Here is a 144,179-nt window from a genome sequence, read left to right on the forward strand (position 1 = left end):
CCCCGAGATTAGGGCCTACCCTACTGACCTCATTGCTACTTCATTACCACTTTAAAGACCCCATCTCCAAATACAGCCACAGTCTGAGGGACTCTGGACTAGTACTTTGACATAATGATTGTGAGGCCATGGTTTAGCTTATAACAATAACTGAGTAAATTGTGTGGACTAGGGATCCCGATGCTACCACAGGTGTCTCGATGAGCCACAGACCGACTTCCTACAGCAAGCTCAGACAGACCCAAACACACAGATCCTTCTTTGATTCTCTTGGTGGCAGGCTGCCTGCAAATTAGTGCTGTTTAAATAAATTGCTATCTTCTAGTTTAAAAAGTTCAATAAAATTCCTAATGCATTTTTATCTCTACAGGATATTGTATCAAATATCAAAAGGAGAAAGTTCAAATATTCATTTGAATAAATGATTTTGCTTGTGGTAAGTTTATTGCAATATAATTATTTTTGTCTCTCCCTTCTCTCTCCCTTAATCCTTTTTAAAAAAAAGATTTATTGGGACACCTGGGTGGCTCAGTGGTTGAGCGTCTGGCTTCAGCTCAGGGTGTGATCCCGGGGTCCTGGGATCAAGTTCCACATCAGGCTCCCTGTAGGGATCCTGCTTCTCCCTCTGCCTGTGTGTCTCTCTCATGAGTTAAAAAAAAAAAAAATTATTTATTTGAGAGAGAGAGACAGAGACGGAGACAGAGACAGAGTGCAGAAGGGAGGGGCAGAGGCAGAAGGAGGGAGACAGAGAGAGTCTCAAGCAGACTCCCCAGTGAGCATAGAGCCTGATGTGGGGCTTGATATCAGGATCCTGAGATCATGACCTGAGCTGATGTCAAGAGTCAGATGTCTGCCTAACAGACTGGGCCACCTAGGCGACCCTCTCTTTTTATTCCTTTGGAACGAGGATGGTCCACAGGCTGTGGAGACTTTACTATAAGCAGGCCATGGTTATAAAGGAGGCAGGAAGTAGATGCCAACGTGCGGCAGGAGAGATTTTTAGAAACTTGGTGATGAGGAGGCTCCATATAGAGCAGGTGGCCCTGATTCTGGGGGCCAGCGTGTACCCATATATCAGTGGATCTAGCTCCATCAGGTTGTCATATGGCTGCATGGAACTTCTCAACTGACTTTGACAGACTATTTCTACAGTAGTCTTAAATTGCACTTTTCTATGTGTATGTACCACAATCTATTTAAAAATTCAGTTTTTTTTTTTGATAACCAGACTGTTTTCAACTCTTTACTCAAAAGAACACTGCAGTGAACATCTACATGATGAGTTTTATTTGCATTTAAATTCTTACTCTCCTGTAGTCAGACTCTTTTTTTAGTATGAGCAAGGTGTTATGCTCTTTGGACGTATGATGCTTGCTTCTGGTACTTAGTCATCAGGGTTATACTCAGGGACTGAGATGGTGTGGCTATGACACCCTTTCTCTCCTGACACACACACACACACACCACACACACACACACACACACACACACAATTCACTGACTGGTTTCTTCTGTAGGGAGACACAAAGCAGAAGGAAGGAACACCAAAATCAGAGGCTAATACCACCCTGGAGACTGGGGCACTTCAGAAAGCCCCAGGAGATTTATAAAGGAAAAGCTTTGAGATTCTAGGGAAGGATTTCATCAACTATAGGCAACAATAAGAACTGCCTTGCCACCAAAGTAAAATAGAGAATTAAGGGAATTGTTTCAATAGCTGCTAATATCTTGAATGATTTAGCCGAAGACCCTAATTTCACTTTCTACAATATCCATCTCAGCTTAAGGTCTATTCTAGAACAATTTTGTTTCCTTTTTGCATAAGTATTTCAGAGACCAGCATGGGATAGCACGTGCATATCTGGCACTTGTTTTGGAGAATAAAGATTAAGTACAATACTTTTGGACATGATTTTCCCCTTTGTTTGAGCCAATTCCTAAATATTTATAGATTAAATCCTGAAATTAATTTTTAAGTTCTAACACTCCTGGAAAATCAGAATGTGTTATATTCAAAGGTAAGTGTCTCTTGTTTTATTTGCTTATTTATTTTTGTTAAACCAAAATGTAATGGGAAGTTCCCACCTAATAGTGGAGCTCTGCCCTTGCAGTGTGAAAAGCTGTCATAAACAATATGTAAATGAATGGGTTGTGTTCCAATAAAACATCATTTATAGGCACTGCAATTTGAATTTCATTTCATCTTCATTTGTCACGAAATAAAATACTCTCCTCCTTTAAAAAACTATTCATAGGGCATTTGGGTGGCTCAGTGGTTGAGTGTCTGCCTTTGGCTCAGGTCATGGTCTAGGAGTGCTGGTATCGAGCCCCGCATCAGGTTCCCTGTGGGGATCCTGCTTCTCCTTCCGCCTATATCTCTGCCTCTCTCTGTCTCTCATGAATAAATAAAATCTTCAAAAAAAAAAAAAAACACTTCATAAATGTAAAAACCATTCTTATCTGACGAGCCTTACAAAAAAAGGTGGTGGGCCAGATTTGGCCTGTGGACTATGGTTTGCTGAACCCTGACGTAGAAGAACTGAGAAATTTCAAATATTCACCACTAACCTTTGGTTAGTTACAGGAAATTGAAGGCCGGTTGCTGTAACATAAGCAAGATAAGGTGTATGAAGCAGGGAGTGGAGTTTTCTTGCTTTAAGTATTTCTAGAGACGCCTATAGCCCTAGTAAGTCTACAACTGCCGTGGCCCTTGCAGGTTGCACTGGCTACTTGTTGCATGGTGGCTTTTAACAAGGGCCACAACATGTTTTGAATGAAAAAACACCTGCTTACAATGCTAACCAGACTAAAAGGCAGAAAGCATAGCAAATGAAATCTTTCCATCCAAGCAGGCTTTTCCGGTAGTGAAACTAAAAATGCAGCAGTACATATTGGTGAATCTGTTTTCACACTTGTGCTTGAGGGCACGACACGGTGACCCCACCTGGGAACTCTGCTACTCTGAGTGGCTGTGCAGTAGAAACCACCAGACTTCCCAAACAGGGAAGCAAGCTCAAGAATGTGTCGTGTAAGGGCCTGTAACTGTCTTTAACCTTAAATCCTCCTTTTTTTTTAAGATGGGATTTTAAATCATGCTTTTGAGTTGCTTAGGAAGTAACAGAAATAATAACGTACTTTCTTAACGCTTTCACAAGACTACAGCACCATTTATCAACAGCCCCATAATGGTTCTGATGTTTTGAGGCAAGACCATTTCTGGGACAGTGGTAAGCGTTGTGCTAAGCCCTGTATCACCTATGAGAACCTCTCAAGCAAAGGGGCTTCTGTACCATCCTAGGCTGTAAACGCAGGTGCAAATGACTCTATGACTTTTAGCCACCCTATGACAACATCACTTCATTTATTCTCCTGATTATTTTGCAGACCTGCAATTGTTATTTCCTTTTTTTAAAAAAGATTTTGTTTATTTATTCATGAGAGACACACAGAGTGAGAGGCAGAGACACAGGCCAAGGGAGAAGCAGGCTTCATGCAGGGAGCCCGATGCAGGACTCAATCCCAAGACTCCAGAATTCTGCCCTGAGCCGAAGGCAAGACGCTGAACTGCTGAGCCACCCAGGCTCCCTGTTATTTCAATTTTAATATTCAAAGAGTCAGAGATGCTGAGTCACTTGCCTAAACTGGATCACATTACAGTCTTATGACCTCAAGCCCAATATTGACACTTTGTTATGATTAAAACAATGTGGGCAGCCTGGATGGCTCAGCGGTTTACGCCACCTCCAGCTCAGGTCATGATCCTGGAGTCTGAGGATCGATCCCATGTCGGGCTCCCTGCATGGAGGCTGCTTCTCCCTCAGCCTGTGTCTCTGCCTCTCTCTCTGTGTCTCTCATGAATAAATAAATAAAATAAAATATTAAAAAAAACCTAATGAGATCAGGAAAGTGAGGGTTTTAGGTTCAAAAATAAGAAGACATACTGACCATGATATTCAAGCCTCTAACTTTACTCATTTGCAAAAAGGAAGAAAATTTAAATTTATCAAATTTTAAGAAGGTAGTTTCTATGTAACAAAAATAAAAGTTTCTCATCAACATCCTGACATCCTGCCAACCACTTTTTATACTGAGATATGGCTGATATATAACATGGTATTAGGCGTATAGCATCATAATTTGATAGGTGTATATACTGCAAAATGATTATTACAATGCATTCCATCACCACACATAGATACAACTCTTTTCTCTCTGATGAAACTTAAGATTAATTCTCTTAGGAACTTTTTTTTTTTTTTTAGTATTTTGTTCTTTTTTTAAACCGAGTTTTAATTGATATAACACATTGTATTTGTGTTATATCAAACATAATGATTTGATATTTGTATGATTGTGCAATGATCACCACAATTAAGTCTAGTTAACATGTCACCAATGTCACAAATTTTTTTCCTTGTAATGAAAACTTTCAAGATTTACTCTCTTAGTAATTTTCAAATATGCAATATGGTATTGTTATCTATAGTCAGTATGCTGTACATTATTATAGCTCCAGGACTTCTTTATCTTACAACCAGATGTGTGTACCTTTTGACCACCTTTCCCCATTTTGTCCACCTACTATCTCTGGTGCAGTCTGTCTTCTGCACATTTTCTTTGTCCATTTATCTCTTGATGGACACTTAGATTGTTTCCATATCTTGGTTATTGTGAATAACACTTCAATGAACATGAGGGTGCCGATATCTTTTTTTATATAGTGATCTTGTTTCCTTCAGATAAATGTCCAGAAGTGGAATTGCTGGATCATATGTCAGCTCTATTCTAAAATTTCTGAAGAACCTCCATATTGTTTTCCAGAGTTGTTGAACCAATTTACATTCCCACCAATGTGCACAAGTGTCCCCTTTACTACAAATCCTTATCAACGCTTGTTATTTCTTGACTTTTTGCTAATAGCCATTCTAACAGGTGTGAGGCAATAGCTCATTGTGGTTTTGATTTGCATTTCCCTGATGATTAGTGATGTTGAGCACATTTTCAGGTACCTGTTGGCCTTTGGATAACGTCTTTGGAACAATATCTATTCAGATCCTCTGTGCATTTTTAATTGGATTTTTTCTTTGAGTTGTATGAGTTCTTTATATATTTGGATATTAAGCACTTATCAGAGATACAATTTGCAAATATTTTCTCCCATTCAGTAGGTTGCCTTTCCATTTTGTTGGTTTCCTTTACTGTGTAGAAGCTTTTTGGTTTGTTGTACTCCCTCCTATATAGTCCCTTGCATTTGATCTCAGGTCCAAAAATGGGCACAATGCTTTTAATCATTGCCAAGACCTGCCAAGAGCTTACCCCTATGCTTGTGTCTGCTGTTACAGTTTCAGGCCTTATGTTTAAGTCTTTCATCCATTCTGAGTTGATATTTGTGTATTATATAAGAAAGTGGTCCAGTTTCATTTTTTTTGAATGTGGCTATCAAGTTTTCCCATTGATTGAAGAGACTGTCATTTCCTCAATGTATATTTTTGGCTCCTTTGTTATAAATCAATTGACCACATATGTGTGGGCTTATTTCTGGTCTCTGATGCTGTTCCCATTGATGTATGTATATCTGTTTTTATGCCAATACCATACTCTTTTGACTACTATAACTTTGTAATATGATTTGAAACCACAGAATATAATGCCTCCAGCTCTGTTCTTCATCCTCAAGGTGGCTTTGGCTATTCATGGTCTTATATAGTTCCATCAAATCTTAGGATTGTTTGTTCTATTTCCATGAAAAATGCCATTGAAATTTTGATAGGGATTATATTCAATCTGTATATTGCTTTGAATAGTATGGACATTTTAACAGTGTTAATTCTTCCAATCCATGAGTATAGGATATCTTTCCATTTATTTGTGCCTTCTTCATTTTCTTTCATCAAGCCTTATAGTTGTCAATGTACGTGTTTTATCTCCTTGCTTAATTTATTCCTAGGTCTTTTATTCTTTTTGATGCAATTGTAAATAAAATTGTTTTCTTGGTTTCTCCTTCTGGGATAGTTCATTATTGGTGTATAGAAATGCAACTAATTTTTGCATATTGATTTTGTACTTGCAACTTTACTGAATTTGTTAATTCTAACAGTTTTTTGGTAGAATTTGGGGGGTTTCTATCTATGATATCACGATATTTGCAAATAGTGACAGTTCCATTTCTTCCTTTCTGATTTGGATGCCTTTTATTTATTCTTCTTGTCTAAATACTCTGCCTGGATTTCCAGTTCTAGGTTGAATAAAAGTGATGAGTGGGCATCCTTGTTGTGTTCTTTATCTAGAGGAAAAGCTTTCAGCTTCTTGCTATAGAGTATGATGTTACCTGTGGGCTTGTCATATACGGCCTTTACTTTGTTGAGGCACACTCCTTATATACTGGGTTTGTTGAGAGTTTTAATCATGACAACAATCTTTGACTCCTAATTTTTCCTTAAGAGCAATGACTAATACGTGCTAGCTCTTACCACATGTCAGAAATACAGAGCACTTTACAAAGTCGTGTCTGTTACCTAATGTAATCTTCATGACCACTCTATGAGACAGGTGTCATTATTATGTTTTTCAGGTGGAGAAACCAAAGCACAGAGAGACAAGGTCCATTTATAGATGCATCTCTGTATCCTTATAGGTCTGGGGCATAGAGAGATCCCCAGTCTGTAAAGTCTTATTTGGGCAGAAGAGTGCAATAATTCTGGGGACAGAGTACCTGGGTTTGAATCCCAGCTACCTCATTTACTAGCTTTTTGAACTTGGGACAAGTTATTTAGTCTTTTAGTACTTCAGTTTCTTGATCTACAAAATGAGCAAAATACTACCTATCTCATAGAGTTCTTATATGTGTTAATGAATTAATATACACAGAGCTTCTATAAAGCTGTCATCATCAAGACAGTATGATACTGGCACAAAAACAGACACATAGATCAATAGAACAGAATAGAGAACCCAGAAATGGGCCCTCAACTCTATGGTCAACTAATCTTTGACAAAACAGGAAAGAATATCCACTGGAAAAAAGACAGTCTCTTCAATAAGTGGTATTGGGAAAACTGGACAGCCACATGCAGAAGAATAAAATTGCACCATTTTCTTACACCATACACAAAAATAAACTCAAAATGGATGAAAGATCTGAATATGAGATAGAAATCCATCAAAATCATAGAGAACACATATAGCAACCTTTCAGCTCTTGGCTGTAGCAACTTCTTGCTAGACACATCTCAAAGGCAAGGGAAACAAAAGCAAAAATGAACTACTGGGACTTTATCAAGATAAAATGCTTATTGCACAACAAAGGAAATACTCCACAAAACCAAAAGACAACCTACAGAATGGGAGAAGATATTTACAAATGTCTTATCAGATAAAGGGCTAATATCCAAAATCTATAAAGAATGTATCAATCTCAATACCCAAAAAACAAATAATCCAGTCAAGAAATGAGCAGAAGGGGATCCCTGGGTGGCGCAGCGGTTTGGCGCCTGCCTTTGGCCCAGGGCGATCCTGAAAACCCGGGATCGAATCCCACGTCGGGCTCCCGGTGCATGGAGCCTGCTTCTCCCTCTGCCTGTGTCTTTGCCTCTCTCTGTCTCTCTCTGTCTCTCTCTCTCTCTCTGTGACTATCATAAATAAATAAAAATTAAAAAAAAAGAAATGAGCAGAAGACATGAACAGATATTTCTCCAAAAAAGACATACAAATGGCCAATAGACACATGAAAAAATGCTCAACATCACTCAGCATCAGAGAAATACAAGGCAAAACCACAATGAGATACCATATCACACCAGTCAGAATGGCTAAAATTAACAAGTGAGGAAATGACAGGTATTGGAGAGGATGCAGAGAAAAGGGAACCCTCTTACATTGCTGGTGGGAATGCAAGCTTGTTCAGCCACTCTGGAAAACAGTATGGAGGTTCCTCAAAAAGTTAAAAATAGAGCTACCGTACAACCCAGAAATTGCACTACTAGATATTTACCACAAGATATAAATGTAGTGATCTGAAGGGACACTTGCTCCCCAATGTTTATAGGAGTAATGTTCACAATAACTAAACTATGGAGAAAGCCCAAATGTCCATAAACAGATGAAGGGGTAAAGAAGATGCAATACACACACACACACACACACACACACACACACACACAATGGAATATTACTCAGCTATCAAAAATGAAATCTTACCATTTGCAATGATGTGGATTAAACCAGAGGTTATTATGCTAAGCAAAGTATATCAATCAGAGAAAGACAATTACCATATGATCTCATTCATATGTGGAATTTAAGAAACAAAACAGAGGGTCTTAGGGGAAGGGAGAGAAAAATAAAATAAGACGAAATCAGAGAGGGAGACAAACCATAAGAGACTCTTAACTACAGGGAACAAACTGAGGGTTGCTGGGGAGGAGGGGGGATGGGGTAAGTGGGTGATGGGCATTAAGGAGGGCACTGGTAATGAGCACTGGGTGTTATATGCAACTGATGAATCACTAAACTCTACCTCTGAAGCTAATGATACACTATATGTTAATTGAATTTAATAATAATAATAATAATAATATAATAATAATAAATATATACACAGAGCTTTTGGAGCAGTCTCTGCCCATTGTGAGCACTACATCATTTCCTTTATCACAGTATGGGTTGGCTCTGTGGAGCCGTTTCCCAGCCCAGAGGATGACTTGTGCTGACGTCATCCATTTTGAGTTTGCTCTCTGGAATGATCAAGGGCTGGGCTAGCAAATAGCTTAATGAGGAAGTGAAACAGATAAAGCTACATTAAAAATCATAGTTATATAATTATGTAACAAATACTACATATTGATTTATATATAGCTATGTAATAAATACTACATATTGATGTATGCTATACGCACACACACTTTTAAATTTTTTGTTGTGGCAAAGTATGCATAAAACTTACCATTTAAAATGTGCAGTTCAGTGGCATTAAGTAGATTCACACTGTTGTGTAATCAACACAATTGCCCATCTCCAGATTTTTTCATCATCTCCATCATAAAACTATACTCAGTAAAGAGCACCTTCCATTCCTCCCTTCTCCTAGTCCCAAGTAACCACCATTGTACTTCCTGTCTCCATGAATTTGACTATTCTAAGTACTTCACATAAGTGGAACCATATTTTATGTTTAGATCTATAGGTTGAACGCCAGGAACTGTACGAGTTAGAGGTTATCCACATGTTACACTCCCATTTTTTTCCTTTCTTCTTTTTCTTTCTCTTCTTCATTTTAAAAATAAACTTTCTTCTTTTTTTCATGTAGAAAAAAGGGCCCTCCAAATCTAGGGAGGAAGAGGTACATAGACTTTGGGGCAGGGAGACAGTGGCAGAGAAGTACAAGCCTCAGAAAAGAGGAAGAATAGGAAATAATTAGGACATGAAAATTGTTCTATAAAAAGAGTAGTAACTCACTTAGAGTCTTATCTCCTTGCTGATTGAAGTGACTTAGACTGTGTGTCCATGTCTAATCCAGTTTTGTGACAGGGCAGATATAACTCAACTGATTTGCTTTGGCTACTCTCGGCCTACCCTTAGAACAGAGGCTAGGGCCGTCTGCCCAAATCCCATGGCAGGGAAATTCAGGATCCTTTAAAAATGACTGGGAGGTGGGTAACCATTAGTAATATCCTCTATGGTAGTGCATGGCTTCTTAACATGAAAAAAATGTGTATTCTATTTCATAGGGCAATTTAAGGAATATGAAGTCAGAGCTTAAAATACCCCCAGTCCAACTGGCCCTGTTTTGATTCAAGGGCTGACTTGAGAGCCTTGCCCCCTGATTATGATGGGACTCTGATAAGAGTGTTGGATCTGGTTTGTTTATTTATTTATTTATTTATTTAAAGATTTTATTTATTTATTCATGAGAGACACACAGAGATAGAGACATAGGCAGAGGGAGAAGCAGGCTCTCCGCAGGGAGCCTGATGTGGGACTCAAGTCCAGGACCCTGGGATCAAGAGCCAAGCCAAAGGCAGACACTCAATCACTGACCCACCCAGGTGTCCCTGGATCTAGTTTTAAAAGACTCACATTATGGCTCTCTTAATAAAAAAAGTCTGCTCTGAGAAGCCGGTTGTAGGCTCCAAGCTTTAGAGGCACCATATTTCACTAATACCAAAAGGCACACAGTAGTATGTGGACCTCCACGGGTTCTCTTGGCCTGGGTCCTGCAAATGGTAAGTAGGGCAGGCCATGGATTCATGAAACTCTCTTGATCTCTGCCCACGTGTAAGATAGGGCTGTCAGACATCTTCCTGGGGCATCAGGTAGACCAACCGAGGTAGCTAGCTATCTGGTGGTAGGCTGAAGGAAGCAGATATGAATTGCTACAATTTACAGTTGTTGCTATATTCTCTGAAATGATATTGATTGCTTTTTTCCAAGTGCCAAAATATTTAGTTTTGATTACAGGTGGTTTTTGTTTTGTTTTGTTTTTAATGAGTCATGGCTCACATTTTCAACTAGAGTAGGTTACTTTACTTTCTTCTAGGGTGGATGAGAGAGGTGCATTTTTTAAAATTTGCCATGTTGCAGGCTTCCAGATTCAAAACCTAAAAAATTATTTAAAAGAGAAATTAGGGGATCCCTGGGTGGCTCAGCAGTTTAGCGCCTGCCTTTGGCCCAGGGCGCGATCCTGGAGTCCCAGGATTGAGTCCCAGGTTGGGCTCCCGGTGTGGAGCCTGCTTCTCCCTCCTCCTGTGTCTCTGTCTCTGTCTCTGTCTCTGTCTCTGTCTCTCTCTATGTCTATCATGAATAAATAAATTTAAAAAAATTAAAAGAGAAATTAAGGGATGCCTGGGTGGCTCAGTGGTTGAGTGTCTGCCTTTAGCTCAGGGCATGGTCCCGGGGTTCTGGGATCGAGTCCCACATCTGGCTTCCCTTGAGGAGCCTCCTTCTCCCTTTGCCTATGTCTCTACCTCTTTTTCTGTGTCTCTCATGAATAAATAAATAAAATCTTAAAAAAAATAAAAAAATAAAAAGAAATTAAAATAAAAAAGTTTAATGTGTAGACTTATGATCATTTAAAAAGCAGTACATGGTAAAATTTGATCTTTAAAACTCTCTTTTCATGTACAAACAGTAAAAAATCTGACAGAGCTAGGCTGGAAAGTAAACTCAAAATTAGCACTTTGATATCAATAAAATGGACATGCAAAAATCTTACTCATTTTTTATTATTGTTTTCATCAATAGAATAGAAAAAGTAAGTTTATCATTCAGATAAACTTGCACGGATAAAAGTTTTTCAGATATGGTAAAAATATTTATGTAAAGACTTTCCTGGCCAAATGTATTTGGGGCATATGTAGTGTTTTGTAATGCTGGCTGGGTGTTGCCTTTCTCGTAGACAGAAAGGAGAAGTCAATGGATTTGTGAGCATGAGTAGAGAGAGGAAGTATTCGTAAGAGCTCAGGGCAGAAGTCAGAGATTCAAGAATTGTATGTGCTGTTCTTGATTTTGAAACTAACTGATCACGTGATTGTGGGTCAATCTCAATTTCTATAAATGGAAAGATTAGATGATGCTACAAATCCTTGCCATATATTGGATGGAGTAACTTGTAAGAAGAATTTCTTGCCATCTTCCTACAAAAATAAAAGGACAATGACAACCTAACTATTTTAGCTAAGGACACAAAAGGCTGTGATTAATGCAGGGTTTTTACAATTTAGCAGAGTTGTTTTGCTCAATGCTTCAACTCAAAGAAGCGGTCCAGAATCTGTCCTAGAATAGTGCGAAGGGTCTGCAGGTAAGTAGGGCAGAGAGTCACAGGGGCTCAGAGAAGGGACTAGTCCATAGAGGGTGGCAAGAGGGGACAGGAAGGCAAGGGAGTGACAAGGAAGGCTTCTGAGCTCACAGAGCTAGGTTGAGTTGGTTTTAGTCAGATGACTACTATGGATTAGGGATATGTCTTAGCTGAGGGAATGGCCTATGCAAAAGCTGGAACTGAACTGTAGGGTCAGGGCTGGATGGTAGGGTGAGGGGAGAGTGAGTGGCGTGGATGGGAGCTGAGCAAGAGGGGGCTGGCTGTGCGAGCTTCTAGGCCGTGGGAAGGCATTTGAGCTTTATTATGAGGGCAGCATGAGGGAAGACTCCAGAGTGATATCCAGGGTTTTCTCTTGGGCACATAGAAGGAGGCAATAGCCATTAAAATGTTTTAAAGTTGGGAGAGATGTGACCAGATCTGGAACTTAGAAAGCCTTGCTCTGGCTGCCAAATTAGAAGACAGGTTGATGGGAACAGCTCTGGAGTCAGAAATAAGTTAGGAGGCTGCTGTAGTGATTGATGCTAGAGATGAGGATGGTCTGAACTAGGATATAACTAGTAGAGAAAAGATGATTCACTAATTATCTAGAAATTTGAAATTTTTACCTAGGAGTTATGAACAAAAAGTCAAAATTTATTTGGTCAACCAAATGGCCATTGTAGCCTTCATGGCTTGGTTACTGTGTAGTATTCATTGCCATATAACTAATTATCCTCAAACTCAGCAGGTTAAAACAACACATATTTACCTCACAGTTTCTGTGGGCCAGGAGTCTGAGTGTAGCTTAGCTGGCTGTCTCTGATTCATGGTGTCTCCTGAGATTGCAGTTAAGCCATTGGCCAAGGCTGTGGTCTCATTGGAAGGCTCCACCGGGGAGGGATATGTTTCCAAGCTCACTCATGTACTTGTTGGTAGGCCTCACTGGCTTGCCACAAGGCCTCTCAACATGGCAGCTGGCTTCCCTTGGGGTGAGCAAACCAAGAGTGAAAAACAGTGCCCAAATGGAAGCCTCAGTCTTTTTGTAACCTAATCTTAGAATTAGACTCTTTCACTTCTGCCAAATTCTATTTGTTTTTCTCCTCACACTAAAGGGGAGGGTATTTACACAAGGGTGTGAAAACCAGGCATGAATCACTGGGAGGCCATTGTAGAGGCTGCTTACTAGTTAGCAATTATATTTCACATTAAAGATATCACTTTAGGTTGTCCATCAGCAAAAATTTCGAAGGTACTATTGCAAAATGATGTAAAATTCCAAAGGGAAGTAATTATGAAGACGCAAGTCATTTTTTAACGTCTCATTCTTGGTGTTAGTAAGAAGCAGTAATGATTATCTGATGACCGTGCAAAGGTCTAGCTCTTCTACCCTTTGAGGCTTTTTACCCACCTTTTCTAGGTCTCTTTTCACGCTATACTGCTTGCCTGATTTATTGTCACATGCTACAGTATAAAATCTCAACTGTTATAGTTGCCCGATAAAATGCAACTAGAAACCATTTCTCTCTAGAGAGAACTCTGCTACCAAATGATGAGACTGTCGCTAGAACCTGATAAGAAATTTTAAAAAAATTAAAGACTCTTTTTGTGAAATTGAATTCTGGGGAAGTGAGCCATGATTGCTTCAAACTGTGGTTTACATTTTCTCTGACAGAAGGGCATGGGACTATCCCAAGGAATGCTGTCTTTCTAGCCCGGTTTTGTGGGTGCAAATAAGTACATGCAATGAATCCATGCAGTGGGGCACAGAGAGAGGAACAAATCACCCAGGGGGCCTGCAATCCCAAAGGGTAGAACTTGAAATACTCTTTATAGCCCACTCTCAGTTCTCCAGGGCTCCAGTGTTTGTCTTGAGGTTGAATCAGAACAGAGCAGGACAACATAGTGATGCTGGCCCCTGCAGGGCTGAGCAGACAGGGATCACAGGATCCACTCTGATCAATGCAGGGGGGTGGCGAGACCTAAGAAGGGGGCCTCAAAGTGCACTCTTTTTAGAGAATATGTCATTGAGATTCTCTGGAGCTGTATATGCATGTATGTGCTTTCATAGTCTTAATAGTTGCGATGTTAATAACCATGACTCTGTAGGGAATATTTGGGTTGTTTTCAAATTTTTCCATATATGCAATGAACATCTCCATATATATGCCTTTCATCCCCATCTCCCCCGCCCCCAAGTATTTCCATAAGGCAGGTCCTCAGGAGTCAGGTAAGCGACAGGGGGTGTATAACCAGGCTAGACTGAGGGCCAAAGATGAAGAGGATGGATCAAGACCATGTCTAGAGGCCAGTCCAATCATATCAGTGTGTAAGGCCCAGGAGGAGCAGCAGATAAGCCCTTAGATCCTGGGGGACACAGGACAAGAAACTATGTATTTAGAACTAGAGATACCTGTTGGAACTTAAATTCTCAAGTTGTAGCTACAGGTTTGGGTTGGCAGTGAGTGCTAGAGTACTCTGAGCTGTTTCAGATTCCATTCCACTGCTTTTGCAAAAGGCACTAATGATGAACAACTACTGAACGAGTGAATTATTTATCGGAACAAGCTAGCATGGGGTGCTATTACTTTTAAATTGCTAACTAATGAGATAAAATCTGGTATCTAAATGTTGTTTTTAACTGGTACCGTGAGTTCCCAAAGTCTAGCAGCGCCTGCAATACTTATTTGTTTAATAAATGACTATTAGGGAGAAGTATATTTCTTGTGTTTGCATACTATTTCCATTTCCTCATGCACATTAATGTTTTAGATGTTTTTTTTCTATTTATTTACTTGAAATCTAGTTTAAAGAAAATGAATTTGAATAAAGGGAGTGTAGGTCTTAAAACTTAAAATAAAACACTTCTTGTGCCCCTTGCCGTGGTGCAGGTTGAGAAGGTATCCTCCAGAATGGCAAATTCTCCAGAGGTCTCATGGAGCCCGAGCTCTTCATCAGCTCCCAGAGAGGGTGTCAGGCTTAAAAGAATTATATCAAATTCATCCAAGATCCGTAGCTAGTCGAGGCTCAGAGACAAGTCACTGTAACAGTTACAATGAAAACCTTCAGCATAGATGTTCACTATTTTTAATCTTAGTTATATTATTGCTATTTTATTTTTAAAGGATTAAAAAATCATGATTATACTCCATTTGGGACAATTAAACTATCATAACCTTAATGTTAGGACTTCCTAAGCTCTTATTTGAAATACTGTAAAAGAAATCTCCATATTTCTAGTTGGAAAGAAGAAGACCTGTGTACTATTTCATTTTATGTCATAAAATGCAAATTTGGTCATTTCCCTTTCCAGCTTAAATTACTCTTTCCCTATCGGCTGAGGATGAAATCTGAATTCCTACACATTTGAGATTTAATTACAGGATACCAAAGCCTCAAAATGAAAGTGTCCTTTTTTATTCTCTAGAAATCTAGATCCGCACTATCTGAACGAAAGTCATCAGCAACTGGCCCCATTGTAGGTACTGAACATACGAAGTGTAGCTGGTACCAGTGAGAGATATTGTGTTTAAAATATACACTGGATATTGAAAACTTAGTGAGAAAGTAAAATAGCTCATTAATAAGGGTTTATATTATTTCCATATTGAAATAATATTTTCAATATAGTCAAATATATTATTAAATTAATTTCACCTTTACCTTTAAATGTGGCCACTAGAATATTTAAAATTATGTTTGTGGCTCATATATTTCTATTGGACAGGGAATCTAGAATATTCTTCACTATTTCCTCAAGGCATCTTGCTTAATTACAGAATGCCTCCTTCATTCAAACCTGGAGAATGAACCTACTCTTTTCTTGCAGAAAGGCGAGTTTTGTCTCACAGAATCTCCAGGAACTGAGTGTCTCTTAGGAAAAGTAAGGAATTGCCCACAGGCTGACACTAACTTGCCTCTCTTGGGTGAGCTCTACCTCCTTAGCTTCTCTCAGATGTGCCTCTGCCTTTGGTCCTCACTGCCATACACACACATCACTGATGTGGATGAGGACCTCCTCCCTTGCATCCTGCTTCCAGTTGGGATAATTCCTGAGTCGGAGAGCTCTCTCGAAGGGAGTTCTTCATCTGGAGCCAGTGGGCACCACAGGGATCAGGGGTAGAACTCAGGCAGTCTGCGAACATGCATGGCAAACATAAAAACAAGGCCCTACCGGTACCGGGGCCCTGCCACCAATAGATATTTTACGTATTTTCATAGAATATTCTAGTTGCAGCTTTCTTGAAATACCACTTACAGGTCTCACTACTTGGAAACTGCAGTAGCTGGTAGACCCTCCGGCGGATTTTATTCAATGTGTTGATTTAAAAAAGCTACACCACGTTCAGGATGCAGTGTGCACTCCTTAGCACAGCACAGGACACCATGCGTACTCTAGCAACTTCACCATTGGTTTGACATCTACTGATGCCTAAATAGACTCTGCGTGCTTTTGCCTTTGTGGCTTCTAAATGCTGTTCCATTCTTGGAATGTCTTGTCCTGATTTGTCAATCTGTGATGACTTCCCATGCTGTTCAAAGGGCGGCCTTCTCATGTTACACAGGGCTCCGTGTCACGTCTCGGCTCCACGGGAGGGACCAGTCTGGGTCTTGTTCCCTCTCTACCCACTCCACTGTTTCTGAGTGTGGTATCTAGCACTGTTTCCGGTAGTAAATAGACAGACTTTTTTATAGGAGTACACAAATATTAAAAGGGAGAGTGATATTTCATTTACAGTAATATTTGAAATTGTTTTTCATATACATTTTAAGTTAAAGAATTAGACGAGTTAAAAAAAAAACCTGACCCCACACATTGACACAGACATGGAGATGTTCTGTTGGAAGCAGACAACTGCCTGAAGTCTGGGCAGCCCAGGCCTGGCTGACGTCTTGCTTCTGCCTGGTTGGGCTGTGATCTGGGCAGATGAGGGCTTAGGGAGCGTTTTGTGTTGTTTCTTAGACCCCCCTACTGCCTCTAAAATTCACCCACGTCTACTGAGTAGGATAGCCTGACATAAGACATTGATATTTGGAAAATGAGTGAACTGTACACAAAAATTTTTGATGCTAGTTTTTCAATCGTTTTCTATGTCACAAAAAGTTAAACAATGAAAGTTGCTATCTTAAGATAATGTACTTTCTAGCAATAAATCAAAATCTAAGTGGATATTTTCTAGGAAATCATAGATTATTTTTTTTATTTTTATTTATTTTTTTATTTATTTTATTTATTTTTGAAATCATAGATTATTAAAAAACCTTATGAAAGAAAACATTGAAAAGAGGCTTTTAAAAAATGCTACAATGAAAATATCTTGCTTGAAAAAGTATCAGGCCCAGTTTTCCTGGAGTTCTAACCAAGGGTTCAATGAAGGGATAATGCTAATATTATTTAGGACCCAGAAAAAAAAATGGAAGCATTTCCAAAGCTTCTGCCAGAATAGTCTAACTCTGATACCAAAACCAGGTAAGGTGCACGAGAACCAAACATAGAGCAAACTTACCAAGTGAAATCTAGTAGTGAACTAAAATAACACATTATAATAAAGTAGGATTTAATGATAAATGCCCATATGGTTGAATAATTTGAAATTTTAAGAGTAATTTAATACTTTATTAGATTAAACAAGAAAAAAAAAACTCCAGGATAAAGTACTATCTCTAATTATAAGGCAAGCTCTAACATTTAATAGAAACGCTTCTAACTTTTCATTGTAAAATAAAAAGCAAGGAGTAAGTGCCAGTATCATAATATTCTTGGCAGTTCTAACCAATATAATAAGAAAAGGATAAGAATTAAAAGGTATACATACTGGCAAAAAGAAAAACTGGCAAATAGAAAAACTATGTGGATGTGGATGTCATGACTGCCGATCAAATCGAAGTGAATCAGTTAATAACAGAACTATTAAAAAGAGCTCAGTGGGATGACTGGAGGTAAGAGAGTAAAAGTATTGTTATGTGCAAACAATACCTCCAGTAGAAAATGTAACAATAAAAAAGATCCTCATTCAAAATTAAAAGTGTGAAATATCAAGCAATAAACTTGGCAAAAATATGCAAGATGTATACAATTAAAATAACGAAGGCTTTACAGAAAGAGAAGACCAGAAAGGTACATATATTTTAGTCTTTGGATAGATTCAATGTTGTGACATAGTTTTCCTAAACTGAAAGCCTAAAATCCTAAAGGGGATTTTAAAAATAGAACTGACAAATTCAAGCTCACTTGAAAAAGTAAAAAATGCTCAGGAAGAGCCAAGAAAAATCTGAAAGCTTAATGATGGGGGAATTTGTGACTATTAAGGCATACAATGAAAACTACAGTATTTAAAACATATGGCACAGGAGTGGACAAGTGATCGATGGAACAAAAAGAATTCTAGACACAGAATTCTCACACATACACACAAAAACAGAGAAAGTTTAGTTCTTTCACTAGAAAATGGTGAAAAAATCAGATGCCTAAAACATATGCATTTGAATAATAAATATATATGAAAACTGCTCATCCCTCACTAATAATCAGGACCTGCAAATTAAGATAACTTTATTGTTGATTGGTTGGTAACACTAATTAATTAAAGATTTTATTTATTTATTCATGAGAAATAGAGACAGAAACACAGGCAGAGGGAGAAGCAGGCTCCCTGCAGGGAGCCCAATGTGGGACTTGATCCTCGGACTCCTGGATCACACGTGCTCAACCGCTGAGCTACCCAGGCATCCCAAGAAGTTTTGCAATTTAACAAAAGAAAAAAGAGAGTTGGATTAGAATAAGGGCTGCTAGCTTCCTCACTTGTGTTTTATCTGAAGCAGTTCCAGCAGCTTTACTTTGCATCCATTTTATGTATTTGGCTTCTTGGTAAGATTTTATTTGAACATAGGAGCTGCACAATAAAGTTCTTTTGAGCACTAATAATCTATTAATAAGTCTATAAATGTTATATTTGTGTGTGATTAGTGGAGAGGAATATTTTAATGTTGACTAGGCTTCCTGTTCTTCTCATAAAAGGTTATGTATGTTCAGAAAGATAAATTAGTTTTAACATTAACAATATATATAAGAGGGACGCCTGGGTGGCTCAGTGGCTGAGTGCCTCCCTTCGGCCCAGGGTGTGATCCTGGGGTCCTAGGACTGAGTCCCACATCAGGCTCCCTGCAGGGAGCCTGCCTCTCCCTCTGCCTGTGTCTCTGCCTCTCTCTCTGCGTCTCTCGTGAATAAATACATAAAATTAAAAAAAAAAAAAGAAAAAAACTATATATAAGAAAACGTATTGTGGAATAAAGGAATGCATGAAAAATTAAGGGACACAAACTAAAAAAACTGGTGATTTTGTAAATCTGCTTTTACTCCTCCACCTATCTCAGTGGCTAAGTTCTAGAGGCCACATGTTTATGACCAATGCTGCCATTAATTTAAAAATGATGACAAATCTATGACACATATATTAATGTTTCATGATGAGAAAGTATAAAAACAAAGAACACTGACAGACTTTGATGTTGTAAGTCAATAAAAGAATTAACCCTTCACGACTGGTTCTATTACTTCTGTTACACGACAATCGGGCGGGCACACAGTGTGAAGTTTCAAGACACAGCAGTTAGCACTGCTTCTTTATTCTCCAACAAAGTTGTTCTTATCTAATAGTTATTCTTTCCAGTACTTACTGGAAATTCCCCCAATTTAGTTCAATACTCCTAGCTCCATCCCAGCCTAAACCATGTTTTGTTTAATATTTAACATGATCACATTAGTTAAAGATCTCAGATCCTTGATAGTCAGAGTACTATGTCCGTGTCTTTTTATCTGCCTGTACAATTAACTGAATACGCTTTTTTAGATGAATAATTAAGCAACACACATTCTTCCTTTCATTGCCATTTTAATAGAAAAAATATAAACCCCAATGTTACAAAATATAGCTCACTCTATAAAATAAAAAGATGTTAAAAAGTAAATTCCAGATGGAGCAAAGACACAAAAATAGTAAAATTCTAGAAAAAAGCTTAGACAAATATATTTGTATTCTGGGAATGGTAAAGATTTTTCAAAAAATCATAAACCCAGACAGAAGCAACAAAGAAAAAGACTGGTAAGTCTGACTACATAAAAATTTAAAAATTTATGTATGGCAAATAAAAAAGTCACAAAACAAGCAAAAGCCAATAAAAAACTGGAAAAACATATTTGCAACACCCAGTGAAGACAAAGGCTCTTTAATTTATGAAGAATTCATGCATATTATTAAGAAAAAGGTAATAATTCAAAAGACAAATTGATGAAAGATAGGAATAGTCAGTTTAAAAGGGGAAAACTATAAGAACAAAATATATGAAAATATGCTCAAATCTCATTCATAATTAAAGAATACATACAAATAATAAGATACTATTTTTCTGACACATGAGATAATAAAATTAAAATGCCTGATGATGCCCATAATAGTTGATAGTTGCAAAAAATTGCAAACAGCCCAATAGTGTATCTAGAAAAAAATACAAGATAGCCATGAAAAGGTATGAGGTAGATCTGCATGTATGTAAGGACATGGAAAGGTCTTCAAGAAATACCTGTAAAAATGTACATAGTTTTAAAAAAAGATTCATTAAGCAAAAAAAAGGAAGGAGTATTGAACAGTGCATCAATTAGAGGGAAAAAAGTGTATTAAAGTATACTGCAATTCCTTTTCTGCCTTCCAAAGGAAATATAAAATACTGTTGGTTGTAGTTATCTTTAGGGAAATGAATAAAGGGTACGTCTAGGGGGTGTGAGAGTTTTACTTTTTATTTTGTACCCTTTGGAACTGTTTATGTTTCTTCCCTTAGAGGTTTAACATTATTTATTTCAGCAGGGGTCAAATGGATGGATAGACTATAGCTCATAGCTCATTCATTGTTTTCTTATATCTCTATGTTAGAAAAAACACAGTAATTGTTTTTTTTATTCACACAAAGATGTTAAACCAAAACGTGTAATTACAAAAAAAAAAATGGACACACACAGACATATATACACATTGTCTGACAGTAAGCACAGGGAAAGCTTACCTTTTCCATTTCAGACACTTACTATCCTACTGTATAATATACAGAAGTAACATTGTCCAAAGATGTCAAAGCACTTCATTCATATTCCTTGATCTACTGTAAGTTTCCATTTCATATGGTGATATAAGATCATGAGTACAAAATATCAGTGAATACAGAAAGAAATTCCAAGGGCCTCATCTGCATAGTGTTCTGGCCACACATAAACTTTTTGTCCCGTACCACCTCACAGTTATGATTCAGGTGCTGATCTTCGAATCAGGTCCCCAAAATAAGCAGTGATTGTCTTCAGTTTATTATTAAGAAAGTTTTGTTCTATTTCCACTTGCCCTCCAGGTCCAGCTAAGGATGCCACCTAAAAAAAAAATGAATGAAGAAAGTCTTACAGAACATAAGCATGATTTCAAAATAAATCTTTTATTTATATGCTTTATCAAATAGGATGACTCTAGCTTTTTCACTGAAGTCTTTCAAATAATGAGGCATCTCAAATGTTTCTGTTACTTTCCAGGCAGGTGTGACTGCAATATTTGGTGGCAGAGATACTTGTTTCAAACACTTCTGCTAAAATGGATATGACCATCATGCTATGTTATTTGTTCAAGACCTAATCTCTCCAATGCCAGAGGCTAAAGAACTCAGAGGAAGAGAAAATGAACATATCCTTCCCAAATGTCAGGTTTATCTATTACAATAGAAACTTAAAGAATAACTCTCTTCCCTGAAAACTTTTGTTTTCTTCCCCTTACTGTCTCACTCATTCAAGAATATTATTTACCAAACACCTGCTACATGATGCTAGTAATACATTAAAGTGCAAGACGGACTTGATCCCACTCTCTTGTGAGAGTTCTAGTCTTCACTATGTATTAAGCCCCCCTACTTTCTGAGGTCTACTAGAATACAGTGACCAACTTTTTTTTTTCTTTTAAGGATTATTTATTTTAGAGAGAGGTAGAGAGAGAGGAGGGAAGGGGCAGAGGGAGAATCTTAAGCAGACTCCATGCTGAGCACTGAGCCCAATACAGGGTGCAGGGCTTGATCTCTTGACCTTGAGATCACGACCTGAGCCAAAATCAAGAGTTGGATGATTTACCAAATGAGCCACCTTGGCACTCCAAAACGTAGTTTCTGTAATTCATTCTGTTGTCATAATTGGCAAAACTGTATATTTTCCAAAGAGAGATGCTGTTGGTTTAATTTAGTTTGGAGGTTGAGAGATCTAATCTCAGTGGTATTACAAATGCAACAGCAGCATCTGGCAGAAGGAAAGATTTATTGTGTATCACCAATGAGCATGTATTTTAAAGCATTTCAACTTCCTCTTAGAAAAAAAGTCAGATACAGAAATAGGGAAGAAACCACAGGTCATTCTAAAAGAAATTGTCCCACGAAACCAGTAGCAATGTCAATATCAACCTCCACCTGCACAAGAGATATAATGAGATGGCTGGGTTTTTATCAATAGGAATAGTTGACAACTGGAGTCAAACACAGTATCTGTCATAATGATAGAAAGCACAGATGTACCCACTATTTACTAATAAGGAATATATTAAAGTAAAACTTTGGAAATTAAAAGTAGCCAACTAGTCCTAGGGTGGCAATTATAGGTGTAATTGCTTAATTTTCTATTTTGGTATCTTTATGCCAGTCTAATTTTTATTTCCTTTTCTAAGTTGGCTCCACACCAAATGTGGGGCTTGAACTCATGACCTAGAGACCATATGCCCGAGCCAACCAGGTGCCCCTGCAAGTCTGATTTTTCATAAGGAAGGGCAAAATGAACAATTTTGTCTCTAATGAATAAAAGGAATTCGGACTGGTACATCTAAAATACAATTATTTCACAGTAATTTTTCGAGGAGTTAGATATAACTCAGGTGCAGTATTTCTCCTGTTTCTTTAAACAGTGACTTACTTAGAGAAAGTGACTAAGGCTTCAAAGGCTTAAGTTTTCTCTGGGGGAGTGGTGGTGGTTGGGGAGGAGAGGGGAGGAGAGGGAAAGGGGAGAGAAGAGGGCAGGTTAAGAGAACCAAGCAGACTGAAACCATAGGAAAAACATGCTAGGATAGGTCTAGCAGGAAACCAAGAGCAAAGTCAGAGATAAATTTTAATACCAGTTCAACCATCAATTTAAAAAGATCTGAAAAACAGGAATACTACCTATCTCCCCTAAAGAGTGTATTTTGTGAGCCATCAATAGGAGTGGAGATGTGCTCATTGTGTGTGTTTCCCAGGTCTGTTGCAAAAACAGTTAATGAATTATTTTATTAAAAAACTATTTACTGAGCACTTAGAGGTTTTTTTGGCCCAGGCAGTGGTATGCAGCAAAAAACAAAAAAATTCTCTGCCTTCAAGAAGGCTGGGAGAGTCAGATGACAGAAAATATAGGAGGAAAAGGTGAATTGATATCAAAATACAATGGGAATACTTGTATCTATTCAGTGTTTAGAGAGAAACTAAAAAAAAAAAAAAAAAAGAATGTTACTTTCATATGTTCTAATAAAAAAACAATTTCTAACTTTAGCTTTTTTTGTACTTTTAAAGGTTAGGATTCTGGAGTTGAAAAGACGCTAAAGATTATGTAGTTCAAACCAGTAATGATTTGCTTCAATCAAACTTAATGCCATTAACCTCCAGCGGTCTGTATCTTTCACTAGCAGATTAACTGGCAAAATGTTACTTGATTCCTTTTCCTTTCTTAAAGTTTAATTGAGAGGGAGAAGAAGGAAAGGAGGGGGTGAGACAGAGAGAAAGGCATAGGTAGGTAAATAGATAAAGGTTATCAGCTATGGATCACATGCTACGTTTTTGGCATATTACCCAAGTATACTAACTAGATTTACCAAAAGAAATCTCAATTATTTTGGATTGGAACTAGAACTAAGACTGGAACTCTCATCAACTAGATTTTATAAGTTGTTACTTGGGGACTGGGAAAGGAGAAACAGGTAAAGACCATGGTACAGGTGATAGCTTTACTAAAAATGAAAGGCATCAAAGATTTAAGAGCCAACTAAACTTTCAAAAGTGCATTTTTTCCTTTCTTTTTAAAAGTAAACTCTATGCCCAACTTGGGGCTTGAACTCACGACTGACTCTGAGATCAAGAGTTGCATGCTCTACGGACTGAGCCAGCCAAGCACCCCTCGTATTTTTCGTTTTCAAAAGCAAACTGATTTGAAATAAAAATGTATGGCAGCTGAACAAATGAGAGAGAATAACTACTAAACTGGATCCTAACGGAAAAACATATTATCAAGGACAGGAACGCTTTATTGTAAGAAAGATACAGAAAAATTAGCACTGAAAAACAATCCTATTACTATACCGGAGAAGTGGTTGCATATGCAATTGCTCTTACAGGCAAATTACATCAGGTGAAAATGAAGAGTATCTTTTATGGGGTCTATGGATTTCTGCCAATTAATGACAGGAGTAGTGAGCATCTGAAATAATATTCGCTGTGATGGGAAACCTAATGCCCAGCAGGCAAGCACCTTATCTGTGGTTCCTTTTGCCCTCATATTCCTTTTGTGACATCCAACAAATCATTACACACAAGTGAAGGTAAATTAGGTAAAAATATTTCTGATCAACAGTTCTCTAGGAGATAAAAGTATTTTTTAATTAGTAGAAAATCAGGTAATACTCAAAACTTAGAGATTAGTTCTATTTATCTGCACATGGTAATACAGAAATGCAATTTCTATGCTTAAGTGAATGAATCTTACTTTTTTTACTAATAGTATTTTGCTAATAGTTTGAATGCTATCTTAGGCTCTCAAGATATCATTTCCTGTTTCTTTTTTCAAATGTTTACTTGTTGATTAAAACAAATATGATTTTTAAAAGCCACCACTGTCAAGAGGAGCACAGTCTTGACAGGTCAAAAAAATTCTCATGGGCATCAAAGGCTTACCTATATTAGTCTCTTAGAAGCTACCAAAAATCAGTTCACTAAGCTTTACTTCTTACGTGTTCTCAGAGCTGGAATCTGGAAACATGAAGACTGTACTTAAATTTAACTAGTTACATAAAGCACAACAGACCAGAGAATCAGGATCCCTAGCTGTTAGCACAGGACTTGTCCAGAGCACTATGTGTGGTATCCTTCTATTTAGCTATTTACTGAAAAAATGTACCCAAAGGAGCAAAGGAAATATAAGCTTATGTTCAGAAGCATTTGTGTCTTTCCAATTCCACTTAAGAGGCCAGGTACATAGCCTCTGTGGAGAATGAGAATATATGTATTACAAGAACAACACGGCTCTATTGTCCAACGGCAAACATCCCAGGGAAAAGCCAGCTAATAAACATTAGAAGCTGGTCAAATGTATCCTTAACTGCAATGCATGTACTAAGCAGTGGGTTTCCCTAGGAACAGAGGTGGTCTGGGAATCTAGGTACCAGTTACTAGAAGAGGTAAGAGAATACCCATGGCAGACAAAGCTCAGCAGCAAGTGCCTTCTAGTTCGTGGTGAATTTTTAGCCTTCTTTTGCTTTTCTCTCCAATCAGGAATGGAACAGAACTGATCCAGTAGAATTTCTTCATAATTCTCTTTGCCTCTCTTGTCACCTCAACTTCTATTCTGTTCCCAATTTCAGAGTGGGCGAACACAGGGATAAGAGATGGATCTGTTCCTTTTGGTAATGAAACCCTTATCAGTGGGCACTGATCAGTAAGGCATTACCAATGAGAGACAGAATGATCAGGCAAATCACTAAACTCTCCTAGTTCACTCACTTATAACTGTAGGCTGATAATCTGACTTGCCTACTACCTTAGCTGCTATGATAATCCAATGAAATGTGAAGGGAAAGCCCCAAACTCTAAGCATGCCATCCAGACAAGAAATATTAAACATTTATAACTAAAAATTATTTGTATTGTATACAAATTCAGGGTACTGGTCCTTTGTAGGATGAATGTACTTTTGAGTGCTTGCAGTCTCAGAGGGTGGTTATTTTCAGGTTCAACAGTTTACTATTCCTACATGTACCAAAAATCCATCCAGTTCTTGGTCCTTCTATTCTCTTCTGCTTCTATACCTGGACTAAGGGTCTTTCACTTTTTGGGATGACTTCATCATGTTTACCATGTGGACACAATTTTGGCTATATTGACAGTGCTGCTCTTAGACCAGATTTCTACTATTGAAATTTCATTTAAATAATTTGACAGAAATTTCTTATCACTCTTAATATTTAGAAACCAGTAAGGCCCTAACTTTTCATTTATTTTTATTTTAATTAATTAATTAATTAATTAATTAATTAATTTATGATAGTCACACACACAGAGAGAGAGAGAGAGAGAGAGAGAGAGAGAGGCAGAGACACAGGCAGAGGGAGAAGCAGGCTCCATGCACCGGGAGCCCGACGTGGGACTCGATCCCGGGTCTCCAGGATCGCGCCCTGGGCCAAAGGCAGGCGCTAAACCGCTGCGCCACCCAGGGATCCCTAACTTTTCATTTATTAAATAGATACTATTATAGCTTAGAAGTGATATTTGCAAAGAAATTAGTGGTAAATTTTTATTGCACTTAGCTAAAAACACGGATGAAAAATGCTAATGAATGGAGTTTAATTATATTTAGAATATTTTTCCAAATAACAATATTACCTAATAATTTCCATATTTATAAATAGCTTTAGTTATTTAAGTGCTTAATTGTATTCTTCTATGTGGTTTTAGAAATGCTACCTGTAAATCAGTCCTCCTTTCCTTCCTTTCCCACCTTATCTACCTAATAAAATAGACTATTAGAAGTGTGGTAACTGCTCTAATTAGGAACCATCCTCTTCCTAGACACGATGTATTGGTTCCAGTGGGATCTTCAAGAACTCTGCCCACTAGAAAGGTCTCTTGATTAAATCTCACAATTTCTATACTTAAGGATACAACTTTAACAATCACAGGTTGTTTTACCTATGTACTAGGTCAATTCACAAATATTTTCTTGTTTTATCAGGAAATAAAATAGGTGGGGGTTTGGCTTACTTGTTATCATGATGCCTGGCTGGAGGAAGTCATGGAAGGGTGGAGCATGTCTATTAGATGAGTGTCAGGAATTACACGATATAGGGCCACCTCCCAGTTCACTTTTTTTTTTTTAAGGTTTCATTTATTTATTCACGGGAGACATGAAGAAATAGGCAGAGACATAGGCAGAGGGAGCAGAGAGCCTGATGTGGGACTCAATCCCAGGACCCCGGGATCATGACCTGAGCCAAGGCAGATGCTCAACCACTGAGCCACCCAGGTGCCCCCCAGTTTACTTTTCAACACAATTCTTAGGGATGTGCTCAATGTTGCCCTGCTTTCTATACTGGTTTAAACAAATTATAAAGGAACGAACTTTAAATTAATTTGACTTGAAAAGCATAAATGCTATCACTTTTCTGAGGCCAGACATTTTAAGAGATAAGGATAAGGAGGTGCTATACCAAATGAACCAGTACCCACACCTCCCTGCATTCCAATGTCTGCCTGGGAGACAGGGCTCCTCCTGGTTTGAGCTTCCGCCCACAGGGACTTCATACAAACATTCTACTCTGCTCAAAGACTTCTATCCATATTGTGTATATTTACTTTTAAAAACAGAAGTTTCCCATATTTGGAATGCCTGGTGGATCCAAAGCTAGTATTGGCTGTAACTGTATGAATGTCAAAGGAGAAAAATGAAAGAAAACACAGCAAGAAATAGGCATTTAGTAGATAAATACATATAGCCTGGGCCCTCTGAACTGCAGCTAATTAGTTCCGAAGTTTCAATTGTGATTTCCCTCCAAGAGTCTAGCACAAAAAAACTTTCTACATTAGTTAATGAGTTGGAGAGTGAGAGTTTAGGAAACAGCGGAATATGTGTTTGGAGTAGGTAACTCCCCACACAGAAAAGGGGAATAAGAGACTGAGGTAATAGGGGACTTAGAAAAAATATTTTACTAGATACAGAAAACAATTAGCCTCATCTCCTATGTGGAGGGATCACAGAACAAGCTGTATCTGTACTGAGATCATACTCAGTTTAGTTACCCTAAATATAAATATTCTCCAGAGTACAAATCTCCCTGGATGGGAAATTATTCTTTATAGACATTTCTATGGGAAAAATGCAGCCTGAGTTTCAAACCACCAACTCATAAGCTTGGGGAACCCAGACCATTTGTAAGTGCAAGTTGCTGTGACATACTAAATGTTCCATAACAAAAAAGCTGACTTCTCTGTAACGCTGCTTTCTTTCTTCTTGCAGTACTGCTGTCCCTTGCGTTTTAAAAATCCTACATATGGATAGATTTTCTTTATTTTAAAAAGAAAAGTTGACTTCCTTCTGTAATTTGATTCAAATTTAATACCAAACAATATAATGTACTTGAAATTTCCTTTTTTGACTTTTATTATTCTTCAGTGTCATTACTCCCTCTACAGGTAGAAAATGTGAATGAACTACCAACCATGATTCTACCATGTTTTTGAAGTAAACCAAAAACACACATTAAAGAAAAAAGTTACTTTTCACCTTGGACAAAAGCTTATTCAACTAGAAAAGACATATTCATTGTAACTTTTGCAATAAATAGTAAATTTCCTATTGTCATTCAAGTATCCAGGTAAGTCTACCTAATATTTAATATAAGGATCATACAACTTATGAGGCTAGTTATAGAGCATAATATTTACGTAGGCAAATAACAATTATGGAATCAACAGGCTCACCTTTATCTGGGAGTCTAGGATACAGGTCAGAGTCACATGAGTAGCAGATACAGTTTAATATCAAATTTGATATAAAAATAGTGCTTTTTCTGTAACTGGTACAGCATAGTGTTTGGAAGGTCTAATGTATAAATAGGTTACAGGTGACAAGATCTAATTTCATCTCCTTCTAACCCATGGAGTGAGAGCTCATGCTTGTTCATCTTATTTATCTTTCTCTTAGCCCAGAGAATCTCCACTCTGGTAGCATGTTATAATCATTCAGGGACTTTTAAAAACTTTATGTGTGGGTCTCAACCAGAAAATAATCAGAGTGAATCCTTCCCAGTAGACTACTTTGATACTATGACTACTGTGATAAAACTCTCAGAAGAAAATACAGGGAAAAATTTCATGACATTGGATTTGGCAACAATTTCTTGAATGTGACACCAAAAGCACAGGAAATACATAGAAAAAAACAGCTCAGTTGAACTTCATCAAAATTAAAAACTTTGTGCAGCAAAGAACACTATCAAAATAGTACAAAGACAACTCATGGAATGGGGAAAAATACAGGCAAAGCATATACTAATAAGAGATTAATATCCAAAATACGCATATGTGAATATATGTTCAACATCATGAGTCATTAGGGAAATGCAAATCAAAACTACAATGACATAGCATTTCATACCCATTAGGATGGCTATTATTATAAAAACAACAAACAGAAAAACAAGTGCTAGTGAGAATGTGGAGAAACTGGAACTCTTAATAGAATTGCTGGTAGGAATGTAAAATGGTTCGGCTGTATGGTGGATCCCCAAGAAACTAAACAGGATTACTCTATGGTTCAGCAATTTTGCTTCTGGCTATATACTCAAAAGAACTGAAAGCAGGAATAGATACTGTGCACCCATGGCAGCATTATTCATATCAGCCAGAAGGTGAAAATAACCCAAAATGTCCATAGATGAATGGATAAACAAAATGTAGCATTTAGACACAATGGACTACCATTCAGCTTTAAAAAGGAAGGAAATTCTGACATGTTGAAACAGGATAAACTTCTCGGATACTACCTCAGTGAAATAAGCTAGATATAAAAGGACAAATACTGTATAATTCTACTTATTTGAGGTTCAAGGAGATAGTACAATGATGGTTGCCAGGGGCAGGTGGTAAGGGTAATGGGGAGTCAGTGTTTAATTATAGTTTCAGGTTGGGAAGATGAAGAAATTCTGAGATGGATGGTGGGAATGGTTGCAAAACAATCTGAATGTATTTAATGCCACTAAACTGTATGTTTACAAATGGTTCATTATAAGTTTCATTATGTGTATCTTACCACAATGATTAAAAAAAAAAAAAAAGCCACTCAGGCAATTCCAATTAGCAGCCAGAGCTGAGAGCCAGTGTTCCAAAGACTAAGGAAATAAGCCAAGATTGGGATAGTGTGACAAACTGACACAAGACTATGTCCACATATGCTCACTTCCACGTCACTGGTGCTCTTGCCACCTTCTCCTCAACTCCTACAATCCAAGCTTCTTCAAAGTCCAGTTTATGTCCTAGATCATCAGAGCCTTTCCTGAAGTCATTCTATGAGAAACGGAGAGCATTTAATCTCCACCTTTCTTATGAGAAGGTTGCACTGTCATCATTTATGTCCCCACTGACCAAAGCCCTAGGAAGATGATGACCTAGCATGAGTGCTGGCTACTGCAAGACAGCACTAGAAACAATACAGAGGGAAACTGCCAAACAAAAGAAATCTCTGGAGACCCAGGATGGTGAATGTGTGTGTACAGGATGAGGGGGAGTGCCTCTGGCTTGGGGCAGGAAAAAGGAAAACAAAAACTTAAAAATTCTGCTCTTGGGGTGCCTGAGTGGCTAAGTCGGTTAAGCAGCCAACTCTTGATTTCAGCTCAGGTCATGATCTCAGGGTTATGAGATTGAATCCCGTGCCAGGCTCTGTGCTCAGCAAGGAGTCTGCTTGAGATTCTCTCTCTCAAATTAGTTAATTAATTAATTAATTAATTAATTAATTAAAAGAAATTCTGCTTTTGCTGCTCTGTCCCAATCACCCTGTATTCAGTATATGCTGCCTCGTTTACAGAAACTGGGAACTCTGGTCTAGGTTCAGGAGTAAAGTTAAGGCAGTCTGAAAAAAAATTCTGCTGTGAAGAGCTGAGAGGAACAGGTGGGAACTAATTCCTTACAGTCACTGTCTTACTCTACCCTCTCCATACCAGTGAGTTGATAAATGACACTAGAAGATTAAAGAATACAGCCTTTAAATCTGCTTTTGTCCAGCTCCTCCTCAAAGGTGAGGAGTTGTGTCCTGAGATGGTGCTTGGTGATAATTAGCTGCAGTCCTGTGGTGTCTGGGTTGGCAACCCCACAGCTTACCCATTTTCAGCCTTTGAGGTTATCACTGGGGTAACATAGCCTTTTAGCAGTGATAGCCTTTTAGCAGTGGTTCTCAAACCAGGCTACACACTGGAATTACCTGGCAGCTTTAAAAAAACTGGCTAGATCAATTTCTGAGATGGGGCTTGGCTATTAAGAGTTTTTACCAGGGTTCCTGGGGACCCTAACATACAGCCAGAGTTGACATTAGTTTCTAGCCTGGCCTGTCTTCTTCTGCATTACTTGAGAATAGTCAATACACAGTAAGACAAGACATTTGAGGACCACAAGTATTTCATGGAAGAAAAACAAAATGGATTCTAAATTATATGGAAGAAAGGATAGATCAGATTAAGAACTTAAAATTCTTAAAATAATAGTAAGAGATATTATTAGAGTATAAAAGAAGAAAACAAGAAATAATAGTACAGAAATATTAAGTAAAAGAATGTAACAGTTGAACTAAAAATACAATAGATGGGATAGATAACATAACTCATATACCTGAGGAATGAACTGGTTGGAAGACCAGATCCCCCAGAAGAAAAAGGAAGAGAAAAAGCACTGGGAAATATATAGCCTGTGCTTTTGGTGTCACATTCAAGAAATTGTTGCCAAATCCAATGTCATGAAATTTTTCCCTGTATTTTCTTCTGAGAGTTTTATCATTTTAGCTGAATAGCTTCTTAAAACTACCAGTACTAGTACTCTGGTCTACTGGGAAGGATTCACTCTGATTATTTTCTGGTTGAGACCCACACATAAAGTTTTTAAAAGTCCCCGAATGATTATAACATGCTGCCAGAGTGGAGATTCTCTGGGCTAAGAGAAAGATAAATAAGATGAACAAGCATGAGCTCTCACTCCATGGGTTAGAAGGAGATGAAATTAGATCTTGTCACCTGTAACCTATTTATACATTAGACCTTCCAAACACTATGCTGTACCAGTTACAGAAAAAGCACTATTCTCCTGCTCCCTGCATTTTTATATCAAATTTGATATTAAACTGTATCTGCTACTCATGTGACTCTGACCTGTATCCTAGACTCCCAGATAAAGCTGAGCCTGTTGATTCCATAATTGTTATTTGCCCACGTAAATATTATGCTCTATAACTAGCCTCATAAGAAGTTGTATGATCCTTGGTGGGCTTACCTGGATACTTAAATGACTATATATAGTTCTATATATAGTTATAAAAGACTAACATCCACATAATGATGTCCCAGAAAAAAGAACAAAAGTGATAAGAAGTTTGGTGGAAAAAAAAAAAAAGAAATTTGGTGGAATAGGTAATGGGAGATACTTTCTCCAGAACAAGATTAAAAAGCTCAGAACGACAGGGTCAGCTCTCAGTATCAGAGAGGAGAGAAAGGAAAACTGTAGAGCTAGTTAACACTACAGTAAAATTCAAAATATAAAAAGACAAAAGATTTTTCAACAGAACGCTTCTCACACATTAGATATGTAGTGTTTATAGAAAGTAAATCAAAGAAACATGAAATAAAGACATCATTTACTCTTTATGAGCCAGTTATACCAAATACAATTCTACAAGAGACAATAATAATAAGTAAGTGTTTATGGGAAGAATGGAATAAATATACTTATTAGTCAAATATCCTACACTCCAAGACTATATTTAAACTGGCCAAATTAAGGTTTCATCTATCTGTGTATTTCTATTTAAGCTCCTCTTTTGAGGAATACCTAAAACCTCTCCTCTCAAGGTAGGTATTAGTAAAAACAGATCTTGGCTAGTTTAGGTATGTACATTTGAAATACAACACAGTTACCCTTTCAGAGCATACAATTAAAAGGGTTCTATTTTATAGCCAGGAGCTGTAAAGATAAAGTAGATGAAACAGGCATTGATTTAACTGCCAAACACCTTCAGTTTTCTAATAATAGTAAAAAAGTCAGAGACTTCTCATAAATATGTTCTCAAAGGAAGGCCTTATATCTTTTTTCTGCCCATTTTTTGTAATGGTTATGCTACAGGCTCATAGAAGTTCTTCAGTAGTGGCTTACCTGGTCAATATCAGCATTTCTTGGAAGAAAATAAACAATATTATTAGTGATCTTCTGGGAAAGCCTGAAGATTTCAAAGGTGGACAATAGTTAAGGAATGGTAACAAAAACAACATTAATTTCTGATCAGAGATATGTCATAATCCAAATGTATTTTGATATGTAACTATAAGATAACTTACATTTAGATTCTCTAATGGAACCTAAAAGAGAATTAAGTAGATTTTGTAATTCAGATGGGTCACTGAAATTAAACCTATTCATCTGATTATCCTTGTGGAAGACAGCCAAGAGCCAGAAAGACACTTTCTCTTTTTGCCATTTCCTAATTATTTGAAAATAGAACAGGAAAGCATATCACCTTTTTCCAGTAAACAATAAAGACACATAAATCTGGTTGTTGTGGCTTACATTCTAAATTTTAATTAGTAATTTAGAAACATGCTTCCTGTTAGAGTCAAACAGATGATTCCTCTGGGGAGGAGAGATAAAGAAAGGGTCAAATAATAAATGCTATTTATTCTTTATGAAAGAAGGGTTTGCTTTGGTATCTTGAAAGAGTAACAGGAAACATTTGAAGATGCAAACAGAATTAGCACAAGCCAGTGTAAGCTGAAGAAAAGATAAGGGATGGTCACCCAGAGTCTAAGGATAGGTTTTGAAGAAACTCCCAATTTTCAAGATAATAATTTCAAGCAATTAATATTTCCTAGTTCTTGTTTTATAATGATAAAATTGGATAGTAACCAAAGGAAATATGACTTCACATCTGCCATTCTTCTTGAAAATCAACTACCACTTAATTTTTACATACTGGCTCTTTATGCAAAATCAACTCGAATCTATCAAGTGCTATTAGTGAGTATCTCCCTACTTCACTAATCTCTTTCTGAAATACAGACACACAACATACACTCATTCACATGCACATCTTTCTCTCCACAACCATTGTTTGAGTAAACTCTCAGCCTTCTAAAGGATATCCATCAGGAGACATCATGGTCCTAATGTCAAAGGTCTCTGCAGTAGCATAGTCTGGTCCTCCCCAAGGGGGGCTAAGAAATACAACATCAGCCTTTAAGTGAGAAGCCAGCAGGAGGAAATCTCCACAGATGAACTCTATCTTGTCTGCTATTCCATAAACTTCTGCATTATTGCGAGCAAGATCAATCTTAACAGGATCAATATCAATGGCAATCACTAAAAGTGGGAAAAGAAAAGATGAATCAAATGACATTGATCTATAGAACAGTTCATCTTCTGAGTAGTCTGATTTTTTTTTCCTCTGTAAAAGAACTTTTTTTTTGAAGACTAAGGGAGTTTGGCACATATACCAGAGATAAAGAATTTAATTAAAATTTTTAATCTAAATTAGAAAAATTCACTTGTGTAGTACCAAGAAAATGTGACTGAAGGACCTGGCTTTCAAAGTTTGGTCATTCAGCCAGCTTTTCCAAAACCAGTAGTGACAGTTGCCATATAGTATCTATTGAGAGGTAAACATGTGCTTAGTACTGTGCTCTGAACAGCCTGAGCAGCAAACACTTGGAAAGGTTACTGACTGCATGTCAAGCTTGTAACACTAGGATTTCAGAACAGATCCATTTCCTAAAACGAGATAGAGTCCAAAGAAAAACAAATGTGACTTCTACAGAAAAGCAAATTAAAACACATTATGACAAACCCATATAGCCAGCTTATGAAGAAATGTAAAAACATCTGTTGATAATGTTTAATGAGACATCATAGGAAGAAGGAACCAACAACGATATGTTTTCATCAAATGGGCTTTCATTTAATTTATTGGAATTTCATAATTAGCAATGCAAACATATGTTAATTTTAGCTCACTCCTCTGGCAGTAAATAACTCAAATGCACCTGTATGTGCACCAGGGTACTAGTGGCAATATTTTATATTTGGAAGGTCTAAGTGGAACCCTGATGTATACACCATGGTTGTCATGGAAACAGTTTTCTAGAAAATGGCAGTTTCAAAATTTGTTAACACTTTTGAGAAATAATGCACTAAATAAATCACTTCAACAATGAATACAAGCTCCGATCACATGTTGAAATCATGCATTTACAATGCTATTTTTTCTGTTCTAAACAAGTAATATTCGTAAGAGAAAAGATGAAAATGTCCTTTTCAGCTGTTCAATCTGCTCCAATTGTAGTACAGAGACAGACGGAAAAATATGCTAACACCAAAAACTCAATGGGAAAAATGATTTTCAACATCAAATATATTCAGTCAATCTTCATGTTTTTCATCTTCATTTCTCCTAGAGGCTGCTTTGTCTTTAGGCCTAACAGAATGTAAGCACTTGGTCTATTATGTAAATGAAATGCTGACAAATGTTGGATGACATTTTATAGAACTGCATTGTCCAATAACAATAGCCGCTACCCCTATGTGGCTATTACCTTTAATTGATTAAAATGAAATAAAGAATTTAGATCCTCAGTCACATTGCCACATTTCTTTTTTTTTTTTTTTTTTTTTTAAGATTTATTTATTTGAGAGACAGCAAGCAAGCTAGCCAGCCAGGGGAGGGGCGGAGGGAGAGGAAGAGAGAATTCTCAAGCAGACTCTGGGCTGAGTGCAGAGCCTAACGCAGGGCTTGATCCCAGAACCCTGAGATCATGACCTGAACCAAAATCAAGACTTGGCCATTTAACCCACTGAGCCACCCAGACGCCTCCACACTGCCACATTTCAAATGCTCAATAGCTACATGTGGCTAGTGGCTATCACACAGGACAGTGCAGATACACAACACTGCTATCATCACAGAAAATTCTAGTGGATAGCAGTAATACTGAAGTATACAGAAAGGTATAAAATTTTTAACATTAGGGATTCCTGGATGGCTCGGTGGATGAGCACTAGCCTTTGGCTTAGGGCATGATCCTGCCAGGATCGAGTCCTACATTGGGCTCCCCACAGGGAGCCTGCTTCTCCTTCTGCCTATGTCTCTGCCTCTCTCTGTGTCTCTCATGAAAAAATAAATAAAAATATTAAAAAAAAAAAACTTTACCATCAAAGTGCAAAACTTTGTGGATTCTCTAACCATTCAGGTGAGTATACTCATAGACAACAACTACCTGAATAGAAGGAAATAAGAGGCACAACAGGATCATGTCAATTATAAACAATCCATTTTCTCATATATATGGATACATGTGGGTATTCATGTACATTCACTTAAAGAGTAACTGATCATATACATATGTGTATATATAAACATACATACGTGTGTATATATAAGCACACATACAGATAGATATACAGGCACACAATTACACTTCAAAAATTTTGAATTCCCTATGATGATGCAGTCAGCTCTATCATACTAGGTGCAGTACATATAACTAAAATTAGGACATCTGTGTGAGCTGCTGCTGCTGATTTGGGGGAACAGGTCATGGGACACCACTATACTGAACATGCTTCTGAGCTTCCCATTCCATATGCTGCAAGGACAGAAGCCAGATCCTGATACTACTAGGGAGGCGTTGTGTTTGCCTCCTTTTCCTCTCAGAGGCTGTTCATCAGTAAGCATGAGTGATTAAAAGATCCTAAGGGGCTGGGATGAAAGTTGGGGCTGGAATAACATGGCAGAGGTAGCCTTCTTTTAGCTTGAGACCCACAACAGACATTTTTCTTTACCAAATGTATACAGAGCTGCATAAAGCCTTGGCAAGGTACCTATATACAGAGAAATATAAATCTGTAATATGGATGGTTTCCATAATATTTTGAAAATATTTTCAGACCTCTTTGCTGCTTTATCAGAGGACAGATTTTTAGAATTGTCATGTTATGATACAATGTAAAATGAAAATAAATTTGACAACTTTTGAGGAAAAATCATTTTCAACCAATAAACACTGAATTGAGCTCACAGGACTGGCTTATCTGGCAAGTGCAGAGAAAAAAATTTTATGAGTAAATAATGAATTCAAGGAAAACAAGAAAATAATTCCTATTCCAGGAAAACGTGAAAACAACTTTAATTGAGGCTATTGGACCACATAAGGTGAGCAATGTCATGCCCTGGAACACGATTAAATAAGGGTCACAGTTCATTAGCATGGGTTTGGGTCTCAGAATCAATGTCAAATTCTCCTTCATCATTTTCTAGCTTCTATATTATGCTTCCAGAATCATACTTACCTAGTTAATCTTTAGAACTTTATATAAATTAGGGATCCCTGGGTGGCGCAACAGTTTGGCGCCTGCCTTTGGCCCAGGGCGCGATCCTGGAGACCCGGAATCGAATCCCACATCAGGCTCCCGGTGCATGGAGCCTGCTTCTCCCTCTGCCTGTGTCTCTACCTCTCTCTCTCTCTCTCTCTCTCTGTGACTATCATAAAAAAAAAAAAAAAGAACTTTATATAAATTAGTAAGAATTGTAACTCACTGAAATGGAAGCTACATGTGTATGTTGGGGGGAGAAAAAGCACCTTCAGAGTATGACTTAATAATTGATGTCTTTAAAATATCACATCATGCTACACTTTAAAAAGAATTTAGAAAGAACAGAGATATCAGAAAAAAGTGAGTAAAAACTCTTGGCTTCATGACTCAGTCATGATCATTTGGGCAGACCGTTCAATTTTATAAAGCTTCCTTTCCCCTGGGAAATAGCACACGTACCTACCTACTTGTCATAATTCTTAACACATATATAGTGATAGAGGTTTTCTTTTTCATGTTTCAAAAGTCAAACAACCATAAGAATGATATAATACTTAAAAGGTTTTTGGAGTCTTATAATGTTCAAGCTGAAAGGGATTACAGAGGATATGTCAATTTAAGGTTTCCTTTAAATTGAGGTTAAATGATGTCCAAAGTCATAAAGGTAGCAAAGCTGGAATTCCCTGTCCACTCTTCTTCTAAAGAATGGTTTTCCTTTTTAATATTTATAGTTTTATATAATGTTATAATCTTCACTTTGCCGAGCTGTGTCTGTGTAATTCTGGATAAGTTATTTCATCTCCTTATTTCCGACTTTATCTGTGAAATGCAGACAGTAAAAGATACACCTCACAAGATAACTGACTAATAAATTAATACATATTAAGCACTTACACTAGTACGTGATACAAAGCATATGCTTAATATATGCTAGTTATTATTATTTTAAATATTTGGCATCACATTACTAATTATGTATTAAATCTCAGCAAAGATAGGCTGAAGCAAAATGAAGCATTTATTGAAACTGAAAATAAATTACTTTTCTTCCTTTGACGGCATATTACCTCTCTTTCCGGTTAAGGCAAACTGAATAGTATTTCCTCCAACTCCACAGAAAGCATCTACTACAATGTCACACTTGAAGGACTGGCTGACCCGGCCAGCAATATGTTCAGCAATCTTCTCAGGGGTAACTGAAAACCAGCCCTCTGTGAAGGGAAGAGTATTTCTGTTAAGATGTTTAGTTTCAAGAAGCCAGTCCAAGCATAAACATAGCAAATATTATTATCTACACAAGCAAAACTTAGCTTCTCTTCTCAAAAAATTATAGATTATTTTTGTTTTTTAAAGATTTATTTATTTATTTGACAGAGAGAGAGAATGTGCATATGAACAGCGGAGGGGCAGAGGGAGAGGGAGAAGTAGACTCTCCTCTGAGCAAGGAGCTTGATGTAGGGCTTGATCCCAGGACCCTGAGATTATGACCTGAGCCGAAGGCAGATGCCCAGCCAACCAACCCACCCAGGTGCCCCTAATTGACTTAGTTTTAAAAAAAAGTTCCACAAAACTTGTTATAAAAAGGAGCAGTACCATTTCCCTTCCCAATTTCCACAGAAGCAAGTGCCTTAATTCTTGCCTGATGCTTTTGTAATATACTTTCCAATAACTGAATTTTAGTTTTTCTGTTTGAAGTATTAACTACTGACTATTATGAACGATGGAAAGTTAGCTATTCAACTGGCCAACTCCCCAAACTCCACCGAGTTTCCTGTTTCATTTCTAACAGAGAAGCATTGAACCAGATTTGTACTCAACACTTTGGAAATATTTGTACATTTCCAAAGGGTCAGGAAATAAAAGGAGCTGATAGCAACAGGTTGCAAAATTTTAAGAACAGCAGAACTCTCTTCATTTTCAGAAATGGGGTCCTAAACCTACTCCAAAAGAATGAGGGTACTAACCTCCTTTCCCAATAGAGAAGAAATTAACATTTTTTTCAGAAAGATATTTCTCTGAATAAAATGATACACCAATTTTCTTGTTCTCTTTCCTTACCAAAAATCTAAATGGCTCCTCACTGCTGGAAGAATAAAAAAATAAACTCCTTTTATAGAATTAAAAAGCTTTTATCCAGTCTTATTTCTTAAACTGCCATGTGCTTTCTCCAATGTGCAATATTTTATAATTATGAGAGGTTCAAAGAACCTAAAATTCTAACCCCAGATCAAGCTTCCTGATTTTGATAGTTAATAAAGATTAACATTTAAGTAGCCCCAATATGAAAATAAGCATCAACTTGCAGAATTGAGAAGGTGTTCAAGACATAGTAGGAACACTCAACAGAAGAACTCAGTTTCCAGTGTTAATTCATCAAATTATATCTTTCTACGCTAGATATTACATCATCAGATATTCTGCTTAACAATCTATTGTTCTCCGGGTGCCTGGGTGGCTCAGTGGTTGAGCATCTACCTGTGGCTCAGGTAGTGATTCTAGGGTCCTGGGGTGGAGTCCCATTTCAGGCTCCCCATAGGGAGCCTACTTATCTCTCTGCTTATGTCTCTGCCTCTGTCTAACAAATAAATAAATGAAATCTTAAAAAAAAAAAAACAAAAACCCAAATCCAACAACAATCTATTGATTCCCTTTGCTACCTATCGTAAAATATAGATTAAGTATAGTTAAGCCTGAATATGAAATTTTAAAAACATATATATCTAAATTGAGAGACACTGTAGAAAATAACTGGTCACTCATCTTTGGACAACATCAAAGTCATAAAAGACAAAAAGACTGAGGAACTATTCCAGACAAAAGGAAACTAAAAAATCATGAAAACTAAACGTAACATGTGATCCTATACTGGAAGAAAAAAAATGCCATAAGGGACATGATTAGGTTAACATTAAACTAGGATCTGGACTGCAAATGGTAGTATTGTAGCAATGTTAAATTTATAATTTTACCATTGTTGCATAAGTATCCTTGTTCTTAGAAAATACACACATAAGTACTAAGAGGTAGAAGCAATTGGACCAGAAACACATAGAGAATGGTAAGGCAAATGTGGCAAAATGTTAGAACAGTTGAATCTGGTAAAGGGCATTATGAATTTCTTTTTTTACTATTCCTGCCACTTTTCTGTAAGTCTGAACTTATTTCAAAATAGTGTTAAGCATTATATATATATTTTACCTCTGTCCAGTTTAATCCCATCATCAAAGCGGGAGAAGAGCCTGTATCTCTGGGCCCAGTATTTTGCCAGCTCAGGAACAGCAGCTATCTCAGGAGGCAGACCAATTACCTTTTTGCTCTTGTTTTTTTTCTTCTTCTTTTTCTTTTTACTTTCAGCTAAAATAAAAGAATATAAATACGCAGATGCCCAGTATGAAAAAAGACAATCAAAGATGAATTTATGTAAAAAGTATAGCCACATTCAGTATTTATAATTAGGGAATGTACTGCAGACCATGCATTCAACAGCATCCCAGGAGAAGCAGGAGGGCATACTGTGCGTAGCATGGACTTTGGATTACAGCCTCTATTTTGCTATTTATAAGCTCTCTGAGCTTGGAACAGTAACCCAGGCTCTCTAAGATCTAATTTTTAATTCCTCAAAAGGAATGAATGATAGTATTTTACCTATTTACTTCACAGGATTGTAAAGGGAAATACGTAGAGATACTACATAGGTATAAAAGTTATTACATTTGTTAGATAAGACACTGTTTTAGTCGGTCAAATGTGGAAGCCCAAACATTTCTCTTCCCTTCTTTAAAATAAAACCTCTTAAGGACTGATTAAGCTCCTAACTTTCAGCTTGGTCAGTCCTCTGAATCCAGATATTACCTGAAGGTCATATGGCTTCTGGGAAATTAAGACAGGTCACTGCTTTAAGGTTAATAGGAAAGGATCTCATTCATTCAGAGACTGACTTTTTCTTAGACAATTTTTATTAATTTGGTAATTTGGTTTAAATTCTGAGCAGATTAGAAATAGCAATTTAGAAAGAGTGCTGTCACAGCTAAGTAAAATGACAAGAACTGATGCTGACAAATAAAATTACCACCAATCCTCAAGGACAGGACTAGATCTTGTTATGGTCATCTGATCATTGCAAACAGCAGAACTGTCATCAATAGCGAAGTAAGTAGTAAGAGTCTTTTAGGAGAGGGGATACTAACATTTTGAGTGAACAAATCCTTACTGCGCAAGATCATCCTTGCAAGACCATACGACATAACATTAAGCAACCCAGTGTACACTAAGTGCCAGGACCCCTAGATCATTCTAACAGCCAATATCTTCCAAATGCCTCTGGTGAGGAACCACCAGCATTATGAGGCAAGGTAATTAGGGGAGGACAGGAAAATGGGATGGAGGATTCAGACAACCTGGTTTTGAGTCCTAGCTATGCCACCCACTGGCACTGTGACTGCAGGTGAGTTTCTTAGTTTCTCTGAGTTTACTGTGTGTATTTTTAGGATGTGGATAATCCTGCCTACCTCACTGGGTTATTTTTTAGCTTAAATGAAAATAAGGCATATGAAGGCATTTTAGAAGTCTGCAGGTGCCACATGAACATCAGCTGTACGTGACAATAAAAAAATGTAAACTACCTTATGTATGCTTTTTAGAAAGGCAAAGAAGTATATGATACAAAGAACTCAGCTCTCTCTACACACACATACACACACAGAAAAAAATTAAGATTCAAATGAGGTATTTTCCTCAATACTAAATTAAGAAAGAGACCATCACAATATAATTGTTTCATTAGATTAAGTCTGAAATCATTCATCGATAAAAATGAATACATGTCAAATGAAAATTTCTACCTCATAAAAGCTTCAATGTTCCAGTGAATACAATTATAAATTAAAAAAGAACATTTGCTGTAGAATACATTCAAACAGTACACAAAAGGGCATAAAGTGAAAATGCGACTCCATTCTCCATTCATTTCAAGCAACTACTACAAATACCTTATGTCAGGGTGTCATCCAAATAACAAACTACTACTACCAACAACCATTACCATAAAATACAAAATATATAAATAAGCAAATAAATTAATCAAAAAGGAAACCAGGGAAAAACCAAATTTCAAGAGGGATACAAGGGACTTCCAGCTAGCTACCTTTAGCCCAGGGAAGAGGGCAGCAGCAGAGACCAATCTTAATGGCATAGACAGAGGTACTCAGTTTTCCCACATGCCTGGCCTTTTATTTTATCATGCTTGCTCAGCCAAAAGTATAGTGTTCTGTGCCAAATCATAGCTACTAGCACATTTACACTTACTGTGCCCTCTCTCTAAGAAATAAACAGCAGTGAATCCTTAAGTGTAGAGATGATTCAGAACTGAAAACTAGGGAAGCACACTATCTAAATTCATCAGCAGGTTGAAGCATATTTAGTCTTACCTTCAGTTTCTACCTGAAGAGAGTCTGGGGTAATCTGAGTAATACCATCTTCCTTATCTGTAATAATTACTATCGTGCTGTCTCCTTCATTTTTTTCTGTTTCAAGTTCACCAGCTGAAGACGTGGCATTACACTTTTCAGGTTCTGGATTATTTGTCTCCAGTGGGTCATCACCTTCTTTAACAGACATTTCTGGTTCTTCTGAATCACTGCTTGTGCACGTGTCTTGTACATTGTCATGAGAAACGGACTCCTGCGATGCTTCCTCATCCCTTGGTTCATTAATCCATTTTAGGAATTTTTCTACCTGAAATTAAGTTGTCACAGGCTTGAATTCATTCCAAATTATACCTGCTTTACCATTTGGATCTCAATGAGAAAATGTTCTAATTATTAACTCTGATAAGTATACTATATTATACAAGCTAATTATACAGAATTCTGAGCTAACTGCACTTTAGTATCTGGACATACCATGACCTTATTAAAGATTTCTTTAAAAGGAAGAAAACATCAGATTAAACATATAACGATGACTTTCCTGTAATCAATGAACACTAAGAGGATAAAGCTGAACTGTTCCAGTAGCTTTCCACAAAGGCTTCTAACAATATAACATGATATTATTATTACAAATGTACCTACTTATTGAGTCACTAATATTAGCTTTACAAATTATACAGACCTTTCTTCAATGGCCCAGGCTATGATAAATTGTACTCCCTGCACCAAAGATAAACTCTAAAAAGATTAAGTGCCCATCTCTCTGTAAGAAAAAGAACAGTGCTAATCTTAGAAAGAATGCAAGCTAACCTTTAATGGAGCAGTAGAGTCAGTACAATGATTTCTAAAAACTGGGTTTCTCAGTAATGTTAACAAGGTGTTAACAGATGATATGTACTTCCTTGCAAACTTCTATAACAAGAGTATTTTTCATAACAGATCTTCATGATCTTCCCATGAGTTAGGAAATTGGAAGATGAGCACAGGCAACAATCCAGAATCTTCAAAGGGGCTATGCCTAAAAACAAAGGGGCTATGCCTAAAGACTGGTTGGTCTGATATTGGGAAATGTGTTCCAGATATAACCTGGGCCGCTAAAATATTAGAATATTATCATTGACCAACCAATCCAAAATATAACACAAATAAATCCAGCTATAAATATGTAGCAGGTTTTGGAGGAATGCTGACGTTGGGAAAGATAATGTATCCTAAAGGTAAAACAAGGTCGTCGCCAGGTCTGGAGGTTTTTGTTTTGTTGCTCAAAGGTGCTGTTAGAAAAGTAACTGACACAAAGGTTCTGCTCATTAAAAAGTATTTTTTTTCTCCTATAATGGAGAATTATCACTCATCAACCAAAAATAATTCTAATTACTTTTGTTTTTCAAGTGCATGGACAGCAGGCAACAGCAGAGTCCCAGAGAGGGGCATGAATATTCCAGTTAGCAGTGTATTCACTAAATTAGCATGAAACTATTAGGATGAACTGGTTAGTGCAATGTTTGATTGATGACCTCAAAATTAAGGCTTACAATTAATGCTGGACCAGAAACTGACTTCCAGGATCCTACTTAAGCCTGAAGCAGATGAGAAATTCTCACTGTTACTATGTGTATAGGAGGCAATTTTACCTATTTATCTTCCCAGACACTGATACTTTGTAGCTTTCAAAACATCCCCTCTTCATATTATTACCAACTTATTCTTTTTCGAATTTGGTTCACATGATATATGCCTTTAGGAAGCAAGGGGAAGAGAATTTTAGGTACTTTTATATCTGGTAGAAATAGGATTTTTACTTGAAAAAAAATTTTTTTTAAAGATTTTATTTATTCACGAGAGACAAACAGAGAGAGAGAGAGAGAGAGGCAGAGACACAGGCAGAAGGAGAAGCAGGCTCTATGCAGAGAGCCTGACGTGGGACTTGATCCCAGGTCTCCAGGATCACACCCTGGGCTGAAGGCGGTGCAAAACCACTAAGCCACCCAGGCTGCACTTGAAAAAAATTTTAAGGAGTCAAGCTTACAAAATAAATTCTATCTGTAAATATACAACAAAATTTAAACCTACCTTAGTCAGAGTTTTGCTTTTTTTGAATGTTTTTTCTGACTCTTCAGTAAAGAAAATGTGTTTGTTTTTCATATTTATTTGTCTTCTCATGTCCAGGAACTTTGACTTATACTTTACATTCTTCTGTAGGTATCTGACCCGCCGATGACTGAAATTTGAAATTCCACCGTATCTGTGGCCAAACCAAAGGAAGTTGACTCAAACCTTAAGTTCTATGAGTTTGTTTTCTTACATGAAAAGAATAAAAATGACAATTTTCACTATTTTTCTACTAGCAGCCACCATATTAACTTCATTTTTCTAAATTACAAAAGTTAGAAATAAAGTTTGAATGCAGAGGAGTTTAAGGTCTTGGTTACATGCTCATTTTCAACTAAATGTGAAATGCTGGTTGAGGATATCAAATACCTTATCTGTAACAGAAAGCATATACCACGTAGTAAAACGTAGTAAAGAAATTGCAGAAAAATATGACCCCACTGCACATGAGGGAAATATTATCTTTTCTCATGGTGAGATGATACCAACTGCAACGGCCTTTAAGTACCATAAAGGAGAGATAACTGATAGTTTAAAAAATATTCATAATATTATGAGCATGTATTTCTGAACTAATAATTTGGATTCAATTTATTTTATTATCATTATTTTTAAAATATTTTATTTATTTATTCATGAGAGACACACACACAGAGAGAGAGGCAGAGACACAGGCAGAGGGAGAAGCAGGCTCCATGCAGGGAGCCCGACGCGGGACTCGATCCTGGGTCTCCAGGATCATGCCCTGGGCTGAAGGCAGATGCTCAACCGCTGGGCCACCAGGAGTCCCTGGATTCAATTTCTAAGTCAATTTTTAGATCTATATCCTTTTCTTGCTGCCTTCATATTATGTAGGTATCAGTTAAGATTTCATAACTAACAAAGTCTCACCCCTTAGAAACATCAAAGACCATAATATTTGTTTAAATCACTGGTACAAGCTGACACAGATGGTAGGTCTTTAATGAGCCTTAACTATTCAGTTCAGTCTTCATGGTATATGCAATAAACCCTTCAATATACTTGTACTTAATGCTTGGGCATTTAATCCTAGAGAAAACTTATACTTTCTGTATACAAACATTCGCAGCAGCTTTATTTGTCCTGGCAAAATACCACACGCAATACAAATGATCTTGAATAGATGAATGGTTAAACAAACTATGATACTCCCATACAGTGGAATACTATTCAGCAGTAAGTAGGAATGAAACATTGGTAAACATAATAACTTGTGGGGAACCCCAAAGGCATATGCCTAGATCTTAGGAACAACCTAGAGGTACATACAGGGTAAGTCACACACAAGGATTAGATAAATAAGCATGTACTGATAAATCAGGATGTTCATGGTACATTGTTAAGGGGAAAAAAGCAAGCTGCAAAACAAGTATAATATGATTCTATTTTTGTGTTTTTATGAAAAGGGAGTAACCGTTTTATATGTAATCATAAAAACACACAAGTAAATTAGGAAGGATATATGCCAAACATTGCCTACTTCTGAGGAGTGCTTTGAAAGATTTTTACTCTTTCTTCTGTTTTGAGTTTTAATGTTTTCATAATAATAAAAAAAAGGCTACTTCAGATTTGAACTTTTCATGACATGCTTGCTATACATGTCAGACATATACAGAGGTAGATACATGAGATGTAAGGTGAAAAAGAGAACCACACTTAGAAGTCTCAAGAGCTTGGCTTGAATCCTTGATATGATCCTAAGTCACAAGCTCTGTGGGCTGCAGTTGCTTTATTCATGAAATTTTAATAATGATACTGGATTGCTATGAAGTGCAACTGAGTTAATAATACATGTGAATATATCAAATGTGTGGTAATCTCTCTGTAAGAGAGGTTAATGTTTTAACTGTAACATCTCAAATGGTATCAATTCTATAACCATCATTAGCTACTGAATATCAGAGAACTTGAAAACAGCTGAAGTGTTAAAATTTCAGACAATAGTATTTATGTTGTATTTATGTATAATTACTTTTGTCCTGAGCCATGCTTGAATCCCAGAAGGGAACCATTGTCATCAAAGTCTGAATCTGGGTTTTCATCAATGTCCAGTTCGTGGCTAAACAAATAAACAAAAGGTAAACAGTGATAAGCCATTATGTCCAGAGCCCACCAGTTCAGGTAAGTATCAAAAAGATACATAGTCAACCTACACACACTTTCCTATTACAACAATCAACCACAGCTCACAAATCCAGAAAGAAAGGAAAGAATAGTTTACTCAGATTTTCCAGTTACCCAGGAGTGTCTGGAACACAGCAACAGGCACTCAAATCCTAATTATCTCTATTCTTGAACACGGTACAGACATAGATCTCTCTGACACAGATCTCTCCATTCGCCTTTGGAAAAATACCTGTAAAAGCTGTAGCCTTAAACTAATCTCCTAGAGGGCTTTTAGAAGTCTTCCTTAAAAACGGCGAAACATTTGAGAAGTATCAAGCCAACCAAAAAAATTACAAAAAAAAAAAAAATATATTAAGAAGAATAAGGTTGTGATACAAGTGATAAGTAACCCATGATCACTGATCTATTGGGGATGCCTTCCTGACCCCTATTACTTTGTGACAGTACCAAGTAAGAAAAAATGGTAAGAAATAATTTCTACAAATTAAGGCCACTGAACATTTACAGTGGACCTATTAGGTTCCGGAAATGTGAATACACCACCCATAGTCTCTGCCTCTGGGAACTAAAGGTGGAATTAACAAGCATTGTATACTATGTGGAAGGAACACAATGGAGGCATGCTTTTATGTATATACTAAGTTACTGAGCCTCTAAAGCTTGTAGATAGTTTTTCTAGAAGCTGTACGGAACATAAAAGTCTTAAGTGGAACATTTCATATCCTGTCAAAGAAATAAAATGTTTTTAGCTAACATCTAAGTTCTATAATATCCATCCTTTCTTTGTATTTTATGGAATTAGCATCTGACCATATCCTATCTATATTACTTGCCACTTGTTTAATTTTACATATCAACAGTATACTAGCACTGCTTCCAGAAGGGTCGGTCTGGGTGTTAGACCTGGAGCTGCCACTGTTTTGCTATATAACTCTGGGCAAGGCACTTATGCTCATTTTGTCTTAATACTACTATCTATAGATTAAGAGCATTTGATTACATACTTCTGAGGTCTATTTTAGCAGTAAAATTCTGTGATAATATACGTGCATGCAGACTTTTGGGAAAAAAAATAGAACTTCCTTGAGACAAACCATATCTACCAATACAGTTAAAAACTGTCATCCATTAATATCTACTGTCAGATATAATTACATGCTAGCTCTTGTCTTCCCAATGAGCTCATTAAAAAAGCATCAGTTCCATTCTAGAAATGAGAAACTGGCAGAGTAAGAGTTGGGATTTGCAGGTGTTCCAAGGCCCAGGTCTCGCTAATACATCTGTTTTCTCCTCACAGGATTAAACGTACTGTAATATAACAAGTGCTTCACAGCCACTCCCTCATGGACACAAGTGCTTATGCTACCGCACTGTGGAGAGAGAGGTAATATGCAACTTGCCTCCTCTTGAGTTTGCTTGGCTTCCGTTCAGGTGGATCTTCTTCACTCTCATCTCCATCAATACTGTTGGGGTGTAGTCTTTCTTTGATTGTGTTTGCTTCTGAAAAGTCCTGTGAATCTAAAGAGGCAGAGATATTGCAGTGGATTTTCCCTTTCGGTTGACAACTCTTCTGCCTTTTGCAAAGGCTATCAAAATATTTTTGTCACTTTCCTGCAATGAACTTACACGCATATCAGGCACAGTGCCAGATCACATCTACCTATTTTGTCTATCTCCATGTAGACTCTGAGCATAAAAAAACGGTAGTTATGTCTATCAAAGTTTAAAAGTTTCTATTATTTAACTATTTAAAAAGGAATCTAAAACTTTTTCTTCATAGCTACCCAAACAAATCTACACAAATTAATCCACAGTTTTGTGATAGCTAAACAGTTACCACATTTTGATGGAACTTTAATTTTAGAGGGAGGGGGCAGCCCCGGTGGCGCAGTGGTTTGGTGCCGCCTGCAGCCTGGGGTGTGATCCTGGAGACCCGGGATCAAGTCCCACATCTGGCTCCCTGCGTGGAGCCTGCTTCTCCCTCTGTCTGTGTCTCTGCCCCTCTCTCTCTGTGTCTATGAATTAATAAATAAAATCTTTAAAAAAAATAATTTTAGAGGGAGGGAAAGGGGGGGAAGAGAGAGAGTCTCAAATAGACTCTGCTGAGCACAGAGCCCAACTCAGGGCTCAATTTCATGACCCTCAGATCATGTCCTGAGCTGAAATCAAGAGTCAGACGCTTATCTGAGTGAGTGACTTAGGCATTCTACTTTTTGATGGATTTTAACTTAAATCATGCTGAAGATAGCATAATACATTAAAAATGATTTCTCCTTATTAAGAAGCAAATAAATTACCTCTAATATAGCTCTTAAATCAAAAGTAACAGTAGGGTAAACACCACCATTTTAAAAGAATATTTTTAACTTGTGGGAGCTCCAACTGAGGCACCTGTTTTTCTTCAGACTGGCATGAAGCCAGTAAGTGGGACTGGCAATGAAGAACTATCTGCAGTGTAGATATAGTGGGAAGTTTTAAGTGTGTGGGCATAGACTATTCCAGGAGAGTACCCAACCATTAATAGTAGAAAGCATACTTACATAGAAATGTGCTATATACCTTGTGTAATTTTTTTTTTAAGATTTATTTATTTGAGAGAAAGACAGTGTGCCCATGGGGGATGCGGGGCGGAGGAAGAGGGAGAGGGAGAAGCAGACTGCCCCCTGAGCAGGGAGCCCAACTCAGGGTTCAATCCCAGGACCCTGGATCATGATCTGAACCGAAGGGATATGTTTAACTAATTGGGCCACCCAGATGCCCCTATACCTTGTGTTTTGATCTCAAGGCAGGATCTAAAACAAATCAAAACCTAGATTCCCAGACTGATCCTGATGACACTCACTGGGACCTAATTAAAGAAATGGCCAATCTATACATGTTAGTTAGGTAATAGGCAACAGAAGGTACAAACTATGAGGTTTACTATGTTTGACAAAGGCAAAAAATAGGAAGATAAGGAAAGATAATTAAAGGAACAACATGAAGGAATAAGAACAGGAGCCGATACATTGGCCAATACCCATATTTCAAGTTTTATGGTCAAAATCAGCATAGAAAGTAATCAAGAAAGTATACAATATCAAAAGACTAATATAAAATAATCACATTATTAAAAAAATATGATAATAACATCAAAATAGAAAGGAATGAGAATACCTAAGTAAGCTCCATTGGAAAAGCACAGAGACAAAAGGAATTAAAAAGTAGAGCAATTTACTAACTCTCTAAAGGAACCTCTCAGCTGGATGAAGATCAGCAATCTGAGAAGCAAAGCAAAACCAATTGTTAAATAAAAGGCCAAAAGCTTTTGCTTCATATAGGAATGAGGCTGAGAAGAAAGTCCTATATTATAAATATATTTTTCTTAACAACAAACATCAAGAATGCCAGGAAGACATTCTTAGTGACCTTCAGGAAATTCAGAAATAAAAAAAAATTTTCTCTCGTTTTCCTAGTGCCATCAGTTAGAATTCTTGTCCCCAGCAAAAGCATTCTTACCAACCTCTGACTTTTCTTAACACGCGGCTCACTGGCTTTCTTTAGTCCTTTCTTTAGTTCTTTAGACACCAGTTTCCATGATAGGTTTTGTTTTGCTTTGTTTTAAATCACTTAGGCTGGAGTCATTCAAGCTCCTTATCCTGGATATTTTATAAGAATCCTGAAGTCAATCCTTCCAATTATAAATTAATAACATGCCCTGTTGAGATTCCCTACAGAGCAAGACTTCCATTTGTTTTGAAATAAATTCCAGATATGACTTACAATCAGATTTGCCTGATGTCCATTGTGTACTCTGAACCATTCTCTAATATGGCTCTTATAAATTCATTTGCTCCAAGCAACTTTAGAAGTTCCACACTCCCTCTATATTAAATTTCTCGAGGGAGTTTCAAGTTTTAATTCACTGGCCATCAGCGTACAAGTGGAAGGAACAAGACATTTTTTTTTTTAAGATTTTATTTATTTTATTCATGAGAGACAGAGACAGAGAGAGAGAGAGAGAGAGAGAGAGAGAGAGAGAGAAAGGCAGAGGGAGAAGCAGGCTTCCCGCGAGGAGCCTGATATGGGACTTGATCCCAGGACCCTGGGATCACACCCTGAGCCTGAGGCAGACGCTCAACCACTGAGCCACCCAGGTATCCCAGGACAAGATTTTTGAGAACCCTAAGCAAATATTCTTATTATTTATATGAAAGGGTAATAAACAACTTGTGATATATGCATTAAATCATATTATACCATAAAATGTAGTTGGCATTGTGCAACCCTACCATTAAGGATAATGTAGGTTAATTTTCCTGTTATTTGGTAGGATAAATCTTGGGCTATCTTACCCAGGTTTGTGCTTCTGTTCCCAGACGAGTTGCTGTCCTTGGTTCCTCTATTGCATGGTTCACTCTGGCCAGAGGCAGGGCATTCTCTGCTGCTGCTGACTTCACTTAGCCACTGATGTCCATCACAATTTACTGAAGAATCTAACTGGCTCTGTTCCACTTCCTCTGAATTCAGACTTATATGACTAATTCCACCAAGGATTTCGTTATGCTCTTTATCACTGGAACTAGAGCTTTCACTATCAATCGTAACAGATGGAGATGGAAAGGACATTAAGTCTGCCTTCACGCAATTTTCATCTTTCTCACTGTCAACTTCTATCTTAGAGCCACAAGTATCTGTTTCATAGGTTTGTGAGACATCAAAAGTCCAACCCTGAGCTTCCCAATACTGAAACTGTTCCAAATAATACCAATAAAGTTGACTATAATGTTGCTCCCATTCCTCCTTTGTATCAGGAATGTTCCAAGGTTCAGAACATAGTGTCTGACCTGAATGTTTTTCTTGCCAGCTTTGCCATAATAGTCCTCCACCATATTCATTCCAATACTTTTCCCACCTCTCTGTAATTTCTAGCTTTGGAGATAATGTATTTTCAACAGGAAGATTTTCAGTTTCAATGTCTTCTTTGGTTTTAAGTTTACATGTTTTGGTACTCTCATACTGTCCAACTGAAGATGGATCGTCTGAAGCCAGTATGTCATCTTCTTCATAATCTTGTCTCCAAGATTCTCTCATAATTTCATCTAAGTACTTCTTCTGGTGTTTTTTCTTTTTCTTTTTTATTTTAACTTTATTTCTAGTATTCATAGACACCTACATAAGATAAAAAACTACAATGTAAAATGTACCTCATAAACTGTAAAAGAAAGCAGAATCAAAGTCTATTTTAAACATTAAATTAAATAATATATCGTCAAATCCCCATCCTGGGTTTTTAGTTACACAAACAAGTTAAATCTTACTATTTATGTTTCCAGGAGGAAAAAATCACAAATGGACATACATCAAAACTTATACTTTTGATTAATTTATAAATATGTACATTTGAAAAGAGGTGGAATGCTCTAATTTATGAATATATTAGACAGGATAAAAAAATTCTTTGTGGTATTTTATGAAGTAAATGAAGAAACAAATATAAGTAACATACTTACCTCAAAATTCTTATGTGCAGATATCCCACCAAACTGAAGTGGTAGCCCCATACTTTTCATGAGTTCAGCTTCAGAATCAAGTTCATTTTCATCTAGGCCTAAGCCTTTGCTGTCATGTGACTCTGCAGTACCACCTTCCTCCTCTTCTGTAGCGTGGTCTCCTACAGACAGGATTTGTTAGCTTCATTTTAGAGAAAATGTAGATGCCAGTTTTTTCATCCTCATTTTGTTTTATTTTTTATTTTTATCTATTTATTTGCACATGCGAGAAAGCAGAGAGCAAGCACAAATGTACCTGAGCAGGGGGAGTGGCAAAGGAAGAGGGAGATAGGCAGACTCCCCCCTGAGCAGGGAGTTCAAGTCAAGACTTCATCCCAGGATCCTGAGATCATGACCTGAGCCAAAATCAAGAGCCAATTGCTCAACCAACTGAGTCACCCAGGCCCCTCATCCTCATTTTAAAAGAGGAACCTGAGAGCTATGTAAATGTTATGATTTTTAAGGGGTGATATAGACTAGTAAAAAAAAGCCAATTAAGAATCAAGAGATAACTTCTAGTCTGCCTCTGCCTGCCACCAGCTACCCATTCAACTTATACTTATTGAGCACCTCCTCTGTGCTATGCACTGTGCAAAGTACTGAGGATATAAGAGGGAACATGGCAGAAAAACCACAGGGAAAACTTATTTTTACATTCCTTATATGCAGTATTACTAAAATAGATCAGTGAATTTAAAACGATGATTTGTGGAGTTATTTTAGGAGCTAGTAATAAGAGAGGTGAAAGGTATGTCCTTAGGCCCTTCATGGGTATTTCAATCTTCAATCACAACTGGGATTTATATTCTGTGACTCTGTGTGAAAGATGATTTAATGAAAGGGTTCTGCTACTAAAAGTCTGAGATCCACTGAGCTAGAAGATCCTTTCAAATCCCCGATTCTCCCAGAAAACCTGTTTTATTACAATAAAATAAGTTTAGCTTTATACTAATAGTTATATAATAATAATATCAGACCAGTAAATGGAAAATGCCATTCAAATGTTCCATTTACCATTTAAATATGTGAGAAAAATATTACTTTATACATTAGCATTCAGTTAGGGATGAGCTGCACTCCAGCTAAATGATCATAGGCAATAGAATGGTGAATCTTACAAAGCAAAAATGGACACTAAAGAAGAGACATCCTCTGTGTATAAATTCTACTAAAACAAAGAGGGGAAAAAAAGATATCTATCTAAATAATAAAGAGGATTCCACTCACCATTTCTTTCAGTGGACTTATTAAAGTACAGGAGAACAGAAAAAACAAATGTGCTAAGTTTTATGTTCCTTTCCTGGTATGCAAATTTTATGTTCAGCAGGAGCCCTGGTGTCTAAAAGAAACCTTATTTGTACATTACATTGAAATACAAACCAAATACTTCATTCAGTGATCAACTGAAGAAACTATGATTTGTTCCATCATTGCAAGAACTAAAGGATTTTTAAAGGTAACATGACACGCTTTACTTGTACTGACTTGAGCCTAGAACTCTTGCTAGTTTTCCCTTTATCTAGATAAACAAAAAAGATCCGTGTGGAAGGAACAAATGGGGTCATAGAGGGAAGTCTGAGAGAGAGAGTAAGACAGTTTTCAGGTAACTAGATGAAACTCAAAGTACCTAACAAATTCTATTTGTTACTTGGAAAAGTTAACCTAGATGGTGGCTTCTTTCCTTCAGGCAGAAGACTATGGATGTTCACTTGGCATTTATCTTGAATAACTTATCCATACAATTCTTAAGGTATCTAAACAAGGAGGTCATTAGACTGAGGTAGCTTGAAGGCCTTTGTTGTCTATGAAAGAAAACCAAAAACCTAAGCCAGAATCAAAGCACTCAAATCTAAGAAAATAACACTTAAAAACAACTAATCACAAACAGCCAACTAGGCTTCCCCAAATGAGGCCACTGGTTAAGTCACAGCCAATCAGTAATTTCCTTGCTTTGTTTCTACATCTTCTCTATAAAAGCCTCTTTCCTAACTCCTGTCCAAAGTGGTGCTCCTATGCAGGGAGCTGGCACCGCCAGAGCTGCATATGTAAGCTCAAATACACTCTTGAAAATTTTAATGTGCTTCTGCTTATCTTTCAACACAATAAAATTCTGCTGAAAAAAAAAAAACATATGTTCTCTACTTTTCAAAGCTTCAAATTTCAGCTTGCCTTATCTAATGGCAACAACTCAAGAAGGAATGCTACTAAAAAAAAAAAAAAAGAAGGAATGCTACTTATAGCAAAAGAGGCTACCTCAAGTCCATGTACGAACTAGCTACAGAAAAAAAAAAGATGTGCTTTGATAGGGATTTTAGAGCCATGTTATAAAAAAAGGTAAGGACTATGATTGTAACAAATTATATTTAAAATCAATGCATTATAACAGTTACTTTGAGCAAAAGAAGGGCCATATCATTTTATACTGTATTACCTGCATTGTCACCATTGCCTTTGACATAGTAGCCTTTTAATCCCAAATTGCACAATTTTCGATCTCTGCAAAGCAAATTAAAAGTCAATACTGAAATAAATTAAATTATAAACTTGAGAAAAAAGCAAGTTCAAGGCAGCATAGATTAATTAAAAAGGTTAAGGAAGAGAAAAGCAATCTGCTAATACATTTCCCTCATCTGTAATATACAGGAAACAATAATACATATCTTGTGAAATTATTATAAGAATAGTACATGTAAAATATTTAAAATATATCACATGGGAAGCATTTATAACTATTGATTATTAAAATTAAATGGTAGTTCTAGTATGGGTAAAGAATTGATCTTATAATACATGAACAATGAAGTGTTCTCTAAATTTGCTGCAAGAAGTGAGCATAAAAGTGGAAAGATTTATCTTACATACATATAAATCCACACGCAGACCCTACCCCATTTGCAAATAGGCCAAGGTATCATTACCATTGCCTAGTAGACAGATATTCATGGTCTAAGCAAAAGTTGTTTTGGGGACTAACCCCAAAGAAGTTATTTAAATATTTTATCAAACTGAAACATAAAACAATTCAGCCTCAACAATTTTAGATTTTATCTATGTATCTATCCATCTAGGGTAAGCTCTAAGCCTAACATGGGGCTCAAATTCATGACCCCAAGGTCAAGAGTCGCATGCTCCACCAAATGAGCCAGCCAGCAATCTCAACAGTTTTTCTTTACATACTTACTTCTAAATTTTTTCTCTATCTGCTAGATTGGAAATTACTTAACCCAAATAAACTTAGCAGAACACTTAAAAAAAAGAAGAAAAGGAACACCTGAGTGGCTCAGTGGTTGAGCGTCTGCCTTTGGCTCAGGGCGTGATTCGGGAGTCCCAGGATTGAGTCCTGCATCGGGCTCTCTGCATGGAGCCTGCTTCTCCTCCCTCCTCCTATGTCTCTGACTCTCTCTCTCTGTCTCTTATGAATAAATAAATAAAATCTTTAAAAAAAGGAGAAAATTTTGCTATTATCTTCCTCCTATTAAATTCAGCTGTAATAAACTCCATCAGAAGTGCCATAAGGCCATCTTCAAGTATTAGCTAATTTTTCTAATGGAACCACGATAAGTTGAACACAATAAAATTCTTGTACACTTGATATATTTCACTATCCTCCTGTTTATTTTTTGATACTTTATAAAACATAAAGTAGGTAATGACTCATATAGCAGGGCAGCAAACAGGCCAGCAGATGAAATGCAAACATGCTTTGGCAGCATGCCCACTGCCTTCAAGAACAGTAGACAATGGAGAGGGGGTTGAGGTGGTGCGGGAGACCAGCAGCTGCACAGAGGACATCAAGGGTGTGTCCACCAGCACCCAAGCATACAGGGCACCAAGTGTCAGGTGCAGGAAAAAACTAATCCGGTTGCAAGATTGGTTAAAATAAGTGAAGCAAAGGTACTGAGGATAATGACAGCCAAGATTTTCCACACACATACATGTATTTATGTATGTATGCAAAATACATCCTGACTGACTGTGTCTGCTGAGAGTGTAGAGCAATGAACATAATGAGCACTCCGGTCTTGGTTTCTGAACACTACACTTTGCTAAAAGGAACCAAGGTTCCTTGGAGAAACAGCAGCTCCAGGTTGAAGCACAGAGGGTAAAAAATAAGCCTGGTCACCTTCTGTGCCAGACAATTAGGAGAAGGTCAAAGAATGCCAGAGACACATCAAAATGATACACAAACCACCTCAAGGAGCCCCCACCAGCTAAAACTGAGACAGTATCAACATCAAAATAAATGAGAGTAATAAGATAGAACTTTAATAAACAATCCAGAGTCCATGTTAACAGAGTCCATGTAAATAAAGGAATAAACAAATACATGGGGAGAAAAGAGAAAGTACTTCATACAGAATGCCAACTAATAAAAGCAGAATGACAGAGATAGAGAATTATCCTTTGGCAACCTTCAGAGGCAGCTGGTTCAGGCAGGAACAGGATATTGGTAATGCTGGAGTACTTTCTCCCAAAATACTAATACACACAAGGGGAACCACTGACTTTATAGCAGGGATAGCTATGAGACTGAAACATGATTAGGTAACAGAGGTCAATGTCACCAGTGGTGGAATGGGTCCATAGAAAGTGACTGAAGTGATGCAGGACCAAGCACAGGATCACTTCTGTGACATTCCTGCCAAGAAGGCATGGCTTGCCCTGTTTCTGTTGAAATGTCAGGCAGACCCAAGTTAAGAAAGGTCAGCACAGAAGTAAGGTCTGCATTTTTTAAAATGCTGAGGTCTTGATAGGGAGGGAACGAGTGAGGAATTTTTCAAAAGGAGGAGATTGACAAGTTGTAAGGAAACATAAAAGGAACATAAACATAAAAGGATCAGAAGGAAATGAGAAACACTGCTGGGAAAGCTGGGGAAATCCACCACCGTGGATATGAAAGAGAATACACTTATTTTAGGGAAAAATACAATGGTGTTTAGGAGTGATCGGGAATCGTGTGCCACTTGCTCTCAAATGGTTCAGAAAAAGACTAAAGATTGTGTTGGGAGGCACAAGCGTGTGTCTGTGTGTATGCAGAGGGAGAGATGAAGCAAATGCAGTTAATTGTTAACACTAGGTGAATCTGGGAGAGGAGACTATGGGAGTTCTTTGACCTGTTTCCGGATTTTTGTTTTTAAGTTTGAACCCATTCTTTACTCTTCTTCTGGCTTATTTTTGCAAGCGTGAAATTATTTTAAAATGAGTTACTTAAAAAAAATAATAATGATAGCCTGTTATTTATAGCACAACAACTTCATAACAAAAACCTACTACTCTACCATTTCAGGATTTTCCTATGTTCTGTTCTAGGCTTCGTACATAACAAAATTTTACATAACTATAATAATAGTGTAGATATTTTATATTCAGATCTTAATTAACACAAGGTATTTTTTCGTGTTACTACTGAGCCATTATAAAGATTATTTTTAAGAGCTCCATTACGTTGTAATTATATGTTTTCTTCATACGTATAATGTATGGCAACCTGAATGTGCAGATGAAATAGAATGACTCTACAGCTCATAAGACTAAGGATGTTAATATAACGTCCTTAGGTAATAAAAATTAGTTATGATATTAGGTTTTATTTCCTGTCTTTGAGGAGAGGTGTACAATAACCTTACTTAGTGTGATAGTCAACTGAATACTGAGAAGGAATTAGGCACCTATGCTAATCCTCATTTTTTGTTTTTTCTGTTACATGGACTATTTTTTCCGTTTAATAATCTATTCTAGAATTTTGCTAACAACTGATCTGTTGTTTTAAGACTGTGAAAGAGACCTTTTCCCTACCAGGTAAGGTTATACAAATAAGCCTGTGAACTTCCAGCATGTCTCCAAGTCCCAAAGACTTCTCAGTGACTATTAGAAATAATTCCAAGATCACATTCTTTTTGTTCTAAAGGGTTATAATTTGGGCATTAAATGATCTAAAGTTAAAAGCCATTCTTTTTCTCTTTACCTATTTTGAATTCAGAATGTAGCTTCTAAAAGTAAGTCGGGCTTCTAAGTCTTAAGAATGCATAAGAAATTATCTGAAATTTAAAAGATGAACCTTTTAGTTCAAAAAGACTAAATTCAGGGGCACCTGGGTGGCTCAGTGGTTGAGCGTCTGCCTCCAGCTCAGGTCATGATCCCCGGGGTCCTGGGATAGAGACCCACGTTAGGCTCCCAACAGGGAGCCTGCTTCTCCCTCTGCCTGTGTCTCTGCCTCCCTCTGTGTGTCTCTTAGGAATAAAAAAAATAAAATCTTAAAAAAAAAAAAAGACTAAATTCAAAGTAATTGGTGATTTGCATGGCAATTAAAGTGTGTTTTAAATAAAGGTGCTTTAATTAAAACCTAGTATTATTGTTCTGCAGGAGTCCAGCAAGACAATTTTGTCTCAACTTTTTTACAGTTTATAACTTAGGTTCCCTCTCCTTCTTTTTGGAAAGGAGGCTTCCTCAAGACCATCCCCAGACTCAACCCAGCTTCAGGCTAAGAAGTAAGTGTGTGGCCTTGGCTTTCTTTTTCTTTTCCTTTTACACAGAGTTCTGCCCGTCACTCCCTCCCACTCAACTATACCCCAGTTTATTCCCACTCTTTAGACATCTTTTCAAATGCTACTTCCTCAAAGAAATCTGTGATCCGTGGAGAAACGTTAGGTTTTTGCTATCATATATATAGATGCACTTCTCTCTTATAGCACTTCACGACAGTACTTAGCTAAATATTTGTGTAACACTTGTCTTAGTATTGGCCTCCTTTGCTAGAAAGTAAACTCAAAGGGTGTAGGGAGGGCTGTGTCCTGCACCGGGGTGCCTACCAGTGTACCTTATACAAGGAAGCACAAGAGACATTTGTGGAATGAATATATGCGTGTATATATATACAAAGACGACAATACTTTTTAAAGACAGCGTTTAATTTCCCTTTGGATTAATTTTCCGATTACTCCACAAAGCACGACCAACAGCAAGAATGTTGTCTTCTCACTTAAATTCTACCACGGTGACGTATATTAAAAGTCTAGCACACAAAATTCGCTTCCACAAGTTGAATCTCACCATCAGCCTGTGTGATAACTGGGGCCGATATACCCGTTTTAGGGATGAAATAAAGATCCAAGCGGCTAAACTTACACACCTAAGACAAAGAAAGCCTCCCTGGAGTCCAACTCTTGAGTCCGTTTTTTTCCTATTCCCCGGCCCTCTTCCATGCAGGGCAATTTTTTTTACCTCAAACACATATTTTCCGAAAACATAGCTCCAAAACCGATGTAATTATAATGAAGTCTTTTATCTCGGGTAATTAGAGGTTCTTTTTAAGCGCATTTGCACTTTACTAAGACTCAAGGCCTTAAAAAAAATGTCAACCTACAAGTCACCTTAAAGCCTTCAACCTGTGACGTCACACCCACTAAGATTTCATCTTACATTTCATTCGCCTGATTTTAAGATGTCCCCCCCAACCCCCCCGCAATAAAGCGGAATAAGCCAGCTACCACGTTTCCCCACAGCAGCCCACCGCAGACGTGCTCTTTCACTTAGCGGCAATGGGCGACCTCTCCATGAGGTCCGGGGACTTTTCCTGAAGCATCACCCTGTCCAAATCTTACACTCGGGGCGGGGATCCCGATTCCGAGTCGTTTGCAAGGCCTACGCTTCTGGGAAACAACTGTGCCAGGAATGAAGGGGAATAGGCTTGGACTTACTCCACAAACGCCCTGGAGCAGAGGCAAAGGATCCGAGCATCCTCCTCCAGGTCCTCGACGAAGAGAAACATCTCGGCCACGCGGCTCCACTTCTCGCAGCACATTTTACCTCAGTGCAGGAAGCCCTGCGGGGAGCAGCCCGGCACCGGCCGTCCGGACCTCCGCTCCGCTCCTGGAGGCCCCAAGGGGGTCTGGCCGGCGCGCCCGAGGGGATGTCAGGGTTGAGGAACCCGCCCCGGTCCGCTCGAGCCTGGAGGGCGCCGAGAAGCCGCCGCCGGAAGTGGCTCCGGGCGCCCGCCGGAAGGGGCGGGGCGAAGGCGGTGTCACACTCTACGCCGTCCGGGCTGCAGCCGTGGTTCGTCTTGTTCTTCACCGGTTGCTCGGCGGGGAAGCCGGCTGCTGAAATTTCTCCTCTTGCCTGGGTCGCTGAGCCACCGAAGAGCTCCCGCCGCTGCTCGAGGGTGAGAGCGAGCCGCGTCTTCTGCCCTCCCCGCTCCCTCGCCCCCGAGGTGCGTCGGTCCTCATCTCGGCCTCCCCGCGCTCCTCCCCGCCGGGCGCACGTCGCTCAGTGGCGCGGGGCTCGGAACGCCCAGGCCGCGCTCCGGGTTCCGGGGGGGTGGGGGCGGGGGCGGGCAGCCCAGTCCCCGGAGTCCCCCGCGGGACCCGGGGCGGGCGGGCCGGGCTTCCCGGTGCTCGGGGTAAGGCCGGGCGGTGGGGTGGCGGGGTGGCGGGGAGGGCTGGTTATGCCTGGGTCACAACGAGCCCGTTCACCCCGCCGCGCATCCCCCCCCCCCCCCCGCGCCCCAGAACCCTGCCTGGTCTCGGCTTGGGCGGCGGGGCAGGGTTGTCGCGACGTCGGCAGGGGCCTCGGGGCTGGCCCGGCGACCTTCTTCCCGGATCCGAGTCGAGCCCCGCGGTGATGACGGGCGTGTGTACTCGGGAGGCAGCGGACATGGGTGGTTAAGGCGGCTTCCAGACGCGCCAGGCTTGGAGTGCGGGTGTGATGCTCCTTCGCTACCTGTGGGATCCGGGCCAGCGACCGAGCCCTTCTGAGCCTCGGTGATCGTCTGGAGAACGGGGACGTTGACTGGCACCTGCTTCCTGGGGCTGCTGGAAGGACCAGATGAAGCTGTGTCCAGCAGAGCTCTCGTGCACCGTGACTGGTGTTGGGGGCCAGCTGCTCTGTAAGCTCCCGGCGGTCTTCAGCCTCAAAACAGGGCCCTGCCCGCAGCTGCTGATAGCAGGGTGGGGAGAATGCAAGTGCACGTAGCCAGGGAGTCGGGAGCTGGACCTCCCCGCTGGGTGTGGAAAAGGCAGTTAGGGCTTGGTGTGGTGGTCCTGGAGACGGTCCGGGCAGGGTGGTTGGAGCATTTAGGACTTGGTTGTGCTCTTAATGCCGGAACGGCACTGTTACTTCGTTAAAATGTATAAAAACTGAGTTAAAATCCGGATATTTAAGACAGCCCCAACTATTTTGGTCGCGTTTACTATCGAATGGAAACGGAAGATGGATTTTCAAGTGAAATGTTTATTTCCACATCCTTACTGCTGCTGCCTCGCTTTAGTGTCTGAGATCGGCTCCTTTTAGTGACTCCGGGTTAGAGCGGTGCACAATTAACAACAAATACACCAGTGTACATGTGCAGCCTTTGGGGTTTGAGGATAGGTTAAGAGAAAAGGTAGAATAGTAATTGTCAGAGGGGAAGATTTTAGCTAGAAGTTGGAGGACGTTCTGGGGTTCAAAAAAAAAGCCACCAAACCTTGAAAAGTAGTTCGTAATAGAACCTAGCGTTTGAAGCTTGAAATCTACAAGGTACTGTTTTATTTTTTTATTTTTATTTTTTTTTTAGTTTTTATTTATTTATGATAGAGAGAGAGAGAGAGAGAGAGAGAGAGAGAGAGAGAGAGGCGCAGAGACACAGGCAGAGGGAGAAGCAGGCTCCATGCACCGGGAGCCCGACGTGGGATTCGATCCCGGGTCTCCAGGATCGCGCCCTGGGCCAAAGGCAGGCGCCAAACCGCTGCGCCACCCAGGGATCCCCAAGGTACTGTTTTAAAGATAAAATAATTAGGTTTCCCGAATATATTTATTTAACTTATATTGGATAAACTCCAGTTTTACTTTTGGTTTGAGGTAGAATGCTCACTCATTAGAATCGAATCCTAAATCCTCGTAAAAACAATTCTTAAAAATGCAGAAAGGAAAAGGGAAAATGAATTTTATTTCAGTGAGTATTTAGTTTAACTGGCATGTTCAATATATCTTCGATGTGGCCTGTATACTAAAAGTAAGAAATGGATCTGCTGCCATTCATGGTGCTAAAAGTCCTGATAATGGGTTTTTAAAATAGATTTATTTCCTGAAGGTTTTCTAGGAAACAAAAATCCTCTGTTCTGATTTATTAGTTTTTGAAATACTCTTATTTTAAAATGTATAAAGTCAATTACAGTAAGTGTTTCTCACCGTCAATATCAACATAGTGATATTTTCTTTATATGTGCTGCACAGACAGTGTTTAGTTGTAGATAGGAAACGACCTGGAATTTGGGTGATTAAAATATTGTATCTTAAAAAAATAAAATAAAATAAAATATTGTATCTTCCCTAAAACATCTTTTAACAATTATAGTTTTTTTAAAATAAATACTTTTATTTATTTATTTATTTATTCATGAGAGACACACAGAGGGGGAGAGAGAGAGAGAGAGAGAGAGAGAGAGGGGCAGAGACACAGGCAGAGGGAGAAGCCGGCTCCATGCAGGGAGCCTGATGTGGGACTCGATCCCGGGACTCCAGGACCATGTCCTGGGCTGAAGGCAGACGCTAAACCACTGAGCCACCCAGGCATCCCAACAATTATAGTTTTTAATTGAATTCAAGTAAATTAGTAAGGAGTCAAATAATAGCATATGATAAATTGGAGGGGGGGGAAAGGGCTGGGCAGAAGTAGAAGGAAGACAGAGATTGCAATCTTAATATTTTCAGCCTTTTCATAAAAGAGAGAAATAGAGAGAAATATTAAAGAAGTTACAATGAAAACCAGAGTCGAAGTGGGAGAATTGGGTTTTAATTTTGGTCCTTGGTTCTTCACTGAATTAATTTAGTATCTTTGGGCAAGTCAGCTTGGCTTTCTCTTTTTAACTGGTTTCTGCAAAATTAAGAAGTTGCATTCATTAAATTCTAAAGCCCTGTTCACATATTATCAAAAGTAAGTATTTTATCAACTCAGAAGCTTGTTATTCAGACTCTTCAGTTCTTTAGTGGCACGTTTTAGGGCACTATCTTGGTCTACATTTTTTGTCAGAGATTTGAATGAACACAGTTGAGGTTTATCTTTATTTAGCTGGTATTTGTCAGGTGACTACTATGTGTCAGGCATATTATTCTAAGTCCTTTACATATATTTTCTCATATGATTTTGTTTACTGATGTATCCTCTAGTGTTTAGAATAGTTATCAAGGGCAAACTATTTGGTTAATAAATATATGTTGAGTAAATGAATTAATAACCCAGTGATGTAAGTCTTGTCTGAGCCTCCCCTTTCCCTTTCTTCAACACTGTATTCTATCTCCTCTGGCCTAGTCAAGGACTGGTTCCAACAGTTATTCCTCTCCCGTATCGTCTATTTCTTACTCTCCTGTAATACGCATTACCATTGGTATTAAAGACTGCTATATTTTCTTTCATCTTAAAACAGCAACAAACTTGACCCACATTCCTGTCTAGATAGTTACTACTTCTCTGTTCCTTTTTGCATCAGCATTCCTTTGAAGAATTGTCCATATTTGCTATTTCTAATTCATTTCCTCTTACTTTTTCATGAATTTACTCCACCTGTCTTTCATTCCCCACTGTATCAAAATAGTTTTTAATTATCAGGGTTTGTTAGTGTCTCTGTGTTGTAAAAGCCAGTGATCAATGATCATTTCTTAGACGTCTCTGCATCATTTGAAACAGCTGAATAACTCATTTCTTCTTGAACCCTCTCTTTGACATGCAGGTTTCCACTCCCAGAAGGAGAATACTGGTTCCTCTTTGTTTTCTCAATGTCTAAAATGTTGAGTCCCTTGATGCTCAATCCTGGGGACTCTTTCATTGTATATTTCCTCCCTAAAAGTATCTTTTTTTAGTTTCAAGGTTTTCATGCAATCTGTATATTGCCAGTTCCCAAATCTGTTTCTCCAACCCTGATCTTCCTGCTAATCTCCTGACCAGCTGCCTGTTGAAGGTCTTCACTTGGATGTCTGTAAGAATCTTAACATGTTCAAAACAGAATTCCTGATCTCCATCCTGCTCCCCAAATCTGTTCATAGTGTACCTCCATCTTTTCACAAGCAAGCTAATAATGATGACCATGACAGCAGTACTTACTTAGTGTTTATAAAGTGGAGAGTACTCTTCTTTTTTTTTTTTTTAACATATATCCTTCACTACAGTCTTACTAGATAAGTACTGTTATTATCCCCAATTCACAGATGGAGAAACTGAGGCAGATGTGATAAGTAAATTGCCTTGGTCACACAGTTAAGTGGCAGAGTTTCCTGGAATATAAACCCACTTTGCCAAAAAACCATGTAGGCCTCCCAGACTTCTCTCACTCACTCTCATTCTGTACCTATTCATCAGCTATTCCTGTTGGCTTTATCTTCATGGTATATCCAGAAATTGATCATCTCTTACAGACCTTCACTCTGTCGCCCTTGTCTGAGCCACTTTATCACTCATTTCAATTATTGCCTTAACTTCCTATTTATTTGTCCCCTGTGCAGTGTATTCTCAGCACAGCGGTCATTTAAACTCCCAAGTGAGGCAGTCTCAATCTTCTGGTGCCTTCATCTCACTTAAGATAAAAGCAGGCTTATAAAGTTCTACAGTGCGACCCCTCTGCCCATTTCTGATTGCTCTCCCTATCACTCTTCTTCAGCCTGCTTCCTTGCCACTCCTCAGACCACATTACGTACACATCCTTTGTATTTCTCTTCCAAATACCCACATGGTTTGCATCCTCACTTCCTCAAGTCTCTGCTCAAATGCTTTCAGAGAGTCCTTCCCAGGCTACTGTATATCACATAGCAACCCCCACTCCTACCCTCTTGCCTGCTGTAGACCTCCATTCTTACCCTGCTGTAGATTTTTCTCCATAGCACCTACCATCACGTAATGTAGTATATGTACTATTATATGCCAGTTTTATAGATCTTAGCAAGTTGAGGCACAGTTGGATTACTGTATATGCTCCTCTCAGTATCAAACAACTGGAGTCAGTCCTGGAGACTGACCTGAGTGGTAAAAGGTTATGAAATTAGGGTCTGAGGAGGTGTTGAAAGAATTAAGGATTCTGACCAGAGAATGGGTTTTTGCAGCTCGTCATAGCTGTGCTGAAACTTAAGAGTTTGTCTAATGGAAGAGGTTCAATGGTATAGAACTAGGTCCAGTAGGGAAGTTACAGTGAGGTAAGTATATGGAAGATCTTTTTAGTAGTTTGATGGATAGTTTTGAAGATGGAATCAGACACCTTTTGATTTTTTTCTGTTCTGGAAGGGTTTAAATCAAAATCGAGGTTGACAGTTTAGAGGAGTTTCTTGCTTGCAGCACTGGGCCACTGTTCAGGGACTACTTCTGAAGATGGCCCTGTAAACTCTCTCACGGGATGCCTGCCAATGCACTGTCCCTCTTCACTGTACTGTGTGTGTACTGTTTGTTTGATAAATCAGAATGTAATTGAGGATAAGTATAGTTCTGGTACCAGTTTGAGCGAGGGGGTACTAAAGAAGGTTTTAAAACCATAAGATACTATGATCCTATTAAAATCAGAAATGAGGTTAGAGTATTGGGGCAATTGTATTAAGCAATAAGGTTAGATCATCAAAACAATTGGTTTTTAGGCCTAGGAAAAGCTTCTTCTAACATATTTGAGAGGCTATCATAAATTTTAATTTATTTTTTAATTTATTAACAGTATTAAAATCTCTTTTTCTGTTGAGTTGTAATTCACCATAGCATTGACCATTTTAAAATGTATAACTTCAAGGTTGTATAACCATCACTAGTATCTAATTCTGGAACCTTTTCATTATTCCCAAAAGACACCTCTGTTTCCATTAGCAGTCACTTGTCATTGCCCCCGGCAGCCACTTACCTTTTTGTTTCTATTCATTAGCCTATTCTGGATATTTCATATAAGTGGAATCATACAGAACGTGGCCTTTAGTGCCTGATTTTTTTTATCTAGTATGTTTTCAAGATTCATGCCTATTGTAGCATGAACCAGTACCTCTTTCCTTTTTATGGCTGAATAATACTCTGTTGGAGGGGTGGAGCACATTTAGTTTATCTGTTTTTCAGTTGATGGACATTTGTGTTGTTTTCACTTTTTGGTCATTAGGAGTAATTTTGCTATCAACATTCATATAGGAATTTTTGTGTGAATACATGCTTTTAGTTTTCTGGGATATATACCTAGGACTAGAATTGTTCAGTCATAAGGTAGGTTTAGCTTTTCAAGAAACTGCCAAATGGATTTCCACAGTGGTTGCACATTTTACATTCCCACCAGCAATGTATGAAGATTCTAATTTTTCCACATCCTCATCAACACTTATTTTCCATTTTTGTGATTCCAGCTATCCTAGTGGGGGGAGCTCTCATTTTAAAAGTAACACATTTTGGTATGTTCATGTTGCCTTCTAAATGATCAAACCCTGATACATTATAAGGGTTCAAGTCTTTAGATGGTCTAATGAGCATATGATGTAATTAAAGCCTGTATCATTGTATGGTGACAGATGTCAGCTACACTTGTGGTGAGCACAGCATAACATACAGAATTGTCAAATCACTGTGTTGCACACCTGAAATGAATGTGGCATTGTGTGTCACTAATACTTCAGTAAAAAAAATAAGCCAGATTGTGAGCTTAATGTGTGTTGTGCTTTCCTTATGTTACCATAGCAGGCCTATATTTCTCAAAAGTAAATGCTCTTGGTTACAAGGGAATTAAATTAGACTAAATCTTCCATCCCTGGAGGAGTAAGTCAAAATGTATTCCCTGTTAATAAGTCAATCAGCAAGATAATCTTGGCATAAAGACAATGTGTAACTGCTCTTGTATATCTGTCTCTCCCTCTCCCTCCATTCCTTTCTTTATTTACTCATTTCCTGTCTCATCTACAGAGGGTTTGAGATGATTTTTGTAAAGTTACATAGTATGAAGTAATGACAAATATCTCTTAAGAATAGAATCAGAACCAGAAAAAATAGGAATGAAGGAAAGAAATCTTGTGTAAAAGATCACGATAAGAGCTAGTATAATTTTTTTTAAAGATTTTATTTATTTATTTATTAATAGAGACACAGAGAATGAGAAGCAGAGACACAGGCAGAGGGAGAAGCAGGCTCCATCCAGAGAGCCCGATGTGGGACTCGATCCAGGGTCTCCAGGATCACTCCCTGGGCTGCAGGCAGCGCTAAACCGCTGCGCCACCGGGGCTGCCCAGAGCTAGTGTAATTATGTATCATAAATCTTATTTGATATTAGCTTATTATCTGGAAAAGTTACTAAAAAGAGACATGATCAGTTATACATTTTACCTTCATACTTTTTCTCCAAAGAAGTAAAGTTTTTTTATAGCTCTGAATTTAGAAAAAAGTCTTAAGTGGGGCTTTATATAATGGAAGTAAACAGTGTTATAGAGCTATCTGCACTAAAGCATTGGTAACATGAGGCTAATTTTTAACTGTAATGCACTAGTGTGGGGCTAGGGCCATAACATTTGTCACACATTTATGAAATATTTATTTTATGGAACTATTAACTTGAGATAATAACAATTATTTTTTAAATCATATTTTTCTTCCATTTGTATACTTTGTTTTCCAGAATACTTACACTGAAGCTTGGGACAAGATATTTACCTAATTTCTGGTAAGTTAAGTGGCTAGTTTAGAGATAAGTGACATAAAGGGATGAAAGGGGAAAGGAGAGAAAATGAGTAGGAAAAATCAGAGAGGGTGACAGAACATGAGAGACTCCTAACTCTGGGAAACGAACAAGGGGGTGTGGAAGGGGAGGTGCATGGGGGGATAGGGTAACTGGGTGACAGGCACTGAGGAGGGCACTTGATGGGATGAGCACTGGGTGTTATACTATGTTGGCAAACCGAACACCAATAAAAAAATATACAAAAAAAAAGAGATAAGTGACATAAAATAATTGTATAGGTATCTTTTCAGTCGTTGAACACTTAGAAATTTTAGTGACTAAGATAAAAATGATACTGATAAAATTTTATTATTGCAGAATGTCAAAAGAATATTTTTTTGTAAACCTGCTTATAAAAGACAGTACCCAAAAATATATGTCATCATTTCCTAAAGAATTTGTTTACTTTTATTAAATCAAATATTAATGCTTTCTTTTGTGAAGAACAGTTATCTCAACATAACCTAGTTTAAGATACATTCAGTATGGTCCACTTAAGATGTAACTCAAATGATTAAGATCAATCCAAAATTTCATTCTTCATCAGGTTTATTTTCCTTTCTCAATTATAGCTTGTGAGTTATTTCAAAAGCTAAACCTGACATACTTTATGAGCATGCAAATTAAACCTTATAATTTTCACATTGAAGTCTGTAACAAAGTTAACCAAGTTAACTATTAACAATCTACTCATTTTTCATATTAAGAAATGATTCTATGTAATATTAATGTAGACTAAAACATTTTTTTCAGCTGTGAGGAGAATAACATTGGATTATATTTCCCTTCTAGTGGCCAAGTTAAAGACCTACCATGACAATGAAGAAAGAGACTGAATTTGTCATTTTCACCTAAAGAAAAATGATAGACAAAAATCAAACCTGTGGTACGGGACAGGATTCTATGCCCTATATGACTTGTCTGATTCACATACTTGAAGAATGGTTTGGTGTGGAGCAGTTGGAGGACTATTTGAATTTTGCAAACTATCTCCTTTGGGTTTTTACACCACTAATACTTTTAATACTTCCTTACTTTACTATTTTTCTTCTCTATCTTACTATTATTTTCTTACACATTTATAAGAGGAAGAATGTATTGAAAGAAGCCTACTCTCATAATTTATGGGATGGCGCAAGGAAGACGGTGGCAACTCTTTGGGATGGACATGCAGCAGTTTGGCATGGTAAGCAAGATTACTTTGTGGTCTGTGTGTGGCTGTTCATGAGTGTGGCACTGAAACTGTATCATTATCCCATTTTATTGATCGATACTGAAAAATATAGGGGATATTTACTGTTTCCTTTTATCTCTTTGCATACATTGTGTATATATAAATATGTCTTTCTTAACATGAGTTTTTCCAAGCATATTAGTTTCCATTAAACAACCATACAACAGGCTATTTCTATAACCTAAAATATTAAAATTTGTATGTAAGCTATCTAAAAGACTAAGAAACTAATTAAAGCTGTATAGAAACCTATTTCAAAAATGCTTTAGTTATTTAGAACTTAATTCCATTTTGTTCAAAATAAGTTTGACTTTCCTGTGTAGAGATTTTTAGGAAAATGAGTATTAACTGATAATATTAAATATAATTAAAATGAGTATTAACTGATAATATTAAATATAATTAGTATACCAAAATCTACCCATTTCCTGTTTGATTCATTTCAGAGGTCATATGTCTCTTGAATAAATGAATAGCAACAAGTTTCTCTCCAGGATATTCATTCTTTATCATTTGAGAGATTGTGGTGTTCTACATTTAATGATTGGCGGTCTTTGTTTGGCTATTAAAACAAAAATTGCCCTCTTGTATAGCCTTTTATCAAGGACTTGGTGTTTTTCTTTACCAATTTTTGTCTTATTTGTTGGTCATTTTTGTGTTAGGACTATAAAAAAAAATACAGAAAATTCGATAGGTGGGTAACAAAGGTGTACTTTCTATTTCATTTTGAGCATCAGAGTGGTTTCAGAAGGAAGCACAGATTTTGAAATAGATACCAGAGGTTACATATCAGGAAGTATAAGGCTGCTAATAGCAAAAGTCACCAGTAACATGCTTATTAGGCCAGTGTGTCATCATTTTAATACTACATGCATTCTTTTTTTTTTTTTGAAGAGTATTTATTTATTCATGAGAGAAACAGAAAGAGAGGCAGAGACATAGGCATAGGGAGAAGCAGGCTCCCTGCGAGGAGCCCGATGCAGGACTCCATCCCAGGACCCCAGGATCACGACCTGAGCCAAAGGCAGACGCTCAGCCACTGAGCCACCCAGGTGCCCCTTCCACATGCGTTTCTTATAAGTCTTTTTTGAGCACTTATTATGTTATACACTGTTGAATGCTTACCATACATTCTTTTAGAACTTATGATAGATTCTACATATTGTCCCCATTTTACAGTTTTCCTGTGAGGAAGTTGAAGTATGTCCTAGGTTTGGGAATTCAGGGTCAAAAGTAGTGGTATTCAGCAGGTTTGCAAACAGGAGCCATATGCCTTTGATGTGTTGAATTTTGAATATTACTCATTAATGTTAATGCTCTTGACAGTCTTTATACATGGTTGTTTTACGTGAGATAAGATGATACTTCAGCATATTGTGTGTGTGCATCTGAGAGACTGCATCTATGTAGACTGCTGTTGGTTCATTGTCTACAGTGACACAAAACTACAGGGGCTTTGTTTATAATACTTGTGAATGTATATATCCTTCTCCCAAATATACACCCCTATATTTCAGAATATTATATATCCTAAGGAGTTTGGGTTTGTGTATATTTCAGGACACATGATTTAATTTAGATAATTTCAAGCACTAAGCTTATTTTGTAATAGAATATGTAATTTTGAGATTTTTTTTGTCTTTCTGAGGTATATTTAAATATGCATTTATGGCTCAGAGGAAGTAAAATATATAGTTCTTAGCCCATTTTAATGTTTTTTTTATGGTAACTTAACATTATATTTTATTAGTTAAATGACACTCTTTTAAAAGTGATTGTTCCTTATTCAACCATAAAAAATGAGGAAATCCTGCCATTTACAACATGGATGGACCTTGAAGACATTATGCTAAGTGAGATAAGTCAGAGATAAATACTGTATGATTTCACTTATATGTGCCATCTAAAAAAAAGAAAAAACCCAAACTTTTTTTTTTTTTTTTAAATTTTTTTTTTTATTATTATTTATTTATGATAGTCACACACAGAGAGAGAGAGAGAGAGAGAGGCAGAGACACAGGCAGAGGGAGAAGCAGGCTCCATGCACCGGGAGCCTGATGTGGGATTCGATCCCGGGTCTCCAGGATCGCGCCCCGGGCCAAAGGCAGGCGCCAAACCGCTGCGCCACCCAGGGATCCCGAAAAAACCCAAACTTATAGAAAAAGAGGTCAGACTTACAGCTACCAGAGGCAGAAGATGGGGAAGGGTGAATTGGAGGAGGGTGGTCAAAAGTACAAACTTCCAGTTACTAGATGAATAAGTTCTAGGGATGTAGTATACAACACGACTATAGTTAACACTGCTGTTCAATGTATAGTAAAGTTTTTAGGAGTAAATCTTAAGAGTTTTTACATAAGAAAAAGTTTTTTCTTTATTTTTTTTATCTGTATGAGATGATGGATGTTAGCAGAACCTGCTGTGGTAAATCATTTCACAATATATGTAATTCAGACCATCATGCTCTATGCCTTTAACTTTTACAGTGATACGTACCAATTGCTTCTCAATAAAACTGGAAAAAATGATTTTCTTTGTCCTATTGTTAATGACATATATAAAAGGCATTTGTGTGCATATTTGGATTTTTGTATTTGGTGTCAAATCAGTTTTAATTTATGCTTTTTAGAGAATCTTCAAAGGAATTTTTTAACTAATAAAGGTGTTTATTGTAAAAAAAAAATGGCAAAAAACCAAAGAAAATAATGGTCACCTAAAATTTACTATGCATTTGCATTTTGTTAAAATTATGGTGTGTTTATAATTTCTTACATGTGTTGCCAATTAGTATTTTTCATGTCACTAAGCCTTACTGACTTCTAATGACTACATGGAACTATATAAGTCTTATAATGAATTTAGTCAGTTATCTGCTGAGCTATCATTTATTTATAACTTGTTTACTATAAATTTCTTTGTATAAGAATCTATCCACTGTTTTCTGTTTTGAAGTTGTATTTTATGTCATACTGTATATAATTTAAGTGCTCTGTCATTTTTCAAAAACCTCTTTTTTTAAAAAAAGAATTATTTATTTGACAGGGCGTACAAGCAGGGGGAGCAGCAGGCAGAGGGAGAAAAAGGAGCAGGCTCCCTGCTGAACCAGAAACCCTGTGTGAGGCTGGATCCCAGAACTCTGGGATCATGACCCGAGCTGAAGACAGACACTTAACCCATTGAGCCACCCAGGCGCCACCCCTCCCCGCAAAAATTATCTGATTCTTGTTTGCTGCATACCATAATTCCTATAGTAAATCAAGAAATATTAATTTGATGTTTCTTAAATACATTTGTAGGTAGTTTGCTTGGTGGTAGGTCAATGAAATCCTTACCCTCAAGTTAGCTTTTTAAACTATTAAAAATTTTGACTTATTTTTCAAAAACCATAATTCCTGGAAAATATGAATATTTTAAAAAGCCGTACTCATAATATTTAATATTTCCCCTGAAAATTAATAGGATGAGAAAGAGTCCTCAGATATCTAAGTGTTTTTGAGAGAAGTAAAGCTATTTATTTTAGCACAACTGTAAAGGTAATGAGGACTGTAACTTTCACTTTAGGAAAGTAAGGAATATTTCATTTTGAGGCTTTTAGTAGTTTATCTTGTTTTATTTCATATTTGTTTTACAAGGGAAATTTACTTTATTGTCTGAAAATATGTATGCTCACCTAATGCCATCATAACTGGTTAAATTCATTGGCAGAATAAAGTTTTTGAAAAATATGGTGGATAAGTAGTTTGATCATAGGGTTTATTATATGAGTTACTGAGTTTTTTTAATGGACAAACTTTTACTTTATATTCTATTACTTCATAAAAAAATAGGTACATTTTATTCACTAAAGGGTCCTATAAATTAAACCATATGTAGCAAGATCTATGGGAAAATTAAATTGAGGTATTAAGAAATATTCCCTCTCTGCTTCAGTTGAAAAAGCAATTCCTTTAATCTCTTCTGTCTTTCATTGGGTGAGGGACTGCCTGAATTCAAAACCAATGACTGGTTGGGTGGCCTTAACAAGTTACATAATTTCTTTTTCCCCTTCCCCCTCTCCTTTCTCCTCCCTGCCTTTTGCAACAGTTATGATTTTTTTAAACTTTTTATTTTTATTTTTATTTTATTTATTTATTTTTAAACTTTTTTTTTTAATTTAGAATTACAGAGAAGCTGCAAAATAGTACCAAGATTCTTGTATGTTTTTCACACAATTTCCTCTAATGTTAACATCTTACGTGACCATTTATACAGCTATTGAATTAATGATGTTACAATACCATTAACTAAACTACAGGCCTTATTCAAATCTTACCAGTTTTCTCACCAGTGTCCTTGTACCAGAATCCCATGCTGCATTTAGTGCCCTGTCTCCTCCAATATATGATGGTTATTTAGTTAGGTGTTTTGTTTTGTTTTGTGTGTCTTTTATGACCTTCACAGTTTTGAAGATGACTGCTCAATTATTTTGTAGACTCTCAATTTAGATATGATGTTTTCTTAATCTGACTGAAGTTATGCATATTTACATGTATTTGACAAGACTACCACAAAAAGGATGATGTATTCTTCTCAGTGCATCATATCAGAGGTACATGATGTTGGTATGTCTGATTACTGTTGATACTAACTTTGATTATGTGGCTAAGGAGGTGTTTCCAGGTTTCTGTACCATAAAGTTGCTATTTTCTACTTGGTAATTGATAAATATCTTAGGAGAACTACTTAAAACTAAGTAACCTCCTCAAACAAGATATTTAATGTTTTGAATCTTATTTTCCTCATCTAGAAAATGGGTTGTAAGGATTCAGTGAAATTTCATGTAAAGTGGTATTTAGCATAATTTCTATTGCATACTAAATGTTTAATGAATGTTAGCTAACATAATTGTAGAGTATCTTTTTTAAAAAAGATTTATTTATTTGAGAGGGAGAGAGTACCTTTGGGCAAGCAGGGGGAGGGGCAGCAGGAGAGGGAGAGAATCTTGAGCACACTCTCTGCTGAGCATGGAGGCTGAGCCAGGCCTCCATCTCTTGACTCTGAGATCATGACCTGAGCTGAAATCAAGAGTTGGACACTTAGCCAACTGAGCCACCCAGGTACCCCAAAGAACATCTTCAGTAATATGGAAGGCACCAAAATACATTGTCTGTGACTTGTTCATCATTATTATTTTTTAAAAAAGATTTTTATTTTATTTGGGGGCGGGGGGAGAGAGAGAGCAGGAGCAGGGGGAGGGGCAGAAGGAGAGGGAAAAGCAGACTCCCTGCTGAGCAGGGAGCCCAGTGTGGGACTGGATCCCAGGACCCTATGATTATGACATGAACCAAAGGCAGATGCTTAACTGACTGAGCCCCCCAGGCTCCCCTATCTTGATCATTATTAAGTTCAACTTAACATACCTACTGTGTTCTGTCAGAGTCCCTGGTATTTTCAAGATATTTTTAGGTCATCAAATTTTTTACTATTATTTCTAGTAAGAAATGAATTTTGCTACCTAGTATACAAGCACATATGTATATACTATTTCATGAAAAGTATATATACTTTCTACAGTGATCTGTTTTATTTTCAATTCTTTCTTATTTAAAAAAAAATGCTCATAACTCACTAAAGTGATTTCATAACTCACCAATAGATTGTAAATAGCATTTGTAAGTCACAGATATAGCTTAGCATAGACGTATCTGTTGTACAAGTTGTAGTACAGGCCAAGAGCATGGACTTTGGAGTTAGACAAATATGGGTTTGCACTCTGGCCCTACCTGAGCCGAGGGGCCTCACTACTCAAAATATGCCACTCCCTCCCTAGACAGTGGCTGGATGGACAGTGACAATTAATTGCCATTGTGATTACTTTCTCTGAGCTTGTGTTGCTCATCAGACCCCCTAAGGAATGGTGTACTATAGGCAGGAGATGATAGGACTGCACTTTGGAAGTAACCTTGGGAAGAGAGAATGATAGGTTTTAGAAGTAAAATGTACAGGACTTGGTAACCAGGTAAATATGGAGTCTTGAGGAAGAGCTTAAGTGCCCTAAAGTTTCTACATTTTTTTCCTTTTAAAGATTATTTATTTGAGAGAGCACGTGAGGGGGGGAGGGGCAGAGAGAGAGAAACCTAAGCAGACTCCCATGCTGAATGCAGAGCTGGTTGCCAGGCTTCCTCCTATCACGCTGAAATCATGACCCAAGCCAAAAATCAAGAGTTGGACACTCAACTGACTGAGCCACCCTGGTGTCCTGAAAGTTTCTACTTCTGCTAGACAGGGAAACATTGGCCAGGAAACATTCCATTTAGACACAGTCATGTGAGTGGAACCATAAAGATGGGAAAGTATTTTTAGGGAGCCACATTTTGCTCAAATAATTCATTTAAGAATCTGTTTAATAAAACTTGATAGGCATTTGGGCTCTAAAAGACCTTGAACATGTTGGACTAGAGTGTTATCTACTGATGCTTTCTGAGCAGTGAGTGGTCTATCACATCTGTGACACAGTTAAATAATATATTTGGATTTCATGTTTATTGCCACTGTGGTAAACCATAGTTTTTGTCAATAATTGAATTAACTGGATTTTTCTACTTTGAATCAGATGATTTGGTATTATATAAGTACAGTTATTTAATTCTTTTTTTAATATTCTGGAAGGCACGAAGGAACCTCAGGAATGTTCTGTGTAGAATCCCTCAAAGAAGTATTTTTTTTTCTCAAAAGATTTATCTGAGACAGTTGATTCCTTTGGTAACTTGAGACCACCTCATTGATTGTTCTGTAGAGCTAAAAGTCAATCTGATTACTTGAATTAAAGGTAGATAAATGGAAGAAATGTTAAAAGCAAACATAATCTCAAAATATCATTAATTTAATTTTTAAAAACATTCTTTTAAGTCCATTTGAGATATTACCAAGTACTTTTTCTTCAATACTAGAATCACAGTTATACTTAATTTCGTCCATTTGGTGAAGACATTATAAACTACTTTAAAAATGAATTTTCTGCCCTAAAATTTACATTGAAGTCTATATTATTTGAATGTTTGTTTCTTAGCACATCAAATGGGGATAAACTTAAGGAAAGAAACAGTTTCAGGTTTTCATATTCTGGATTTTCCTTTTGTCTCTTACAAGTGAGTAGTGGGATTCTTGGGACAGCTGTTCTGTGTGTGGCAGTGTGGCTTTAGGAGCTTGCTTTCTTTTCTGCTCTAGCCACTTGAGATTTCCTTTCTCTTTACCTTCCTTTTACTCTGAGCCTAATTCTGCCTTTGGCCTCTAAATGCTTGTTTCCCCCCCCTTGTTTTTTGTTTTTTTTTTTGAGAAAGATTTCTCCATTTTTATTTAACTGAATGAACTGGAGTATAAGCCAAAGTTGGTGTTTCTTTTATGCCATGAAAAAATAATAGTAACAAAAACAATTTATCACTTTATAATTTTCTTTCCTTTTCAAAATTGAGATATAGTTAACATTCTATCACACTTGGTATACAATGTAGTGATTTAGTATTTGCATATGTGTGAAATGATCACCACAATAAGTCTGGTTAAAATACGTCATCGTACACTATATCACTATGACAAAAATTTTGTTTTCCTGTGATGAGGACTTTTAAGATTCTCTTAGCAATCTTCAAATATGCTATAGTATTACTATAGTCACCATGCTGTACATTATGTCACCATGACTTATTTATTTTATAACTAAAGTTTGTATCCCTTGACCCCATTTTGCCCACTCCCATCTCCTGCCTTTGGCAACCTCCAATCTGTTCTCAGTGAGCTCTGATTTTTGTTTGTTGTTTTTAAAGTCCACATATAAGCAAGATGTATTTGTCTTTCTCTTTCTAACTTATTTTACTGAGCAAAATGCCCTCAAGTTCCATCTATGTTGTCACAGATGGTATAAGATACCATTCTTTTTTATAGGTGGATGGTATTCCATTGTATGTATATATGCTGTATCTTCTTTATCCATTTAATCATTCGTGGACACTTAGATTGTTTTTATATCTTGGCTATTGTAAATAATTCTGTAGTGAACATTGATATGCAGATGTTGTTTTGAATTAGTGTTTTTGTTTTCTTTGTATAAATACCCAGAAGTGGAATTGCTGGATGGTGTGGTAGTTCTATTTTTAACTTTCTGGGAATCCTCCAGACTGTTTTCTGTAGTGGTTATACTAATTTGCATTCATACCAACAGTGCAAGAGGGTTCCCTTTTCTCCCATATCCTTGCCAACACTTGTTATTTTTTGACTTTTTAATAATAGCTATTGTAACAGATATGAGATGATAACTCATAATACTTTTGATTTGCATTTCCCTGGTTAGTGATGTCATTCATGTACTGGTTGGTATTCTGTATATCTTTGTAAAATGTCTGTTTAGATTTTGTTCATTTTTTAAACGATTGCTTTTTTTGCTATTTTTGAGTTGTATGAGTTCTTTGTATTTTGCATATTAACTGCTTATCAGACACATGATTTGCAAATGCCTTCTCGCTTTCAGTAGGTTGCCTTTTCATTTCGTTGATGATTTCCTTTGCCATGCATAAGCATTTAGTTTGATATAGTCCCATTTGTGTATTTTTGGTTTTGTTGCCTTTGATTTTGGAATCAGGTTTAAAAAATCATTGCCATGTCTAATGTCATGGAGTTTGCTGGCTGTGTCTTCTAGTTCTGTGGTTTCAGGTCTTAACATTCAAATCTTTAATCCATTTTGCATTAATTTTTGTGTATGAGGAAGATAGTAGTCTAGTTTTATCCTTTTGAATGTGACCACCCAGTTTTCCCAGCACTGTTTATTGAAGAGATTATCCTTTACCCATTGCATATTCTTGGCTCTTTTGTCAAAAATTAATTGACCATGTGATTCATCATATCAGCAAGAGAAAAACCAAGAACCATATGATCCTCTCATTAGATGCAGAGAAAGCATTTGACAAAATACAGCATCCATTCCTGATCAAAACTCTTCAGAGTGTAGGGATAGAGGGAACTTTCCTCGGCATCTTAAAAGCCATCTACGAAAAGCCCACAGCAAATATCATTCTCAATGGGGAAGCACTGGGAGCCTTTCCCCTAAGATCAGGAACAAGACAGGGATGTCCACTCTCACCACTGCTATTCAACATAGTACTGGAAGTCCTAGCCTCAGCAGTCAGACAACAAAAAGACATTAAAGGCATTCAAATTGGTAAAGAAGAAGTCAAACTCTCCCTCTTCGCTGATGACATGATACTTACATAGAAAACCCAAAAGCCTCCACCCCAAGATTGCTAGAACTCATACAGCAATTTGGTAGCGTGGCAGGATACAAAATCAGTGCCCAGAAGTCAGTGGCATTTCTATACACTAACAATGAGACTGAAGAAAGAGAAATTAAGGAGTCAATCCCATTTACAATTGCACCCAAAAGCATAAGATCCCTAGGAATAAACCTAACCAAAGAGGTCAAGGATCTATATCCGAAAAACTATAGAACACTTCTGAAAGAAATTGAGGAAGACACAGAGATGGAAAAATATTCCATGCTCATGGATTGGCAGAATTAATATTGTGAAAATGTCAATGTTACTCAGGGCAATTTACACGTTTAATGCAATCCCTATCAAAATACCATGGACTTTCTTCAGAGAGTTAGAACAAATTATTTTTAGATTTGTGTGGAATCAGAAAAGACCCCGAATAGCCAGGGGAATTTTAAAAAAGAAAACCATATCTGGGGGCATCACAATGCCAGATTTCAGGTTGTACTACAAAGCTGTGGTCATCAAGACAGTGTGGTACTGGCACAAAAACAGACACATAGATCAATGGAACAGAATAGAGAACCCAGAAGTGGACCCTCAACTTTATGGTCAACTAATATTCGATAAAGGAGGAAAGACTATCCACTGGAAGAAAGACAGTCTCTTCAATAAATGGTGCTGGGAAAATTGGACATCCACATGCAGAAGAATGAAAATAGACCACTCTCTTGCACCATACACAAAGATAAACTCAAAATGGATGAAAGATCTAAATGTGAGACAAGAGTCCATCAAAATCCTAGAGGAGAACACAGGCAACACCCTTTTTGAACTCGGCCACAGTAACTTCTTGCAAGATACATCCATGAAGGCAAAAGAAACAAAGGCAAAAATGAACCATTGGGACTTCATCAAGATAAGTTTTTGCACAGCAAAGGATACAGTCAACAAAACTAAAAGACAACCTACAGAATGGGAGAAGATACTTGCAAATGACGTATCAGATAAAGGGCTAGTTTCCAAGATCTATAAAGAACTTATTAAACTCAACAGCAAAGAAACAAACAATCCAATCATGAAATGGGCAAAAGACATGAACAGAAATCTCACAGAGGAAGACATAGACATGGCCAACATGCACATGAGAAAATGCTCTGCATCACTTGCCATCAGGGAAATACAAATCAAAACCACAATGAGATACCACCTCACACCAGTGAGAATGGGGAAAATTAACAAGGCAGGAAACCACAAATGTTGGAGAGGATGCGGAGAAAAGGGAACCCTCTTACACTGTTGGTGGGAATGTGAACTGGTGCAGCCACTCTGGAAAACTGTGTGGAGGTTCCTCAAAGAGTTAAAAATAGACCTGCCCTACGACCCAGCAATTGCACTGTTGGGGATTTACCCCAAAGATACAGATGCAATGAAACACCGGGACACCTGCACCCCGATGTTTCTAGCAGCCATGTCCACAATAGCCAAACTGTTGAAGGAGCCTCGGTGTCCATCGAAAGATGAATGGATAAAGAAGATGTGGTCTATGTATACAATGGAATATTCCTCAGCCATTAGAAACGACAAATACCCACCATTTGCTTCAACGTGGATGGAACTGGAGGGTGTTATGCTGAGTGAAGTAAGTCAATCGGAGAAAGACAAACAGTGTATGTTCTCATTCATTTGGGGAATATAAATAATAGTGAAAGGGAATATAAGGGCAGGGAGAAGAAATGTGTGGGAAATATCAGAAAGGGAGACAGAACATAAAGACTCCTAACTCTGGGAAACAAACTAGGGGTGATGGAAGGGGAGGAGGGCGGGGGTGGGGGTGAATGGGTGACGGGCACTGAGCGGGGCACTTGACGGGATGAGCACTGGGTGTTATTCTGTATGTTGGTAAATTGAACACCAATAAAAAATAAATTTATTATTAAAAAAATTAATTGACCATATATGTGTGGGTTTATTTCTGTTCTGTTGATCTGTGTCTTTTTTTTTTAAGATTTATTTATTTATTCATGAGAGACACAGAGAGAGAGAGAGGGAGAGAGAGTCAGAGGCACAGGCAGAGGGAGAAGCAGACTCCATGCAGGGAGCCCAACGTGAGACTTGATCCCAGGTTTCCAGGATCAGGCCCTGGGCCAAAGGCTGCGCTAAACCGCTGAGCCACCCAGGCTGCCCTATATGTGTTTTTATTTCAGTACCATAAGGCTTTGATTACTATAGATTTGTAACATAGTTTGAAATCAGGTAACATGACACCCCCAGTTTTGTTCTTTCTCATGATTGCTTTGGCTCTTTGATATCTTCTATGGTTTCACAAAAATATTTGGGATTGCTTGTTTCATTTCTCTGAAAAATGCCATTGAAATTTTCATAGGGATTGCATTGAATCTATGGATTGCTTTGGCTGGTGTGAACATTTTAACAATATTAATTCTTCCAATACATGAGCATGGAATATCATTCCATTTATCTTCTTCAGTTTCTTTTATTAATACCATAGTTTTCAGTGTATAGATCTTTTATCATCTTGGTTAAATTTATTCTGATATTTTATTCCTTTTCATGTAATCTTAAGTGAAATTGTTAACTTAATCTCTTTTTTGATAGTTTATTAGTGTATAGAAACACAACAGATGTCTGTATATTGATTTTGTGTTCTGCAACTTTACTGAATTTTATTCTAACAGTTTTTTGATGGAGTCTTTAGGGTTTCCTGTAAAGAATATCATGTCATCGGGCAGATGTGTCTCTCATGAATAAATAATTAAATCTTAAAAAAAAAAAGAATATGTCATTTATAAATAGTTACAGTTTTACTCCTTCCTTTCCAATTTGGATGCCTTTTATTTCTTGTTTTTGCCTAATTGTTCTGGCTAGGATTTCTAGTACTATGTTGAATAAAAGTAGTGAGAGTGGGCATCCTTGTCTTGTTTCTGATCTTAGAGGAGAAGCTTTCAGTTTTTCACTGTTGAATATGATGTTAGCTGTGGGCTTGTCATATATGTTGAGATATGTTGCCTCTACACTTTGTTGAGAGTTTTTATCATAAGTGGATACTGAACTCTGTAATAATGCTTTTTCTGCATCTACTGAGATGATAATATGATTTTTATTCATTTTAATGTAGTGTATCACATTGATTTGTAAATGTTGAATCATTTTTACATCCCTATAATCAATTCCACTTGGTCATAGTATATGATTTTTTTAATGCACTGCAGAATTTGATTTGCTGATATTTTGTTGAAGATTTATATATATATATATTTTTTTTTTTTTCATTAAGGATATTAGCCTGTAACTTTCTTCTTTTGCAGTGTCCTTGTCTGGTTTTGGTATCAAGGTAATGTTGGCCTCGTAAAATGAGTTTGGAAGAGTTCTCTCCTCTTCTATTTTTTGGAAGATTTTGAGAAGGATTGATATTAATTCCTCTTTGAATGTTTGATAGGGTTCACTGGTGAAGGGATCTAGTCTTGGACTTTTGTTTGTTGGGAGGTTTTTGATTATTATTTCCATCATATTACTAGTAATTGGTCTGTTCAGATTTTGTTTCTTCACAATTCAGTCTTGGAAGGTTGAATTTATCCATATCTTGTAGGTTGTCCAGTTTCCTGGCATATATTGTTCATATTAGTCTCTTATCCTTTGTATTTCTGTGGTATCAGTATTAAAGTCCCCTCTTTGAGTTCTGATTTAATTTTTTTTGAGTACTCTCTTTTTCTTGGTGAGTCTAGCTAAAGATTTGACAATTTTGATTATCTTTCCAAACAATTATCTCTTGGTTTTATTGATCTTTTATGTTGTCTTTTTAGTCTTTATTTCACTTACTTCCTCACTAATCTTTGTTTTCTTCCTTCTCCTAACTTTGTTCTTTTTATGGTTTCTTGAGATGTTGTTAGGTTGTTTATATGAGATTTTTCATGTTTTCTTGATATAGGCATTTATCACTATGAACTTTCCTCTTAGAACTTATTTTGCTATATCCCATAAGTTTTGTTATGGTATATTTTCATTTTCATTTGTCTCAAAGTAATTTTTATTCTCTTTTGACTTCTTCATTGACTCATTGGTTATTTAGTAGGCATTTTTCTTTTTGCTGGGACCAGCTGAGGCTGAGGTCTGTAATGGCACCTGTCAGCAGTGAGATGGGAAGGAAAAACATCTTATGAGTAGAGCCATGATCACATTTCATTTGCTACTCAGGGTATAAGTTCCCACTCTTGTGATAAAATATGCAGGATATTTTCCTCTAAAGCATTGGTGGAGCTTATTTAAATCTTTCATATTCTCCACAATACCAATAGCACAAGATTGCTATGAAAAATGTGTTGGTATAGTAGTGTAAAGGGCAGTAGGCAAGTTAATCTCTTTAACTGGCAGAGAAGCAAGTATGGACAGGAAGGCAGCTTAAACTGGGTCATGTTAGAAGGAAGCCTTCAGAAACCATCCCCCTCCTCATCTCTGCCAGCCTTTCGTCTATATCATTTGCTTCCCTTGCTGAAACTTGTTCCCCTCACAGTGACTTGGAATAGGGTTAACAAGGAGAGATAAGTGGCATGAATCTTTAATTTCATTTGTAGTAGAGGAGAGATGTTTTCTTGACTTCTAGTTCAAATTTCTCATCAGTTTTTTTCCCTGCATGTAGTAGTTAGATTCTATAAAATCATTTTTGTTTTTGATGAATAAAATGGGTGGAGTTTCTAATGTATAATTTATGTTTGTGAATGAAACAGAAGTTTGCAACATTAGTAAGTTATCCATTTGTATATAACAGTTTATTTATTTAAAGATTTTATTTATTTGAGAGAGAACACAAGCAGAGAGAGCTGCAGAGGGGGAAGGAGAAGCACGCTCCCAGTTGAGCAGGGAGCCCTGTGGGCTTGATCCTAGGACCAAGGATCATGACCAGTGCCAGTGCCGAAGGCAGACGCTTAACCAACTGAGCCACCCAGGTGCCTCTGTATATGTTTAAATGATGTTTTATTTTGCATTGGGTCAAGAGTTTCTTAAGAGTTTTCTTATTTTCATCAATAAATTATTTTAGAATATATGCTGCCAAAGCACACACTCAATGATTTATTTTATGACTTTAATTTTACTTTAGATTGTATTATCTCAGGGAATATATAACTTAATTGATTAGTTAATGTCTCCTACCCTGGGCCTCTTCAGTAATCCCCTTTTTCTGTTCATTCCCCTGTTTACAACCTGCTGGTAACAAGTAGAATCTCATACTCCTGTGAAACTACTATCAAGCTTACACAGAAGGGTCCAGATTGTGCTTTAGAAACTAGTAGTTTCAATAAAGTGTGCTTGATGTTTCACAGATGTGTGTCTCCTTGGATAGCCTTGATTAATAATCAAAAATAGTCTTAAGTTTTAATTTTGTCTGTTAGGTTGTAACCCAAAAGTTCTTTTTATTTTATAGATTCTGTGATTCTAGGATTTTACATGGTTTTTCCATGGAAGGCAATGACTATTGCTTTTATTTATAGACTTTTTAAAAATTAATATTCCAAGTATTGTACAAAGAACTTATTTTCCTACGTCATTTGACTATAAGTGCCTACGTTACTCTCTCTTTAAATACACATTTTTAGTGTATATCTCCTACAAACAAGGATGTTCTCCTTCTTAACCTCAATAAAACTGTTAAAATCAGGAAATTAACATGGATATGTTACTAATCCTTAGATCTCATTCAAGTTTTTGTCTTTCCATTTTCTCATTGTTTTCATAATTTCCTTCTATCTGCTGAAAATTTTTTAAAGATTTATTTATTTATTTTAGAGAGAGTATGCATGTGGGGGGGGGGCAGGGAGAGCGAGTCTTAAGCAGACTCCATTCTGAGTGCAGAGCCCAATGTGGGGCTCGATTTCACAACCCTGAGATGACCTGAGCCAAAACCAAGAGTGGGATGCTCAACCTACCATGCCACTCAGGCACCTCCAATCTGCTAAAATTACTAATCTGATTATATATGTATTTAATTTTCTGCTAAGTCCTTTTAATGGTTATTTTAAAGTTATTATCTGATAATTTAAACATTTTGGTCTGTGCTTTTAACTTAAACAGTCTCTTGACAATGGATTTTTTTTTCTTGATGTTTTTTTGTTTCATAATTTCTTTTTATTGAATTCGGGCATTGCTTCTAAAAGAACAGTAGAGAATGAGGTAAATAGTATTTATAACTGAAAATTGACCTTTTTCTGTCAGGCCATTAGTGAATGGGGTAGACTTTAATTCAGCATACTCTAGTTAAATTCGGTTTGAGGGGCAGCCCGGGTGGCTCAGCGGTTTAGCGCCACCTTCAGCCCAGGGTGTGATCCTGGAGACCCGGAATCGAGTCCCACGTCGGGCTCCCTGCATGGAGCCTGCTTCTCCCTCTACCTGTGTCTCTGCCTCTCTTTCTCTCTGTGTCTCTCATGAATAAATAAATAAAATCTTTAAAAAATTAAAAATTAAAAAAAAAATAAATTGGGTTTGAGTTTAGTTGAAGCTCTAGGTAGGTACCTTCAGCACAGACTGCAAAATCCTGCTGCTACCTTTTGCATTGGTATAGGGCCTGCAGTGCTAGAGGGTTTTTTTCCATGGTCCTCCTCCATCTTCAGTCCATTATACCTACATCACATTGGGGTTTTTCTTTGCCTTTACTTAAAACTCCATGTGAGTCTTGTGGTGAGATGGGGATGGTAGGGGCAACTCTTCAATTTTCTTGGTTTAGCCAGAATTGTACACAGGCCCTGTCTGCCTCAGGCTCAGGTGTGAGGCTTTCTCAATGTATCTTTGCCTCTTCCCAGTGGAGGGAAAATGCCTTGTATAGGTGAGAGTATGGAGTTGGCAGCCAGTTCCTTGCTCTTCCTTCCAGTCGTAGCAGATCTCTGCTTGATGTTTTTTCAGAACCTGGGCTTACTTTCTCCCTCCCAGAGGTGGATGCTTTGGCTTCTGCCTTTTCCTAGCAGTAATGGACCTTTGCTTGGGGTAGAATGAGGCAAGGATGAGGGGATGGGTAGTAAGTTCTGTCCTTTCTAGCATCAGATAATTTTGCATATGCCCTTTTCTTTGAGGGGATGGAAGAGTTTTCTGTACCTCTCTGTGTTCCAAGAGAAGCTTCTGAGAAGCAAGTGGGTTTTGTTCTCTATCCCATTTGCAGGGGCTCTCTTGGATCTCTTCCCTGCCATGCCCCTATTTTTTCTTTTAAGCGCTTATTGAGGCCTGTGGATGAATGTTGTTGAGTGTGGACTCTTGTTTGTGTCTGGGATACCCAGGGATTGATTCTACACTCAGTGGTCACCTGTACTTGGCCTTTAAATTTGTTAACATTTCAGTTATTCTCTTGCCTTTTAGGACACCTACATCTTCCTTCCATACTCAGTTTGTCTCTCAGTAGAGGGGCTTGTCACCCATTGGAGCTGTCAGTTCTCCTGATTGAGGTTTCTGACATCCTGCTTTTTCTTACTTTTAGGATGGGAGCAAGGTTCTCTTACAGCTACAGTTTATTCTGGTTTTCTCCTTTTCTATTTTTGTAGCCGCCATCTCCAACAGTGAGAAACCAGGCTGACATTATCCTTAATGTGTAGACTTATTTGACCAATCCTCCTGTATGTAACTAACCTCTTATTACTGCTGCTATCCTCTGCCACTCATGGATACCTTCTTATCCCATTCGGGCTGATACCCCATACTAGGCCACTGAAGTGTCTGGATGCTACCCTGTAACCCTTATGCTTAATCTCACCCTGGATCCCCTCCTGTTCCCACTCAGGCCCCAGCATCCTGTTCTAGGCTCTTCTCCTGTGGGTATGCACTCACAACTCTGCTTGAGCTCTGGGCCACCTCCTCAACCTGCCTGAGCTCCAGCATGTACTCCAGGCCACTCCTCCACTCCACACCTGGCCCTGGCTCACCTAATGGCTTTAGGACTGATTTGTGCGGGAACAGAGAGTGGGAGAAAGAGGAAGGCTTATGCGCTGTTACAAGAAAAAACTGAATTTTTGAGTTAGTAAACATCCTTTAGGGTAAATAAACTAATAAATATATTTTAAGCATTTGTGTTTTGTCTTTCTAACAGGTTATGAAGTTCATGGGATGGAAAAAATACCAGAAGAAGGACCAGCACTTATAATTTTTTATCATGGAGCTATTCCTATAGATTTTTACTACTTCATGGCTAAAATTTTTATCCATAAAGGCAGGACTTGCCGTGTGGTAGCTGATCACTTTGTCTTTAAAATTCCAGGTAAACTTTAACTGTAGATAGTGACATAAAAATGTTTAATTAACATAATAAAATTACGTTAGAGTCTATATCCTTGAACTCTCTAGTATCATTTGGAAAGCTTTTTGCCTTTTTAGGGTAACACGCTTTGAACTCTAATTTGGGAGTATCTAATTATGTTATTTACAGAATATATCCAAGTATAAGAATATTATGGTCAAAAATGTTACCTGATTTTTTCTTTATTAACAGGTATTTAGTCATTATTTTTCTAAGTTAAATACTGAACTTCCTCTTTAAAAAAATAGATTGTAACTTTTGCCACACAATTAATTTATATTTTGGCATACAAGGTAGTTGATTTTTAATATGATGAATTTTTCCATGAGATACTGATTTTTGAAGTTTAACTTCACAGGAATTAAAGTTTGATTACTATCAATCAGTATTATAGCAGGTCAAAATTATTTACAGTCAGCCAGGATATATTTTGTCTTCATATAATAATATTGCTTCAGAAACCCTATCCTAAAGAGTCTATATGTCTTTATTGTACTTGACTTGCCTGCTAGACTTATAACTCTTAAAATTCAGGACTATATTCTTCTTAATCTGTTCATAAAGGCTTTATACCTTTTTATTTTATTTTTTAAAAGATTTTATGTATTTATTTGAGAGAGAGCAAGAAGGAGAGAGATCACAGGAGGAGAGGGAAAAGCAGGCTCTCCCCTGAGCAGAGAGCAGGACATAATTATATCCCAGGACCCAGGATTACATAATCCTAGGAACCTGGGATCAGGACCTGAGCCAAAGGCAGACACTGACTAAGCCACCCAGGTGCCCCTATACCCTTTTAAAAAGATTAATTAACCTAATGGTTTCAAACAGAGTTTTTAAAAAGTCATTCTAAAATAAGCTCATTGAAGGGCAGCCCGGGTGGCTCAGTGGCTCAGCGGTTTAGTGCTGCCTTCCGCCCAGGGCATGTTTCAGCAGACCTGGGATCGAGTCCTACGTCAGTTTCCCTGCATGGAACCTGCTTCTCCCTCTCCCTGTGTCTCTACCTCTCTCTTTCTCTGTGTCACTCATGAATAAATAAATAAAATCTTGAAAAAAAATAAAATAAGCTCATTGGGAATAAATCTTTTCTTTTGTCATTGAATCACCAAGCCAACAAAGCCAACAAAGTTTATAATATGTCGTCTAGAATAATAAAAGCCAAAACCACCCATCAACCAGAGAGACAAACACCAAGCAGTGAATTAAATAATAGTCTACTCAGTGCCTTTCATAGACATGGTTAATGTTTCAAGGATCCTTGTGTCACTAAAAAGCCATTTGTACTCTATATAAAAAAGTTTTTCTTTAGAAAGCAATATGATCACTTTTATAATAAATTTGAAAACTAGAGAAAAGGAAGATATCATTATAATCTTATCACCCTAACAAAAACCAGTTATCATTTTGATTTATTGTACTTCATTTTTAATTTGCATATGTTACAAACATGTTAGGCAAACTCTTTTGTGTTCTTTTTTTTTTTTTAAATAAAGATTTTATTTATGAGAGAGAGAGAGGCAGAGACACAGGCAGAGGGAGAAGCAGGCTCCATGCAGGGAGCCCAACAAGGGACTTGATCCCGGGTCTCCAGGATCACACCCCGGGCCGAAGGCGGTGCTAAACTGCTGCACCACCCGGGCTGCCCCTTGTGTTCTTTTTTTGAAAAAAATGTAATGTTAGCATTGACATTTTACCGTGCTTTATAAAGAGTAGTTTTAATGTATGACTAAAATATTTACTTAACTAGTTTTCTCTTACAGAATATTAGGTTGCTTCCATCTTTTTTAGTGTGTAATATAATGTGAATATTTTTATTTAACACTTGGCTTTTAAAAAAATTTCTCCTTTATGATCTGTAATTTGTGAAGCCTATTATGAAAATGCATCTAGTTAAATCAGTGAGCTTTTAATATAGTAAGGGATGAATATTATTTCAATCTTAATATTTTTAACCTTGCTTCAGATCCTTTAATCTGTGAGAAGTTTGGTTAGTCTGCACAATTGTCACTACTCCTATTTCCCATTCTCAATAATATATTGTACTAACATCAGTCAGTTCCAGTTTAGGATTTGGTTAAAATATTTAGTTACTAATAGGATTCTTTCTTTTTTTTTTTTTAAGATTTTATTTATTCATGAGAGACCGAGAGAGAGAGAGAGAGAGAGAGAGAGAGAGAGAAAGAGAAAGAGAGAGGCAGAGACACAGGCAGAAGAAGGAGGAGAAGCAGGCTCCAAGTAGGAGCCCAGTGTGGGACCCAGTCCCGGAACTCCGAGATCATGTCTTGAGCCAAAGGCAGACGCCCAACTGCTGAGCCACTAAGGCATCCCAGGATTATTTCTTTCATTCATAAATAGTTGTGGTTTGAAAAACTCTATAAAATTAAAACTTGGAATTGACTGTTAAATAGTTACTTTATTAAAAGCTCTTAGTGATTTTGCTATTGTTATTGATTTAAAAAGTTTAGTTGTGGGATTAACATCATCTAACTTTTAATAGATTTTGTTATAGTTGCCAATTTTGGTAGGGCTAAGCATAGTCAGATTTATATTCTCTTGAGTGATTCTTTTTCTTATAGGGTTAAAGGAAGATTAGATTTGTGATTGCTGATGGGATATCATTTCTGATTGCTCTAATAAATACTATAGACAGTGTTTGGCCATGAGATGCAGTGGAAGGAGCTTTGGACTAGACATACCTGGACTGGAATCTCTGCCCTGCCATTTGCTAGGTGTGTGACTTTGAGCAAGATCTTTCTTTGTCTATAAAATGGGAATCAGAGTCCCTGTTTTCCAAGGTTTTTGAAAGTTTTAATTCAGAGTTTGAATATGTACTGTAACCCGAGTAGTTGGTGATCACTGAGGAGGTGATCAACAAGACAGCTATTACTTTACAAGCAATATTAACTTATGTAAACTTTAAGAGTTCTTGTTGATTTTTAAAAAAGAAAAGGAATTTGCTGATTTATATGGATACTAACTTTTATAGGTTGTAAAGATTTTTGTCTTGAAGAATTGGGCAAGAAGTACTTAAGATATATCTTCATGCTAATGTTTCTTACAGGGTTTAGTTTATTACTTGATGTATTTTGTGCTCTACATGGACCAAGAGAAAAATGTGTTGAAATTCTGAGGAGTGGTCACTTGTTAGCTATTTCACCAGGCGGAGTTCGAGAAGCCCTAATTAGTGATGAAACCTACAACATCATTTGGGGTAATCGTAAAGGCTTCGCTCAGGTTGCAATTGATGCAAAAGTGGTGAGTTGTATAAAATTAATTATTAAAGTAAAGCTAGATTCAATTCAAAATAAATGCTTATGTAGTGGGCCAGAGTATATAAGAATTTAGATACTTTCATTGCGCTACTTAAAAATTAAGTGTACAGAATTCTTTGTAAGGTTAATGATAGAGAAATATTCCTTTGTGCTTGAGGTGTTATCTTAAAAAAAAATCAATTTGGAAATTTGGCAAATACCTATCCAAGTTTTAATTTACATTTCAAAATCTAGCTTCTTTTAATTAGATTTGTAAAATTTTTTGTAGTCCTTCAGTTACACCTTTTTCAAAAGTATAATCAGTTCAGTTCTATGTATTTTAAGTCTTTGGTATGATTGAGTTGGCATATTTCAGTGATGATTGTTGGTTTGTTTCATTGCAATTCTTTTATCTTCTTTATTTGTATAATAATAGGGCTTGAATAATACATAACTCCTATTATTTTTTATCAGCGAATGTGATCAGCTATCTAATAGTGTGAATAAAGATGAGAGATATTGGTGTAAGTTAGATCTTTGAAAAAGATTGTATAAGAGAATTAGTTAGTAAAATTAAATGTTCCTCAGGGATCCACTATAGTTATTCTTAGACTGGAGAAGGTGAATGCCATTTTGCCCTTTTCTTTTGCGTTGGAAAGTATCTCCCAACTTTTTGGTCTCCGTATTGTACTTTATCCTATGAAACACTTATTTATTACTTATGGAATGTTTCTTCTTTGTTTTCTGTTTTTATGTTAGATTATCTGTTAGAAAAAGAAATGGTAGTCCCTTTGACAGGATGGTGTTCTTTTTCCAGGCCAATTAATTAGAGACTATTGCCAGTACTTTCATGTTTCAGTTTGTGTACCTGTTGCTGTTACATAGAGACAATATGCCTCCTAAGCTTGCTTGTTCTCTTGCAAATACAGAATTACAAAGGAAGTTTATTCATGACTCATTCTAACCCAAATCCAGTATTTGGAAAAGAGTGGAAATTTCTTTTTTTTAATCACAGAGTTAACATAAAATGCATTGAGCTTTATTCTCTGCTGTACTTGTGTACGTGTAACTAACTAGTAGTGCTTTAGTAATGTGATTTCAGAATAAGATTTAATGTATTTGCCTAAGTGTTATAGACAACATAAAAATTTAAACATTATTATCCTCAGTAGGATAATAATTATAAACTCCCTAAGGACAAGATCATCTTTTTATGTTCTGAGTCCTTAGTACAATGACTAGCACTTAATAGGCTATTTGAATTGAATTGAATTGAATTGATCTTTTTAACATAATATTAAGCACTACCAGAAAGGGACATTTGGAATTTAACTTTATGTTATAATAACATTAGTGATGAGAAAATTATTTTATAACACATTTTATTTCCCAAAAAGTCTTAAGTGCTGATGTATATATAAAACAAAATCTTAGGATATATGAATAAAATAAAGTACAAAAGGATATATGCACCATTGTACAAAAATTAAGGGTAATGAAAGTAATGTCCATTAAAACAATGATAAAAGCTAAAAACCTAACCAAAGATAGTTTAATTTTCAGGTTTACATTTTGAAAGAATTAATTCTTAGGAAATTTTAAGATAAAAATTACCAAAATAGATTTGGAATTATATAAATTGATCATGAGATTCTAATTTCTCATTCTTAATTTCACAGATTTAAGGAACATTGCCTGGAAGAAGGCCAGAAAGAAAGACATTATAGAGAGAAAGGAACTATTTTTTTCAATCTTTGGTAGAGTTTCTAGATAATTAAGATAATCTCGGGAATTTAAGGTTTTTGTATGAAACTTGAGAAAATTTTATAAATAGCCTTTTATAGGTTTAAAGCCAGAAATCTTTAACATTGTTGATTTACAGGATAGCATTGTACATTTGGTAATTACTATTGTACCACACCAACCTTTTGTAGTCCTTTTAAAGACCTTATGTTGATACTCCTGTATAGTAAGTAGGTGACATATATGATTATTCCAGTGTCACAGATGAGGAAACTCAGGCACAGAGAGATGAAGGGATGAAGGGATCAGGTCATACAGCAAGGCAGAAGCAGAGCAGAGCATACAGTTCAGGACTGCAGGCAACCGGTGCTGTTGCCACCCCTGACTGCATTTCACAGTGAGTCTGCTGACTTTGAGATTAGAGGGACTTTCCAGATACATAAGGGAGCTCTTTCAAGCATGTATGGAGATAGTTGTAAATGGTACAAGTATCCTATCAGGGAAACCCCTTCATAGTCCTCACAGAATTATGAATTTTGAGTAAAAATTTAAGACTGTTGTAGGAATAACTACATTTAAATTGTGACATAGTAAGAGATTAAAGTGAAAAATATCTATATTGTCAATGCAAGTTCACATACTATTGATAAAAAATGTTTAAAGTTTATTTGAATATAGGCTTTTTAATATACCTTAAGTCACTCTTATTTTGTGAAATTCCTGAGAATATTTAGGTAACTTTATATCTTAATAAGGTGGAAAACTATTAACCCATTTACTCAAGTTGGAAAACAAATAACTGATATAAAAGAAAATAACATTTGTTTTAATAAAATTGTTTATATGTATTATATCAATCCGTAAAATAACCTTTGAGATAGTATAATTATTATTATTCCCATTTTATTCGTGAAGAACCTGAAGCCTAGATGTGGTAAGTTACTTGTCTAGTGGTGCTCATTTACTTTTAGGAGCAAAGTTTAGACTCTAAGGCCATATTAAACTTATTCCCCCAGAATAGTTTTAACAAAAACACATTCCTTTTGCACACATGTGCATACACATACATACAGAGACACAAGTATACATGGAAACAATTTAATTCTAGGTTACTTATGCAAATACCTTGTACATAAAAGGTATACAAGGAAAGGAATGAATAATTGTATTACAGCAACAAGTTGTAATAAAGTAATGCTCATAGGTTTAAGGCTGTAAGCTTGAATGCGAATTTAGAAACTTGTATACCCAGACTGTAGCCTGGAATAGAGTGAGCCTGCTAGGATAGGCATTTTCCTGTTTAGTAGGTTCTAGATAGATCTAGCTTCTGGAGAGTAAGCTTTTTAAAGGGTGGAATGTAACCTGAAGAGTCTTTATAAAATGCATGCTTCAGTATGAACTTAGGGGTTCATGCCAGCCAGTAGACATAAATCCGGTGGTACTGGTCAGAGAAGACAAAGGGTGTATGTATGAGCTGAATGGTTTCTGTTCCTTCAGAGCCATGTTATGTTCTTAATTCTAAAGATATTTTATAATTCTTTAAAACATTAGGATGTCAGCAATCACTTTATTTTACAAAACTCGTTGTGGTTTCTTAGACATAATCTGAATTTTGTACGAAAGAGTAGAGTACTTGGTTTTATGTCTTTGCTTTGTAAATTAACACCATGAAACTTTAAATTCTTCCATCAGAGTTCTTTTCTTTACCAGACTTCTTTTTTCCTAACTGATTTTAAGATTGCTGCTGCCTGTTTCTGACACTTTGTATTCAGAGAATACAAACTACTTCATTATATGCATTGTCTCTCTGTCCTGTGTCTTCTTCATTCCTTCTTTAATTCATCCATCACACTTTGTTTCAGCACCTAGTCTGTTCCAGGCACTGTTCCAGGTGCTGGGGATACAGTTGTGAACAAAACAATGGCTCTGCTGTTAGGGGTCTTCCTTTTGGTGAGGGGAGAGATATAATAAATAAATGATAGTAGTTATATGTGAAGTAATAAGTTTGATGAAGAATGTTATCCCTGTAGTCCCTTTTCTTCCAGTCTGCCTTATCATACTGGTTTCCGCAGCTGAATATGAATGGCACTTGACAGGATGAGCACTGGATGTTATACTATATGTTGGCAAATCGAACTCTAATAAAAAAATATACCAAAAAAAAAAAAAAAGAAAAAGAATGGCTTTGTAAACGTCAGCTTATGTAAATATCTCAAACGCTGCTCACTAAGCAGGTAACTCTGTATTAGGCAAATACTGATGGTAGAATGCAAATAAAGCAATACTCAGTTTTTAAAATTCTAAAACATCATTTAATTCAGTGTATTTTGTGTGCATTTTAAAGTGTTTTTATTCAGACTTTTAGTTACTTTGGTTTCACCATAGCAGAACCTCCGTACATGATCCTTTGCTACTTCATCATTGTTTTATGACATGTAATTAAGGTCTCCACTTAAAAAAATCATACATAGTCACAGGTATTCATGGAATAATAAAAACCATGAACTTGTGAGCAGAATTCCTCTAAAATTAATGATAAAAGGAATTGTTTTTTATATATTTATATGTATGCTTTTCCTTTTTTTTGCAGTGAGTCTTATACTTTTCATTAATGTTGAACATTTTTAAGTTTAGTAATCCCCCCAAAAAATAGTGTTTCAGTAGTTCTATGACAGCGTCTTGCCAAAATCTATCTTTTAAATTTGTATAAATTTCCCCATAGATGGATTATCTGCCCTGTTACTTTTTCTCCAGTGAGCATACTATTCAGTAGACTATGAAAATCAATTTAATTTACCACACTAATTTTATTTAATGAAATTAATGATTAGTGCAATCTTTATTTTGAGTTTTAAGGGTATATTTGGAAGGATGGGAAAGTTAGTAAATGAAATATATATTACCACTAGAGGGTAGTGTTTCCAATTTTTGTTTTTATAAATGATCAAGTTAAATTTAGGCAGATAAATCACACTAATCACTTTTATGACCTTTTTATGATAAAGTATACCTTTATCTTAAAAATTCCTCATTTTCATAATCTTAAACAAGCCCCAAAAGTTTGCATTACTGACTCAATGGAGTATTGAATGGATCAATATATTTACTTTTTAATTCAAATTCTCTCTTTAGCCCATTATTCCTATGTTTACACAAAATATTCGAGAAGGATTTAGATCACTTGGAGGAACAAGTAAGTTCTGATTCATATGGTTTTTCTAATTATAATGTAATATTTAGAATATTATCATTTAATATTTGGTCTTTTGAACCCTATAAGAAATTCTATTGAGTTATTATTTTAGATAATGGATCTATTATTTAGATGTTTCTCTATTTAAAGTCTAAATGATAACTGAATCTAAGTAATGGCAGTTCTTAGGTGTTAGATTTTTGTTAAGAGTTTCAGATATGTACTGAAGGTTCTTTGTTTTGTGGGCTTCCTAAAATAGAGTGAGTTATCTAATTTCCTTCATTGAACTATGCTGTTGAGGTTTAGAACAAATGTACCCATTACCCAGACTATCCTCCTAACTCACCGCTGAAGAAGTTACAGCTTTAAAAATCGATAACAATATGATATTGAATTAAGATTAACAAACTAAGGACGTATCATCTGCCTTAGTTCATTTGTTACTTCTGGTTTTTTGCTTTTTAAAATATTTTGAACCATGATACATTTACATTACAGAGTTCTTTTTGCCTAACTTTAATTTATGGGTAACAAAATAAGCGTTGAGTGTAGATATAGGAGAGATAACAATTAGAAGTGCTTTTTCTTTTCAATTTCTCTGTTGTTTTCTTCTTATTTTAAAATTTTCATAGTTGGTTTTTATACCCTATGATTTATATATTTGATTGATTATATTTTATATAGCACTATATTGTTCTTATCCACATAAAAATCCCCTCCTGAAGAACTTTAAACTTCCATTGTTTCTTTTATGTGTAATATGAGTATGTTGTTAATATTCTATTATGTTTTTTAGGTGTTACTTTTTTTACCTTTTCTTTTTCAAATTTAAAGTGGAAAGGCAGATTGATGTGATGTTTAGCTGTTACTGTAGAATTATTTATTCTAATTTTCTCTCAGGCCATTTCATCAGAATTTAAGTTGCATACCAGAAATTATTCCTAATTTTGTTTCTTTAATTATAAAGTGGTTTAAAAATTACTGTTGACTGCTTTTTTACTTCCTTTTTTACTTAATCCCTCAGTTTATTTTGTATTATCACTTTTAATCTTGTTAGGTTTCATCCTTGGTCATTAGCATTAGTAATTTTTGGTTACTATATATATTTTTCTTAATTTACAATAATAATTTTTTTCTTTACCTATCAGTGCATTTTAGTTTCATGTTTATGTGAATTTATCTTATGCTTTTATATTTTCCTTTTATTAGTCTAGACCTGTATTTGTGAGTCTTTAGACTTTTTAGCTTCTAGCTTTTGGTTTCAGTCTTTACCCTTGGTTTTGTAATAATAGTATTTAACTTGCCCTTAAAATTCTCATATTTTTGAAAGCTCATTTTTAAAAAATTAATAAACCTTATTTTGGGGGGCATTTTTAGGTTTACAGAAAAATTGAGTGGAAGTACAGAGAATACTCATAAAGCTTCTTAACACTTTCCAGTTTCTCCTATTATTAACATCTTACATTTATATGCTACATTTGTTACAATTGATAGCTCATCTTTAAAGAAACATTGTATTGCCAGGAGGTGATACTGTTTGCCACTTTCTTATAAGTCTTACATTATTAATTTGAAAGTTATTACTTGCTCAGAATATTTAACCAATTAAAATAATTTTATTTACTTTAAAACAGGGTTATTTAGGTGGCTTTATGAAAAATTCCGCTATCCATTTGCTCCAATGTATGGAGGTTTTCCAGTGAAATTACGCACCTATTTAGGTGATCCTATTCCCTATGATCCAAAGATAACAGCAGAAGAATTAGCTGAAAAGGTAAATTCTTTCTTTCTTAATCTTTGAACAGATTTTTACTTTCAATTATTATATTAAAAATTAATTCATTACTTTATTCTACAGACATGTTTTAGATCAGTGGTGCTTTTTCCTTGAGGGGACGTTTGGCAGTGTCTTGAGACATTTTGTTATTGTGACAAGCAGGTCCTGGGAGGTGGTGGTGCTTCTGGCATTTAGTAAGTAGTAAGTAAGTAAGTAGAGGCTGGGGATGTTGATGAACATTCTAGTGTGCCCAGGACAGTCCCCTGCAACAGAGAACTACTCATTTTCAAATGTCAAAAGTGCTGAGGTTGGGACTTTTGGCACTGACAATTAAAAAGTTTTATAAGTGATGTTCAGAAGAAAGCTTTGACTTCCATAAAAAGAAAGCATTATTCTTGTTGGATAGAAATATCCTGGCAGGAAAATGGAATAGTGTATAAGAGTGTGGATTATGAAATCAGATCATTCCTAGTTCTACTGTTCATTTGCTCTTTGACTTCAGGGAGTTCGTTTGCTGTTTCTCTTCAAGGAAGAGAATAGTACCCACTCACAGTTGTCCCTGAGGATTACACGATATTGTACATGTTCATAGTTTAAAACAGTGAGTAGGATATAGTAAGGGCTCTGTGAATGCTGGGTACTAACATTATTAACAATAGTGAGTACCATTGTCCTAGGAACTTATAGTCCAGTAGAGGAGCTGATAACTAAATCACCTTCTCTGGTGATGCGTTAACCACAATGGTGTGCTTATAGCAAGGTTTCTTAACTTGGGTACTACTGACATTTTGTTGTGGAGGCCTGTCCTGTGCACTGTAGGATGTTTACCATGTCTGGCCTCCATTCGTTAGATGCCAATGGCACTCCCCATCCTCACCCATCACTCATTGTGGTAATAAAAAAATGCCTCTAGACCTTTTTACATGACCCCCAGTGGGACAAAATCCCACCCGATTAAGAACTGCTATCTTAGGGTATTATGGAAGCACAAAGGAAAGATGTAAATTAGATCAGGGATGCCTCCTAGAGAGAGATGATGTTTGATTTCAGTTTGGAAAGACAATTAGCTGGACAGAGTGAGGTACAGGAAACTGTATAAATGGATGGCAATATGACATAGCATAAAATCTTTGGGGAGTTGAGAGTAGTCTTGTATAGCTAAAAGAGATATTATAGGAAATGAGGCTAGAAACCAAGGAGTCTGTACTATGATGGTCTATAACTGATTTTGTTTTCTGAAAGCCAGGGCAGAGGTGGACAGGGGATTGCTCTTGAAAATAGGTGAATGGGGCAGCCCTGGTGGCTCAGCGGTTTAGTGCCTCCCTCAGCCCAGCGCATGATCCTGGAGACCCAGGATCAAGTCCCACGTCAGGCTCCCTGCATGGGGCCTGCTTCTCCCTCTGCCTGTGTCTCTGCCTCTCTCTCTCTCTCTTTCTCCTCTCTGTGTATTCTCATGAATAAATAAATAAATAAATAAATAAATAAATAAATAAATAAATAAAATCAGGAAGGAAGGAAGGAAGGAAAGAAGGAAGGAAATAGGTGAATGGTAATAGGTTTATATTTGGAAGGAAGGAAGGAAAGGAAGGAAGGAAGGAATGAAAGGAAGGAAAGAAAGAAATAGGTGAATGGTAATAGGTTTATGTTTGGAAAGATCCCTGGAAGCAATATGAAGGCTGAATTTGAATAAGACCAGTAGAAGCTCAAAGTGGGAAGAGAGCGCTTTGCGAAGGAAAAAATAGGAAAAGCTTCCTGGAATGAGGGCATTTGTGGTGTGTCTTGAAAGAAGGATGTGACTTGTACATATGGACTTGGGGCTAGAGGAAGAATATGAACAAAGAAATGGTGATGGGAAAGTTGACCATATACCAGCTGTGTTAAGCAGTCTGAGGTGGTTAGAACAGCAAGGTTGGGAAAGACTGCCTCTTAAATTCTCCTCTGGGAATTTTGCAAAGCATATTAACATATTAAAGGTCCTAAGAAGCCCTACTATAAACAGGTCTATTTAACTTTGTTTCAAAGTGCATGTCTCAGTCTCACCTGACCAAGCCCTCTCTTTGTTTTTCCTCGAATAGCACTTAATGACAACTGTGGAATAAACTTGGGGAATAACTAGCTTGGTGGGTAGGGTTTGGTGAGATGAAACCGGAAAAGTCGGTAGGAACTACATTTTTAGGTTCTTAACTATCAGACAATGAAATTTGTCTGCCAAATACATTTCAATTAGGACAGGCCCCTGTTTGGGAGTGGCTTATATCAGTTTCATTCAAATTTATTTGGCTAAAGCAAGCAGATGTATAATCCGTTTTTCTACAATGGTTTATGAAGATGATGCTAGCAATTGTGATTACTTAGATCCATATAAATATTAAGTGCACTCTTTAAGAACAGAGGTTATGCTATGAAGTCTTGTGTCTCCAGTTCCCAGCACAGTATTTGGTATTTAATTAGATCTCAGTAAATGTTTGATGAATGAATGAATGACTTAATGATCTCTTTATCTACTTGAAAGGGAGAGCAGCAAGGTGCAGATTTGAGAGATTTTACAAAGATAGAAAATACCAGACTTGAAACCTAATTTTATAGCCACCTGCAGGATATGTACGTATATATTTATATACATGGTGTTTTTTTTTTTAAGATTTTATTTATTTGAGGGAGAGAGAAAGCACACGTGTGCGTGCCTGTGATAGAGACAGTTAAGAGGGAGGGAGTGAGGGAGAGAGAGAAAAGAGGGAGAAGCAGGCTCCCAACTGAGCAAGGAGCCAGATATAGGGCTCCATCTCAAGACCCTGGGATGATGACTTGAGCCAAAGGCAGGCACTTAACCACCTGAGCCACACAGGCACCCCAGGTTTTGAATATACTGCACTGGGGTTTAGGAGAAAGGTCAGAATTGATGATGAAGATTTAGAAGTTATCTGCATGAGACAGTTACTGAAGTCATGAGCTTTACAAAGCAGCTTAGAGAGAGAAAGAAGAGGACTTAGGACAGACCAGCGGACACATGTAAAGGGTGTGCCAAGGAAAATACTCAAAGCTGACAGAAGGGGAAGTGGCAGAGAGGTAGAGAACAAATAAATTTGGGTGAGAGAAATCAGCGGGAGAGGATGTTTAAAAAATAGGAGTGCTCAGTAATATTCATCCCTGCAAAGACATCAAGGAAGAAAAGATTACTCAGCTTGCAGAGAATATAAAACTAGATAAGAGCCCTAAATGTCATATTATTGAATTACCTAGAAAATGGGATGAATGTATTTTGATTATGACTTTATACCAGTATTTTGATTTTTTTTTAAGTTTTAAAATTGTGGTAAAAAATATAAAACATCACTTAACCATTTTAAGTGTATGATTTATTATTGCTAAATATATTCACATTATTGTGCAACCAATCTCTAGAACCTTCTCATTTGCTAAGTTGAACCTGTGTACTCAGCACCAGCCACCCATTGTTTCTCTCTCTCTTTTTTTTCATATATATCCATCAACATTTTATTCTGGTTTCTTTTTTGTCTGCATAGAATTCTTTTTTTCCTTCTAGCCCGAGCTTTATCAAGATATAATTGACATATAACATCATAAAAGTTTAATGTTCAAGGTGAATATTTGGTTTGATACATGTGTATATTGTGAAATGATTACGATAATAAGATTGGGCAACACTTCTTTCTATAAGTTTGACTACTGTAAAAAAAGTAGAATCATATGATGTTTTTCTTTTTGTCACTGGCTTATTTCACTTAGCATCATGTCTTCAAAGTTTATCCATATTGTAGCATGTGACAAGATTTCCTTTTTAAATATTTCATTATATGTATGTACCATATTTTGTTTATCCATTCATTGATGGACATTTGGTTTGCCTCCATATTCTTGGCTGTTGTGAATAATTTTACAGTGAATATGGGTGTACAAATATGTCTTCAAGATCCTGTTTTGAATTCTTTTGGATATATACCCAGAAGTGAGATTGCTGGATCATATGTAGAAAGAAAAAACTCCAGCTTTTCCCCCTTTTAGGGAAAAACCCAGCTTCCAAACTATGTCTTTCTTTCACTTACTTTTACACACAACATGACTTCTGACACTTCTGGTCACCAAATGTGTGGAGGTTTTTTTCTGCCACCAAGCAATTCTCTGACACCAGCTGGATGTCCTAAAATTGAACTCAATTCTGACACTATCTACCTAGAGATAGTGTAGATCCTACAAGTCTATTCCCACCCCACTCTAGATGCTAATCACAAGTAGTAGGTCTCCATGTAACCCACAATTTCTTAGTTGGGTATAAATTGGAGGTTCCCACAACCCCTTCCCAGGTTCAATTAATTTGCTGGAGTGGCTCACAGAACTCAGGAATACACTTACTTTTATCAGATTATGAAACAATATGATAGAGGATACAGATGGACAGCCAGGCAAAGAGATGACATAGGGGGAACAATGAGAGGGCCCCAGGTTCAGGGCCTCTGTGGAGTTGGGGTGTGTCACCCTCTTGGTGTGGATGGATTCACCCACCTGGAAGCTCCATGAACCTTGTATTATTGGGATTTTATGGGAGATGATGAGAATCAGGCTGAAAATTCCAAGCTTCTAGTCATGGTTTGGTCTTTCTGGTGACCAGCCCTTACCCAGAAGCCATCCGTGAGGCCAGTAAAACAAAAGATTTTTATCAGCCAGGAAATTATAAGGATTTCAGGAGTGCTGCATCAGGAACTGAAGTTGGAACCAAATGTTAGAACAAAAGATGCTTCTAGTGCCCTTACCACTTAGAAAACTAAGAGTTTCAAGAGCTCTATGTCAGGAACAAGGGCAGAGACCGATACGTATTTTCTATTATCTTATACTATGATCATTCTACTGTTAATTTTTCAAGGAACGTCATCCATACAGTTTCCTATATTTGACCATGCCATTTTACATCCCTACCAGCAGTGCACAAGGGTTCCAATTTTTCTGCATCCTTGTCAACACTTGTTATTTTCTGTTTTGTATGTTGGTAGCCATCCTAATGGGTGTGAGTTTGTTGGCTATTTGTATATATTTTCTGGAGAAATGTGTGTTTAAGATGTTGGCTCATTTTTTTAAATCGTATTTCGTTTTTTGTTGTAGAATTGTAGAAGTTCTATATATATTATAGATATTAACTCCTTACTAGATACATGATTTGCAAATATTTTCTCTCATTCCATAGGTTCCTTTTTACCCTGTTGATTGTTTCTTTTGTCGCATACAAGTTTTTGAGTTTGATGTAGAGCCATTTTTCTATTTTGGCTTTGTTACCTGTTCTTTTGGTGTCATACTCAGGAAATTATTGCCAAATCCAGTGTCATAAAGTTTTTCTCTTCTATTTTCTTCTAGGAGCTTTATAGTTTTAGGTCTTATGTTTAGCTTTTTAATCCAATTTGAGATAATTTTTGTTTATAAGATAAGGTTTAACTTCATTCTTTTTTAACATGGATATCTAGTTTCCCATCACCATTTGATGAAGAGACTGCTTTTTCCCCATTGTATGGTCTTGACACCCTTGTCAAAGATCATTTGCTATACATTCAAATGTGTTTTTCTGGGTTGTCTATCCTATTTCTTTGGTCTGTGTGTTTGTCTTTATGCCATTACCATACTGTTTTGATTTCTGTAGCTTTGTAATATGTTCTGAAATTGGAAAGTATGAGGCCTGGAACTTTCTTCTTCTCTTGGCTATTTAGAGTCCTATGAAATTGCAAATGAATTTTAGGATTTTTTTTTCTATTTCTGCAAAAAATGCTATTAGGATTTTGATAACGATTGCCTTGAATCTAGATCACCTTGGATAGAATGGATAGCTTAACAATATTAAATCTATTAATCTATGAACACAGATGTCTTTCTATTATATTTGTGTGTTTAATTTTTTTAGCAATGTTTTATAATTTTCAATGTGTAAGACTTTCCTTTCTTTGTTTTTTTCCTAAGTATTTTATTCTTTGTGATGCTATTGTCAATGAGATTGTTTTGTTTTGTTTTCAGATTGTTCATTGTTAAGCATGTACAAACACAACTGATTTGTGTGTGGATTTTATATCCTGCAGCTTTGCTGAATTTATTTATTGTGGTTTTTTTTTCCTTTTCTTTTTGGTGGAATCTTTAGGGTTTCTATGTATAAAATCATGTTATCTGTGAACAGAGGTAATTTTACTTTTTCTTTTTCTTTTCTTTTTTTTTTTTTTTACTTTTTCCTTCTGTGGATAAGTCTGATTTAATCCTGTAGGGTAGACCTTATTGCTGTTTTACACTTAAGAAAACTAGATGATTTATCAGTTTGCTAGGGTGTGTTACGGTAACAAACAACCAATCTCAGAAGCTTAGGACAGTAAAGCTTACTTCTGGTTCATGTTTTATTTCTCCTGAGGTCCATGTCTTCTTTCTCCTGGGTTCAGGATGATTCATGTGGGACGTTGCCATAATAAAGAAAATGTCAGGAGTGGAACCTTTTAAAGCTTCTGTTTGGATATAGCTCACTTATTCCCACTGACAGTTACACGGCCACACTGGACTTGACTGGGACAAGATCTGTATTCCTCCCATAAGATGGCCCAAAAGAGAGGGAATGAATTTCTATAATCTACTATACCTTACTGGGACTCAGCAAGACCAGACACTTAGAAAAGGATATGTAGCTCAAACAGCTATAATGTGTATTAGATGAGACTTTTCAAATCAGGCAGCTGATATGTAGGAAGTTTCACAAAGGGAAAGGTAAAGAAACATTATATGCCTTATCTACAAACTTCATTCTTAGAAAACTTACCTCCAGGTTTCCTCCTGGTCCTTTAAATATACTCACAGTTTATTGCCCTCCTGCATTCTGAAAACAAAACTGTGACACTCTTTGACAAGGTCAGGACATGCTCTCTGCAAAGCTAGACACTTGTCTCTTCCAGGAGAGATGCCTTACTGATAGCACTCCAGGAGCCTTACATCAGGGTGAGACTGTAACCAGTGACATTGCTTCTGCCCACACTCCCTTTAATGTTAATATAGCACATTTCTTTGCTTCCCCCCAACAGTGCATTCTCTTGTAGGGTAAAACCAATTCTGTTTTGTTCTTTTAAATTTTCTTCTCCCATGGGACGCCTGGGTGGCTAAGCAGTTAAGTGTCTGCCTTTGGCTCAGGTCGTGATCTCTGGGATCAAGTCCTACATCAGGCTCCCTGCATGGAGCCTGTCCCACTTCAGGCTCCCCACATGGAGCCTGCTTCTCCCTCTGCCTATGTCTCTGCCTCTCTCTCTGTGTCTCTCATGAATAAATAAATAAAAATCTTTTAAAAAATTAAAAAAAATTAAAATAAAATTTTTTCTCCCTATTAGGATTTAAATGGGCCAGAGATACTTAGGAGCACTTTTTATAAATACTATGTATCTTTTGGAGAAAATAGAAGAGGAAAAAAACCCCTGGCGTGGAAGTATAAGGATCTGGGTTATAATCCTTGTGCTACCACTAGGCAGCAGTGTCACTTTGGATAAGTATGTACTTCTCTAGTTCCGGGTTTCCTTATTTGTGGAATGGAGAAATTGAATTAGATGATCTCAGACATTTCTTTCAGGTCTCAAGTTAAATGAACCCTTATTTTCCTCAGTTAAGGAAAATGTATTACTGATAGTTAAATTTTAGTGCCTTGATTTTTCATATGAGGGTTTTTCATATGAGAACAACATTTATTCACATTCATGTTACTGGTACAATTAGATATTTTATATATTAAAATATATAAACATTACAACCAGATCAATTTAAACTAATTAAGAAAGGCAGTTTTTCTGAATCCTTGAAATACATCAGTATTTCATCAGTTACTGATGGTAACATCAGTTACCATCTCCAGTTATTTTATGAACTTTATTATCAGTACCTAAAGTAATAAGTAGTCTACCAAAGCACAGTAGAATTTCTTGGGGGAATTTATTTAAATACATAGTTGCCACATTCATATTTTTGATTATAAGTTGTCATTTATTGAACTAAAGTTTACTTGAAATAAAGAATACTTGAAATTTTTCTTTTGTGAATATATTGTCATGATTTTCCAGTCTTCGTTGTTAATAATGTTAGCATAAACTGTAAGATAATAATCCCTGGATTATCACAAATTCAAAATTACTAGCCTCCAAGTTAATGTGGAAATGAAACCTCATTTTAAAAATGGGTGATTTGATTGTGGGGAACCGTTTTGTAAACACTATCTAAATCTTAATTAAAATATACTGTGCTAATACAGACTGAACAGGGCAGTTGGGACATTTTCTGAAAGTTCCCTCAGTTTTAATCTATTGCTCTGTCTCCGTGTTTACAGTGTCTGTTTCTGTGTTCTCTTTAACTCTTTACAGTCTTAATCCACACATACATATAAATACAAGTTTATGTATACATATATACATATATGTGTGTGTGTGTGTGTGTGTGTGTGTGTATAGTTAAGGTGGAAAGAAGATGGAGAGAAGTAGATAGTCGTGAATGGTTATTTGGGAGGTGAAATGAATGGATGTTGCCAATGGATTAGCCATTGTGAGTGAGAGGCAGGAGTTGTTAAGGATGACTCCTAGGTTTTGACTTACTTGGCTAGATTCATGGTACCATGATTTGCTGAAATGGGGAAGGAATTAAGGAAAGGCCGAAGTATGAGAGGGAAAGAATGTTAGGTTAGTCTTAAGCACATTGAATTTGAGGTGCCTTTATAACATTCAAGGAGGGGTGCCTGGGTGGCTCAGTGGTTGAGCACCTGCCTTTGGCTCAGGCCAGGATCCTGGGGTCCTGGGATCGAGTCCCACATCAGGCTCCCCACAGGGAACTGGCTTCTCCTTCTGCCTGTGTTGCTGCCTCTCTCTGTGTATCTCCCATGAATAAGTAAATAAAATCTTTCAATTATGTATATATAACATTCAAGGGAAGTCATATTGAACATTTCTTTATGAAGCTGAGCAGGCTGGAGATAGAAATTCAAGAGTCATCAGCAAATGAAAGGTAATTAAAGTACTCTGAACCTTTGAAGAATAAGTCAGTGCCTGATTTTGGGATTAGAAATCTGCAAAGAAGATTAAAAAGGGGCAGCCTGAAAGCTAGAAGAAAATCTAGCTTTTCCTCCAGTGTAAGAATTTCAGAAGGAAGATCAGTGGTGATTAAGAGGTCAAGTAGTATTAAAAGAATGTTACTGGGTTTGGTGACAGAGGGTATTTTGGTGGTTTTGCAAGAGCTGTATTTCCTTAATGCATTGCCCTGTTACATCTTCACCCCAAACCCTTCCTTGACACCTCAATTCATATTAAACAAAGTCTATACTTTTTCATTTGGTGTTTAGCGCCCTTCATGATTTAATTGAATTCTAATTTTAGAGCCTTGTACGCCAAGCTTCTGAACACATACCTGAAACTCCAGCCAAGCTCCCTAAGTCACCATTCCTTAGGCAGTTGTTTTCCTGTGGTCTTTTTCCTCCTGCTCTTTCCTTCACTGTCACTAAAATCTTACTGGTCCTTGGAGACCCAGACCAAGCAATACCTTGTTCATGTGTCCTTACTTGTCATTACCCACCAAATGAGCTCTCAAGTCTGAACTTCCAAATGCTTTCTTATCACATCTCAGATGATAGATACATCTTACAAATGATCTTACATTTTTATTGCTTTGTACTTGATCCACTTACTAAGTTATGAGCTTGAGATTAGAGATTTATTTCGTTAATGTTATAGCTTCCAAAGCATCTAATGTTTTCTAAATAAATGAATAAAATTAAAAGAACATACTTCACAGAAAACAACTTATATTAGCCACTTTAGTACCTGAAGACATGGTTGCAGTTTCATTTATTACTTACAGTAAGTGTATGAAATAGTTCTTCTTTCACAAATGTGAGAACTTGTGGTTTAAAGAGGCATATTTTTAAAATACATATTTGGACCAGGGTTTATGAATTATATTTTAAAAGAGATACAGGCCAGCCCAGTTGGCTCAGCGGTTTAGTGCCACCTTCAGTCCAGGGTGTGATCCTGGAGACCCGGGATTGAGTCCCACATCAGGCTCCCTGTATGGAGCCTGCCTCTCCCTCTGCCTGTGTCTCTGCCTCTCTCTCTCTCTGAATAAATAAAATAAAAAAAAAATAAAAGAGATACAACTCAGAATCTTTTTTTTTTTTTTTTTTTTTACTCAGAATCTTAACTATAGAGAACTAATGGATTATTACCAGAAGGGAGGTGGGTGGGGGGTTGGATGAAATTGGTGATGGGGATTAAGGAGTGTACTTGTGATGAGCACCAGGTAATGTATGTAAGTGATGAATCACTAAATTATACACCGGAAACTAGATTTTTTAAAAGATTTTATTTATTCGTGAGAGACACAGAGAGAGGCAGAGACATAGGCAGAGGGAGAAGCAGGCTCCCTGCAGGGAGCCCAATGTGGGACTCAATCCCAGGACTCCAGAATCACACACGCCCAGAGCCAAAGGCAAATGCTCAACCGCTGAGCCACCCAGGCATCCCCACCTGAAACTATTACACTATATGTTAACTAACTGGAATTTAAATTAAAACTTAAAAAAAATGATGAAGATCTAATTTATGAAAGGAATCATTGAAAATCTAGCATCTAAAAGGAAGTGTGTATGCATGTACAAACATGTATAATGTGCATGCACAAAAATTTTTTTAGATAGCCACAAACTGATCCAAAAGTAAATATTATTTATTTATTATTTATTTATTTATTTTTGTAAATATTATTTAAATTTGTCATGAGTTTAATGGGAAACACTATTTTAGATTTCTTTTCCATTACTGTGACTTAATTTAAATTCCTGTTGAACTGTCTAGAAATTGATGTAATGAACTAAAAGGCATATCAGCTCGTTTACAGTTTTCCTCACTTTTTCCTCTTATCCTGCCTGCTATAGTTGTTTGGGTGTGTAGTGATGAGAGAAAAATACACAAAAGTTTATTCATGGATAGAAAGAAGTAAAACTTCCTTTCTCATTTGCCCACTAGAAAATTTCCTACTACTTTTCTTCTTCTGATTTTTTTCCTTCAATTCCTTGTAGTGTTCATTGTATGCAAAGTACTGCTGTGCTCAGTGCTGGAGAAATATGAAGCTGTGTCTTAAGGAACATGCAATCTGGTACAGAAAATAGCCGGGTAACATTAACTGTACTCCCAGCGTAATAAAATCAGCATGAGGACTACACTGGGGGTGTTCTGAGAAGGAAATCATTTATTTTGAGGAAAGATGGCTAAATTAAGGAAGAATTTTTGAAAGTAGTATATTAAAATCTTTATAAAAATAAATAATCTATTTTGAGAACTAAAAGAATAATGGCTTTTCTTTTGTTTTCTTAATAGACAAAGAATGCTGTTCAAGCTTTGATTGATAAACACCAAAGAATACCTGGAAACATTATGAGCGCTTTGTTAGAACGTTTTCATAAAAAACAAAAGATCAACTAGAAGACAATTTAATACATTTATATTAGTATGTTTGTGTTTGTTGTACTGTCCTTTAAATTTTGTAGGTTCTATCATTAGTATTTTTAAAGAAAATGTTAATAAGCATCTTTCACTGAACTTGTTTAAAATTGTATTGTTGATTTTGTTTTTGCAATCGTGTCAAATTTAAATAGTAACTTATTACATGCCTAATAATTCAGAAAATGATTCTGTTTCTTTTTATAAATTCCTGATAATGTAATAATAAACATATAGATTTTAAAATTTAAGTTCATTAATAACAATTTAGGTTTACAAACATTCCTAAAGTAATGCATCTAATCTGATTCTGTTGCACTGAGCTTATTTTGCAACAGATTTTGCAAGATGGCATAATTTAGTACAGACACTGAAGTTAGAGAAGAAATACTTTCATCTGCCCCTCATTCCTTTCATGACCTTGGGCAAATCATATAATATTTTGGTGCCTCAACAATTCACTTTTTAAAAACAAGCTAATACTATGTTGAGGAATATTATTTTAAATTCTTTTTTTAAATTTTAAATTCTTTATGCTTGCTGTGATTGATAACTGTAGAACTGAAATTATTACTGAATTAAACAGTACCAAGAATTTTTAGTTTATTTATATATATTGGCCCACACAATGTTTAAATTATTTCTTTAGGTATGATGTCAAGTTGCCAAGCCCACGGAAAATATACATTGTTTTTCAAGTTGAACAAAAAAGAAATTAAGAAAAGTAAAATTTCTAATAATTATTTTTAGTATTCTATTTCTTAAGAATCAGTAGATAGACCATGTAGGGTGTGTTATGCATTGTCAGCTATGCAATGTGGCATTTAATAGTATAAGGTTAAAAATCACTGTTGTGCTCTGCATTTCATACGTTAGAAGCTGATTTTAGGCTGATAAAAGCAGAGCAAAAGAAAGTTCTGCTTTTGCTCAATACCATGGCTTATTTAGCTTGATTTTGCAATGAGTCAAATGGTTTATTGTTTCAATAAAACTATACTTGAATGATAAATTTATGTGAATACAAAGCTTTCTGAAAAATTAATGGCTTTCAATTTGTTGTCTCCTTGAAATCTGAATTTTGAAGGTATTTAAATGGAAGAGTACCAGAAATCAAATGCAGTATCTCCCTCTTCCTTTTTTAGATATTAAATTACTTGGATTTTTGTATAGATTTTTGTATAACAGGTATATATGTATGATGTGTTTAATGTATATAAAATTAAGCAACATAAAAATAAATTGCAATTCATTTTCTTGTGAAATTGCATGTGACATTATCTTATTTTAAACTAATTTTTTGTTTTACTGTTTATTCATTTTTCACCCACAATCATATTCATCTCTCAGCCACAATGAGTAAACCTTACTTTCTAATGTAATAAATATATTTTAATTTCAATTTCAATGAAAAGAGTCACTTAGTGATTATTTGCAGCTTTCCCCCCCTCTAGCAGTGAGCAGTGTTTCTTTGAAATCGATAATTATTTCCAGAATGAATAAATAAATGATTATAAAATGAATGACAATAATGTTTTGGAGCAACTATTGGGTTTTAAAAATGAAAGAACAATATTCATTGCTAATGTAGCAAATGCTATTTTTTTTTACAGTATTTAAGTTTTACTGCTTTACTTAAAACTTTGTTTTGTTCTCCAATACTTGGACTAACTGCAAGTTGTCCTGTCTCGCTCAATAAAGATCTTTGTCTTTGCTATTTGAATTTAAGTGCCATTTACAAGAATGAGGGGGTATGATCAAATATGGAAATATAATAATGGAAAGGGGATGTTCTTAACCCTTCTTGAAGGGAGTGTTCACAAGTCTTATGAAAGCTAGGGACTCTCCAGGAGCATGAACATGGCATACTTCTATGGGAAATCTTTCATAACCTTAAAAAAAAACCAAAAAACTTTTAACTTTGAAACAATATCAAATTTACAGAAAAAGTTACATAGTACTCACATATACTCAGATTGACCAATTGTTACATTTGTTTTGTTCTCTTTACCCACCCCTCCTCCTCTCTGTCTATATATATAATTTGTCTCTCTCTCTCCATATATATTTAAAATTTCTTCTCTTTTTTTTTTTTTTTACATTTTTTTTTTTCTGAATCAACTGATAGTAAATTGCAGATACCATGCCCCTTACTTTTACACTTGCTTATAAGGCCATCCACTTATAGCACCACAGAGCAATGGTCAAAATCAGGACATTTATCATTGATATCTAGTATTATCCAATTTTACAGCTGGATTTAAATTTCACCAATTGTCTCAATATCCTTTTTATAAGTTTCTCTTGATGCATGGTTCATAGCAGGATAACATATTGCATTTAGTTTTCATATTTCTTTTTTTTTTTTAAGTTTTTTTTTAAATTTTTATTTATTTATGATAGTCACAGAGAGAGAAAGAGAGAGAGGCAGAGACATAGGCAGAGGGAGAAGCAGGCTCCATGCACCGGGAGCCCGATGTGGGATTCGATCCCGGGTCTCCAGGATCATGCCCTGGGCCAAAGGCAGGCGCCAAACCGCTGCGCCACCCAGGGATCCCTCATATTTCTTTAGTAATCTTTAATCTGGAATGATTCCTTAGCCTTTGTCTTCAATGATACTGACATTTTTAGAGAAGACAATTTGTTTTGTAGATTCCCTTCACTCTGTTTTTCTCTGATATTTTTGCATAACTTGATTCAGGTTATGCATTATTCCAGAAATACTACATAAATGATGCTGTGCTCTTTCAAGTGTTTCACATCAGGAGGCACATAATGTTGGTTTGTGTCATTAGCAATGTGTAACTTTGATCACTTGGTTAAAATGGCCCTCACCAGGTTTCTTTCCTGTAAACTTGTCCTTTGTATTAAGTTTATGGAGAGATACTTTGAGACTATGTGAATACATTTCTTATCAAACTTTCACCCTCTAGTTTTAGCATCCTTTAGTTGACTATTTCCTGAAACAATTACTGCTATGGGGTTTTCAAAAATGTGATTTTCTAACGCTATTATTAGTTGGCATTCTATAAGAAAGAATTTTCCAATTTTTGCTTTCCCCACATACTTGATATTACCACTGTGGACTGTCAGAGTCATATTTTGTTCAAAGGAATATATATATATATGTGTGTATATATATATATATATATACTTTTGAATAATTTAAATATGAGACTTGAATAATTTAAATATGAGACCCTCTGTAGCATTTATGAATCTTTGAAATAATAGATATTTACAAGGGTAAGTGGGATATGTTTTTGTAAATGATTATTTTTTAAATATATTTTTGTTGCCTTTTTATTGTAAAATACATAACAAAATCTGTCATATTAGCCCTTTTTAAGTATACAGTTCATTGGCATTAAATACATTTACAGTATTGTAGAACCATCACTACTATTCATTTCCAGAACTGTTCCATCATTCCAAACAATAATTCTGTCCTTTAAATAATAACTCTCCATTCCCTGCTTTGCCCAGCCCTTGGTAACATTATTCTACTTCTTTCTCTATGAATTTGCCTAATCTCTATATTTTATGTAAGTGGAGTCACAATATTTATTCTTTTGTGTCTGGCTTATTTCACTGAGCAAAATTATTTGGTGTCTTTTCTGACACCAGATGACATAGTTCCATTTCCAAATCTCAGACATCCACTGGGTTTCCTACAATTCCATTGAATTCTTTTTTCCCCTTTATTTTTAAAAATTTTATTTAAATTCAATTAATTAACATACAATGTATTATTGGTTTCAGAGGTAGAGATCATGGTTCATCAGTCTTATGTAACACCCAGTGGTCATTACATCAAGTGCCCTCCTTAATGTCCATCACCCAGTTACCCCGTCTCCCCACCAACCTCCCTCAGTGACCCTCAGTTTGTTTCTTATGATTAAGAGTCTCATGGTTTGTCTCCCTCTCTAGTTTCATCTTTTTTTTTCCCTTCCCCTATGATCCTATGTTTTGTTTCTTAAATTCCACATATGAGTGAGATCATATGATAATTTCTGACACTAACTATTGGAGTGAGGTAACACAGACCCTACAAGGTAAGGCTTAGTCCCCTAAGACTGTTCCTGCTTCATGCCAGTTGCAAATAGGGCCTCCAGGCTACCCCCACTTCTGCCTCTGCTTGGCCTACTACAAATTTGGAGATTTCCATGACCTCGCATATTACCTTCCTCAGGTTGGATAATTAATAGAATAACTCACAGAACTCAGGAAAATGCCATACTTACAGTTTTATTATAAAGGATGCAACTCAGCAACAACCAAATGGAAGAGGGCAAGGTATGAGAATACGGATTGTGTCAAAACTTCCTTTTCTTTCTGTGTGTTCCACCTTTCCAGCATATGATGTGTTCACCAACCCAGAAGACTCCCCTAAACCTCAACTTCGTGTCATTCATTGACTTGGCCACTGGTAGGCCTCTCTTCTCCCTGGAGGTTGGGGATGAGGCTGAAAGTTCTAAACCCTCTAATCACATAGTTTTCCTGATAACTAGCTCCATCCGGAAGCTATCGAGCCTTTCCCCACCATACCCAACTAGGAAGCATTAGCATAAGACAGGCATTCCTATCACTCAGAAAATTACCAGGATTTTAGGAGCTCAATGCCCGAAGCTAGGAACAAAGACTATATATATGTATATTTTTTCACACAATAATGTTTCCAAGGTTCATTCATGTAGCATGTATCAGAATTTCATTTCTTTTTACGGCTGCAAAATATTCAGCCATATTTTATGTATGTCCATAACACATTTTGTTTATCCAAAGTATTGTTTCTACCCTTTGGCTATTGTGAATAATGTTCTTATGAATTGGTGTACCGGTATCTGTTTGAGTCTCTGCTTTCAGTTCTTTTTGATGTATACCTAGGAACGGAATTGCTGGGTCATGGTAATTCCATATTTAACTCTGAAGAGCCACCAAACTGATTTCCACAGACTACCATTTTATATTCCTGATAGCAATGTACCAGGATTCCATTTTCTCCATATCCTCACTAATACTTGTTACTTCCAATTTTTTTGAAAATAACTATCCAAATGGTATCTTATTGTGGTTTTGATTTGCATTTCCCTGATGACATGATTTTGAACATTTTTTCATTTGCTTGTTGGCAATTTGCATATTGTCTTTGGAGAAATGTCTATTCAAGTCCTGTTTTTGTTTTTTAGAGTTCTTTATGTATTCTGCTTATTAATCCCTTATCTGTTATAAGGGATATGCATATGATTTGCAAATATTTGATCCTATTCTGTGGGTTGTGTTTTTAGTCTCTTGATAGTGTCCTTTGTGGAACAAAATTTTTCATTTTGTTAAGATCTAGGGGTGCCTGGGTGGCTCAGTCACTTGGGTCTCTGGCTCTTGATTTCAGCTCAAGTCATGATCTCAGAATCATGGGATTGGGCCCCATGTCGGGCTCTACACTCAGCAGAGAATCTGCTTGCGATTCTCTTTCTCTCCCTCTCCCTCTGCCCCTCTACCCATCTCTAGAATAGATAATAAATCTTTAAAACAATTTTTTGTGGAGATCTAACTTATCTACTTTTTCTTCTGTTGCTTGTGTTTTGGTATCATATACAAGAAATCATTGCCAAATCCAATATGAAGTTTTGCCCTATTTTTTCTTCTAAGAGTTTTATAATTTTAGTTCTTAAGTTTAGATCTTTAACCCATTTTAAGTTAATTTTTCTGTCTGGTGTCAAAATTATTCTTTGCATGTGGATGTCCAGTTTTCCAGAACCATTTGTTGAAAAGATTGTCCTCTCCATATGTGGTCTTGGCACCTTTCTCAAAAATCAACTAGTCATAAATGCAAATGTTTATTTCTGGACTCTCTATTCTATTCCATTGGTCTATATGTCTATCCATATGCCAGTACCACTGTTTTGATTGCTGTAACTTTGTAATAAGCTCTGAAATCTAGAAGTATGAGTCCTCTTTGTTCTTTTTAAAGATTGTTTTGTTTATTTGGAATCATTTGAGATTCCATATGAATTTTAGGATGGGTTTTCCTGTGGGTTTTTTTTATAATAAATTTATTTTTTATTGGTGTTCAATTTACCAACATACAGAATAACACCCAGTGCTCATCCTGTGGGGTTTTGATAAAGATTGTATTCAATCCATACATTGCTTTGGGAAGTATTGTCATCTTCACAATATTAAGTATCCAATGAACAGGATACTTTCCATTTATATCATCTTGGATTTCTTTGAGCAATGTTTTATAGTTTTGAATGTTCAAGTCTTTTGCATTTTATTCTTTTATTCTATTTTAAACAATTGCTTTCTTAATTTACTTTTCAGTTGTTCATTCTTAATGTACAGAAATACAAGTGCCTTCTGCATGTTAGTTTGGCTTGTCAACTTTGCTGAATTCATCTATTATCTTTAACAGTTTTTTTTTTGGTGGAAACTTACAGTTATCTGTATATAAATTCATGTCATCTGCAAACAGATAATTTTACATCCTCCTTTCCAATTTGGATATCTTTTGTTTCTTTTTCTTGCCTAATTACTCTGATTAGACCTTCTGACAGTATGCTGAATACATGTGGTAGAAGTGTGCATTTTTGTCTTCATATGATTATTTTTCATGTTCAAAGATGAAAGAATAGATGTGAATCTTCTATCTTTTATGTTGTTGATTTCTAAACATCAGGCTGGTTTGTGTTATTAGGGTTATTTTGAATTCTGGGTGGCTTTATGAACATAATTCTATATCTGTAAAACATTTGTTCTGTCTTGGTCATTCCATTTAATTTACTCTACAGAAGCTATTTACTTGTCTTATTCTTAACTCTAATATGTGCTGCCATCCAACAGTATTGAAAACCAAGTACTCATTTATTCAAATGAGTAATTCAATTCAAATCAGACTTATTTATTCAAAACATTTGTTTAAACTCCATGTTTAACATTATTTCCCCATTTAGGACTATTGTTTTGTAGGTAAAAGAACACATTCATCAACTGGCAGGCAAAATTGAATTCCAAGCAGAAACTCCCACTTTTAAAATTTGGTTGTCAATATATTATCTTTTACAAGTCAAAAATGACACTAAACTCTGTAACTCTAAATCAGAAGACACTCTTTTCTCAAAAAGCAACATACTATTTGTCCTTCCTCAAAAATTCTGTAACAGGAAACTGTCTTTGGCTTTTTCTGGATCAACAAAGGAAGAAAAAGGATTCTCAACAAAATGTATATAATAAAAGCTTCGTAAGTTTCTGACATTGAAATTGGGCTTGTCTTGGTATCTGTTAAATTGTGGAAGTAAAAACACGCTCATATTTTTAAAATCTAATTTTCATTATGTCAAAGTAAATAAATAAATGTATTTATTTACTTTGACATAATGTGCTGAATAAAACTTATAAGGAACAGTAGCAGTTCTGAATAAAACTTATAAGGAACAGTAGCAGTTCTCTATCCTCTCTTTCCCCTCACCTCCCATATCCTATTCTAGACACAAACCCTTTCAGTTCTAGCTACTTTTGCTAATTACTTCTAACTAACATGGTCATATACCACTACTTCTAGATTTATCTGCTGATTTTCCTGTGGATTTCCTACTAAGAAAGCTGGCGAGATAATTTGTTTTTCTCCACTGCTTCCCATACCTCTCCTATTCCCATTCTACCAATAGATTTATCACAACTTTGGATAAGATTAGGATCCAGTGTTATTTGCAACTATGCAAATATATTTACAGTTTAGCCATATATGTATTATGATTACATTTCCTTTTTTGAACAGCCTTCTCACTTGCCCTGCTGAATTAGTAATTATTTCACTTTCTATTTGGTTAATTTTCCACTGGCCCTAATAGTTCTTCCCCAACTACAAAGTTGTTAAAAAGTCAAAACAATGTTACGGTGATGCACATCAGCCAGTCTGCTGCACTCTACCTCTGCTGGAGACTTCTGTACATGTGTTGCAGTCTGGCATAGTTTCTCTCTGATCCTGCTGTGGCATCCTAACAAATCCTCTCACTTCTCTCTCTTGGATTCCTGCTTTCTGGATCCCATTCTTCCTTTTTCTTGGTTTAAGCTTAGTTTTGGTGGGACACATCCTCCAGTAGTTTCCTGAGAAAGGTTGCATGAGACACACATGTTTAAGCTTTTGAGCAGCTTCACATTTGTTTGGTAGATTACCTGGAGGTAGAATTCTATGATTTAAATCATTGTCAGATTTTTTTTTTTAATGTGAGGCTTGAATTCTTGAACCCAAGATCAAGACCTGAGCTGATATCAAGAGTTGGACACTTAACTTGACTGGGCTATGTAGGTGCCTCCATTCTCAGAATTTCTGAAACATTTTCTATTATCTTCTAGTGTCTATTATTGCTTATCTTAGATTCTTGGCATTTTGGTTGTGTTTTCTGTGGGACCTGTTCTCTCTGGTAGTTTTATTTTATCCCAAGTCTCCTGAAATTTGTTGATACTTGTTTAGCTCTTTATTCTTTGAGCTGAGTATTTGGTGTTTTTTTTTTCTTTCTTTCTAACTTTTTTTTTTAAATTAGAATTTTAAAGATTTACTCTCGTAGGAATTTTCAAATATGCAATACAGTATTGTTAACTCTAGTCAACATGCTGTACATTGCATCCCCAGGATTTATTTATTTTATAATTGAAAGCTTGTACCCTTTGACTCCCTTTACTCATTTTGCCCATCTCCTTAACCTCTGCCTCTGGAAACTATCAGTCTGTTCTCTATATCTATGAACTTGGTTTTGTTTGTTTTTAAATTACACGTGTAAGTGATATCTTAGGCTATTTCTCTTTCTCTGACTAATTTCACATAGCATAATGTCCTCAGGGTCCACCCATGTTACACAAATGGCAAGATTTTTTTATGACTGAGTAATATTAGACACACACACACACCATATCTTCTTTATCCATTCATCTGTCAATGGGCACTTACGTTATTTGCAAATTTTGGCTATTATAAATAATGCTTCAATGTACACCAGGATGCACATGTCTTTTTGAGTTAGTGTTTTCGTTTTGTTCAGATAGATAGCCAGAAGTGGGATTGCTAGATCATATGGTAGTTCAATATTTAATTTTTGGAGGAACGCCCATATTGTTTTTATAGGGGCTGCATCAATTTACATTCCCACCAACGGTGCACAATGGTTCCTTTTTCTCTACTTCCTCACCAGGATTTGTTATCTCTTATCTTTTTGATAGCAGTCATTCCAACAGGTGTGAGGTGATATCTCATTGTGGTTTTGTTGAGCATCTTTTTATGTACCTGTTGGCAACCTGTGTGTTTTCTTTGAAAAAATGGCTATTAAAATCCTCTGCTCAGTCTTCAATTGGACTGGTTTTGTTTTTGTTTGCTGTTGAATTGTATGAGTTCTTTATATGTTTTGGATATTGACCCCTTATCAGATAGGTGATTTGCAAATATTTTCTCCCATTCAGTAGGTTGTCTTTTTATTTTGTTGATGGTTTTCTTTGCTGTGCAGAAGCTGCCTAATTTGATGAGTTCCACTTATTTATTATTGCTAGTATTGTCCTTGCTTTTGATGTCAAATCTTGAAAAGTCATCACTAAGACTGATGTCAGGGAGCTTACTGCCTATGTTTTCTTCCAAGAGTTTAGTGATTTCAGATCTTACATTCAAGTCTTCCATTACTTTTGAGATAATTTTTGTGTGTGGTATAAACTAGTGGTCTGGTTTCATTGTTTTGCATGTGTCTGTCCAGTGTTCTCACTGATACTTATTCTGGAGACTGAGGGAATTGTTTGTTTTTCTGTGCAAATCAAAGAAATGGACCAAGATTTATGTCTAGGCAGGTTAGGGGCAGTGCCAGATGAGCTCACTGGGGCCTTCTACACAATTCTTGAACTGGACAAATCCAACAGAAGCTAGGGTCTGGAGACCATGACATCCAAGTAAACTTTATGCTCCTGAGACTGCAGAATTTGGTCTTTCTTGATTTTCCCAGCAACTCTGTAAGATATTCCTATTTTAACCTCAGGAAATTGAGGTTTAGAGTTTATACAACTTGCTGAAGTTCACAAAAGGAAATGTCAGAATTGAGATCTGAACCTGCCAAGTCCCTTCTCATGCCTATTGCTATGCTTCCACATCTTCTATGATCTTTGTTTAATATTTCTTTTTAAACACAACATCTGGAGTTGATACTGCGGTTCCGATATGACCAGAATTGAATACAATAAAGCTATTCTTTCTTTTAACTGCTCTTATCAATGAGCTCAAGATTAACCATCTGATACATTTACATTGACCATCCTATCCATTTGGCTCATATTAAATTTATTATCAATACAAAAATCACAGCCTTTTCACAAGAACTGTTTTAAAGCCACATATCATCTGCAAAAAGAAGGTGAGATAAGAATTTATTTCTCTGAATCAGAAATGGTTGATTATCCAGGATCCATTCCTTCCTTTCTTCTTCCAAAAAGGAACCCTAACTTTATTCATGTATCCACCCCTTTTCCAGGAAGTTCGTGTATCTCAGGGAATTCTGACCCCACTCGCAATTCCTAAAATGGCCCAATCTGTCTAAAGATGATCTTATGTCCTTGATCTGTTAATAACTTTGACCTGGGAGATGGAAGTAGAAGTGAGCCAGGGACTTTGGGAAAATTCTTTCTCATTTTTTTGGGTGGGGTCTTGGAAATGACCCTTTCTCTCTTTGTCTGGATTTATTGTCTGGGTCCAGTGAGCCCTGGATCTGCTGTGAGGTTGTCACTTTCAGCCTGGGAAGAAGCCAACCTCACTGGAGGCCAAGGAGAAAGATTTACAGGAAAATAGAGATGGAGCCATTAGACTAAGTCAATCCTCAAAGACATCCTACCTCTGGACTTCCAGTTATATGAGCCAATTACTTTCTCTTGTGTTTAAATCTTTAAATCGAATTTTTTTATTACCTGCAATTTATGTATCCTGACAGATGTGGGGTTCAAATGATATAACATGAGATTTGTTATATACTAGTTTCTTTTCTCTAATACTAGAGAGTAGCCTGATGTGGTCATCACATGTAAGAGCTTTGTGTTTCAAGGTTCTCAGTATCCTGGGTCTACCTCCTCCTAGTCAAGTGACCTTGGGTAGAATTACTTACTCTCCCAAACCAAAGTTCGCCTCTATGAAAAGCAAGGGTCATAAAAGCTCCTATCTCACAGGTTTGCTGAGAGGATTAATGATGAAATCATCCTTGTAAAGGGGTTTAGTACTTTGTGGTATCTGGTTGCATAGTATAGACAGTACAAAGCGTAAGGCCTGGCTCATGATAAGTACTTGGTACTCAGTAAGTATCTGCCATCATTATTTACTTTCCTGGTGTGTATATGTGCAATTTAACTGTGGAATCTTTATTAAATATTTCATATGTATCCCTGTTAAATTTTATATTCTCTATTTCACCCTATCATTCTAAGTTGTAATGATCTCTCTGACTCTTTCATCAACGTACTGATATTTCTTTCTTTTTTATACGTTATGCATTTTAATTATACCCCTAAGTGTTCTATAAATATGGCTGAAACCAGGAGCTCAAAAAATTTAATAACTTGCTAGCAAATTGCTGATCCATCAACAAAAGTCCTTGATTTTTCCACAATTACTACCACTGTCTCCAATCTCAGCCCTGCTCCTGGCCCAAGAGGGCTGCGGGCAATCTTCCTTGGTGTTGTGGAGACTCCGTGGGTACTGTGGTGCACCACCATCCTCCTGCAGACAGAGGTGCTTTCCCCTCAGCTGATGAAGGCTCAGAGCTGTGTGTCTCTCCTGGAATTGCCCTCTGTTGAAAGGGCTGCAACATTACCCATAGGCACATCCCTCCCCAGGCACTAGCTCACCTCCAGTGACTAGCCCATGGTGGGAAAAAGATAGACCTTGTCTCTGTCTCAATTCAGGGTGTCTCTAAAAGGGCACTCCAGCTCCAGGCCTCTCCATGGAGTTGGTGGCAATATCTTCCAATTGCACAGTAGTTCACCACCTTCTCCTGCCTGTCCTGAACCTCATGGTCCAGAGACCATAGCCCTTTGCATGCTAATATCCATCTTAGAAACTACCTGCCCTGCTTGACCAGCTCCGTGCATGTACTCTATTTCTAGCTCTGACCATGCTCCTCAGACCCTAGTTCTGATCATGGAGTTCTCAACTCTGAATTTTTTTGTCATTTCTCATCTTCAATCCTGGGTACCTGTGAATCTTCTGCCCACCCATCTGCTGGAGCTGTGAGTATTGCCTGCTCCTGGGCTCCTGGATTTAATATATGGTTCTCCTATATCTCTTGATAAATTAACTTTCTCCAAGAAAGAATCAAAATTAGTGTGGTATGACTTGTTAGCAAATCAACACTAGTTTTAGCTGTTTATCTCTTCCTTTTCTAAGTGATTACAAAACACCTTCTTGATCAGTAGAGCTAGAATTGTCTTAAGGAGGGTGGGGATCCCTGGGTGGCGCAGCGGTTTAGCGCCTGCCTTTGGCCCAGGGCATGATCCTGGAGACCCAGGATCGAATCCCACGTTGGGCTCCCGGTGCATGGAGCCAGCTTCTCCCTCTGTCTATGTCTCTCTGCCTCTCTCCCTCTCTCTCTCTGTGACTATCATAAATAAATAAAAATTAAAAAAAAATAACCAAATTGTCTTAAGGAGGGTGTCTATGAGTTAAAACAATTCACTCGGCTTTCAATATCTGCATTTTCTTTCATTATGAGTCTGCTGTTCTCAGAATCCACCTCTGCCCCCTCTTGAAAATTAGGAGATTCATTCATTCAAGTTCCTCCTGAAGATTTTCGTCCCTATACTCCTGTTCAAAATTCCTTGGATATTAGTAATTATAAATTCTAATTCATCTGGATCTGGAGATTTGAAAAATCAAAAGCAATGAGGAATTACCATGTTTTGACCAGCATATTTAAAGCCTCAAGTCTTTTGAAGAGAACTTATTTATATTTCTAGTTTTGAGATATTTTGTAATGAAGAAGACCATATCTAAGTTAAAAGTGAATGCTTTTGCTGTGCTATTAAAAGTTTTGCTTTGTTATTGAATGTTTTAAATTTGTTTCTTACTATTCTGTTAGGAAACAGTTTAGTACTCACATCATGGGTATTTGCCATGTGCTAAATTCTTTACAGATATGACTAAATAGAAATTATGATCTCTATTATAAAATATATGAAATGGTCACATTTCTCTGGAGAAATAGAAATGAAGGCCCCCTGCAGAGATTAAGGAACTTGCTCATGGTCATGTCACAATTGGGAACAGAAGAGAGACTCCCTCCCCAGCTCTCCCATGTCCACACCAGAGCCTGCCCCTTTCTGCTTCCATACACTGCTCCTCACTGGGCCATGGCCCCACACATAGGTCTGTCCTTCTCTTGGTGCTACTTAAAAAGCTCCCTTGTTGTCTGTGATGGTTAATTTTGTGTGTCAACTTAACTAGGCCACAAGATACCCAGATATTTGGTAACATTATTCTGGGTATGTCTGTGAGGTTGTGTCTGGAGGAGATTAATGTTGGAATTGGTAGATGGAATAAAGCAGATGGCCTTCCCTAATATGAGTGGGTATTATTCAGTTTGTTGGAGGCTTGAATAGAAAGGGAATAAAGGAGGGGTAAAAAAAAGAATTTGCTCTCTGCCTTTTTTTTTTTTTTGTGGTGGGACAAAGGTCTTCTGAAATAGGTCTGGGAGTTACACCAGTGACAGGTGCAGATCACAAGAGTTCTCACCCTCTATAATCATAGGAACCAATTTCCAATAATAAATCTCCTGATATGCGTCTATATCTCCTATTGGTTCTGTTTCTCTGGAGAACCCTAATATGTTGTTCTCATTTGCTACTTCAGCCTGGAATGCCAATCTAGAGTTTCATGTCATGCCATTTTAGAACTTGTTCTTGGACATTTGGCATTTCTTTCATCTTTCATAAGTATCTGTTAAAACTTAAGATTACCAGATGGTAATTTGGGTAACTACAAGGATTTTGATGTGTACCTTCCATTTCTTCATCCTTCAGTAGTGTTGCTATTATGAAGATTTACATTTTTCGTCTCTCCTTCTTCTTGAGTCATCTTCCTTTTGCAGAATCTCCAGATACAGAAATGTGGCTATTTTTATCTTAAGTCAAGAATGTCTGTGTTCAGAATTCCTTTGCTTAGCTTTTAAGGTATTATGGCTTTTTACCTTTCCAATCAGTTCTGTTGTTCACAATTGAGATAGAGTAACAATTTTTCGTATTCTTCTTTCTACTGAATGTGGGATGTAATTAACTTCAAGGCAAGTCAAGATTTACAAATTGCACTTTGTTTGTTTCTTCTTGGTCCAGTGAGATTCTTAGCATCAGTTTTCATATTTCATTGACTCCTGTCCATTTTGGAAGGGAGTTGTGGAGTTTTCTGTTGTTGTTTTCTTTCTTTACTTGAATCTTCTTGCTTTCTAAAATCTCCTCTTTCATTCTCTATTACTTTTGAGCTCTTGGTGTTTTTTTCCCCTAATACTGCAAAGTGTACCTTTTTGTTAAAAAAAAAAGTAGCCATAAATGCACAAGGGAAATAAAAATAAATCAGGAGCAAATTTTGATAGCACATTTCCTTCAAGTTGTCAAGGTGACATATTTGTATTCTAGTTCACATTAGTTTTCTCTAAGTCTTTAGTGCTAAGAGCAAGTACTATTTCTTTTAAGAAACTTATCCACCCTTAGCATATCTCCTACAAACTTTATCCTTCAAATAAATATTTATGGTTGGTGGCATTAAATAAAAATGAAATGTACCCTCTTCCTCTGATTTTTCTGAAGTTAAACAAGATCCACCTTGATGAGTGTCTGAGTGATATTCCTGGTTACCTGGTGCCCTGGTGCCCAGTTCTAGAATGATGATTTATAAGAGTATTTTTACTTCTATTTTAAAATTGACCCACACTTCACTCTTTCTGATATACCATTGTCTGGGCTTTGAAAGTATCACTGAGTACCCACCATCACAATTGAGATACAGAACTGTTGTGTCACCCACCCCCAAAATTAATGCATGTGCCACTTTTGTAGTCAACCCTTCTCCAACTTCATCCCCTGGTAACTACTAGTCTGCTTTTCATCCCTAAAGATTTGCCTTTTCCAGAATGTCAAATCAATGGAATCATACACTAGATAGCACTTGAGGTTTGGCCTCTTTCATTTACCATAATAGAGATTTGAGATTCATCTATGTCATTACATGTATTTCTAGTTGGTTCCTTTTTCTTGCTGAGCATTATTCCATTGTATGGATGTACCATAATAATGTCTGATTGTTCCACAGCAGGGGGACATTGGAGTTTGTTCGGTTGCTGGCTATTGCAAATAAAGCTGCTATAAATATTTTTGTACAAGTCTTAGGTGAGCATAGTTTCTTAATTCACTTGGATAGATACCTAGGAATGAAATTGCTGTGTGTGTTAGTTTCATAGGATTTCTGTAACAAATTACCACAAATTTTGTGGCTTAAAACAATGGAAGTGGATTCCCCCACAACTCTAAAGGCCAGAAGTCCAAAATTAAGGAGTCAGCAAGGCCACATGAAGGAAGAATCAGTTCCTTGCCTCTTTTAATTTTTGGTATTTGCCAATGTCCTTGGTTTGTGGCCACATGGCTCTGATCTCCATCTCTGTCTTCATATTGCCCTTGCCTCTGCCTTCTTTGTATGATCATATTTCAGCATGTTGGCCTTTGACACCAGGTGACAAAGAAACACATTTAGTCTGAGTGCACACAGCTCCTCTCTGAGGCTTATCGATGGAACAGAGGATGTATGGGGAATCCAGGTTGCACTCTAGGGATATTTATTTTTATGAGTGTTTCTTCAGTCCTGCTACTTCATTCTGGGTTCTCTCTCTTTCTCTTTTGGCTCTGGTTCTTGGTTGCAAACAAAGGAAACTAATTCTGGTAAACTTAAGCAGAAGAACACTTTTTGTGAGGGTATTGGACACCTTGCATTTTCAATGGAAAGTCTACATTTCTGGACTTCAAAGATGCATAGTCACTGAAAGAACCTACTAAGGACACTCTTGCTCTTGAGCTCCTGCTCCGTGTCCCAGGCTTCTTGTCTCTACCACCCATGTCAAGAATAATTTCTGCCTCATCACTTTTACATTATCTCTCAATATTCAAAGCTCTAGGCAGAAGCATCTTATTGGCTCAGTCAGGACTTGCAAACATGCTTTAGCTGTGAGGTAGCTGAGAAGAAATTATAACTGTCCCTTCACATTAGCTACCTTACTGGGAGCATCCTATTCCCAGAAATTTGTTTTTTTCCAAAATAGGAAATGTGTTTAGCTTCTAGGTAGTGAAAACAAAACAAAACTCACAAATGTTTGCTACAAATATTACAGAGTATTACCTGGGTGGCCCGTGGATTAGGTGTCTGACTCTTGATTTGGGCTTAGGTCATGATCTCGTGGGTCATGGGCTTGAGTGCACAATCAGGCTCCATACTGGGCATGGAGCCTGCTTGGGATTATCGCTCTGCCCCTCCCTCCGCCCACCCTTGCCCTTATCCCCCCAACACTGCTTGTGCACTTTTTCTTTTTCTCTCTCAAAAAATAACAAAAAAGCTACAGATTTCCTTTAGTAATTTTTTTTTAAGTTTCAGTAGGAATGACTGTATTTCTTCTACTTCTGGACCCATAGAGGATGAATTTGTTTTACTTTTAATCTCTATTACTGTTTTCTTTTGGAACTGAGGAGGAAATATAAACCTTGACCTCACAACATTTTCTTGACCAGAACTTCTTACACTGCCCAGATACTTTAGCTAATGCCTATCACTTGGTGAGCCCTTGTTCCCTTGTTTACTATATCAAAAATGTCATAACCTAAGTTACCTCATAGTTTTTAAAAACAAACAAACAAACAAAAAAAAGTTGGGCCAATGGTAAAGAAATTTTTGAAGCATACCTAGTTGACATGTGGCTCTATAATAGATTTGAAACCTTGTCCTACTTCTCAGACCCTCTTAACTTCCTCCTCTCTCTCACTTCTTTGGTTGGCCCACTGCTTGCACCATGTTGGCCTACCACTTTTGGACTTTGTTAACACTCTACACAGAAGAATATGGCATTTGCTTTTCTGAGTGGCTGCCAGTGGATGGATTGGCATCCATGATCAATGGGTGATACTACCAGGGCATGTGAGGGAATTAACTCTCCTTGAGGTGAATACCAGCAAGGGGAGCCAAGTGATGAGTGGAAGTGAGGCCTGTGCATTCCTGCATTCCCTTCCTTTCTCTCTGTGGTGGACTACTCTTTACAACCCTTCTGGAAAATGATAAGTGGTGAATAAACATACTGCAGAGCAACCTGCTGTTTTTCATTGTCACTGAATGAAAAACAGCTTGAGCAGTAATACTAACACTTCCCATTATGCTGTGTCACAGTTCTGCTAGCCTTACCTCTCTTTTTTACTTTACCATCGCTGTCCTTGGCTTGCATTTCCTAAATAAAGTATTGGCATCTTAATCCTTGCTTCAGGCTCTGCTTTCTGGAGGATTGAGGCTAAAAGCAAGACATGGATTTTAAGACAACAACTCTCAGTGGACTTACTCTGTCCGCAGCTACTGAATGTGACAGGTATAAGGCTCATTTCCATATCCGTCTCATTCTGAAAATCCAGGGAAGAAGTAGGGAATTTGTCTCTTACTCCTAACAGAAATTCTAGACAAATCCAATCTTCCATAGCATACAGTTTTGATGCTATAAGTTTATAAATCTGAGCAGCAATGATTTATAAAGCGATGCTTCTGGTACAAAAGTCAGAAGCAGGGAGAGAGGTGGGGTTTTAATAATACCAAGCAGATCAAGAATAATATAAATAACTATGAACTAGCTGGAATTAGGGATAGACAGTCCAGCGTGAGCACCAGCAGTAGGGAGTCCAAGAAGGCTTGTGCTTTATCAGTCCTCATCACGTTTCCATTGGAAAACTGAAACACATTAGCAGACTCACAAAGACTAACCGAAAAGTGTCTTCTGTACAATAATCATCTCTCATCATTTGAACAATAATTCTGCCTTCTGTTAATGATTTTATTATTCTAGCATTTCTTGATTTATTTAAAAAAGTCTAACCTGAAGCACTGAATGAGGTATATTGAATGAGGAATAATGGGCCTTTAGAGAAATCATTGAACTCATTTAACAACATTTAACAACAACACAATTTATAGGTATTCCTCATTGAAAATAAACATAGTGATTTGAAGGGGCACATGCATCCCAATGTTTATAGCAGCAATGTCCACTCTAGCCAAAATATGGAAAAAGCCCAGATGTTCATCGACAGATGAATTGATAAAGAAAATGTGGTATATATATATAATATTACTCAGCCATCAAAAAGAATGCAATCTTGCCATTTGCAATGATGTGGATGGAACTAGAGAGCATTACGCTAAGTGAAATAAATCAGAGAAAGACAAATGCCATATGATTTCACTCATATGTGGTATTTAAGAAACAAAACAGATGAATATAGGGGAAGGGAGGGAAAAATAAAATAAGATGAAAATAGAGAGGAAGGCAAACCATAAGAGATACTGAATTCTAGGAAACAAACTGAGGGTTGCTGGAGGGGAGGTGGGGGGATGGGGTAACTAGGTATTGGGGAATCAAGGAGGGCACTTGATGTCATAAACATTGGGTGTTGTATGCAAATGACGATTCACTAAATTCTACCCCAGAAATTAATAATACATTAAAGGCTAACAAACTGAATTTAAATAAAGAATTAAAAAAAGAAAATAATCCATTCTTAACAAAACAAAGACTACTGTCCTTCCAAATTTTTATTTCTCTAAACTCTTCTTGGACTTTCAACTACTATCACATAAGTTAATTAAATACGATACCAGCTTTCCCTGCCCTCTCATTGTTTTCTCGTATCCATCTTAGCTACCTAAGTGGGATATAAACCTATTCAGGACTATGACTCTACTTTCTTTGTGTCCTTCAGGGCTTAAAGCAATGCTTGGGTGCTTGGATGCTTAATAACCTGCTGATTAAAAACTTATACAATGAATAAATGATCACCACAAAATTTGGAACCTCAATATATGACTTAGCATGAGTTAGTCTGCATGTGACAGAAAGCCTCAAACAGCAGTTGCTTTGAAACATTGGAAGTTTGTCTTTCACCTAAAAGAAATCCATGCCCTGGACCCTTCCAATTTTTTTTTTTAAGATTTTATTTATTTATTCATGAAAGACATAGAGAGAGAGGCAGAGACACAGGTAGAGGGAGAGGCAGGCTCCCTGCAGGGAGCCCGATGTGGGACTCGATCCTGGGTCTCCAGGATCATGCCCTGGGCCGAAGGCAAGCGCTAAACCGCTGAGCCACCCCGGCTGCCCTGGACCCTTCCATTTTTATCTGCTGTTGCCCCTGAGTCAGGTCATGATCCATGATGTGGTCTAGGCTCGCATTGCAGTCCAGGCCACAGAAAGGCGGGTGGGCAGAAGATGGCTCTGCTTCCCTCCCTCTGAGTTCCTGGAATTCTTCACATAGTACTAGTTTACATTTCAACACCCAACACTTACTCAGACAACTACATCTATCCACAAGAGAGGCTGGTGGCAATGTGCCCAGCTACAAACTGAGGTTCCTATTCCTGAAAAAGAAGAAAGGACACTAGGAAGCAGAAAGCACCCTTCGCTACAGCCACCTTGATGAAATCATGAGCGGGGAAAAAGTGCCATTTGAGTGTGGACTTGCAGCTATGCTCCGCTTCTCCTGGCAGACCCTCAGACTCAAGAAGGAGGGGGCCGCAGTTTGGAAACGGTGAAGGGAATTCTCAGAAATAAGGGGTTTTCCTCACTCTGGGGAAGAATGTAAACTGAAGCATACAATCTGGTGCAAGTCTGACCTGGGTTCAACTGAATAAGGCAGGGAAATCAAGTCCGGTTCTCAACTCAGGACCCAGAGATTTGGAGGTAGTCCATGCTAGTTATTAAGAGGCCATTGAGAGATATGGGGTGAGTGAAGAGGCTGCCATCAGAGGAGCCAGGGGAAAAGGAGGCAAAAAACAGGCTCTGAAAAAGAGGCAATGCCCTGAGAGCTGGGGGCACTCAGTAGGAGGCCAGGCCAAGTAAGGCCATTGTCAAGAATGAGGAAATACACACACAGCAACAGACAATTTAGAGTCCAGCCCCACCTTTCTCTATGGTTTTTGAATCTTACAGTGGAAGTATAATGGCAAAATAGAAGTCTCTAGGGAAGTGTTTTTTTAGTTTTGGTTGGAACCATTTTTTTTTGTTTGTTTAAATCCTGTTTAGTAGATTTCTGAAATACAAAGGTAAAACATATTCTGTGTAATGAGTGAATTTGTCCAAAGGCATATAAAGAAAGTAAAAGCATCCCTCTCATGCCTCCCCCTCCTTGAGCCTCTGCAGTGTGTGTTGTCAGCTGCCTGGTGTGCAGTGAACACCTTCCCCTCCCTCCTTGTGCGTGTAAGACATATTCAAATGGATATGTACTAGATGGGAATGTTGTCTTCTGGGGTGTATGTGTGTTTGCAAACAGAAGATCTGATTAGAAACACTGTCTTGAAACCTACTTTAAAAGAAAAAAAAAGTATCTTGAACACCCTCTAAATGAAGAGATACAGACCTAACTCATCATTTCTTATAGATGCATAATATTCCAACAAATACACCCTTTACTTAATTAAACCATTTTTTACTGATGGATATTTGGGAACTCATTTGATAATCATCTACCTATGGTAGACTCTCATTTCTGCAATAGGCTTGCAGATAAACTCCAAGTACTAAGTTACCCCTGGCTGAACCTGAGAAACATTGATATGCTCCACGTCTCCTTTCGTGGGGTGTCCTAATGAGATCCAGTATTCTGTGGATGACCTGAGAAGAGACATTCCCATCAAGCCTTCAAAGGGTTGATATGAATACTTATTCATTATAGGACAGTGCATGACTATTCAAAAATTTTGAACTGTAAGAACTTCACCAAAATGCTGAAGAGGACCAATGGATTGCTGGAGTAAGCATCCTTCTTCCCAGGGAACTAAGCATGAAGTTAATTAAGATGACAATTGCATTTTTGGGTCTGCATGGAGCTCTTTGTGTCAGTCAAGAGGAGAAAAATCATCTAAAAGTGATACCTCCAGGATACAGATTAAGCAGATGCATTAAAAATTGCTGGTCCTATAATCTGTAACTAACAAGACACGGAAAGCGCCGTCATAGCACAGGCTGGTAGTCTCAGCTCCCCCACAGTCGGGCCTGCGTCAGGCTCCCCTAATGAGACTCATCCATAACTGTCTCCCTACAGTTCAGTCTCCCTTCACCGTATTACCCAGCAGCTTAACCTTCCCTTGTCATACCAGGACCCTCTTCCAAGGCCTGGAGGATCTTCTCTTGTAACCTGGCAAGGCTTGTAAGGCTTAATTTTAGGCATTGTAATTAATTTTAAACATTTAAACATTAATTTTAAACATCCACTTAAGAGAGGATCCCAATTTAATAATAGCAACCAACACAGCTGAACACCCATCATGAGCCAGGTGCCATTCAGAGCACTTTTAGGTGTCTTTTAAAAAATCCTTTAACAACCTTATAAAGCAGTCAAATAGGGGGATGGTGTCAACATACATAAAAGCATTATGGCCTGTATGTGTACCCCCCCCCCTTTGCTAGTATTTTAAGGTAATCAAAGGCAAGCTCTTTCTTGAGTTAACAAAAAGCCTTACCAATGTACAAAAAAAGCCTTAAAAAGGCTGGAATTCTTCAGTGCATGTAACTGCATCAGTGGTTTCAAGAACCATCATTCTTTCCACAAACATAAGAGATCTGGGGGGAGGGGAGCAAGCTGGGGGGAGGGGAGGAAGCTGTGAGTGTTCTGTAGGAGGTGGTTTTTTTGTTCATTGATGCTGAAGGTTGCTCCCATAACTGTATTATTTTAAATTTGATGCAACAGGTGTCTATTAGAAGCAAGTGCCTTAAGGACTTACGTCTTGAAAGTGAAAGCCTTGGCTTTTGGGCTGCAAAGCCTCATACTTGGTTGGACTATTCCAGATACAGCTGCCAGGAGCTGGGCCCCAACCTGCTAGTTGTCAAAGTATATTTATGAACAGAACATATCCACTTATTATAAGGTCTGGAGCTGGAAATGCTAGGATCCCCTTCTTGCTCAAATGCTTTTGCAAAACCAGTCAAAACATATCTTCACAATGAAAGACTCTAACCAAGAAGTAGAATTTGTACTCATTAAAAATCATTTTCTTCGAAAAATAGTCCAGTAAGCCAAGTCATATCTCTAATATGTGGAAAATGAAAGAAAACTAAATTTATTCATATTCAATTAATAACTTAAAAGTTGAAATATTCTATTAAAACTAAAGACAAATATTCATGAAAATAGAAGCAGATATGGGTGTCTGGGTGGCTCAGTCAGTTAAGCATCTGCTTCAGCTCAGGTCATGATCTCAGGGTCCTGGAACCCAGCCTCACATCAGGCTCCCTGCTTCTCTCTCTGCCCCTCCACCATGCTTGTGATCTCTCTGTCTCTCACTCTCCCTCTATGTCAAATAAAATAAAATCTTTAAAAAAAGAAAACTGAAGAACATAGGAAAACCACACTGAAGTGGTAGATGAGATGCCTTTGCATTTGAATAAAGTCTTGTGTTGTTGACAAGGTTCACAAGAGCACCAGAGTCTTGCTACTTGCCCTTTTTCCTACCTCTCATCTCTTGATTGTAGCCGTACAGGTTTTTTTTTTTTCTTTTGTAGTTTCTTGGCACCTTGCCCCCACTTTTCCTCTGCTTAGCTCTACCTTTCCCTGAACTGCTCTTGCTTTCCTTGGCTAACTCTTGTTTAGCTAAAATGTCACCATTTTTATCTTCTCTGTCCCCCTGAAATGTTGGCTGCCATAGATTTCCTTTCTATTTCATTTGTCACATTTGTAGTTTCTTGACATATATTATCTGCCAGAAGCATCATAGTGCTATTCTAGAGCTTAGGTTTTGGAGACAACAGAACTGGGTTTAAAAGTTGCCTCTTCCACTTCTTAGCTATAATAGTTTGGGCAACTCACATGACCTTTTTGAGAAAAACAAACAAGCAGAAAACAAAACAAAGCAAAAACAAGGTAGAACTCATTTGGCACAGTGCTGGCATATACACCGGATACATGTCATGTATTATTATCAACGGCTTGTATCATTGACTGTCTGACTGTCGTGTTTTTGGTTCCTTCCCGAATACATGCCATGTTATACATAGTTGCTGAATAAATGAGCAAAGTGCATGAAAAGATTAAAACATTTTCTTGTGATAAAGTTGTTTGACTTCATCTAAAAAAGTGGCTTAATTTATTTATAAAAATGCACCAATGTATTTAAATCCCAAGCAACACGTTCTACCAGCTAGGAACTTAGAATTTGTTCAAAAATGTTTTTCTGTATTGATAAATCGAGAGAATTTGATTCCCCTGAAGATCAACGTTCAGGACAACACTAAGCCTAGAATGTAGACATAACAAAGAAACAACCCCCCCCCCCAAATGTATTGTATTGAGTTTTCTGCAAATTGAATCTAGGAATTGTTCATTTTTATTGATTGTCACTGCCAGCCTGAGATGCTACAATGAGGTATCTTTTAAGTGTTCTATGATACAATTAAATAGATTTTGTGAAATCTGTGTGAAGTGACTTTGGGAAATGAACAGTTGTATTTCATGTGTGTTTAAGACTGAAAAAGACTAATTGGCCTTATATCTGGGCAAGCATGGTATTGATTAAGTTTCTTGAGACTCAGGGTGATAAAGCACTATACTAGGCTAGACAGGGATGTTGTGAATCCCAGAGAGTGTATGTTTCTTTTTTTTTAAGCACTAAAAAGATAATACTACTTTGTTTTTTGTTTTGTTTTGTTTTGTTTTGTTTTTAAACAAGGATATTCAGGTCTTATTTTTTTTTAAGATTTTATTTATTTATTCATGAGAGACACAGAGAGAGAGAGAGAGGCAGAGACGCAGGCAGAGGGAGAAGCAGGCTCCATGCAGGGAGCCCCATGTGGGACTCGATCCTGGGTCTCCAGGATCACGCCCTGGGCTGAAGGCGGTGCTAAACCAAGACATAGTCCATCCATTTTCTCCTTGAAAAACTTTACTTTCCTTCATCCACCCAAGTCCCACTATTTGAGCCTGTAATCTCTCATTTCCCATTCATACTCACTAACTTTGAAGACGTTGTTAGTTTTTACGAAAAAGGTGGGTTACAAGATTTTTCATACATATCACATTGCCATGCCTACTGCCACTTCAATACCCTTAGTTGCCGATTTTAACCAAACAAAAAGAGCCTCTTCTCAGGTCCATATCTTCTGCTTATAGCATAATTCATGTGTCTCTGCTGCTGCTGTCTACCAACCTCCAGATGTAATTTACAATTCCCCCCCAAAAAAAACCCCTCCATGGTGACCCTTAGTCTTCTACCTGATGGTTGAATCATCTAATATTCTGATTGCAGCTAGCCTTGACCCTAGAGGTCCACGGTTCACCTTGAAACAGCCATTCCTGTTTCTTCCTTGCTGAAGAGCCCCACTTTGGTTTGGGGGGCCACCCTTCACCACAGAGTTGCTAAATAGTCCAGGGAATACCTTTCCCCTTGCCAGAGATCTGTTTGGGGGTTTGCATGTGACCCAGTCTGGGCTGGAGACCAGACTATATTGGGATCTTCTAAGAAACATTTTCTTTGCTGATTAAAAGTGAGAAATACCAGAAGAGATAACTCCTTGTCTCCATTGCCCATTGCTATGTCTGGAACATAACACAGGAGCCACGGGGAGCCAAACAGGCAAAGGATGGCAGAGTGAAAACTGTCAACAGACAAAAACAAATCTAAATTGCTAGATTAGCTAAGGCTGGGCCCATTCTACCTCCTGGTGAAAGAAGAAATTTTCCTTGTCCTTCCAGTTGGCTTGAGAATTTCCTTTTTCATTATAATACCTTTTACTCCGATATTTCATCACCATTAGATTGAGGCTGTGCATTTTTGGCAGGAGCATGGCCAAAATGAAATGCTGTTGTGTTCTTCTCTGTACAGCTGTCAGGAGGCCCAGAGAACTCATTAGTCCTAATACTGGGAAAGTGAACTTGATCACTTGGCTAAGGTGCCGTCTGCCAGGTTTCTCCACTCTAAAAGTCACTGTTTTCCTTCTACAATTAATAGAAGGGAGGTATCTTTTTTTTTAATTTTTTTTTATTTATTATAGTCTCACAGAGAGAGAGAGAGAGAGAGGCAGAGACACAGGCAGAGGGAGAAGCAGGCTCCATGCACCGGGAGCCCGACGTGGGATTCGATCCCGGGTCTCCAGGATCGTGCCCTGGGCCAAAGGCAGGCGCCAAACCGCTGCGCCACCCAGGGTTCCCAAAGGGAGGTATCTTAATGCTCTAAGTTTCCTATTCATCATACTGTCACCCACCGTATTAGTATCCATTGATGCCTAAATCATTTATTACTATGATGGTTGCCAATATTGTATCCCGATTTAGTTTTATTTTATTTTTTAAAAAAAGATTGATTATTTATTTATTTATTCATGAGAGACACACAGAGAGAGGCAGAGACACAGGCAGAAGGAGAAGTAGGCTCCCTGCAGGGACCCCGATGTGGGACTTGATTGAGGGCCTCCAGGATCACGCCCTGGACTGAAGGCAGATACTCAACTGCTGAAACACCCAGGTGTCCCTTTCTTTAAGTTTTTAAACTAAAACATACCATTTGAATCTTTCTTGAGCGTATAATTTGCACTGCTGGGCAACCATCACCACCACTCATTTCTATAACATTTTAAGCATCTTACACTGAAACTTTGTACCATTAAACAATAATTCTACCTCCTCTGCTTCCCCCTCCCCTCAGTCCCTTGTAACCATGGCTCTACCTTTTCTGTCTCTGTGAGTTTGACTGCATAGGTACTGCATATAAGTGAAATCATATAAGTGAAATAAGTGTCTGGTTTATTTCATTTCACATAATGTCTTCAAGTTTGATTCATGTTGCAGCATGTTTTAGAACTACTTTCCTTTTACAGACTGTATAACATTCCATTGTGTGTGTACATACCATATTTTGTTTATTAATTTATCTGTCTATGGACATTTGAGTTGTTTGCATCTTTTGGTTATTATGATTGATGCTGCTATGAACATGGATGTACAAATACCTATTCTATTTCCTGCTTTCACTACTTTTGGGTATATACCTAGAAGTGTAATTCCTGAATTATATATATGATATTTATGTTTAATTTTTTGAGGAGGTACCATAAATTTTTCTAGGTGCCCATACCATTTCACTTTCCTCCCAGCAATGCCCAAAGGTTCCAATTTCTCTATGTCCTTGCCAATAATTATTTGCTTTTTTATTGTGTTTTTTTGATAGTTGCCTTCCTAATGGGCATGAAGTGTTATCTAGTGGTTTTGATTTACACTGAATGATTAGTGATGTTGAACATCTTTTAATGTGCTTATCAGCCATTTGCATATCTTCTTTGGAGAAATGTCTAGCAAGTCTTGCTCATTTTTGAATTGTTTCTTTTTTATTGTTGATGACTTTTAGGAGTTCTAAATGTATTCTAGATATTAATCCTTTATGAGATATATGATTTACAAAGATTGTCTCCCTTTATGTGGATCTCTTTTTCACTCTTTTGTTAGTGTCCTTTAATGTACAAAAGTTTTAAATTTTAAAAAAGTTCAATTTATCTCATTTTTCTTTTGTTGTATTTTTCTTATTGTTCTTTTTGGTGTCATATCCAAGAAATCATCATCAAATCCAATGTCCACATGAAGTTTTCCTCTGTTTTCTTCTAAAGGTTCTATAGTTTTAGTTTTTACCTTTAGGTCTTTAATCCATTTTGAGTTAATTTTTTCATATAGTGTAGGGTATAGGTCTAATTTCATTCTTTTGCATGTGGATGTCCAGTTTTCCCAGCACCATTTGTGGAAAAGGATAAGATTTTCTTTTAAAACGTAACAGAAAGCATGTTTCCTCAGAGGATCTTAAACTTTCCCAGGTCAGCACACCCTTAGCATCTCAATGCAATTTTTTATGGTGCATTGGGTCCAAAAGAAATACCTAACAATCTTACTCATTGACTAGTTAGGTCTAAACAAACTAATGTGTATTCATTCCTGAACAGCTTAGCCATTTGAAAAAAAAATTACACATAAATTGAAAGAAAAAACACTATTTTAATTTTATTCTTAAATAACACAACTGCTTTCTAATGAAGTGTATGTTGGGTGATATGTAACATCTCAGACCTTGGAATCAGACTGGATACTGGTGTCCTCATTTCCTGTTCACATTGGTCTTTGTGTGGTGTTTGCATTCTGCCTCTACAATTGTGGAAAACTCACACTTGCAGAGATATAGTATCACTGAATGTAAGTAGTGTGGTCGATGTTGGAACTGTGAACTATTTTAAGTAGTTCACGTGATGTCTGAAAGACATCCAGCATCTCTGTGCTTGCTTTGAGCAAGGCATCCCATGAGTTTGCTGTGGCATCTCTGCACTTGGTGCATTTGGGGGATGCTATCTTAGCTGATACAACTTCTTTAACTCTGATGACCTTCACCTCCACCTCTCCCTTAGCCAGCTGCTCCGGTGACCACCCTATCCTTGTCCTGACCTAGAAGATATTTACCTTTTACTCTTATATTCTACTCTTTCATTCCCTGATCACGTTATCCTATATTCTGCCTCACACTCTTTCTCCTGATTGTGACGTTAGCTTCGTGAAAATCTCAGCGTTCTTCACTATTCCACTTAATGCCAATCCATCAGTTTCTTTCTGCTTAAGCATTTTCCCATCTAGCCCATCATTCAACATCTCTACTTATGTCCCCAGCCTGCTGAACATTAAAAGCTCTATTTAAATTGGAGCTAGTAATCCCTAACATCATTAAGACCCTAAACATTGCCTGAAGATCTTTTATATATGTCTTCTTGGCTATCCCAAGATGATCCCCAACATTCCCCTCATTTCTCAAAATCCTCACTATAATGCTTTCAACTTCATGATCAGTGAGCTCCATGAACTTTACTGAGAGAACGAAAATCGGAATGCTTATGCTAGAACTCCCTTAGCTCTCTCTGCTCACTACCCATAAATATCTCCATCTCTACTCAGACATCTTCCTCTCCTCATAGTTCAGTAAAGGAGGGTCCCTTTCATCTGTCAAGGAGAGTCCTACCACTTCTGTTCACATGCTCCATTGGTCCCTAAGGATGCACACTCCACCTTCTTTACCTGCTGTCTGCTCTGGCAAGCCAAGCCCTTGCTCTCTGGCTTCTGGTGGAGTTTTGGCCAATAGACTCTGTCAGGAGACTGGGGAGTGGAAAGAGAGGAAGGTATGTGGATCGAGCCCCCAGCCCCCTTCATGAAGAGCCTTGAGTTGACAGTGGCTGCCTATCTCTGTCAAGCCACTGCTGGGTGGTCCTCTCTTAGAGCTGGTACACTTTCTTCTCTGGTCCCTTCAGGCCACGGGTGGCAGTGTCTCCTGCTACTAGTCCAGGAGTGCTCTGCTCTTTTTCCCTGTGGTTACTACTCCTGCCCACACCCTGGTAAATAGGCCCTTCATTGACCTTTCTTCAAACACCTGTTTTGAGTGTGTCACCTGTTTCCTGTTGGGACTCTGAGGTACAGATCCACCCTCTATACTCCTTTATGGCAATTTTTTCTAGAAGATGCCATTCTCTGGCTAGTGATCAGGCTGATGATAAGCTAATAATAATATACCAATAACTATGATTTATTAAGCAGTTTTGACAATCTAGGTACCATGACAACAGTTTTTGGCATGTGTGATCTTATTTAAACACTGAACCTGCTGCCATCTGTTCACAGTCCCCCTTTACAGATGCAGGACTCAAGACTGACAGAGGATAAGCAATTTCCCCAATGTCACACGCTGGAAGTGGTAGAGTTGGAATTTGAGCCCAGGACTGTGAAGGACTCACCTGTTAGACATCTAACCACAAGGACACATGTCCTCATTATCAGGCCAGATGGGTTGTCATGACTTCCTAAACGCAGAGAGGGGACCAGGAAAAAGCACAACATGGTTTGTGATACTGCACTGATGATACTATTTTCGGGGTTTAAATTTGGTGTTTGAGTCCCTTGGTTTATGAGGAATGCAAAGCAGCCAGCTTATTTCATCAGTGTCTTCCTGCAGAGCTCGAGTGCAGTGGGGACAAAACATTTGTGGCAGTGAGCAGGGATGGTAGGAGGACCAAACATGGACAATAAGTCCAAACACAAACTTCTTGCTCCTCATTCCATCAGAGAAAGGAGCACTTGTATGTCACCAGGGACTGACTTTTATGTTAAGATCTGTTCTGCCCGGTCATGGAAACATGCATGGACCTTCAGTGAAGAGCTTTCTTCATGAGGGACTGAGTGATATCAGAAAACATGAGGAAAGTTCTCTGAGACCACTGTTGTGCTCTGTGTAACAAAACAGCTCCAACATTCCCCCCATATGGCTCCTCTCCTCTCACATTGCAGCCACACTTCACTCTGGTCACCAAATGTAGGGAGGTTTCCTGCCACCAAGCAATTCTCTGCCACCAGCTGGGTGTCCTACAACTTAACCTAATTCCGACACTGTCCACCCAGAGGTAATGTAGCTCCCAAGTTTTAGGGCTTAGGCCCACAAGACTGCTCTCTCCCCACTTCAGATGCCAGTCAGAAGCGGCAAGTCTCAGGTCACCCACAACTTCTGCCTGACTTGGCTGCAAACCAGAGGTTCCCAAGATCCCCTTCTTGAGTTTGATGAATTTGCTAGAGTGGCTCACAAAACTCAGGGAAACACTTATATTTAGCAGTTTATTAAAGCATGTAATAAAGGATACAGATGAGCAGCCAAATGAAGAGATGATGTAGGAGGAGGTCTAGGAGGGTCCTGAGTGCAGGAGGCTTTGTACTTGTGGAGTTGGGGTGTGTCACCTTCCAGGTGTGGATGTGTTCACCAATCTGGAAGCTCTCTGAAAGCTATACTGTTGAGATTTGATGGAGGCTTCCTCACTTGGACATAATCAATTAACTCCATTTCTAGCCCCTCTCCCTCTCTGCAGGATGGGGGACAGGGCTGGAAATCCCAAGCTTCCAATCATGGCTTGGTTTTCTGGTGGCCAGCCCCCATTCAGGAGTCATCCATGGCCCCACTCAGAGTCACTTCATTAGAATAAAAGATGCTCCTAGTACTCATATAACTTAAGAAATGACAAGGGCTTTAGGAGCTCTGTGCCAGGAACCAAGGACAGAGGCCAATATACATATTATCTATTATCTCCGATTCTCTCACCTACAGAATGCTGTCTCTCCTCAGGTAGAACGAATGATGGGTGGGGATTTGCTGGTGAGAAAGAGTGAAGCAGAAACACTATTTTTTGTTGATTTTCTTTTCAAGATGTTGGGGCTAATTAGGCTGGGAAGAATGTAAATGAAGATAACATAATTCTCATTCTTGCCTTGACCTCTTTAGCTTTCGCCAGTGCTTGGACAATGAACACATATCTAGTAACTGTGATTCAAATAAATCCTTTCTAAATACCCACCCACCTGGGTGGCTCCGTTGGTTAAGTGTCATGCTCAGGTCATGATCCCCAGGTCCTAGGATGAGCCCTGAGTCGGGCTTCCTGCCTGGCAGGGAGCCTGCTTCTCCCTCCCCTTCTACCCCTCCCCCCTACTCAGGTATGATCTCTCTAAATAAATTAATTAATTAAATATTTTAAATAAATAAATAAATAAATAAATAAATAAATAAATAAATAAATACTTGCTCTTGAAATCCAATGATTCCCTCCTGAATCTAAGCGCCCCTTTCAGAGACAGCACAAGGGGAACCAGACAAATGCATAATTTGGATTCTTCCACAGAACATCTGTCAAGTTTCTACCTTTGGCTCTTCTAGAGAAATTGGTGGGACATGTCAGAAAGATCCTAGAGTTCTGGAGCCAGTTCTGAACAGCTTGCCCATGGCTTCCTCTCCTGTTACCTTCATCTATTTTCTGGTCTGCCATATCAGAGGTGCCTCGTGAGCAAAAAGCAACTGGTTGAAGAGCATGGTTCCCCTACAAGCCTCAGGAGCCGGACGTCCAGAATTCCTTTACATGCCAGAGCTACATGGCTTCCTATTCTACTTTTGTAGGTCTTTAGTTTCTCTTCTGCCATCTCTTTGGCCTTGGGACTAAGAATGAGGCAAGGAAGGAGAAATATGGCTTTATCATCGTGGACTGCTGTTCCATTTATTTACCATCTACAATGTGAATATGTGTGGTGTATCATGTTCACCAATCTTAAATTTTTTGAACCTAACATGAGCTTGGTTGAATGGACTATATTGAGGAGCCATTATTCCATAATTTTTTCTCTTGATTATTTTCCCAAAAAGAACCTGGAGAGCATTGAGAGGTTCTGAAAGAAGACTTTCCCAAGAAATGAGTTTCTAACTTACTCTTCATCCATTCCAGAACATTTTAAAAATTTTCCCATTAGATCATAGGAGTGTTGTCTTCTTTCTTAGCTTCTCAGATTTCTGAAATGGAGGGAAGAAAGTCTGAAAAATGGGAAGCCAGTGTCCTTTGAGTAGCAGCAAGAAGGAAGTAATTTTCTTCATGCCAGAGGGCAGCACTCTGGTAAGTAGTGACTCTTTCCCTGTCACACTGCTGCTCTGGGGGCAGCTTGCTCTAGTACCCTTAAATTATGTGCTTGAAGAGTAAATAAAATAAAATAAAACACAATAAAATTATAGAAATCTTCCATCCTGTGTCACTGTCAGTGTTGTTTAACCTCCATAGAAGCAACTTCTTAAAAGTCCAAATACTTTCCAGTATTCGATTTTTTGGTAAAAATACTTCTTTTTTTAAAAAATATTTTATTTATTTATTCATGAGAAAGAGAGAGAGAGGCGGAGACACAGAAAGAGGGAGAAGCAGGCTTCTGCAGGGAGCCTGACGTGGGACTCAATCCTGGGACTCCAGGATCACGCCCTGGGCCAAAGGCAGGCACTAAACCGCTGAGCCACCTGGGGATCCCAGGTAAAAATATTTCTGATGGCCTTGTCTTTTTTAAGAGATTGTCCTAAGCAGAAGCACACCAAATCTTCTACTATAAATATCTTGTAAAATGTGCAATCATTTGTTAGAAAGTTTTTGTTTGTTTTGTTTTGTCTTAAGCTCAAACACTCTTCTATCACTTTTACCAGAATCACTTGGGATGTACTTGTAAAAAATTCAGATCCCTGGGTCCCACCTCAAATCTACTAAGTTGGAACATCTGAGTTGAAAGCCAAGGAATCTGCATTTCTAACTTGCTTCTCATGTTTGAGAACCTTGGTTCTAAATCACATAGATGCTAATTCCAGAACAAAAAAGTCTCAATCTGGACCTAGACCATTATTTCTCAGCCCAGGTTGTATATTAGAATTGCCTGGAGTGTTTAAAATATAAGATGTCTGGGCCTTACCCACTACCAACAGAATTTTGGTAGAGGTAGGGGAGTGGTGGTAGGATTTTTTTTTTTTTTTTAAGCTTCTAAGTGTTTCCAGTGTGTAGCCACAATTAGAACTTCTGGTCTAAACCTAGAGCCCTAAGAATTGCCTTCAGGAAGTTTGTCAATATACTCACCAAAATGGCATAATATACAAAAATTGGAATGACTACCTGGCTCATAGTGAACTTCTCTTCTCAAGAACTCTTGATTCACAGTGTAGGGATCCTTGGCCAGAGTCCATTGATCCAGCTGAGATGTCAACCCATGCTGAGTTCACTAGTATCTTTGCCTTGGAAGTATTTTTTGTTCTTAAAATCTTTTCATTTTTTTTCTTTTATTAGACTGTTTCTCAAAATAAATATCACTTTTTTCTTACAATAAAAATAACACATTAATAGAAGTAAATCTAGACAAAAGTTGTAAAGCAAAAATGAAAACTACCTCCTTCCAGAGTGAAATCTTATTAACATTTTGATGAGTGTATTTCCACATTTCTTTCTATGCGTATATAAAAAATGTGATCATATACATACTGTTTTGTGATCTTTTTTATTAAATGTAACATATCATGGGCATTTTTCTTTATCATGAATATTGATCTTCATGATTATTTTTAAATCAATATAGCAGCATTCCATTGCATGGGTTTACCATGATGTATTTAATGAACTCCCTATTGAGAATTGAGAAAAGATACTTGGCATTTTTTCCCTGTTAGGAATAATGCTGTGATGAACATATTTGTACATTAAACTTTGTATGCCTTTCTGGTTATTTCCTTAGGATAAATTCAAGAAGTAAGATTGTTGGGTAAAGGGCACGCATATTAAAAAACTGATTATATATTACCAAGGTACCCCCTACGGCAACTGATCTTACTTCCACTGCTACCACCATAGCCTGGGAGTGTGTTGTTCCATGCATTACCAACACTAGCATTATCCATCTTAAAGTTTTGCCAAACTGTTAGGCAAAAATTATACTTATTATCATTTAATTACTTTGATTACTTAATTGGGTCTCAGAGAGAAAATTTCACTTGAGCCCTGGAAGCCACTAGAACTCAGTTCCACATTGGGGAAGAAACAAGTGACTGAGTTTATAAAGGCTAAAATGACATTCTGCTTATTACTATTATTTTTTAGGTGTCTGCTTTTGAGGTCTCTACAGTGAAATTACTGGTTGTTTTGATTTTTAGCTCCCTTTTTGGTCATAATTATCTAAGTTAACTTGAGAAGAATTTGGAACAGTCTTGAAGAAGTTACTCACTGCCCTTCCGTCCCCCTCACCTCAGTGAGAAGTAGTGTGAAACAGGTCTGGCACTTCAGTTTACTAAATAGCTATGCCACTTTCCTTTGGTTATCACACTTCTGGCTTCAAAAAGTTTTTTTTTTTTTTCTCAAAAACATTCTCTTGTTTATCCAGCAGTGGTTTTATTCCTTCCCCCCATTCCACTGTTTTTGTTTTGTTTTAATTAAGATAATATTCACATACCACAAATTTAACCATTAACTGTTTTAAAGTGTACAATTAAGTGTCCTTCAGTTCATTCTAGTGTCATATACGTCTCCTATGAGTCTCAGCCAGAAATGCAAATATCACCTTTTTGGATGGCTATTAAATGAAAAAAAGACAAAACAGAAAAGAAGTGCTGGTGAAGATGTGATAAAATAGGAACTCTTGGCACTGCTGGTAGGACTGTAAACTGGTGTAGCTACTCTGGGAAACACCATGATAGTTCCTTAAAAAATTAAAATTAAACACAGAAAAATTAAACACAGAATTTCCATATGATCCAGCAAATCCATGTCTGGATATGTACTTCAAAGAATTGGAGGTCGGGATTTGAACAGGTATTTGTACAACCATGTTTAACCATGTTTATCCCAGCATCATTCACAATTGCCAAAAGGTGGAAGTAACCTAAGGGACCATCCATGGATAAATGACCAAACAAAATGTGATACATACCTACAATGGGATATTACTCAGCCTTAAAAATCAACGAAATTCTGACATATGCTGCAACATGAATGCACCTTCAAGACCTGCTGCAACATGAATGCCCCTCGAAGACATGCTAAGTAAAATCAGTCAGTCATGGAAAGTATATAATTTGACTTATAGAAAATACCTAGAGTAAATAGTCAAATTCAGAGACAGAATAGTGGTTGTCAGCGGTCGGTGGGGAGGAGAGTGTGGGGAGTTACTGTTTAATGGGTAGAGGGTTTCAGTTTGGGAAAATGTAAAGAGTTCGAGAGGTGGGTGGTGATGGTGGTGGTTGCACAACAGGGCTAATGTTCTTAATAATACTGAATTGTACACTTAAAATGGTGAAAATGGAAATAATGATTGCATCTTAAAATTTTTAAGTTTCTGATACTAAGAAATATTTTTTTAGCCACTTTTGGATACTACTAGAGCACCAATTAACTCATTATTTTGAAAACTGGTAAATAAAGGTTAAAAAATCCTGAAAAAAAAAAGATATGTGTAGAAAGAAATTACATTTGCAGCCAGTTTGAAGGATCTTTCTTTTTGGCCTTCTTATTTTAGTATCTATGTTCACTGAAAGCTGGTTATTACCTTGTGTGTGGGCCCCTTGCCAGCCTGACAGATGAGCTTGGGTATGGACATTCAAAAGAAAAATGATCAAATATCAAATGTGTTTCTTGTGAAGTATGAATCTCAGCCAGGAATGCAAAATTTCCCCTTTTTTCCTTTATCTGTAGCTCCAGTTGTGGAGGCACTATTATATTATTCTCTTATCAGAACTGGATCAAATCTGATTTGTTGAAAATGGAAGTTATGACACTAAAGTTAGAAATCCCTTAAGTTGAAATTTGAGTAGTACAAAATGTGATATTTTGGAAATACGCATACAATATGTATTTCCTTCTAGGTTTTGTCTCTGTTTGCTATAGAACTTTAAAAAAATTGTTAACTGGAGGGTGGCTCCAGTTCTTGGTTTTGTTCTTGATTTTGGCTCAGATCATCTCAGGGTATCATGCTCTGCACTGGGTGTGGAGCCTGCTTAAAATTCTCTCTCTCCCTCTGCCCCTCCCCTCTGCTTGCACATATGCACATGGGTGTTAGCCCTCTCTCTCTCTCTAAAAAAAATTGTTAACCAGATTCTTCTCCATGGACCAAAACATTTCAAACAGTAAATAGCAGCTCTTTATATTTTAATGTCTATTTTATTAATATTATAATTTATTTAAACATTTCTTCAAACATTAAGCATAAATGATTAATATTCCTCAAAGTATTTACGTGCTACCTTAAGATGAATATATCAAAACT

At 37.2% G+C, this 144,179-nt stretch overlaps 3 protein-coding genes across 9 annotated transcripts; 1 reads left to right on the forward strand and 2 right to left on the reverse strand.

The window, feature by feature from the left end:
* Positions 1-20,707: 20,707 nt before the first annotated feature.
* Positions 20,708-60,414, reverse strand: TGS1 (trimethylguanosine synthase 1). Of its 2 annotated transcripts, none has more exons than XM_055318147.1 (13): positions 60,116-60,414; positions 54,850-54,914; positions 52,380-52,540; positions 51,222-52,038; positions 48,288-48,405; positions 46,733-46,819; positions 44,701-44,872; positions 42,628-42,934; positions 40,400-40,555; positions 38,269-38,412; positions 33,979-34,195; positions 32,996-33,074; positions 20,708-21,200 (listed from the first exon to the last, which is right to left on the reverse strand). In XM_055318147.1, the coding sequence occupies exons 1-13, from the start codon at positions 60,217-60,219 to the stop codon at positions 21,078-21,080; spliced, it is 2,550 nt and encodes an 849-aa protein (XP_055174122.1). In that variant the 5' UTR covers positions 60,220-60,414; the 3' UTR covers positions 20,708-21,077. The 2 variants fall into 2 exon arrangements, with proteins under 2 accessions (XP_055174122.1, XP_055174121.1); XM_055318146.1 differs by having other exon boundaries at positions 42,628-42,930; positions 44,697-44,872.
* Positions 60,415-60,444: 30 nt separating this feature from the next.
* TMEM68 (transmembrane protein 68) lies at positions 60,445-110,010 on the forward strand. Of its 6 annotated transcripts, none has more exons than XM_055318152.1 (8): positions 60,445-60,624; positions 67,997-68,041; positions 68,891-69,284; positions 86,655-86,822; positions 89,920-90,113; positions 94,985-95,045; positions 96,680-96,819; positions 108,189-110,010. In XM_055318152.1, exons 3-8 carry the CDS (start codon positions 68,960-68,962, stop codon positions 108,291-108,293), a joined length of 993 nt encoding a protein of 330 aa, XP_055174127.1. In that variant the 5' UTR covers positions 60,445-60,624; positions 67,997-68,041; positions 68,891-68,959; the 3' UTR covers positions 108,294-110,010. The 6 variants fall into 6 exon arrangements, with proteins under 6 accessions (XP_055174127.1, XP_055174123.1, XP_055174124.1 ...); XM_055318148.1 differs by lacking the exon at positions 108,189-110,010 and adding an exon at positions 104,175-106,934; XM_055318149.1 differs by lacking the exon at positions 108,189-110,010 and adding an exon at positions 104,175-106,934 and having other exon boundaries at positions 60,445-60,576.
* LOC129505252 (putative uncharacterized protein FLJ46214) lies at positions 60,681-65,271 on the reverse strand. Its single transcript, XM_055318202.1, has 2 exons — positions 65,238-65,271; positions 60,681-61,504 (listed from the first exon to the last, which is right to left on the reverse strand). Exons 1-2 carry the CDS (start codon positions 65,269-65,271, stop codon positions 60,681-60,683), a joined length of 858 nt encoding a protein of 285 aa, XP_055174177.1.
* Positions 110,011-144,179: the final 34,169 nt, after the last annotated feature.

This window comes from Nyctereutes procyonoides, unplaced genomic scaffold, assembly GCF_905146905.1.
Source record: "Nyctereutes procyonoides isolate TBG_1078 unplaced genomic scaffold, NYPRO_anot_genome, whole genome shotgun sequence".
NCBI lineage: Eukaryota > Metazoa > Chordata > Mammalia > Carnivora > Canidae > Nyctereutes > Nyctereutes procyonoides.

What these genes read in the sequence shown, in the direction of transcription:
- LOC129505252 (XM_055318202.1), bottom strand. Translation starts at nt 65,271, where the DNA reads ATGGTAGGTGCTATGGAGAAAAATCTACAGCAGG. An exon ending in GGAGAAAAATCTACAGCAGG is followed by an intron (nt 61,505 to 65,237) that starts GTAAGAATGGAG and finishes TCCGGCATTAAG; the next exon opens with AGCACAACCAAGTCCTAAAT.
- TMEM68 (XM_055318148.1), top strand. Translation starts at nt 68,960, where the DNA reads ATGATAGACAAAAATCAAACCTGTGGTACGGGACAGGATTCTATGCCC. An exon ending in CTTTGTCTTTAAAATTCCAG is followed by an intron (nt 86,823 to 89,919) that starts GTAAACTTTAAC and finishes TGTTTCTTACAG; the next exon opens with GGTTTAGTTTATTACTTGAT. An exon ending in TTGCAATTGATGCAAAAGTG is followed by an intron (nt 90,114 to 94,984) that starts GTGAGTTGTATA and finishes TTCTCTCTTTAG; the next exon opens with CCCATTATTCCTATGTTTAC.
- TGS1 (XM_055318147.1), bottom strand. Translation starts at nt 60,219, where the DNA reads ATGTGCTGCGAGAAGTGGAGCCGCGTGGCCGAGATGTTTCTCTTCGTC. An exon ending in GAACAGAAGCACAAACCTGG is followed by an intron (nt 48,406 to 51,221) that starts GTAAGATAGCCC and finishes CTGCCTCTTTAG; the next exon opens with ATTCACAGGACTTTTCAGAA. An exon ending in AAGCATGGCTCAGGACAAAA is followed by an intron (nt 44,873 to 46,732) that starts GTAATTATACAT and finishes GTTTGGCCACAG; the next exon opens with ATACGGTGGAATTTCAAATT.